General features: G+C 39.0%; 16 protein-coding genes across 24 annotated transcripts; 8 read left to right on the top strand and 8 right to left on the bottom strand.

Moving 5' to 3' along the window:
• Positions 1-330: 330 nt before the first annotated feature.
• Positions 331-30,365, top strand: LOC136784415 (uncharacterized). The gene is made up of 13 exons (XM_066745039.1): positions 331-1,014; positions 21,456-21,630; positions 21,747-21,770; positions 21,863-21,978; positions 22,086-22,329; positions 22,434-25,364; positions 25,481-25,675; positions 25,762-26,404; positions 26,500-26,700; positions 26,901-27,035; positions 27,180-27,457; positions 27,557-27,754; positions 27,886-30,365. The coding sequence occupies exons 1-13, from the start codon at positions 928-930 to the stop codon at positions 28,134-28,136; spliced, it is 5,478 nt and encodes a 1,825-aa protein (XP_066601136.1). The 5' UTR covers positions 331-927; the 3' UTR covers positions 28,137-30,365.
• Positions 29,714-46,082, bottom strand: LOC136784416 (microtubule-associated protein futsch-like). 2 transcript variants are annotated; one of them, XM_066745041.1, is made up of 9 exons: positions 42,031-46,082; positions 40,502-40,708; positions 37,451-37,805; positions 37,026-37,310; positions 36,681-36,928; positions 36,393-36,568; positions 36,095-36,301; positions 31,471-31,614; positions 29,714-31,386 (listed from the first exon to the last, which is right to left on the bottom strand). In XM_066745041.1, exons 1-9 carry the CDS (start codon positions 43,817-43,819, stop codon positions 31,294-31,296), a joined length of 3,504 nt encoding a protein of 1,167 aa, XP_066601138.1. In that variant the 5' UTR covers positions 43,820-46,082; the 3' UTR covers positions 29,714-31,293. The 2 variants fall into 2 exon arrangements, with proteins under 2 accessions (XP_066601138.1, XP_066601139.1); XM_066745042.1 differs by lacking the exon at positions 40,502-40,708 and having other exon boundaries at positions 42,031-46,079.
• Positions 31,645-35,956, top strand: LOC136784429 (uncharacterized). The gene is made up of 5 exons (XM_066745068.1): positions 31,645-31,848; positions 31,935-32,071; positions 32,147-32,433; positions 32,497-32,667; positions 32,763-35,956. The coding sequence occupies exons 1-5, from the start codon at positions 31,833-31,835 to the stop codon at positions 35,923-35,925; spliced, it is 3,774 nt and encodes a 1,257-aa protein (XP_066601165.1). The 5' UTR covers positions 31,645-31,832; the 3' UTR covers positions 35,926-35,956.
• A 1,691-nt stretch (positions 46,083-47,773) lies between the features above and the next one.
• Positions 47,774-50,796, top strand: Tango11 (transport and golgi organization 11). 2 transcript variants are annotated; one of them, XM_066745046.1, is made up of 5 exons: positions 47,774-47,930; positions 48,499-48,729; positions 48,824-48,918; positions 48,992-49,137; positions 49,216-50,796. In XM_066745046.1, exons 2-5 carry the CDS (start codon positions 48,504-48,506, stop codon positions 49,424-49,426), a joined length of 678 nt encoding a protein of 225 aa, XP_066601143.1. In that variant the 5' UTR covers positions 47,774-47,930; positions 48,499-48,503; the 3' UTR covers positions 49,427-50,796. The 2 variants fall into 2 exon arrangements, with proteins under 2 accessions (XP_066601143.1, XP_066601142.1); XM_066745045.1 differs by having other exon boundaries at positions 48,797-48,918.
• On the bottom strand, positions 49,771-54,813 carry LOC136784417 (PR domain zinc finger protein 15-like). Of its 2 annotated transcripts, none has more exons than XM_066745044.1 (13): positions 54,362-54,813; positions 54,233-54,297; positions 53,842-54,150; positions 53,565-53,772; positions 53,273-53,475; positions 53,115-53,204; positions 52,641-53,042; positions 52,444-52,579; positions 52,108-52,380; positions 51,835-52,031; positions 51,566-51,706; positions 51,187-51,475; positions 49,771-51,132 (listed from the first exon to the last, which is right to left on the bottom strand). In XM_066745044.1, exons 1-13 carry the CDS (start codon positions 54,366-54,368, stop codon positions 50,909-50,911), a joined length of 2,544 nt encoding a protein of 847 aa, XP_066601141.1. In that variant the 5' UTR covers positions 54,369-54,813; the 3' UTR covers positions 49,771-50,908. The 2 variants fall into 2 exon arrangements, with proteins under 2 accessions (XP_066601141.1, XP_066601140.1); XM_066745043.1 differs by having other exon boundaries at positions 51,566-51,748; positions 54,362-54,810.
• Positions 54,814-55,023: 210 nt separating this feature from the next.
• Ythdf (YTH domain-containing family protein) lies at positions 55,024-60,736 on the top strand. 3 transcript variants are annotated; one of them, XM_066745010.1, is made up of 5 exons: positions 55,024-55,410; positions 57,692-57,719; positions 58,046-58,286; positions 58,413-59,763; positions 59,850-60,736. In XM_066745010.1, the coding sequence occupies exons 1-5, from the start codon at positions 55,375-55,377 to the stop codon at positions 59,904-59,906; spliced, it is 1,713 nt and encodes a 570-aa protein (XP_066601107.1). In that variant the 5' UTR covers positions 55,024-55,374; the 3' UTR covers positions 59,907-60,736. The 3 variants fall into 3 exon arrangements, with proteins under 3 accessions (XP_066601107.1, XP_066601105.1, XP_066601106.1); XM_066745008.1 differs by having other exon boundaries at positions 58,046-59,763; XM_066745009.1 differs by lacking the exon at positions 55,024-55,410 and adding an exon at positions 56,861-56,878 and having other exon boundaries at positions 58,046-59,763.
• Positions 60,737-60,875: 139 nt separating this feature from the next.
• On the bottom strand, positions 60,876-64,367 carry LOC136784329 (EF-hand domain-containing protein 1-like). The gene is made up of 8 exons (XM_066744898.1): positions 64,323-64,367; positions 64,189-64,254; positions 63,981-64,117; positions 63,551-63,870; positions 63,023-63,471; positions 61,946-62,899; positions 61,626-61,748; positions 60,876-61,532 (listed from the first exon to the last, which is right to left on the bottom strand). The coding sequence occupies exons 1-8, from the start codon at positions 64,365-64,367 to the stop codon at positions 61,485-61,487; spliced, it is 2,142 nt and encodes a 713-aa protein (XP_066600995.1). The 3' UTR covers positions 60,876-61,484.
• Positions 64,289-68,396, bottom strand: NaPi-III (Na[+]-dependent inorganic phosphate cotransporter type III). 2 transcript variants are annotated; one of them, XM_066745012.1, is made up of 7 exons: positions 68,174-68,396; positions 67,492-67,717; positions 66,613-67,382; positions 66,327-66,533; positions 66,041-66,251; positions 65,342-65,964; positions 64,289-65,277 (listed from the first exon to the last, which is right to left on the bottom strand). In XM_066745012.1, exons 3-7 carry the CDS (start codon positions 66,814-66,816, stop codon positions 65,047-65,049), a joined length of 1,476 nt encoding a protein of 491 aa, XP_066601109.1. In that variant the 5' UTR covers positions 66,817-67,382; positions 67,492-67,717; positions 68,174-68,396; the 3' UTR covers positions 64,289-65,046. The 2 variants fall into 2 exon arrangements, with proteins under 2 accessions (XP_066601109.1, XP_066601108.1); XM_066745011.1 differs by lacking the exon at positions 67,492-67,717.
• A 511-nt stretch (positions 68,397-68,907) lies between these two features.
• LOC136784382 (cytochrome b-c1 complex subunit 7-like) lies at positions 68,908-69,833 on the bottom strand. Its single transcript, XM_066744995.1, has 4 exons — positions 69,656-69,833; positions 69,496-69,540; positions 69,219-69,391; positions 68,908-69,128 (listed from the first exon to the last, which is right to left on the bottom strand). The coding sequence occupies exons 1-4, from the start codon at positions 69,717-69,719 to the stop codon at positions 69,054-69,056; spliced, it is 357 nt and encodes a 118-aa protein (XP_066601092.1). The 5' UTR covers positions 69,720-69,833; the 3' UTR covers positions 68,908-69,053.
• On the bottom strand, positions 69,775-70,314 carry LOC136784383 (uncharacterized). Its single transcript, XM_066744996.1, has 2 exons — positions 70,135-70,314; positions 69,775-70,062 (listed from the first exon to the last, which is right to left on the bottom strand). The coding sequence occupies exons 1-2, from the start codon at positions 70,147-70,149 to the stop codon at positions 69,775-69,777; spliced, it is 303 nt and encodes a 100-aa protein (XP_066601093.1). The 5' UTR covers positions 70,150-70,314.
• A 237-nt stretch (positions 70,315-70,551) lies between these two features.
• pAbp (poly(A) binding protein) lies at positions 70,552-73,907 on the top strand. The gene is made up of 4 exons (XM_066745082.1): positions 70,552-71,079; positions 71,570-71,880; positions 72,043-72,991; positions 73,168-73,907. Exons 1-4 carry the CDS (start codon positions 70,887-70,889, stop codon positions 73,608-73,610), a joined length of 1,896 nt encoding a protein of 631 aa, XP_066601179.1. The 5' UTR covers positions 70,552-70,886; the 3' UTR covers positions 73,611-73,907.
• Positions 73,908-74,247: 340 nt separating this feature from the next.
• On the top strand, positions 74,248-75,666 carry Cox11 (Cytochrome c oxidase copper chaperone COX11). The gene is made up of 3 exons (XM_066745087.1): positions 74,248-74,914; positions 74,994-75,311; positions 75,432-75,666. Exons 1-3 carry the CDS (start codon positions 74,711-74,713, stop codon positions 75,591-75,593), a joined length of 684 nt encoding a protein of 227 aa, XP_066601184.1. The 5' UTR covers positions 74,248-74,710; the 3' UTR covers positions 75,594-75,666.
• Positions 75,580-79,039, bottom strand: LOC136784438 (tektin-3-like). The gene is made up of 9 exons (XM_066745083.1): positions 78,769-79,039; positions 77,869-77,999; positions 77,574-77,801; positions 76,893-77,125; positions 76,724-76,833; positions 76,492-76,640; positions 76,205-76,427; positions 75,997-76,151; positions 75,580-75,930 (listed from the first exon to the last, which is right to left on the bottom strand). Exons 1-9 carry the CDS (start codon positions 78,811-78,813, stop codon positions 75,720-75,722), a joined length of 1,485 nt encoding a protein of 494 aa, XP_066601180.1. The 5' UTR covers positions 78,814-79,039; the 3' UTR covers positions 75,580-75,719.
• Nubp1 (NUBP iron-sulfur cluster assembly factor 1) lies at positions 77,659-80,139 on the top strand. 2 transcript variants are annotated; one of them, XM_066745084.1, is made up of 8 exons: positions 77,659-77,804; positions 77,906-78,253; positions 78,486-78,727; positions 79,074-79,175; positions 79,250-79,340; positions 79,400-79,665; positions 79,739-79,925; positions 80,003-80,139. In XM_066745084.1, exons 2-8 carry the CDS (start codon positions 78,223-78,225, stop codon positions 80,065-80,067), a joined length of 984 nt encoding a protein of 327 aa, XP_066601181.1. In that variant the 5' UTR covers positions 77,659-77,804; positions 77,906-78,222; the 3' UTR covers positions 80,068-80,139. The 2 variants fall into 2 exon arrangements, with proteins under 2 accessions (XP_066601181.1, XP_066601182.1); XM_066745085.1 differs by having other exon boundaries at positions 77,687-77,800.
• Positions 80,140-81,540: 1,401 nt separating this feature from the next.
• Positions 81,541-89,211, top strand: mon2 (Mon2 homolog, regulator of endosome-to-Golgi trafficking). Of its 2 annotated transcripts, none has more exons than XM_066745081.1 (21): positions 81,541-81,674; positions 81,787-81,918; positions 81,985-82,167; positions 82,227-82,463; positions 82,766-83,089; positions 83,160-83,412; positions 83,512-83,662; positions 83,731-83,970; positions 84,032-84,692; positions 84,766-84,978; positions 85,046-85,221; positions 85,568-85,730; positions 85,792-85,939; positions 86,016-86,269; positions 86,330-86,878; positions 86,944-87,087; positions 87,152-87,465; positions 87,533-87,717; positions 87,790-88,027; positions 88,117-88,193; positions 88,264-89,211. In XM_066745081.1, exons 1-21 carry the CDS (start codon positions 81,555-81,557, stop codon positions 88,428-88,430), a joined length of 4,929 nt encoding a protein of 1,642 aa, XP_066601178.1. In that variant the 5' UTR covers positions 81,541-81,554; the 3' UTR covers positions 88,431-89,211. The 2 variants fall into 2 exon arrangements, with proteins under 2 accessions (XP_066601178.1, XP_066601177.1); XM_066745080.1 differs by having other exon boundaries at positions 88,111-88,193.
• A 1,481-nt stretch (positions 89,212-90,692) lies between these two features.
• Positions 90,693-110,943, bottom strand: LOC136784440 (uncharacterized). Its single transcript, XM_066745086.1, has 6 exons — positions 110,930-110,943; positions 96,318-96,411; positions 95,416-95,725; positions 94,989-95,278; positions 94,685-94,879; positions 90,693-93,978 (listed from the first exon to the last, which is right to left on the bottom strand). The coding sequence occupies exons 3-6, from the start codon at positions 95,720-95,722 to the stop codon at positions 93,940-93,942; spliced, it is 831 nt and encodes a 276-aa protein (XP_066601183.1). The 5' UTR covers positions 95,723-95,725; positions 96,318-96,411; positions 110,930-110,943; the 3' UTR covers positions 90,693-93,939.
• Between the last annotated feature and the right edge of the window lie 10,517 nt (positions 110,944-121,460).

Here is a 121,460-nt window from a genome sequence, read left to right as displayed (position 1 = left end):
TTTTGCGTTTCATACGCGTATATAATTAAATCGGGTTTAAAAAAAATATGATCCTACATATTTTATCCACCGTTTTTACACGGAAATAATACTTTTCCGGCAAGGATTTATAAGAAGCGGAGCATTTATAGCGATAATATAATCGTAATAATTGTATATGGTGGATGATAAAGGTTGAAAAGTAGCTAGAGTGGTGGGGGGGATGCGAGCGAGGATCCCGATTGCCGAGATGACGAGTGGGGGAATGGGAATGAGAAGATGAAGAACGGCGTTGCGCGAAGATCGTCTCGTCCGTCGGCTGTCAGTCGGTGGTCAACCGTCCCACGGGAAGGACCTCCTGCTGCGTGCTCCTGCATTACCAAAAGCGCTCTCGGTACATTCCAAAGGAACATCCCCGCTTCGCGTACACTCCGCTGAGAGAGTCTACGAGCACGCCCGCAGAATCAGTGATAAGAAAATTTCATTGGAGCGAGGAAGCTCGCTGGAAGATTTGCCGAAATTATCCGGACGAGCGCGAAGCAGAGAAAATTGTGCAAAAACGAGCCGTGGATCCTCCAAAGGTTTTGCCGATCCAACGGTATACGTGACCTTGAGCTCGTTTCGCCGGAAAATTCACGAAGCTTCTCCTCCGGTGGCGAAAGCTGAATGGAGAGAAGTTTGGCTCTCTGTGGGATCGTCGAATCCGAGTCATAGCGGTGGTCCGAGTGAAAAATAAATCGTAAATCGGGAAGAGTGTTTGCGAGTGGCCTGGCGGCTCTGACTCGTTCAGAATGCGAGGGAACCGTCGCGGAGGTAGCTGGCTGCAGTGGAGTTGCGACCAGGAAACGTCGGGACTCTGAAGAATCCGAATCGCTCGAGCGCGTGCGCGCTGCCTCTTTCGTGAAACACTGCAAATCGGCTGAGAGAGAGAGAGAGAGAGAGAGAGCTATGGCTTCCATGTGTGGCAGCAGCAAAAGCTATCCGGCGATAAATACGCCCGGCAGCTATTACAGGCCAGGTGTTTACCCTTATCAGGTGAGTCGGATAATTTAGGTTGAGCGCTACTCGCTTTTCGATCTTGTGCGCGGCACTTCAACCAAATTCCTACACTCTTGTAATATATATATATATCCTAAAAGCTATGCGCACAGACCGCGATAGAGAAGAATCGCAAAGAAACAAATGCCAAGCAGTTATTTTTCTCATTTCTTCGTGCATCGATCGCTTCGCCGTCATTGAAACTCTCCTCCTATCGAGCCTCGCAATTAGATCAGCCATAAACGAGAGTGACGGATATATAACGGTGGAAAAAAAATGTCCCCTGCGACCCTCTTTCCATCTCGATCCTCGAGTGCGCGCAGGAATTATCGTCTCGTTACAGTGCGCATATGCGTATGCTCATTTCCCGTATAAGAAACGCATGCACCTTGGTATATATATATATATATACTACCTTCGCTTCTCACGCCGCACTTATTTCCATAACGAAAATAAGCCGTACGTATATATATATATATATATATATATAGTCTGCTCGGAAAGGACGAGGCTCGGATTTTTCAAGCGAGTCTCTCGATATTTTTTAAGAGACAGAGTCTGCGATAAATTTAGTCGAGGGCAGCTGGAGGGATTTTTCGATAAGGCAGCTCTCTCGTAAAGGGGGGGGGGGGGGATTGTGTGCCATGCAGGGACCACACGTAAACCCATAGAGCGAGGATCGTGGAAACCTTGGCCTTGTCTTGCACGAAGAGTTACATAAGTTCTCCTGCTAGCTTTACTTGGCCATCGCGTGAAGATGATGGTGTCTGCCTCTCTTTCTTTCCCCGTTTTCCTTTTTCCTTCCTCCACGCACGAACACGCCTCTATGCACACACTCTCCTATTTCTCCCCGGGGAATTCAAACGTCCACCGACTAATCCCTTCTCGACACTGCGAATTCCCTCAACAAGATTGCCAACCGCACCGAGAGAGATCCTCTCTATCAATTTTTCTCCTGTAACCTCGTGCGCACCAATCTTCTTTATGACAACATTACAGTGGCAGGAAACAAGGTATCTTTCCTGTTCTATATCTCTACTTTTTTTTTTTTTTAATGACACTAAAAGATTATAAAAAAGGAATAAGTGTTTTAAATTAAAGAAGCATGAACTTTGTGTGATTCGTGCATGTCTAAAAGCAATTGAATGTTCTTTAAATGAACGATTAAGAAACTGTGTCGAATGGAGTCATTGGCGAAACACGTTGGAGTTTTGGGTGAGAAAAATTGTCTCGGGTTGCAGTAAGGAATATTTTATCTTCTGCATGCACTATAAGGGAGGAGGGGGCAAGGATTCTCCCAGTGGAGGTTAATTTCAATGGAGCGATTTGCGCTTATCAGGATTGCCGTCTATAATTCGTTATGAATAAATGCATCGTTGTATTAAGATTATCGTGGCAGTTGTGGTTTTATACAACATTAACGGTACCGCGTGAACGGAGGTAAAAGGAAAAAGCCATTGAACCGTCGAGGCACTAAACGAGTCGAGCCGAGCCGAGGCAGCAGAGTCGAGTGGAGAGCAGCCGCGCTCGGTCGAGCCGGCTCCCCAACTCTCCCCCCCACCCACTTTAATTGAAGCCGAGTCGTTAAAAGCGTCGTTTCAAAAAATATCACCTACCCTTTTGGTCGGTCGTCGGCAACCTTCCTTCTAATTCCTCCTCGACCTGGGCCCGAACGCTACCTTTTTATTCCCATTCTTCGACTCCCCCTCCAACATCCAGCAACGTTCCCAATGCGTCATCGCTGCACAGTGAACCACTTTTAACTTTTTTCAAATCCATCATCGATAAATTATTATAGCTAATTGGATGATATTTTCCATGTACGTACGTGTGTGGCTCTGCCAAAGCTTCTCTTATAATTCATTCAATTAAATTCAATCGGTTAATTAAACTTTGCCTCATCTCTGCTACATTAAATTCCAATTCCAAGGAGCTTCCTCGGTAAACGTTGATGACTATCGTTAAAATAATGTATCAATTAATCGTTAATTTGAGCAAATGCTAGTTTAGCTGCTGTAAAATTGTATTACATATCCGCAGCCAAGATTTTCCTTTACGACGTGCAATGCGTATATATATCTGGAAATGATATTTCCACGTGCGTGTGCAGTCTGCGTGTGTAAGAGATATTAGCCATGAAATTCTCTCCCTTTATCATTTATATCGTTTGCAATATCTCGATAAGCATGAGATCCCAAGCAATGGAGCACAAGACGCGATCGAACGAAGCTGTGTTATCCACCCTTTATAATCCAAATTAATCTCATTGGTGAATATCGCGACCATCGAGATTTCAGACGTTAATCCATTTGACGATTATTCACGGTAAAGTTATAAAGAAAGAAACGACGTGGATACCGATCGATTGGATTTTACTGCGGCTAACGAGTCGCGCGCGTTCGACTGCTAATTAATCCGGCCACACGGTCCATTCAGCTGGCACTCCGAACGGATACTCGACTCGACTCGATTCGCGTTTCAAGTTTTCCCTTCGATCGGTGCATGTATACCCGTAGCTCTATAGGATCTATTGCCAAGGTCACCGAAGGTCCACGCGATGTAATTTAAAAGCAACCTTGATCCGGAAGCAAATACAAGACTCCGCCAACCTGCAACCCGAACCTCGTTCGATCGATTAAATCTAATAAAGAGTCGTGTAGGAAGAACGTTTCAATTACGAGATTCGAATTTGTCCGAGGAATGTTCCAAGGGTAAAGAAAAGAAAGGAACAATAAGAGGAGGAGGAATAAGGTTATTTGTTGGACGCTTAATCCCTGATCGATACGAGGCAACCAAGTACGTCCTTCGCGATGATATGTTATCATCGATCGATTAGCTTCGATAAGAGGAGGAGGATAGAGAGAAAGAAAGGGTTTTTACGATGGAGAAAAGTTTGGAGAAAAGAGGCCGGGATAGTCCCGAAGGTCCGGTTGTATTTTTTGTCGAGCTGCCGGCTGGCCGCAGGAATTTCTCGTCTGCAGACAAATCGGTATCAGCTGCCCGATGCTGCAGCGCGGGATAATCACTGTAATCCTGCGGTCGTAGCTTCCTTTTCTTTTTCTCTTTTTCAGCCTACGTCCCCCCACCGCACCGAGCAAAACTCGCGCGCGCACGGCGCGCAACAGGGGCTTCGGATGGTGATTTTGTTGTTGCTGCGCGCATTATAAACGCCCAAAGCGGCGTACACGCCACGCCACGCCACGCCACGCCACGCGTCCATCTCACTCTCTGCTCCGCTGCGCGACTGCACGCACGCAAGGCGAGCTTGAATTCCAGTAACGCTCGAATTCCTCGTAATCCGTACGTCTCACGTCAGTCGTATTTCATGCCTTCGATCCTCTTATTAAACTCGCCACAAGCCTATACCATATATACATGCATATACCGACCGCGGCCCGCCAGTCCAATTAATTAATATCGAGATCGTGCGAAACTTTTTGGAAACCAAGCGAACTTCCCGTCCACTCACTAATTCTCATCCCGTATACAATACTAATAACTATTTTTGCATAATCTTTGCACTATTCTTTAATGATCCCTTAATTACGCTCCTCCTATATATAGTTAATTGCTATAAATTATATCGTAGTAAATTTTCAAGAATTTAACACCACCTTTCCTCATTCAGCTTATTAATCTTGATGAAATAAAATCGTTATGCTATATACGCATATATATATATATATATATATATATATAGATGCATTGCGACTGCGGTGGATTTTGTGGAATCCGATGCATCGTTTTGAAGCACGAATGAAAATATTATCCATGGCTAATTATCATACAATGGGGATGGAATAAAGATTTGGGAAAGAGTGCGCGGATCATCGAGATTTTCTCTCATGGCCCATGAAAGGAGTTACGCACGAACGCGCGTCCACGGCTCCTTGCTCTGCCCTTTCGACGTACCGCATAACTTTCCGCACTGCTTTTATTATTATAACCCTCGAGCTTGAACACCATCGCTCGCCAACGTCCTTCCAGTATTTTCACTGTAATTTTCAATTTTCCGAGAAGATCGTTTTCGTCGAGTCGGCTGATTTTTCCAAGGATCGATCGACCTTGAAAAATTCAGTAAAAAAGGGTGCATTGAACTCGAAAGGTCGAGCGAGAGCGGACGAGTGTATATTTAAACCACGGGAGTAACGAAATTGAACTCGGTATGGATCGCATTGTGGAATGTGAATTACAACATTACGCGCGTAATTATAATTCTTTCGAAAGATCAAAGTGGTCCTCGTGGACTCTACTTATTCTTCATTCGGAGGCTCCAAGAATTTTTCATTTATATATATATATATATATACGCAATGTGAAAGAAAGATGAATTAGTTTACATTAGGTTCGGAGCGTTGCAATGAATGTGATTAAAAGTTTAATTGCGATGATCAGTGAACGTTATACACCTGCACCAGCATCACAAAAGAATTATCAGATTGAGGAATTAATGGACCACCTATATCCATGCATGCTATTATACCGGTACGGTGTCCCTCGCGACCCTCCTATGTCCCGTTAATTCGGGGACAAGAGACACACACATACACACACACACACCCGATCGCATTTAGATTAGGGAGAACGAACGCTTAAAAAGAGGAAGGTGAATAATTCCAAGGTGACACACGCTGCTCTTACGTCACTTTCACAAAATTCCTTCGAGAGTTAGATAAGACGGCGAGAATGTTACGGGACTTTGAATTTTATAGCCGAAACTCCAGTTTCCTTTGACGAAAGCAGAGAGCCCGGGATACTCGAGCCATCATCGAAATTCTAAAACATCTGTTATTTCTTCCGGATATGCAAATTAAAACTATGTAAAGTTAATGAACAGCTGGACAAAAGCTGTTATTTTTCTCCAATTGAAGTCATTGTAAAGAAGAGATAGAAAAGAATGAAATAAAAAAATTGAAAAATTTACATGAGAAAAGTGCAATGGTTTAACGTGGTCCTAGTTTGGAAAATTTAAAGGGTGAATTTTGTTTGTTTATATATATATATATATATATATAAAAGAGTGTGTGTGTGTGTGTGTGCATGGTAGGATATAAAGAAATAAATATATCGAGATTAGATAGAATCGACTGTGGAACAGCTTTTATTCGAGGAAGTACTGACCTAGCTGGCTCAGTGTTGGACCGTTCCGTGGGATGGCCAAGACACGGTACTGTTATTTTGCTGGCATACTTTACCTGGCATACAAAATGAATCGACAAGACGAGGTAAAGGAAAAGGAGGAGGAGGAGGAGGATCGAAGAAGGACACCACTATATTGCATCTAGAATTTCAATTTGAACCATATATTTGTATATAGGAAGGCACAGTCTAGGTCAACCCCCACCCCCGACCTATACATTCCCTAATCTCATTTTTCTCCTCTTTCATTCTCCTTCTCTCTTCCACACTCGGAATCTTCAAATTTATGTAACTCTGCCTTGATAATCCAGTTGAAACTGGACCAGTCAGAAGTTCTCGTTTCGACCCTTAAAATTTTATACTGTTACCTCGTTGGCACACTTTACCCTGCATACCGAATGAATCGACTTGTGGATACATACCTTGGTACCTATATATATATATATATATATATATATATATATATACATATACATGTGGATGAAGCAAGACGCCATTAATTCTAGAATTCCAAGTTGAACCATATGAAACATGGTCAAGGTCAAAGAGCCTTCTGGTCTCGAACCTGCAACGACCCCTCCACTCCCCAACCTCAATCTTTTCAAATTCAACCTTGCAGCTGGTTAGATAATCCTCGTGTTCTCCGAAGCCAAGAATTTTCTTCGATTCTTGGCACGTTCGAGGCTCCGGCCAATATCGTTGATGATCCATGTGGAAAAGTCATTCGTCATTTAGGGACAAATGGATTTTCCTGTGGAAATAATAAATTAAATTAATATAAGTATAGGAAGGCGAATCGATTGAATTTTCTATCGTTGCTTCTGATGCAAGATAATTATTATATTATCTGAAATAGCTCCTCTGTCAGAATCTGGTCTTGCTGGAATCAAATCGGCATCATGTATATACGCATATTATATATTCTGTATAATGTAGTCGAATAGTTTTCCAAGTCGAAGAACTCGTTTGGATATAGCTTATATATATACTACACACAAGTAGCTACCAAGTGAATTTTTCAAAGGCACAATTTTCTCCATGCAAGTTTTTACGTTTTTAAAGGTTGTTTCTATACGTAGTGTGGAAAAATTTGGGGAAAATTGGTGGGAGCTAGCGGAAAATGCGAAGTAAGAGCTGCGTGTGGAGGAAAATCGCAGCGTGAATGGAGATGGCGTGCACTCGGGGCTCCCGATCGTGGCTCGCAGCATATCTGCGCGTAACGATCGATGCCTGGCAATTTCAGTACTCGAGGTCAGCCGTGCCATTATCAACTGCGCTCGGAAAATCGGCAAACGTCTCACGCACGATTGCGCAGCTCCTTGCAGCTATTCCAGCCGATGCCCTGGCTACCATTTCTTGCTTTTCTTCCAACACGCGCGCGCGCGCTCCTCAGCACATGACTCGCTGCTTCTCTTGCAAATCTCCTGAAAATTCCTGCAGATATTGCTTCTACGGCCCTTCGGTCGGACTCGATCCTCGACAACCTACGATATTCCGCACGTCGAGAAATTCTATACTTTCGAAACATATCGCACCCTCTTCCATCTATACATATAAATACAACTGCGACAAAAAGATTTGCAAATTGATATAATAAAAGAGGCAGGACGAATGTCAAAGTCTCGTGACTGGTTTGCTCGGAGACACAGCTAGCTATAGCACGTTGATCGATATATAATTACATCTCGCAAAGCAGAATTTCAATAAGCACGAAAGGATCACTCGTCGCGCTGGCTGGCTGGCACCAGCAATGAATATTTTGTAGGATTTTTCTCGCCAGTCCTTTCCTCGGGGATATTAAAGGATGATGATCGCAAGCAAGACTGGTTTCTTCGGGCATAAATTATTAAAGCGGAAGTGCGCGTGCAATGTGGTCGGACTGTTCCAGTCTCGCGGAGAATCGCCAAATGATTTAGGAATCGTTTGCCCGCTCATGAAACATGTCCAAGGGAATAATGAAAGTAACTTTTTTTCCAAAAGGGGCCCAACTAATATACGTATAGCGAAGAATCATCATTGGGGGGCACGATAATGCCAGTAATGGTTGGATCGCAGAGGGGCGAAGATGCGGAGGCAAAACATTATTTTGAAAAATGTACTGCGCGCTAAGAATGGTCGCAGCGGGTCGGAAGGACGAGTTTAGCACCTATGTGTTGAATCCGAGAATTGCGCCCGTCATGCTCTCGCGAGATAATTAGATTTGTCCGTTAATGAGGCACGAGGTGAACCGAGACGAAATAGAAATATTCCATGCCGGTCGATGCGACACGGCCTTCCTTTTTCTTTAACCTCGACCATATACATATATATATATATATATATATATATATACTACAATACACACAGCTCACAGTTAGGTTCAATGGACCCACTGTGTATACATGTGTGAAGACTCTTTCCGTGTCCTGCTCGCACTTCCCTCGACCGACCATGCTTCGCACACCGTCCCAAATCACTCTGCCAAGGATCGAAGCATAATTAAGCCTCGTAAAATGTTGCGCTCGTATAACGCGCCGCAATTTTCCGTGATAATGAACTTGCAGATTTTTCATTATGTATACTGCACATATATAGATTCTCTCTTTCCCGTATACACATGCACTTGGACACAAACATTGCACGCATGCACGCACGTATAGAAAAAACTAGTCCCTTTTTGCTATCGTTCGACTGGATTTTTTCTCAGTCATCATCCTATAACCTTCCGTCGATTTCTTCTGCTTCTTATATATGTATTCTTCAGCATCATCGGAGAGTATTACATGCACGGAATGATCCAATCGAGCCTCGACGATCTCTTATTGGATCGGCGTCCTCGCGTACCACGTACGACGTCCGTGCAGTACGATCATCCGCCACGGACCATGGGAAATTTCAAAGTGCTCCCCCCCTCCACCCCGAACAATGACGACCAAAAACGACGATTAATTAATTATGCTGGCGCGCGTTGCTCAATCTTCTCCGTGTATGTACACACACATTTTAGTGTGCGCTCGACAAAAAGAACCTTTTGAAAAGTCCACTCAAGGTCAACCGAAAGCATCTCTGTACCTGCCGCTCGATTTTTTCTAATGTCCTTTTTTTCTGCTATACAAAGTGTACAAGAAGATGGAAAGAAAATCCTGTAGCGACCAAGTTGCGTGTCGTTTGAGGTTTTTGCGGCACCTTGTATATATCGTATATATATATGAAAAAGGGGAGTAAATCGAGGGAAGCGCTGCAGCATTGTGCACGTCTATGTATATGTATATATATGCAGAGTATAGAACCTGTCCACGCGGTTACTCGTTAAAGTGAATTACGAAGGAATGAACAAGTGGGGAAATAAGAGCAGGGTTGCAGGCAAACATTGAAAAGATTAGCGTTGGATCGTGGGCACGGCAAGCAAGATAGAGATTTGCATAGAGCATTCAGCAACGGTAATGGGAAGCACAGCAAGTTGCAAACAAGCTTGCCTTAGTTACTCCCCCCCCCCCCCCCCCCCCGATTTGCATAGCGTACGTCCTGTGTATGTACAACGAGCGTACAAACGCAGCTATAGCCAGAAGAATTTCCAACCATTGGACGCGACCCCCTCCCCCCTATATACCAAGAAACTTTTGACATCCATGCATACGCGCGCAACAATGAGCAATATACTTGCAACGGTTCCACAATGTTAATTGCACAGGATATGCACGAAATTCTACTTAGAACTTGGTACATTGAAATTGAAGCCTTTGTGTGTGTGTGCGTGTGGCGATTTTTCTCTTTGAAGAAACTAGCCGAAGACGCTTTGTGTGGAAACGCGATAATTGGTAGGAAGCTCGCGAGGGTTAGAATTAGGGAGGAGAGGGAACGAAGGTGGGGTGGGAAAGACGAGAATAAATAATGAAAGGGAAGGAAGAGAGGACGTACACGCCGGTGGTGGGCGACGCGACGCGTGCACTTGGGAAAATTACATTTTCAATTTTTAAACTTTATATATAATGTAGAGTTATATATATATATATATACCAGAGGAATCGAATATCCATGTAAAAACTCTTAGAAATTCAGCAAAGACCAAATCGCGTATAAGGGAGAATCGCGCGAGCCGGAGGGGGAAAATTGTTGAGAAACGGGGTTGGGGAAAAATATAGTCGAAGAGAAAAAAATGTGCGCGATGATCGAAGGAGTTAATTGGGAACTTGGTGGTTTATCGTCTTAGGAAAAAGGAAGAAGCCGAGATGGTGCGCACGCCCAGAGCATGGGCATCCGTGGAGACCTTTAACTTTAAGTGGAACAGTTAGAGCCGCGGGACAACGGCAAAGCAACGATTGCCAATCGTAATTTCATTATCTTGCCAGGCTAACCGCGCAGGGACGTGCTGTGAGCCGCATATGGCACGCTAATGACGTTTTCCGTATAATTTATCTTATTACACGGATGATACATTTCCATAGCTGCGAGCTCTCCTCGGAATCCGATATGTATATATGATATATAATGGCAGAGCCAGAAGGCTCGCTCGCGCCACACTCGCAGCTCAGCCTAAAACACGTTTAGCCATAGCTGATGCTCATTCGCAAACCGATGAATCTTTTCTAACAGAATTAATGTCAAGCGCGACGCGATGACGAAAGCGCACGCGCCGCGTCGAACAATAGGAGATAGCATCCTCTATTCATCCCCGCGACGAGACTTTGATTCTTCGTCTCGACATTGGCCTATGAAAAATTGAACAAGCCTTAATTATCGAGAATGAAACGCGAAGCGCGTACCTCTCTCTCTCTCTCTCTCTCTCTCTGCGTGAGCCAGGCTGCCATTGTCGGATGTTCGAAAGGCGTCGACAAGAATCGGCTAATTGCGTCTGACGGAGATGCCCGATAGGCTTGATGCTGAATTAGAAACAAAGCAGCGGAAGAATTCTCGAGTGGGAAAAAGATGGGCTGAAAGCTATTACGCTACTTAGGAAAATCTCCGATGTAAACTAACGCGTAACGTGCGATTATCGCTTGTAAAAACAGCTGGCAATAAACACGCTACAATGTAAACAATGCGTCCTTTCTTAACAGCGACTTGTCACTTTTTTTCATCAACACTTACCGATAGCGCCGCACATTCCTCTTGTAGACTGGACGCGCGACCTTTATTCTCTTATTTTTTTAGACAGAGAGAGGGAGATTTTAAACTTTCGTCTCTCCTATCGCGAGTGGATGGATCTTTTCTTTTCTTCCTTAATGTTATTAATTTATTTGAGGAACGTTGCGGGGGATTTCCGTTGGTCTCGGATCCACAGACAGAATTCTAACGATATATACGTATATATGTGTAGCAGTATATATATAGGATATGGTACAGTTGACGCGCATTCGGTAGGAAACACGTAGATGCAAATATATATATATATATATATATATATATATATATGTATATGAGAGAGCGACGGGAAGCCTTCAAGAGCGCGCGTACAAGGACTTCCGGTCTCTCCGCGTTACCTTTTTTATCTGCCTGCAGTAACAGTGGCATAATCTCTGCTCGGCCAAAACTTATTGCGTCACCACGCGCTCATTCACGCTATAATAATTGTTAAGATACAGGCTATGTTTGTTTAAAAAATAGGCGAAGGTGCACCACTGCATATATATAGAGATGTTAAAAAGTGCAAGTTTATTATAGGTTTTGGAGGTTTGTATATATATATATATAGCTGTTAACTTGGATTATTGCGCGTATAATCGGATAAGCCTCGGTGTGGAGGACTGCAGGATATAGCACGAGATTGCTCGTCGAAATTCGTGCTTTTGCGGAATGCAAAAATTTGCTCGTCGCAGGTTCAACGGTTAATTGGATGCTAACGAGCAATAAGAAAAGTTTACTCGTCGTAGCTGATGCCAACGGATATATATCTACGTACGCGATCTCATCTGATTTGACTGATGGTCATCTCCACTCGGGGAGGCCCGACCCGACCCGAGACGCGAGATATACACTCTATATACGACTTTGTAATAAGACGGAGACAAGAGTGGATGAAGAAAAAAGATTAATTCGCATCTCGTCGTTTCTTATTCTTCTTGCATTTAACCTGGCAGCTCATCTTTCAATCGCCCTAAAAGGGTAATATCAATAAGCAGTTTCTCCATGCACGAAACCTACGAAATCTTTGAAAAAATCTCGCTTTTTTTACGTAACCGAGGCAAAAGGCTTGTGAATCACCTGATTATATTCCTCCTGCGAAGCGGTTCCTGGGGGTATCAGGTTTCATTTTTATTAACCGCGCGCGCGCGCTGATCTTTATTTTCCTTTTGATATTTCGGCCTTCCAACGACACGTCGCGTCGCCCTCTTCTTATGTATATATATAGGTATATATTATAACGAGTCGGACAAATTGAATGACATTAAGTACCGAGCGAGATTGCTTCATTTAGGGATTAAAGTCTGCTCGGAGGAGTCGTTAAGTACCGCTATAGTATCTCGTTAGTGACTCTCCTCGAAATAAAGCTAATTCCGAATAAGAGATACCGCACTCTCAAATTATTAACAATAATATTTATTAACGCTGGTAGCAGAGAGAGGAGAAGAAGAAGAAGACACTCTTTACCAAATCTCCCCTATACACAGTGTATGTAATAAAGATACGGTGGTAATTGTAATAACGACGAAATTAGGGGGGGGGGGGGGGGGAGGGGTGGTAGATATCGGAGAGGTTCGTCTTGCAAATGAAGTTGTAAAGGAATAAAGTGTTGGTAACGATAAGAGTGCAGGGAGCAGAGTCTCATTGGCTGCAGTAACGCCTGCTTTGAAATAGTCGATTAACCTGGAATATGTTGAAAGAACGGCAAACTCTTATCGAGCAAGAGGAATCGCTGTTGGTGCATTAGCTTCGAGTATAATCTCGCGTAGGTAGAAATTTTTTCCGCAGCCTCGATCAAGGACCTCTTGCGTAACGAGCGCCAGTTATACGGATATCTTTGAATAACGCGTGCACCGGAAGTATTATATATATATATATATATATTATAAGCGAGCTGGCTGGCCAAGAATCTTTATCCACGTTAACGAACGTCTCTGCTACAAAAAGAAAGCCTCGCTCGTTTCTGGATCGCAGTGTGGATTTCTTTGCTTCTCCAACGAACATCATAAAAGATGCAGAATTTACAGTCTATACGATGTTGACGTAAAGTGTATAATGTATATACAAGGCTCTAAATATACGAAGATAATTCTCTATGGACCTGCGTGCATAACGGAGAATCAACGGATAAGTATATCAATCGGAAATGGCTTAATTGCGGTGGTATGGATGGAGGGGCTGTGCTGGAAACCAGTCGAAAGAAAACCGTTAGCTGGCTCGAAATGGAAATTGGTCAACGTTTCGTGACAAAAGTTCCTTTCGGCGTTACTTGCGCGGCTTATGCGGCCAGCGTGCGGAAGAACAGGAGGAACGATGTAATCTGGATCGACCAGTTTTAATTCTCGAGAGTTGTAATAATATTCAAAGGCTTATCAGTGGGACAGATTTAAAATTAAGAGGTACAATTTATTCGTAGATATAATTTTCCGTGACACTCGAGAGAGAGAGAGAGAGTACCGTTTTATCGGGTGGGTCGATCCGCACTCAGTTGACGGATCCCAAACGAGTTTCTACCATGTAAATTTATTCTGCCCTGTAGAATTAGCCTAAACATAATTGGCCATTCGAATCCGGCAAGATACTCTCCAATTATAATCATTTCGAGGCTCATCGGTCCAGCTGAAAAGCAAACCTTTTTATTATCGCGCGGCTATACTTAATTCCCTGTACCGTTCTTCCTCGACAATGGCTTCGACTTATTGCGCGCGAGGGGGGTAAAAACAATCATTTTTCATTTTTCAACCCTGAGTATTGATTGGCGAAGAACGATAAATATAGAAACGATTGACTGCTGCACCAGTATAATGGACGTTTATCGTTTTCCCAGTAAGAATGTTAAAACTGTGCGCTGCAGCTATAGTAAATAAATAACAGTGCATTTTTCCCACGAATCTCGCAAGCTCCGACAAGCTTCTTTGGCTTCTCTACGCCTATATCCATTACGTAGAGTTGCTTTTGCGCATCGATGATTTTTCGCGTAAAATCTGCCTCTCCTATAAGCATTTCTTTCAGCTCCCTTACCTCTCGTCTTATTATTCCTCTCGCACCGCGCATGCAACCTTTTTTCATGCTTTATTCGCGATTCTTGGCAAATTTTCTCCACTATTTTTTTAAGGGCTCTGTAATAAGTTTACACTGAATTGGTATATAGAAAATAAATAAATACACGTATATATATACTTGCAGAGTCGACGAGACCTGTTAATATCGAATAAAGAAACTGTGTGCTCATTAAACATACTATATATAATCCTCGCAATGCAGTTGGTGCATGCGTTCGTTCCTCGTGTACACACTCCAAGTAACGATGGTTGGCTAGTCGTCGTGTATCCCGTAGTTGTTGGTGCACTGATATATACATGCACTCCTCCTCGTCTCTCTCTCTCTCTCATTAAGCGAGACAAGGACGATGCAGCGTCCTTGAGAGATCTTTGCACCCAGCAGAGCTCTCATCTCCTCCACTTTTTGCCATTTTTGTCCCCTCTCATCCCCTCTCGAAACAAAAATTCCTACTCTCTCTCTCTCTCTCTCTCTCTCACTCTCTCGCATTGATTCCCTACTGATAACACTCGTTCACACCCCCTCTATTCATACATCTACACACAATAAACCTCAAAGTTTTCTTTCAACGCGTCAGTTTTCCTCGCGAATAAAATAAAACTCTGAACACACTATTTTCGTTAAAAGAAAAATTCATACCGCACGATAGCATTTTATCATACTTAACGAGTAACTCGTTAAAATTCTTAATTACTTAGACGTTAATAATAATTAGGAATCGAAAAAATTCCAAGAAAAACAATTTTTTTCATCCAAGACCTATTGGAGCGTATAAAAATAGAAAAAGGTTTGAAAGGTCCTGTGGAAAATATTGACACTTACTTGTCTAGTTAGCAAAATAAACACCTTAAAGATATATACGTTCATGGTTCTGTGCTCTGGAGTGCTTCAAGTGCCTCACTCTCCACAGTACAATACACTATATATATATATATACTGTATAATAGCGGGCGAGATTGGGTCATCGCACTTGCAAACTAGTTCTGCAAGTACCACAAAGGAGTCTCCAAATAAGAGCAGAACGAGTTAAGCAGATCAATCACCGAACGCGATCGACAGGGTCAAGGAGAGCAGTTCAAGTACGTTTTGCTTTCTTCCAATGCCGTGCTCTGCTCTTCTCCAGAGGCTTATATATATATATATATACCTCTCGCTTTCTGCGATTGTGGATAAACTAGTTGGACGAGTAACGCGAGCAAAGGCTATAGCGAGCGAGATGGTATCTCGGTTACTCGCAACTGCTCCTATATATATTGAAATGCTCGATCGCGTTGGAGCGTCGCGAGAAAATGTTGAAAATTTCTTAGCATTGATTTTGTCGCACGTGCCGATATACCTATATATATATATATATATATATATATATATATATATATATATACATGCATGCATGATAATAATTTGTCAATGGTGTGTCGGCACAGGAGGAGATTACAGGCGTTTCCGGAGCTAGGGACTCGCTTATTATAAAGGCGAGTTTCGCGCCACGGAAGCTAATGGTCTCTCTCAGGAATCGCGTAGCTGTTACCACGCTTTGTGATCCACATAGTTGGATATGCTCGGCAACGTGGCTTAAATGCGCCGCAGGCGCGGGGCTGCAGTTGCTCGTAAAAAGTCTAGCTGAATCAAGGGCCGAATAAGAAACTCTACGCCACCTCGCCTTCTCCTCCTCTCTCGATGAAACAGCGAAAGGGAGAGGGACACACACACACACACACACACACATATATATATAGAATAAAAAGAAGCACTTTGAGAGCGCAGTCAACTGCATCGCGCGCATATGCGTGTATGCTTATAGTGATCCATCCAATTCTATACAATGTACAAGTTGTGCTCCACTCATCCCTCGGGAGATCCGATGCAAATTATTCCACTAATTACTCAATAAACTTTTTACCCACTTGAGACACTTTCTCCATTCTTTCTTTTTTCTTGTTTCTCTGCAAAGCTCTTTTCTCAATTGTTTTTTATTTGTCTATTTTATGAAATCACTTTACTATACGTTTATGAATGCATTTAATTATCCCTTGCAATATTATCGTGTATTATAGTATATAATTGTGTATTATTAGGTTTCTTCTGTGATAAGTAGATACCGACAGTGCATGGTCGGCCTCACCCCTCAAAGCTTTTCTTCCTCTGAAAAATGTATAGTTCTTCACAATCTCGGTGGGCCGCGAATGTTTTATCTCCATGTTTGATAAATATACGGGCGAGTTTTTATCCAGAGATTTACACGGGCTCCGAAGCATCGCGCGTCAAACGACTCCCATATGTGGGAAACTTTGAATGACGGTGCGCAAGCCTATTCCAAAGGCGATTCCATCGAGTCTATATATACGTGGAAAGCACGAATGATCTTGCATTTCCACCACTCGCGTCGCGTTCAACATTTTTTCCTTTTTCTTTTTCAATGAAAAAATTCATCTCGTTCATTCGGATGCACGGTTCATTTAACGAATGACGCGTTTTTCTCCCGTCTATATATATATAATGTACGCTAGAATTTTCTACGTGCCAGAGAGTCGGGAGAATCGTACGGGTAATTGAATTGGAAATAAGGGTAATACCGATCGTGACGACGAAAAGCAATATGTTATAAACACTTGCATAGGTGTGTAAGAGAGGCCTGCATGGTAATTCCTATTGGCGGAGGGCCTCGCGCGAGGGATACCTCAATCCCCTCTATTCCCTGCACTTGTTAGAAAAAACATTTTTCTTTGTTGAAATCAACACAATTTTTATATTTGGTATGATTAATTATAAATAACTTGGTATATACAGCGAATTATTCCTTATAACGTAAAGAATAATCTTTGCTATACATTACTGAATATATCTTTATACTTGGCGAGGTCCTATTAGTTATGTATAATGGAAAAAAAGAGTTTGCGAAAAATATGAACTCTCTCCCCCTCTATATATACTGTTTTTCTTTTCTATACATCGTGTTCTTTTATATTCCATCCGAGATATGGCAAAACAATTGGATTTACAAATTGCTGCAGCATCGTACGTTTCTTAGCGGGGTCCAGCTCTTCGGTAAAATCATCGACAGGTTTCTCTCGAACGATTTCCATGGAATCCTCGGGAAGAAGGCGCGATTCGTGGCATGATTCACCGTGAGCGCGCGGCATCGATCGCGTCACGAGTGCCGCTCGCCTCGATCTCCATCGACTTTGACTCCGTTTCAGCTAGTGAACCGGCGCAAGGATTCTCTCCACACGACGCTCCACTCTATATCTATTGAAAAAAGAACATCCTTCGACGCAAGTGTCGATCGAACGAGAGCCGATTTACGAGGCACCGCGGCTGTCGCAATGAAAAAAAAAAGCACCGTAAAATCCGTCGGTAAGGAAGAAAAAATAAAAGTGCAAATTTTATTGCAAAATAATTGCTTATTGTTACTTCAAGAAAAAGGGACGAGCTGTGCATTCCATCGAAGCGAGAGATGATCAGTATGCAATAGGAACATCGAGATAGCGATTACTCATTTTCATGCAACGACGCTATAAAATCGAGGGACGCGAGTGTCGTTCTCCTTTATTTATATTTATATTTACAATCAAACAATTTTCACGCTCCAAGAATCTATAGTTTCTCCACAGTATATAATAGTCGATATATTTTTATCGAAAGAAAAAATGAGACGAATGCAACGTTGTTCTTTCGCTTCATTTATATTAATATAATGAAAGAAACTTGTAGGAAAGATTTTCACGTACGCTCCAAGAGTCCAGTTTCGAGAGTGTATATAACACATGCTGTGTTATGATATATGTATACGGTATATGTTTATCGAAAAAAGAAAAAGAGAGAAGAGGCGAAGAGGAGTGGAGGATTGCGTGTTCCGGCCAGGGCGGAAATTGCACGCGGAAAAGCCCGGGCGTAATTGCAAACTGCGTAGGCGTACTGGCTTCTCCGGACTCTCCGCATGGGCCTCCTATATATATATATATATGCCTATAGGAATGGGCTTTTCCATTTGCGCGCGCCGCAAAATACAGCGATGGGCGCACGCTTTTGCGCGGCTTGCGTGAATAATGACCGTCCGTGCTGCAAATGGTCTGTGTACGCGTGGAAAATAAAAAAGGAAGACTGTGTGCGTAGGGGGGATGGGTAATCGTCGTTGCGCGCTCTAAATTATGTAGATGATAAAGCATATTCGTGCGTATCCCTCCCGCCGCGCGCCTACAATCCTCCTCGTGGCTTAATTCGAACCAACGAAAACATCCAGCTCCCAGCCCATGACCCCACTAATATTTATAATAAATTCAATCACCTATATAAGAAGAATAACGCGATGCAATAATCATCAGGCATTCTTCCATAATATATCGCCCTCCAGACCTTCCCATGTGATCCTGCAAAGAAATCATTCTATCGAAAATAAAGGATTAAATCTATCTTTATTCAAAGCTTCATTTGTATCTAACAAAATTTATATTTGCACTATTTTCTATACATTTGTCATTTTACTAGAGGAGAAGAAAAAATTTGTACGGTTTAAATGGTTAATGAGTTCCCGCAAGAATCATCGAAGACGTGACAGTTGTATCGAAATTATTTTAATATTTAAGAGAAGAACTATTTTTTTTTTTTTTTTTATCGCTTTGCGTGGCTCAATGATTTCTCGTGCTAACGATCGCGACGAAGGGCCTTTGCGAGGAGGCAGCTGAGAGTTAGGTTTATCGCGCCAGAGTTTGGAGCAAATGTTTCCTGTTGGCCGGTGCAACGGACCGTTGGAGATTTATCGCTCGTCGTGTCGTTCGATGAAAAGTGCCGCGCGCGCGCGCTCTCTCTGCCGACTGCGGCTAATTTTTTCTTTCGATTAGCGAAGAGTGGAAACGACGGCACAGAAGCACAGCAGAATCGGAAGCACGTGCTTTAGCCCGGCGCGCAGACGACCGCGCGCGGCTGCGACGTGCCCGGTGGCCCTGCGCGAGAGATGGTCACGGATAAAGGAAAGAACCGTTTTAACCGCAGCAGGATCCTCTCAGCTTGCCAGCAAAACCATATAAACCGCCTATTCGCACGTACTATCGCAAATCGACCCCCATTTCGATATAGCCAAACTCAGACCGAACCCGGAGGACTAACCCTCTATCGTCTCTTCATCATTCCATATATACATGTATATATAAGCGGATTTAAAAACTCGTTAAACCGACTTGACACGTTCTATTCCTCGGTCGACACACTTTTTCGGTCGCTCCATTATTCTGCAACTGTTTTTCTCTCTCAACTCGACTCTTTCTGCAAAAAAAACTTGTGTGTTAAATGAGACACACACTCACACAGGCGCTGATTTTCGAGAGACAGCTCTTTCGACAATTCCCTCTGTATATATATATATACTTTTCCAAAGACTCCTATAAAAGCCAAATAACTGTGCAATTCCAATCGAACGCGGCAGCATCTCGTGCATTTTTATTATATCCGCCAAGTTCAACGTTCCAAGGAGTTAACCGGCCCGCCTCGAGCCGGGGCACGTTCATTCAGCTATATGATACGATGAAAACCTGTGAAACTACATATATATGCTAACATTTATGCTCGCAATCTCTTTCCTCCGCATTGATTCCACGAAATTCGCACCATTTTCTTGCTCGTTCATAAAATATAAACCTTGCAATGTTCGTCGAACGTTGCGGTAAAATTGCACGTTGGACAGAAATCGCGGGGGTAACATAGAGTTTTGTCCGTATATTAATGAACGATGACCTTGAAAGGATCTTGTTGCATGCATCGACGATCATTGGACTCTGTTCGCGCTTCTGCGATCAATCGCATTTCCCTTTGGCTTATAAATCTTGGATAATTCTCTCCCCGCGTGCCTCTCGGCACTCATGAGGATCGCGCGCGCGCGATTATTCAGGAGGAGATGCACGTGGTCGAGGCTCGAAGAGTTCCGCAGGTGCCTCGCGCGCAATCGCGCTCTTATTTTATTTCTCTTATTTCGTGAGCTAAATAGAGACGCGTGCTTGCGTACTCGTTCCCTATAGCTGCTGTCTTTTATTTTCGGACGGACAATCCCGTACACGGCACGACTTGGCGAGCTACCAATCAGGACGATGAACCTCTGCTCGTTCGACCTTGACGATATCTCCTGGGATTTTTTTCATTCATCGATTAATCAATGCGGAGAATATCGATCGACGCGTGTGTCACACGTATGCGAGAAGCTAAAGAAAACTTTATCATATATATATATATATATATATAGACATTATATATATCATGCTGCAGTAATGGTTCTCGATTCGCGTCGTTCGGCAAGCCTTTCGTAAGGGTGGAAAAAATGTTAAAGATTTTCTTCAGGTACGTCATAATACGGGGGAATGTGTGAAACGATCCACGGAGGAGCAAGGATACCGTTACAGGAATTACCGTACGCTCGACCAAATTTATCGCGTCCGCGCGCGCGTGCATTCGTATTATTCCCCATTGAATCGCAGCTTCGATGCTCTCGGCAGGTACGGTATGCCCTATGAAATATCTTGGCCAGAACATTGAGATCGAGAAACGAATCTTCCCGCAACTACATATATCTCTTGCATCAGCTCGTCCATCTGTTCCATGTCCTATGGGTATATGCATGCATATATATATATATATATATATACATATGTACACGTGTATCCAAACTCTGCAGCAGACATTTTATCGTTTCGTTTTCTTCTCATCTACCTCACCATATAGATTATCGGGAAATTGTTCAGCCTCAATATCGTCTCGCGTTGTGATCGATTCGCAATATAATAATATTAATTCGGTAAGCTGGATATTATATATTCAATGAGATATTACTCCAAGCGGCAAAGCTGGGTGCAAGTTTATCGTGACAGTTGAGATATTGGTCTAATGCAGCGCGCATAAATTTGAAAAAGGTGCAAAAAGCAAGTTCCACGGTGCAGCAGAGGAATCCACGTTGGTTTATTTGTAAGCTCGGTGACCCCGGAAACTCTACAGCGAGGTCTGCGTGCCTATAGCCATAATTTTTGCAAAGTGATTACATTATCCCGCGGCTCGCACAGTCGATAAATTCTTTTCGTTAATTAGCCAATCGTTTCATCGGAGAAATATATTAAATCACTGCGATTGCGTAACATTTCGTGTCTTTGTTTGTCTCGCAGAGCGATTATTATTATCCGTCGAGGTCAACGACCTGGTCAAGGGTACCACCGCACCAATCGAAGAAGCAAAAAGCGAACGCAACCTGGAGAATCGGTAGCGCCATGCTAATCATTTCGGCGATGCTCGTTCTGCTGGCAGTCTTGGCGATAGCAGGCCTCGCCTTGTGGATGGGAGGTACTTATATTTTCATTCTTCTCATCCTCGTCGTAATACCTTAGCTCACGCAGGGTGTCGCAGCTTTCGGCGAATGCTCATTGCACACACTTATCTCATTTCTTTTATTTTTCCAGCTCTTCGATCCGACTCGAAAAATGGTAAGTTTTGTGTCAATGACTCGTTGCATCGGAGTTTCTTGCAGAAGAAATGAAAATATAAAATTTCATGCATCGTTTAACGCGTATTTCAGCTATCGTTGGATACAGCTGTAGCTTCAGAGTGGCGAGGGGAGAAAAGTACAATCCAATGTTGAAGCTGAACACAAGCATGGTATTTAGGGAGAAGGAGCGAAAGTACAAAAATATCGTGAGTGTCGTTTATTCTATTGATGCTCGAGTATGTGCGGAATGATATATATGGTAAAACTCATCTGTCCGCGTGTGTGAATTTCACTATATAATGTTTGTTTCCAGTTCGAGCTTCTGTTTAGAAGAAGCGTTTTGGGTGCAGCCTATAAGCAAGCTATCATAGATAGATTCGAGAATGGAACGTTGAAGGTCTTCTTCAGGTTGTATCTGGACAGAAGGAAGGTTCCACGCTCGATAACCAATATCGAGGACACGATCGAGGATATCATCGCGAAGGAGACTTACTCCCCGTCTTCTCTCTCCCTCTTCAAGGACTTGGAGTTGGACTTGACGAGCATTTTGGTGAAAAGTAAGACAAGTCTGAGAAGGAATAAGCGAGAGAAATGGCTGGACTTTTTTCAGGATATATCGTGGAAGCCGGGGTAAATTGAAAAGTACATGGTTTTTGCGCAGGAATGAACCAAGAGGCACCGACGAGTCAGAAGCAGGCCCAGCAAAGGAACGCGATGATAACGAAGAACGGCCTCCTGAGACCCAGCAGGAATAGCACACTGATCACTGGCTCGAAAAATAAGTCCAAACCGATAAAGACGGAATCGACCGAGGCGGAAATAGATTTTGCCAACATCCCGACCATTCAGGGTACCTATAAAGCGACCAAATTGAATAATTCCACTCCCAGCGCTAAAACGGAGGCTAAGAGCAAGCCGACGACCAGCGCCACAACGCCCCTGAACAATTTCAAGGACACGGGGATCGTGGAAAGAGCAACAACGGCGAGTACACTGGTTCCAGCAACGGTTGCCACGATCGGAACAAAAATTACCGAGCAGAGCAAGAAAACAGTGGCAACGCAATTCTCGACGGTAACCACAGGACCGACAATAGAGGAGCAACCGAGCGATCCTTTCGCGGGATTCCACAAGCCCGAACTGGAGACATCCCCCTGGAGACCGATAGTACCAGGATTCGTTAATGCGGAGCTCAAACTATTGCCGGAGAGGCAAAATAGCAGCAACCATAAGATCCTGCCGGCGAATAATCGACAGAACACGAAAGTGACCGAACAGCCAATCCGGAAGAGACCGAATCCTTTTGAATTAACCACAATATCGAGATTCACCCCTGCGGAATCCTTTCAGGAGCCGGAACCGACTAATCGTCCCAACGTCCCGGGAATGAACACGTTCGACAGCGAGGATACCGATTTTCCTCACGATCGAGTGATTCCCGAGGAACGGGACAAGGATCAGCTTCAATCGAACAAAGCCAAAATTCAGGACAGACCATCCCTCGAAATTTCCGGTCATCTTCCGTCGGAGACTTACGAGGTCAAAGTGGGGACTTCGTCGGAGTCCCTGGAGACCGATCGGGAGGACTGGAGAACCACGCCTAAAGCCCCCCCGTTCACCATCAACGGCCATGCGAGACCACCGATTTTCGACGAGAGGGATCATCAATCTCCGGTCGGGTCGAAGGAAGACGCCCCCGCGCTTCCGGATGGATCGTTCAGCACCGGAAACTGGCGCTTTCCCACCAACGAACCGATCCTCCACTTGGACGACGAGTCTCCGGTGAGAATCTCCGGTGTCGGCATAGCCGAGCCGGTTCTCGACGAATCGGAACTCGAACCGAGGAATCGCTACTCGGACACCGAAGGTTTGGCCAAGATGGACGACGACGACGACGACGACGACCACGAGGACTCCTCGAGGGACAGAAGGGTCGATCCGATCGTCAAGCAACCGATTTACACGAGCTACAGGACTCCCGACTTGAACGGGGACGCCGCCAGACCGAGCTTGGTCGACAATTCTGACAGTGTCAAGCCTCAAGGTCACACTATTCCGGTCGACAAGATCGCAGCAGCGGTCAGAAACTCCAGCGACGAATCGGTTTACCGGCCAGCGACTGGCAATGCCGCCACGACGACCGATGGATCCAACTCTCCCGCGGAGCTCCCGGCCGATCCTCAGGAATATTCCAGCCCGATCTCGAGCGATTCTTCGGAGAAATTGATCGAGGACAGCCCTGGTGCGGTGGAACGCGTCGTGGAGATAGAAACTTTCGTCAGGGATCACGATAATTCCTTCAGGGTGAATTTACCGTCGAAGATCGAGCTATCCGAGCGTAACGACACGGAGAAGCCCGAAGGAACGGAGAAGATCGACGGTGACGCAGTTCTGACGCTTTCGACGACCGACAGGAACTCCGTGTTGCTGCATCCGCTCGACAGCAATGCTGAAAAGTTGATCGAGAATGAGGAGGAGAATGTGGAGGGGGGAGGGATGTCAAAGCCAAACATCTCGAGGAATTCGACCTTCGTGGAGATCGATACTGTGAAGCACACGCCGATTCGCGAAGGGGTGCAGCAGGAGATGTTCGGGGACAACCACGAGAAGTTGGGAAACAGGGACGATCAGCTGGAGGATTGGTTCTCGGCGAACCGATCGGCCGCCCATTTGTCCACCGGCATCTCGGAGACTCGTAAGAAAATTTACAACGACACTCTCAAGGCCTACGTCGTTGAGAATTTCGTGACTCTGGCTCCGGCCAAGAGCAACACTGGCATCGGTAGACCGATCAGGCCAAGGCCAAAAGTGGACAAGGTGTCCACTAGACATTTGGAGAACTCCACCGAGGTCAAGGCCACCACGAACGGCACAGCTTTGCTGGAGGAATTGTTCGGCTTGCACGGGAGTGGTGCGAAATTGAACGATCGTCTCGAGGTCCCGGCCAGCCTCGACAAGAACGTGCAGTGGCACACGTTTGACAACGGGACGAGAATCGAGCAAATTGTCGAAGTGGTCACGTCGATCAGTACAAAAGTTTCCACGAACGTTAAAGGGGACCCAGTGATACTGAAACTGGTGCTGACCAATTCGAGCCCCGATTTGAGCTCCATGACGAAGAAGGAGGAGTCCGAGGATCGATCCTTGCAAGAGAGATCGGAGGATGACGTGACGGAGGAACTGATAGACCAGCTGAACCTGACAGCGTCGGATTTGAAGAGCATGCAGTCGTTCGACAGGAAGATATCGACCTTGGAAGCCAATAGAATTCTTCTGGAGAAGCTGAAGGAAATAGCTGCCGTGAGGACCAACGAGGATCCCGGGATGAAACGTCCATCCCCCCACACACACACAGCGCCGAATATCGACGAGTTGAAAAAATTCGCTGACGTCTTCACCGGAAACGAGAAAGTGAAGAACAGCCAGTCGATCGACGAGCAGAGCAAAGCCGAGGCTGCTGGGATCACTCTGCTCCAGGATGGCCTTGAAATATTTACGAAAGTCTATCACAAGGTGAAGGATCGCATCGACAAGATAACTACTACCACCACCACCACCACCACCACCACCACCGAGGCTAATCTTTCAGCTGGCAAGTTTTCTTTTTCTACACCATTCAACCTCTCTGAGAGAGAGAGAGAGAGAGAGAGAGAGATTCGCGCACAACCTACACCTATATATATTCATTGAAACACATTCCCATCACAGATTGTCTTGGTTTTCGTTGCAACGATGCCAAGTGTTTACCATCCAGTGCAAGATGCAACATGTTGGGCGAGTGCTCCAATTCCGAAGACGAGGCTAACTGTACCTGCGCCGATTTCCTCAAGACCCAGCAGCTTGGTCGAAAGATCTGCGACGGTATCGCCGACTGCTGGGATTATTCCGACGAGAAGGACTGCGGTAAGTAAGTTTTTTAACGGAGCACCTCTCGCTCTCGAAAAAGAGAATTACGCAGTTCTCCTCACGCGCGCAACCATTTCCTTCAGAATGGTGCAAAGATGGACAATTCGTGTGTGGCATCAGCAGGACCTGCATCGACCAGGAAAAGGTTTGCGACAACGTTCGCGATTGTCCCGGTGGCGAGGACGAGAAGAAATGCGCTGCTCTCATAGAGGACGACGAACTGGAGGACGAGACGAAGAACACTGCGGGACTCGTTCGCTCTGCTACGTTTCCTTCAGGGACTTCCGGTTTAGGCTTGAGCAAACCCGTGATTCACGATCAGGAAGCCATGGAGACCTCGGCCCTTGAAACCACGACTCTCCACGATGGGATCCTCGACGATCCTCCACCGGAGGAATTCAAGAGGACCAGCGAAACTTTCGCGAGTGACGAGCAAATAATCCGAACAGCTTCCGTTGCTGAGAGGCGGAGGGAAATATCGTCGAGCACGAAGAATCTACCTAACGGCGCTTTCACTCCGGAGAAACGTGGTACCCCTTTGTTTCCGCTTGATCTCAAAAGAGAGACTAACGATTATTACAAGGACAGGGGTTACCTGAGCGTGAGGAAAAATGGCAAATGGGGAAAATTATGTTTGGACGGAATGGGAAGCGATGTGCGAGAACGTCAAGCGATTTGGTCGATCGAGGATCTGGGCAGGGCTGTCTGCAAAGCTATCACGTATCAGTGAGTACATATATTCCATTAGAGTTAATAATGTATAGGGTATGAGAGAGACTCTTATATAGGAATTTCCGAATAATCAAATATTGTTCCTGCAGAGACTACGAGAGGGTCGAGAAGGTGATGGAGAAGAACACGGTAGGTCCTCGATCTTATTACAGTTTGACTCTGAACGAGAGACCGGTGGACCGAACGAGTTTGACCTTCGAGTCCTCGGAGTGTCCGAGCAGGAACGTTCTCAGGGTCAAGTGCAAGAGCCTCGAGTGCGGCATCAGGACTCAAAGCCTCTCGCAGCCCAGGTAAGCCTACTGAACCAGTTTCTTCAGCTGCAAACTTATACAGTGCATGTATGTATATATAAACACGTTGTTGTCGAGTGGCCGTAGATGTGTAGTATATATACCGGAGAAGAGCTTGGTGTGGTTATAAAGCGTCAGCGTACGCCATGTTATTATAGTAATACATTAAATAAATGGGATTTTTTTGAACGGCGTTGCAGGATCGTAGGTGGTGGTAGCTCTATGGCAGGCAGCTGGCCGTGGCAAGTAGCGCTATACAAGGAAGGCGAATATCAGTGCGGCGGTGCTCTTATCAGTGACAAATGGATCCTTTCGGCTGCACATTGTTTTTATCGGTATATATATATATATGTATATATATATATATTGTACACTCTCCCTTTCCATAAAAGATGCGCTTAAATTGCTGCGAGCGATAATAAGAAATAATATATACGAAGACGCAGCTTTATCTTATAACCGAGAGTTTTTCCGTGCAGCGCGGAGAACGAGTACTGGGTCGCCAGAATAGGATCAACGAGGAGGGGCAGTTTTCCCAGTCCGCACGAGCAACTTTTGCGCATAGACCACGTATCCCTTCATCCGAATTACATAGACAATGGCTTCATAAACGACATAGCCGTACTTCGCGTGGAGAGGCCAGTAACATTCAGCGATTACGTGAGGCCGGTGTGCATGCCGGAGAACGAGCCGAAAGACGGCATGACCTGCACCGTCACTGGTTGGGGCCAACTCTTCGAGATTGGCAGAATATTCCGTGAGTATCGATCGAGCGTAGATCGCCTCGCGCGTCAATTCTTCTTCTTACGTAGGGGCGAAAAAAATCATTGCGTACGATACGCGTGTTGCTCTACAGCGGACACCCTGCAAGAGGTTCAGCTTCCTCTCCTGTCCACTCAGGAATGTCGACGGAAAACTTTGTTCCTGCCGCTCTATCAAATTACGAGGGGAATGCTTTGTGCTGGCTGGAAAGACGGCGGCAAAGACGCTTGTTTAGGCGATAGCGGGGGCCCCCTGGTTTGTTTACACTCGGACAACAAATACACGCTTCACGGTAAGGCACGGAACGCGATAAGAATCGATCATCTTCTCTCTCTCTCTCTCTCTCGTCTTTCTCTTTGTCGTGGAAAACTCCGCGGAGATCATTACTCGTACGCTCATCTCTGTCTTTCTCCGCGCGCGCAGGTATCACTAGCAACGGCTACGGATGTGCCAGGCCAGGAAAGCCAGGAATTTACACCAAAGTGCATCATTATTTATCTTACATAGAGGAAGTCACTTCTCGCGCGGATATCGAGCCCTCGACGTCCTTCTGCAGAGGCCACAGGTGTCCTTTGGGCGAATGTTTACCCAAGTCGAGAATCTGTAATGGATTCCTCGAATGCTCCGATGGAAGCGATGAAAGAAACTGCAGCACTACTGTCAAGTCCATCTAACGCAAAGACTGATACAGAGAAGAGTCACGTTCTCCACAAAATATCTTATTTATATATAGATATATATAGTACGTATATACGAGCAGACACGGGTAATTTATTGTTAGGGGGAGGGCAAGATTCTTGGCCGTTAAACTCGTCGTCAAGTGCCTTATTGCTAAAATATATATAAAGAAACAAAAAAATCTGTAATAAAAAGCTTACTGGAAAATTTGCAAAAAGAACATTTTCATGATATTTTCAAGCTGCACTCACGCGTCTGTAATTCATTGTCTGTCTTCTTGTAGGAAATAGAAAATAGTTTTGTACAGAGTTATGATGCTCGCGATAACGGAGTATATATAGGAGCGTGCAATATGTATGTTAATTTCATGATGTGTGAACCAAGTGATTCTAATCTTACGACGAATGAGATTTATGGATATATCATATAATAATAGCATATAATTATAGCGAAGATATTAAATAATATTATACGCACTGTGGTAAAGAGCAAAAATCCTTTTTCCGAAGTATCGTCAATCGTGCATTCTATTTTGGGAAACTGACGACTCTTGTAGATTCTCATAGTTATGCAAACTCTTTAGCCAGACTTTTAGCAACAAAGTTTCGTGGCACGCGCCAATAGTGTCTGCCGTCTGATGCTTCTCAGTTTTCTCGAATCTACAACGAGTCGATCGATTTTTGCTTTTCGTCGTTGCTGTTTAACTCGAGCCCAAGTTATTTTATCGTAGATTCTAATGATTTTTCAAAGGACACAAAACTGATCGTGTTAATATGCATGATAGATCGCGTGTAATTTGCACAGAGTACCTGGTATTTTGATTCACATCGAGATGATTTAATCGAATCTTAAGGCCACGTCGTGCAAATTTGTCAGTCTTTAGAAACTCGTATAGTACCTACATTGTATAAGCTTATTTATATATAATTTTGTATATACTTTACTACACACTCGTGAATTGAATTTACCGTGATATGATATATGTAATGTCAATAAACAATTCTCTCTCTTCTTTTTCTATAGGATTACGTTTATTGTATTTGTTACATGGATAATCAAGTCTTGCTGTCTCTAATCAGTTTTAGGGTTTGGCATATTGAAAATATAAAAATGCATTGGACATATATAGTGTATCACTCTCTTTATTAAGAGCTTGAGTTAATTATAAAATCGCATTAAGAACCAAGCGATAGACTTTCGATACAATCTTCTATTCTCTATGAAAATCAAGTGAAACAAAGTGATTATAATTAGTCAGATTTTCGCAGCAGTAATTATCAATATTATAACTTTTTTTTTTTTCTTAGCTATTCATTTATTTATAACTTTTTTCTACATTTGTAACTCGCATATTCGATTTTTCATTCGATTTCTTCATTTTAAAAGACTTTTTATTAATATTCAAGAAATAGAGTGTTAAGTTTGCTGTAAGCCCTAAACTCTGGAAACGATCTTGTTCTAAAGCATGCATTTTCCTTAGATTAACTTTTAACGTTAGCTTAGAATTAGGATTAGCATATACCAAATAATAAAGATCACATTGTAATCCATACGATGTCATGGTCCTTTCGTCTTTTCTTTTTTTTTTTTTTTTCGTTTCTTTAGGAGACTTTCTAGACAACCGAATACTATGCAGACTATTACAATTTTCTTTTTCTCAGAAATCGAACGATTTCCAGAGGACAACCATATCTTTTTTTGGGATATCTTATAAAAGCACGCATTTTCAGAACTAATTGGAAGATTCTTTATGTGTGCACTCTCATTTTAAAAAATGTTTCTTTCAAAAATTTGTGTAACACTCGAACCATCCAGACTTTTGCACAAAATAGACTTTCCCGCGAATTTCTTCTTCTCTTGAAGAAGTCTCTGAAAACATCCTACAGGATTTTACACGTTTTAGTCTAGGAAACATTCTACTTTCGAGACGAGGAGGAAAAATATGTCTATACGCACATATATCACGAATGTTTCGTTATTCGGAAGACGCGTTGAGCCTGTGATCTAATTTACCTTCAACTTTTTATTAAATAAATCATTGTGCTGTTTCTTAAAAAAAAAAAAAAAACAGATGACGTTACATACCGTTTGATAATAACGAAATTGCTTAATCATCTTAATAAAACATTGAATATCTCAATAAAGGTGTTCAATATATATATAATAGGATACTTTCTTTGAGTTACTCGAGAGAGAGAGAGAGAGAGAGAGAGAGAGAGAGACTACCAATACAACGCTTGTGCCAACATTAAAAATCAAGCTACGCTCTCCAATTTACAAAGAAAAGGATTTAATAAAAAAGCAAAGCGTGTCAATATTGCGTACGTTGTAAATTCGCTGCAAAAGTCTAGAGGCTATTTATCGAACAGTGATATGACGCTTATACATCGTGACTGGCACATCCGCAATTTCGGGCTGCTACGAAATAATACCGGAGAGATGCCTTATTTCAAGGCAAGTTAATCTGAATATTCAGAAGAGAGTCAAACGGACAGAAATTCATTTGCGACTGATAATGCAAATGTATAAAAATTCCATCAAAAAATTTTCGAAATTCTCGTCCCGACTGCTCCTGTCTTTACTACTAAATAATTTCTATTCTTTTCGCCACCACGGTTCCCAATTCTCCGTGAAAAATATCACTTCCAAATATATCACCAATCACAAGATCAGCCCTCAGTATAGCGTTTGTATATTAATTCATTATTCTTTTTTTAGTACAGCGAGAACTTCGATTGATTTCATAAATAAGTAAATAAAATAAACTGATTATTAAAAGTATGTAAGTTTATTTTACGATTGAGTAATCACATTCACAATTATGTAATCAAAAAATGAGACGACTGATCAAACTAACGTGTTAATTTTAATCAGAGCGAAATAGGCGTTATCCAAAAGGCAGATTATTTCTAACTCGAATACGACGTATATTCTCTGCCTAAGATTTTTCATCATCACATTATTCTGCGAGTTCTACTCGAGTAGTGGTTACATCGTATCGTGAAAATCATTTTCCTTTAGCGCCAAGCATCATTCTCGCGATTCATAATTTAAAGAAATTTTATGATTTTTCTTGGCAATGATACTTCTGATGTGAATTATATTGTTAGAAATATATTAGGCTATGAGTAATACGGTTTTGTTCTCATGCTTTTAGCCCAAGGAGTCAACAGCAATTGTTCTCAGACGATTCGATGAATCCTTCGAGATCGTAGTCTTAAATTGTTCTGGCACTGGGCACTCCGTCTGAAAAATAGCCGATAAATCTTCAATTCGATATAAAACGATAGAAATGATTTGATATATCGGAATAAAGAGAGAGAAACCTACATAATCTCCATTTCCTTTTGGAACCATGATGTTCATCTCGCTGGACTTACTGGTGATAAGTTCAACATCAAGGGACTCGGGACTTAGGTAAACTTGACATCCATCAGTTTTGTCGATCGAGATAGTTGGAACCTTCCCAAGAACCTGTAATTTACAGCTTATTAGTGCTTTTTAATTAAGAAAAAAAAATTAAAAAAAAACAATTGCCAAATTCTACATAACTATGCATAGTGCCATCGCGTGAGGCAAACTTCATAATTTGAAATTTTTTTACAGGTCAGTTTGTTAATTTATCATTTTTTTATTTAGAAGCATTACATGGTACATGTATCTAAAAAAGAATTGCACTAAACATTAGGAACATGCCTTGGCAAATTGGTAAGCCAAGAGATTTAATTCGGTTTTACTTAGAAAAGTGACAATTTTTGGTTAGTTTGATTCATGTAACGAAATGAAAATTTAAGGGGGAAATTTTGAACCAGTGAAAGTTATCTGTCAAGTCGATTGGAAAGGATGTCCGAAAGCAATAGCAAATTATATCTGGAGCGAGATTGTAACAGACGTCGTTGATTTCATGTCGAATGACGGGACAGTCTGGCGGGTACATTAAAAATTATATACACAATGTGAATACGCGAAGAGAAGGATTTTAATTTTCCTTTTTATTTCCTACAAGGTAATAATGCCGCTCGTAATTTGCTTCTTACTTCTGTATATGTTTTATCGTAAAGCAAAGTGGGCATATCAGAATTTTGTGAATGAACGGGGATTGAACAAGATTGACAATCAAGTTCAGGATTTGGAGTTGAAAGTTAACGTGTTGACGTACAAAATTCGGTATGGAAAGTGGCCGGTCCCTCGTCCAATTCAATCATCTGCTCTTAAAAAAAGGTTACACAATGTCAGACTAACCGTATCGGAATCCGATGAAAGAAATAATTGGGTAAAACATGTACTTTTAAGGTAAACGAGAAAAAGAACTCGCTCTTTCGGTATAAAATAAACACTGAAATTTTATATGGCCAGTCCCACCGGGAAGCTTAGCTGTCAGAAACTTTCGGAACTGGACAGGCACTCGGTTGAAAAATTAACAAAGATATTCAGCATGGAGCCTACATGCTCAGAAACTGATTTTCAGGATAGCACATTGCCTGTGGCCTGCAGCTCGACAAGACTCTTACATGAAAACAATGAAAGGTACCATCAGAAGGTATCACCAATCTTAATAACGTTTATTACCGGGGTTTTTTTCCTCTCAATAAACCAGTTCTTTTTTACATGCAAATTGTCAGGATTTCAAAAAAAGGGAAAAAAGGAGAAGAAAAATTACACTTGGATCAACAATCGTCGGTACCGAAGAGATTCGTGAAACAAAAGGGTGAAATGGAATCGAACTATATTCCTTTGAAAGCAGAGAAGAAAATTATGCACAAGCCTCAAGAGATCATTTATGAGATTAAGCAAAAGTTGGAGAGTTTGCACGATGCACTGCAAATTTACGAGATGCAGGATTTACAGAAGAATATTTTCAACGACGATAAGAGATCGTCCATCTCTGAAAATATAATGGAGACATTGAGTGGTATAGTGGAAAATGTGGAGAAAATAAATAAGAATATAAATTCAGAATGTTCCGCCAGCAGAAAACTCACCAATGTTCAACAATTTATTCCGAAACAATCAGAAAAGTCGAATTCGCTGGAGAAATCTTTCAGTACTAATAATGACAATGATAAAGCAGCGGTAGATCTATCTTTAGACAAGAGAGAGAGAAATTCGGATCCGATGGAAACGGACGATGACATGATAATGACATCTGCTACAAGTCAATATGAAGCAACGACGGAAAGTGAGTCAGAAGATAAATCTACAAATAAATTATTGCGTCGAGCACTGGAGTATAAGAATACTATCCTTAGCGAAGTACAATCCCTATTCTCGAAGGAATATCGAGAAATCGTGAATAGTAAGAATTTTTCTAACGACGACCATCTGCGATCCGCTTTGTTGGACATCCCTGCCAAAGAGAAATCACTGGATTCGCTCAATAGAAAACCGAATAAGGCATTTTTGCAATTGCGTTCCAAGCCAAACTTTAATAAAGACAGATTGCTGAAAAGAAAACTTTCCAAGAAGAATAAGGAAAAAATATCAAAAAAGGCACGCAAAGCTGTTATCAACGGAAGAAACTCACAGAATTTACCAAAGGACGATTTCGATAATTATAAATGTAAAACTTTCGGAGAAAGTGGTAGCAATGTAAGCTTATGCGATTCAGGTACGAAAGAAGCACTGCTATATGAGCAAGCGGAAATAAGAAACATAAATGAGCTTGTGCAACAAGGTATAAAAGACTTTCGGGAGTACACCGAGCTCTTTTCTCACAATCAAAACGAAGCCTTTGTTGAGACGCGAAAAGCAATACAGCTTCAAAATCAAAACGAGGATCTTCAATTTTCCATGCTGGAAAACATTATGTTCGATAAAACTGCTGATTCGTCGAGCAGCGAAAGCTTTCTGCAAATGGCAAGTATAAATAATGGTATGAATCTGATAAAAGAGGAAAGTTTTTCAGACAACTCAAACTTGGACTATCAAAGTGATAACGATCCTTCGATTATGGCATTAAAAAGACGTCCAGGCATGTTTTCCCTAACGAACGCAGATTTCCCACAGACAAACTTGGAGTCACTTTCAAAGAGCCGACAAACGTTTAAAGGTAGCGAGATGAAACTATTGCACGATTCATGTGCAACCGATAAAGTTTCTTTCGAGCAACTTGTCAGATGCGAAACTCTAAATAGTGTGAATTTTATGGACGCGATACCCTCGACGTCTAAGAGTAGTGGCCCTTGTTTGGTCATGAGCAATAAAAACGGTGAAAGCGATGAAAATTTGCCTGAAAATGAAGACAAGATAGAACCGAATGAGGAAGAGATTTCCTGTAAAAACGATTCAAGAGAAAATAGGCATAACGATGATGCTTTGGGAAAAATTGCGAAAGACCCGAACGATAGTAAGGAGGCGTCGAAGGATACGGAAAATCAAAGAAAAATGGGCAAGGACTCGAAGGAACCGCTGAACAGTAATATGAATTCAAGCACTGACACTACTGTCTCTTACGTCGATGCGAGCAGCCATGGATTGATCAATCCCATTAGTAACGGTGACTTTCTTACGAATAACATAAGCCCGTCGTCGAGTGGACTGAATACTTACGCCGATTGTCAAAGCTCTGCTTCGATATTGTTGAAGGGGAAAGAAACTTACGTGCAAGGTACAAATAAAAATACTCAAGTGAACAAAAGCGCCATGAGGATTACGAATCCCGAGAAACTCCATTCAAAATCCGAGAAGTCGAAGAGCTTGCCAACTACGCAAGCGGAGCATAAAAATAATCGAAAGATTGACGCGAAGAGCAGAGAATTGTCATCGGAGTTGATCAATCGTTCCTCGGATAATAGTAATTGCGACGTAGCTCGAGGAAGATCAAAGTCAATAGTGGCGACGAGAAAATGCGAATCATCGCCACGAGATTTCCCAAAGACCTGCAGCAACGACAGTCGCTGCTCAACGCCAGAAACTCAAAGGAGAAATTCCATGAACGCAGCGTCGAAGGCAACTGGAAAGTCGTCTATTCCGGTATTGAAGACTAGATTCGATGTAACTCGTATAGACGCACGACCGAGAAGTCCTGCTAGAGGGCCCTTGACAATATCGACGCAAAATACAATCGATCCATCGAGCAAAAGCCCTACGACCATCGAAGCCGCCCTGACCCAAGCCGAGGGTGAAACAAGCAGGAATGTCGAGAGCAAGGAACGAGTGGGAGGTGCTGAAGAGTGCAGTGACGTCATCAATGCCGTCCTAGATACCCAAGACAAAGTGGTGGTTTACGTTAATATAATAACGAATGACAATGAGAGTGTCAGCAGGATCATCGACCCGAAAAGATTTTTGGAATACGTCAGTGGCAAACACTTGGATATTCGTAACGCGAGAGAAAATTCAATTCAATCGCAGTGCTATTCCAGAAAGTCTATCTTTGAAGAAGCTCAACAACATTGCGTGGATCTTACAGCAGATACATCGTCGGTAAATAATATCGCACCAGTGAAAAATGTCGAGGAATCGGTGGCTGGCACGGACAATGTTTTAACAGTTCAGAGTCTGCCGTGTGACTCGGTGAAAAACTTGTATTCCCTTGAATTTGGACAGAGAGAAGTGGATGTTACAGCAAAGCCATCCGTCAGGGAGACAAGTACGTCCATTTCGGATTTACGTGATATTTCTATACTGCTCAGAAACGTGCAGACCAGCCAGATTTGGGATGTGCCAAAAGAGTTGACCGAAAACGAATGTATCGCCTTACTCGAGACTCTCAATCACGAATCAAATCTCATGCATCTACAAAAGATACGCAATATTTGTGACAAGCTAAGGTTCGAGCTGTAACAATATCCAATCCTTCATCGATCACGTTTAAAGCTACTCAAAATTATGTGCCGTGACACGCGACGATGTTGATCCATTTTACTATCATAAAGTTTTATACCTGCGCAAATTTGATAAATAAAGATATAAGGATTAGTTGTACGTGTATATTTGCATTTAAACAATGTACCTGCATCTGCACACTTTGACAATTGACGAATTCGATACTGGCCACAACCGAGTCGAAGACAACGGATGATTTCCGACAAGAGTCCATCACAATTGAGTTTATTTTTCCTTTCACTATCAACGTACTCTCTTGACACCGGAACATGTAAACGACATTGTTCATCTCGACGTTATCGATGACTAGATCCTTGTTACCTTTGTGATATTCCTGATAAAGAAAGGTGAGAGAAAGTATTAAAAAGCTATATAGAAAGACGAGATATAAACGATTAATGTGAAATATAATGATAAAAATGTACCACAAGCCATTTCTTTCCGTCTCTGGTAAAGACTGGTGGCTTATCAATCGGAGCGTTTGCCGGAGATATAGATTTTCCTAAAGCGTTATTTACTACAGGCGCCTTGAACGGTGCTGGGCCAGTTCTCAATGATGGATTCTTATGCGTTTGCATCTCCGAAGTGACTCTCTTGAGATCTAAAGGAAAAAAACGAAACGTCTTAGTGTGCTCCATCGAAGATTATTCTGCACTAATTTTTCACTCGACTCTCTTACAGGGAAAATAATTGGATAAGAGAGAAACGCTTACTTTTCGTGATATTTTCTCCCTGATTAATTTGTGCAAAGAGAGCGCTTCTGTCATCGTTTGTACTACCGAGCGATGCCACATCACCGATAGGAGGCATCATTGCTGGCGGGGGAGGTGGAGGTATACCCACCGGTGCAGATCCGCTTTTCGCCCATACTAATCCTGTCGTATGATGCTGCCGTACGTATTGCTGTAGTTGTGTCAAGGTCTGCACCCAAGCCTTGCACCATTCCACGTGCGTTTTATCCCTTGAAACAGCAATAAAGCAGAAGCATGAAAAGGAAGGCGATCCATGAGGGATCTCTAGCAGCCGCAGGGATAAACGTTTTAGAAAAAGTCACTCACTTCTCTTTCCAGTCTTTGAGAATGCGGTTGGTATAGAACTGCCCAACGTCGTTCATCTCCTTGATGTAAGGAGCCGGGGTCGGAGATACCGCGACCCATCCTAATGCAGGTATGCTCTCGCTGATAGCTGATAAATGATTGATGAAAGTGGATCCTCGGTTTTTTTCACGAAATTCTTGAATTTGCTGAATTAGGGCAGAGGTCGGTGATAAGAGGGACATTTGATCGGTCTGGCTCGTTGGAGCTGGTCTGCTAGCAGCCCTTTGTATAAATTCAAATTGAATCCTGCAATTGGGACACGTATCGTTATATATTATAGATCTATTTACGGTAAATTACAGAGCGCGCATAAACGTCTCTCTCTTATATATATATATATACAGTTTAATGAAATTGCTCGAACAAAAGGTATATTTTATACTCACTGAAATGCTTTCTCCACGAGTTTACCGTGAGCAGCCACATCGCCACCGATCTTCTGGCTCAGCTGCAGATAATCCCTGACTGGTCCAGCGACGATATCCTCGTATCCAGCGACCGACATGGCGTCAATTGGATCCGCTAGAGCGAATTCGGGCGATGAAATGGGCGATGGCTCGATGTAAGGCGGCTCTTCCTTGTGATTGACCCTGAAGTGCGATCTTTTCGGAGATGGCGTGTTCGTCTGCACCGCGGTCTCTTGCGTCTGTGCAGGAGTTACTTTCTCCAATCGTCTAGTTATGTTCTCCAGCCGAGATACCAACTCGTCCAGATGCTCCTCCCGTTCACTGGCCTCGCAACCTTTTACCGCAATAATAGCAATTGTTATATATATATATATATATATAGGATATCTCCTGCACCACTTTCTTCACAGCCAACGATAAAAGGGGTCATAGAAAAAAGAGAAGCTTCAGGCTCGCGACGAATCTCAAATCCACACATCTCGCATTATATATATATATATATATATGTAGCAAATGTCACAGGACGCGACTGCATAGTTCGCGCGTAAACCATTCTTCCCCACCGGCACGGCGCGACGCCAGAAAAATTAAAAGAACAGAGCACAAAATAAACATGGCGAAAGGCGATCTTGCGATTCGTAAAGAGGAAAGACCTATATACAATCGTCCATACAGGAACTGATTAGGAAATTTTTATGATGCGCGTTGCCACGCTAATTAAACCGCGCATATAATTAAACAATTAAATTTTCGCCATAATTAAGCAGGCACCTCGCTATTTTTTATCTCGCCCGTTGGAATTATAATTTCTTGCGGAGATTTCTTTGGCGAATAGTGGAAAATAATTCAAGAGTATCCAGGTAAGTTTATTTTCGGAACGTATATGCAACGCGGTGCATTCTATTCTCGAGATTCAGAATTATGAGTGAAATGCACGCGATGTATATAGTAGCAAGGCTTTCACCGCGCGTGAACCGATTCTATCTCTCGCTCGAGAAATAAAAATACATTAGGCATTAGCTCCAATCGCGTATTATTCATTCCAATCCTATATACGAGCCAATTAAATGACGGAGCAAAGATATATAGTTGGGAAAAGAATGAAAATGCATGTAGAAGAGTTTGGATCCACCTCAAGCGCGTGCGCGCGCGTATCGAGAATATATAAAGAGAAAAGTTCTATAAATAAAAGATAGTTGTAGCAACATCGACAGCCCCAGCAGTTTGCGACGAGGACACAAATCTTAAACAGAGATCAATCGCAAGCACAGTGAAAAGTTGAAGCATTCGCGTATTGCAAAAGTACCGCGACTAAACTCTCAAAGTACCCACTTTTCCGCTCATTTCCGTTTCACTCGACGCTTATTTATATATACTCGTAAGATTTTTATCCATGGTTCTGCCTCGGTTGAAAACGTTACTTAAAATTGGATATATGTCAAGTTCGAACGTCTTATAAATAGTTTTTCATCCACATCCATACAGCCGTTAGGTCATCGCGTTGAGAGCGACGCGTAACAGGTCAAAGTTTTGTCGCGCAGGTGCGCAAAACCTTGAAATCGGACTTTGTTATGGTACCGGTACAATTAAGCGAACCTCGTAAAACTGCATCTATATATAGTAAGCTGCATAATTAGCATTGGGAGGGTTATCGCGCGAAAGAAAAGTCACGCGTTAAAAGATTCCCAAATGGCAATAAATATGTTTTTTGTCATAGATTAACGGGGATGCAAAATATTAGGAGAGACGCGTTCGTTCAACGACCATCAGTCGTCGACGACTCCATTGTGACAATCTCGTACCTTTGTCATACAGCTTTTTATATACGGATGATATATTTAATCGAGATTCCAAAGCGTGCGGAAGAGATATGGTCCAAGAAGGGCTGAGAACACGGAGGCTGGGGAAAATCGATGGACTCCTGTGTATATGTATACTTGTTTAGTAATTGGGTTACTCGCGCGGTGGCGGCGGCGGAGTAACTGGCGCACGTCGAAACTTTGCGATATCTCTCGAGGAACTAAAAGAAGAAGAGCCCTCGAGTCGTTTCCACGACGGCCTATTATTGGTAAAACCGCGAAAAACTTGTTACAACTGCGTCTGCGTGTCTCGTATTTACGTGGGTGGCTGGACAGGGATTCGCGTAACGTTCAAATTTCGACAGTCGACTGCGAGATATTTTTCGGGAAATTTATAGACGCCAAGTATCTCGCTTCTCTCTTAAATCATAAACACGCGAGAGGCACGCACGCACGCACGCGCGCGCGCGCGCGACCTCGTATAAACTTTATTATTATTTGCTAGGCAAATTATATATGATTTTTCACACGTTCCGTCACGAATGAACCAGAAGAATACAGTGTTTTTGTTTAAAAACATCGTGTCAAGTCCATCCAAGGTTTTCTCAGGAAACAATAATGTTTGGAGAAACTTGCGGAGAAATCCTCTCTCTCTCTCTCTCTCTCTCCCTCTCTGTGCATAAACTCGTTATTCTTTTCTATTGTGTGTGCAGAGTTTTTCAAGAGAAACAAGACCATGCAGAGAGGAAAAATATTTATGCGCGTGGATCACACTGTTGCACAATGAGTATTGGGTATATAGGAAAGTATAGAAACAAGTACAATTCTACTACAGTGTTCGTATATACATGTCGTTTCATGGAATTGTTTCGCCCTCGTGGTAATAAGGGGGTTTTGGGAGGGGGGACACTCTATAGGAAAATAAGAAACTCGTGTAAAATCGTTTTTACGTGTACATGTGTTGGAGTTGATTATGCGTCCAGTGCAACAAGTATTCATTGGCGCGAAGCTGAAGCTTATTTAAAGTTATTGTGCGTATACATATACATATATTATGGAAGAGAGTATACACAGATGAAATATACATATATATGTAGTAGGTGGATATGGAGGGATGGGAAAAGCATGATTCTCGACTAATATCTGTAGAGAGAGAGAGTAGCTGGAACTGTTGGAGGGAGTGTGTGAGAGTGGGGCGGGGTGAGAAATGGATGATAAGATGGGCCCTAACCGGCGTGAACCATCGGTCCCAGAGGGTCGAACCTCACTCTGTGCTCGGTGGAGGTTCTGGCTGCGTGGAGAAGGTCGGAGACGAATCTGTGTCGTCTCAGGGCCAGCTCGTCGCGAGCTACCGGTGTGGCCGGCGGCTCCTGCATTCCCCCAACACCGTTGGGACCCTCCTCATCTTCCTCGGAAAGCCAGCGCGGTATCGCGGGAACTGCGCAAAATTTATCAGCTGCACCTTTCGCTAATCCCAACGCTGACTCTTCTTCTTCTTCTTCTTCTTCTTCCTCCTCCATTTCTCCTCTATTCTTCCGTCGAGCGAGCCTCTCGCGCTTCCTTCGCCTTCCGGCCTCGGAAACCAACTATTCCTGTCCTGTTCCCAGCCAGAAGCCAATCTCCGATCATACCTCCGCCCCCTCCCCTCTCCACCTGCCAGTCACGCGAAAAATCTTTCTTTGCCGTTCTTGCAAGCGTGAAATCGACGACTTTCGCATCGAGGAGAAGCGAGAGAACAAAAAAACACGCTCCGCTTGCTTGATATTTACCTTTAACGCGCAATCGAGGCTTCCTTGTATCGCCGTCACACATAAGAATGATGCGCGATCGATCGCGTAGACATTTTTCTTCCAAATAATCCCTTTTAGCGCCCCTTCGATCAACGAACGAGCTAGCGTGCATGTGCTTCTCACTGCAGGCCGATGTACCGAGGAGCGTTGAAATGCACGGGCATTTTTTCCTGCTACGAATATGGAAATAGCGACCGACCCCTCATCGGCGATTCGCGGCTAGCGTTCAAAATGCTATAATCCGATCGCTCGCTAAAATCGCACATTGCGGAGACGAAAGGCAGTACGTGTGCATGGAGTTTTCTCATTTCTGGCTTTTAGTCTAGGAACGGAACAGTTGACAATTGGATCCGTACTCCCGCATACAGTATTTTTCAAGCATCCCTCGACGTCTCTCTACACTTTTATCATTTACCTAATTTTCGTATATGGACAGGAGATGATTGAAAAGACTGTGCTGGAGAGCCAACGCGCGAGCGACTTATACATCAGCATTATATAATTATCGAGCGAGAATGAGCTTGCGGAAGCAACGAATGTATATATACAATGAAAAATACTACGTTACTCTGCAAAATTGTCTATCGTCCGTTCGCAATCACTACTTCCCAACGACTCATGCAGGAGAGAACCGAAGCCGAATCCAGTGGCCGGGTTGCGGAAGAAGGTGTAAACCACTCGCGCGAGGGTCAGAAATATTAAAAGTATATATATATATATATATATATATACAAGTTTCAAAAGGGTTCTCCATGCAGGAATCCTCTTGAGACAGCCCCCGCTCTGGTTTTAGCTTCGGCCTTATAAAATCAGCCTGTTTTGGTAGAGTGTATAAAAGCTGCGAGAGTTTCTCCTGTTTCATCGAGTATATATATATACACTCTAATTTCGGCATCTATTATCGCGTTATGCGCATTAATATAGAAAGATAATGAAAAAGCTATAGGGAAATTGGAGGTATAAAAGGTACCTGGCGGCGGTGGTTTTTTAATAACTTGGATTATTTCAGGAAGACTATCAGCGATTTCGTGGGGTACCGACTCGAACACCGAGTCGTCACCCTCGTCCTCGGGTCCGTCCTCGACGGTCCTCACGATATAGGCCGACGCATCGTAAATGTTATTCTTGAGCGTTCCTGCGTGAACCAGGGTCTCCCCAATTCCATTGAGGAATCCGTTCACGTCCTTCTCGGAGGAGACCGAAGTCAACGACTCTTTGTATCCGATTCCACCGGCAGCTTCCTGTTTTCTAATTCCCACGCAAGGTTTTTGCGCGACGGTGCTGCTGCCGCAGGTCTCCTCTTTCCTCGCTTCGGGATCGGATGCGGCTCCTACGGATTCCTCGAGGCAGACCTCCTCCTCCTCCTCCTCCTCCTCCTCCTCCTCTATGGATCCGGAGGGAGAAGTTTTTCTCGACTCTACTTTCCCAACTTGCTGCTCGATCCTCGTGGATTCCGAGCTCGAGGACGACCGCTCGGTCTCGTAAGACTCCTCGTCCTTCGAGCTGATCACGGTGTCCTGCGTGGGCAGACCCCTGAAGGAGGCCTCCATCGCTATGCTGGGCGGCGGCGTTGGGAATCTGTCGTCCAGGTCGTCCGGACTGGTCGATTTTTCCGGCGATCTTTCAGCCTGAAGATCCGCGCAACGAGAGTCCTTCTCCGAGTCTCCTTCGGGAGAAATGGGCTTCGAGTCGAGCTTTCCGTCCCTCGTCATCTCGATGATGGACTTTTGCTCGGACTCGTCGCTGGTGTCCATGTCCTCCTTCTCCATCAGTTCTTGGATCAACTTTTGCTCGAGATCGTCCTCTTCGGGCTTGGACGGGGTCTCGTTCGTCGGCTCGTCGATCGCCTCGTCGCTCGGCGCTAAATCGATGCTTCGCTCCTCCCCCTCTCCTCGGGATAATTCCGCCGATGGCTCGTCGTCCATCTCCTCGCTCGACAACCGGCCTCTCTCGTCGATCGCTTCTTCTTCTCCAACCTCGTCATCGGCGTGCTCGACCATCTCCCAACCCGCAGCAGAGTCAGCCTCTAATCTTTTTGCAGACTCATCGGTGCACTCGACCACCTCCCACTCGGCGGACTCTTCCACGGTCTCTCCAACGGGGCTCGATGCTTCATCCTCCGCGAGGCCGGACAGTTTATCATCGACGGGACTATCACCGGCTGCTGCTGCTGCTGCTGCTGCTACCACCACCACCACCACCACCTCGCCGAACACTCCACTCGACGACTTCTTCTCGTCGCTGCAGCTACTTTCAGTTTTGTGCAAATCCGGATCGTCGGATTCGTTGGAAACGAGGAATTTGCTGGAATCTGCAGCGATCGGACTGGGTGATTTTTCAGTAACGGCCGGACTGCTTGCTTCTTCGCCAATGGGACCGTCAATTTTATCAATAACAGGACTGACCGTACCATTAACAGGCTTCTCTTCTACGACAGTCTTATCAGTCTGGAAAATTGCAATCTTATCGCTAATTTCTACAGTAGTCGTCGCAAGACTATCGTCCACGTGTTTCTCTAGAATAATCGAATCGTTCTTGAAAATCAATTGATTCGACACGACCATTTGTCCTCGCGCGTCTCTCCGTTGCTCGTTTTCCTGCTGCTGCTGCTCTCCCTTGGTCTCGTCCTGTTGAGATTCACTGGACGAGTCGCTGCTGCTGCTGCTGCTGCTGCTGCTGCTGGATTCACTCGGAGATTCATCACCCTCGCTGCTAGACCTGTCCTTCAAACTCCTCTTGCACGAGCAACACTTGAACATTGTGCTGCTGATCGATTTCAGATTTCCGTTATGCTACAAGCTGCGTTATCCAACGCTTAAACTTTTCTTTCAGAATCGAAAAGCAATTTACATACGTAAAACCTATTTCGATTTTAATGTCGTTTACCTCCTCTCTCTCTCTCTCTCTCTCTCTTTCTTCTCAACGCATATACAATTTAACAATATCAACAAATCACTGATCAGCAGCCTTTTTACTTATTCTCTCTTGTAACGTAATATCATATATAATATACTATTCCTCGTGTTTATCCACGCTATTTTTTTGATTCAATAAATGCATAACACTTAATCCATATAGATTTTAACGAATGCAACAAGATTAACATCGATAATAATGACTATATCGTTGACGCTTTGGTATATATAGTTGACGCCTCTGAGACATGGACCGTTGTACGCTTAAATGTTTGATTCCAATTTAATAGTAGCCGTCTCTAGTAATCAATACAATTAAATGATATTCTCTTTACAGGCCGTTTTATTACGCGTGTTTCTATAGGCCGGTATAGAATATTAAGCATTTAAACTATCGTTAAACTTTGTTAATCAAAATCTCAATCTTTCACGTACGCAGTCGTGCATGTGAATATGCAGTATTCACCGTTGAAGAGCTCCTTTTTCTTGATTATTCAACTCGCGAGATTTTGTTGAAATATTGATATAGAGAGAGAGAGAGAGAGAGAGAGAGAGAGAGAGAAGGGAGGGGGTCGCAGGTGCCTAAAGCTTGAGCAAATTTCCCTGGAGACTCTTGTGCAAAATTCGTGTCCTTTTCTCTTTTATTTGGAATGTTTCAATCCATGAATTCTATTAACCGCGATAAAACGCCAGTTTCTCAGTCTTTTCAATTACTCGTGAAAGTCTTCGTTGCGCAATTCCTCAATGTTTTCTTCTCATCGAACCCTCGCCCCAATTCAGATATATATATATATATATATATATATATATATATATTTTATTCTATAGAGAATTATCGTGATTCGATGCTCGTTACGCTTTCCGCGAGGAACGTAACGATATAATTGTTAATTGACTCTCTCTCTCTCTCTCTCTCTCTCTCTCTCTCTCTCTCTCTCTCTCTCTCTCTCTCTCTCTCTCTCTCTCTCTCTCTCTGTAGAAGTGCAGCTGTTCGACGAGATATTGGCGAATAAAAGAAGCACTTTTGCAGGAACAATAGCGGAAGAGGGTAGATAGAGGTTGACGGTGCTGATTGGTGGTCTCTTGTGGTGAATTTGACGTGCACTATAGGCGCGGGAAGTTGTGGTGTGCCGCTGTTGAGAAAGCCGAAAGGCGCTAGCTCTCGCGTCTGCGTCCGTATAGAGGCGCACAAGTTGAATCGACGGGCCGGAAAGCTCGGATATATCAGCTCTGATCCGAAGTAACGCCCTTTTCCCAGCTTGCTGCAGCCTCCGCGCGCGATTCGAGCGTCGAGAGATTTTCGTCTCGAAGATGTCGATGTCAGCCGCAGCGCGGCGCGAACCTCTCGACGCGACAAGAGCGAGAGTCTAGGGAGGTAAAGAAACGGCCACTCCAGGAATCCGTCGTTGAAAATAACTCGAGCCTCTTTGTCACCTCTGAAGCATCTGTCAAAATTCGCGGAACCCGCTAATCCCTCGAAAACATGGCGTCTGCCCGCTTCTCCAAATTCGTTCCGCGGCCCATATCTCTCCGCAGAGGGAGGAGGGAGATTTCAATGACGACGAGCGACAAAAGGGTGTCGTCGGTGGATCTCCTTCAGGGGCGAGCCGATTCGTTTCCTTATCGCGGGATCGCGTTGCGCCCCTTGGCACACAGGACCAATCGCAAAAATCGATCGAGAGGCAGTCTCACCGGATATATGCACCCTGCAGCTCCCGCGCGCGGACGGCCAGAAATTATTTATTCCTTATCCTATATATATATATATATATATGAATTCGCCCAAGCCGAAAATGTCATTCGGACAAAACTCTCCACGGGGTGAATTTCGCTGTTTGGGCAGAATTTTCAGCACCAACCAATAAAACACCCGCGTTAAATTTCAGCAGTCTCTGTGTGCACGGTCCGGAGAGATGCTGCTTGCGGCGGCGTATCAAGCTTCGAGCCTTATTCCGCTAAACTGTACAGATATGCTGACAAACGCGTGCTTCTCTCCGAGATTATCGAGCCGGCCAAGCTTCAGGCTTGGGTCGTGCTTCGTCCGACTCTTGGGCCCGAGGAACCCCGAAAAATGTCACACTCTCCTAACGGCAAGCAGCCGACGCAATACTGTCTCTCTCTCTCTCTCTCTCTCTCTCTCTCTCTCTCTCCCGACTGGCACCTCGGAAAGGTGCTGCCACGACTATGACGTGCGGTCGAGACCCGAATCGTTGCAAGTCTTCCTTTGCCCACTTTTACCCTCGCACACCACCCACGTGCAGTCGAACCCCCCCCCCCCCCCCCCCCCCACCCCCCGTTATTCAAAACAAAAGCACGAGCATGGCCGTGTTGTAACTCTATCAATGAAACTTTCGCTTTCCCTTGACTATAACAATCTCTCCCTATACCCGATATAACCAACGCTCTCCTCTCGATATCACGCCGATTCAATAACAATAGAGCTTTCCATTTCCTTTCCATTCAACTAATGGAAATACAGCAAAGAAATAACCTGCACTTTCCGACTTTTCAATCCACGCATATTTCCCTATCGACAAGCTTAGATTTATCCAACGGATACTCGCTAATTTTAAAGAGCCTTCTCGATATAATAATATATGCATCCTTATCCATATTTTTCATCATGCGTCACTGCGTTATCTGACTCACGTATCGATTTGGTAAATGTACTTTCACGTAGATATATATATCGTCGCGATATACTTCCCTTGTGAATTATTCTCTAATAATAATAATCAACTGATGTGTGTAATGTTAATATTTAACTGAAAATTGCACGTTAAATTCGAATTTATAAAAGACAAGAGGCTCGTAAGGAGGTGCTCGGAACAAATTTCAGCTTACGGAAAATCAGTGTACGGATGATAAGATTTTTGCAATTTAATCTGCTATTCGAGTTAATAAAGAAGCAATAATTTTACCAGGTGTCAATGACAGTATCAAATGGTGTGTATGAGTCAGAAGTGGCGCACAGTATGTGGTATGACGGCATGACGGTGAATAGCATGGCATGACACTATTTTGCTTAATTATCAAAGAAATTAACAAATTATAATCTCTACCAATTTCTCCATGAACAATTATCAATTATGTTCACTCCTGTAAAATTCGTTTTACCACATGTACGTTGTTTCTATATACACAGACAGGAGAATTGTGGAAACCTGTGACGTGTATTACGATGTTTTCAGGACGGTTTCTATGACCCCAGCGGCTGTACCGTATATCTACAAATATCTGAAAAAATACGCAATTCTACTCACCTTTAGGAATCGGGAAAAACTTAGACTAACACTAGTAAGCCTTGTGAAACCGAAAATTCTATACCAATAACACAAAGATTCCGAACACCAGGGAAACAACTGTAAAGTGACAACGCTTGACTCATACTAGCGTATATTAAGGGCGTCTGCCGGATACCGGAAGTAACTCGGTAATAACTACAACTAAAACTTCAGGCCTGACATCTATACGCATGCGCTCTCGACCTCACATTTTATTCCAACTTATACTCCATCTCTCTTTCTTAACCTATACATGCAAAATAATTTTTAACTTTTAAAATAACATTTTTACTATCGTTAACTTTTATCATGTTTCGGAAAGCATAATTGCAATGAAGCATATAGTCACCAAATATCAACTTTAGGGAAAGTAAAATTTAAGTTTGCCGCCAATCTTGTGGAAGATGCACTCGATGCGTATCGATCCATCGCTCGAACCGATCTTTCGATATAATGCTAACAAACTTCGTGTTTTAATTTTTTAAGTTGGTTATGAAAGATGATTGCATTGCAGTTGGTTGGTTGGTGTTGGTTGGTCACGTTGGCGTGGTTGGTTAGGAGAGAGACCTTCGGTCGGGTTTCGGTACAGTGCTCACTCACTGATCCTTACACCTATCCGAGTCAACCCAACAGTGTTCGTGTTCAGCGAATAAAGGAAAAAGGGGGATAAGGTAAGTAAATTAGACCATTCTTTGTTACAAACGAACACGCAATTAGCGTTAATTTTGCGTAATCACGCATTGATGGCTTTTAATTTCAGATAATTGTTTTATTACTGAATGTACTGTGTTTATCAAACGATTGTTATATTTCCAACTGTCATTTTGAACCTAGATTTGCATTGCTCCATTTGAAAATATTTCTTTGAAAATATGTATAAAATTGATAAGCTCTTAATATTTTTAACCACAATGAGTTAAGCATTAAATCAAAGATGATTCAACAGAAACACTGATTGTTATTATATAAAAATTTGCGTCTGTTTACGTTATTTTTACTTTTTGAAACACGACAGTAAACATGCTAAAAATAATTTGAATAATACAACCATTTCTTTTGTCCTCATTTGCCTATTACCATTAGATTGCCTTAATTATTCGTTTAAATATGTTAACTTTATAACCACTGCTCCAAATATACTTTATATATTAATTGTTTTCATAGAATCTTTTTAAATTAGGAAAAGATAATGTTACTATATATTGCTTTTATTCCATATAAAAAGATTGTACTTTTTAGCTAAGATGTCAAATGCTCATAGTCCAAGTCGGTTTAATGGAGAAGCTGACAATTTTTATGAAACAAATTTTACTTTTGACATAAACAAACGCATGAGAGTTCCTAAAACTATACGTGTAAATGGTGATTATGCTGACGATGATCTTCATAGTATAACTGGACCAAATTGGAGCCAAATGAATGGATCAGAAAAATTTGATATGCATGTACCAGATCGAATTTTGGTTGTAGGTAAGGATAAACTTTATATCCAAAGACATTATAGTTTATTCTTATATTTATTATTTTTATACCTAAGTTTTAATAAATGATAACACTTTGGAAGGGCAAGAGCAGCATTTGGGCACGAAAGCACCTCCTAGAGAAATTATCTTGGAAAATGCTGTAATGCCACCAGAACCAGGCATTGTTAGAGTGCAGGTAGAAATTTTTAATGAATGCATTACGAGAAAATAATCAGCTAAATGCTAATATGATTTAACAAATCTTGTAGACCCCTCCTAGAGTATTAACGTTAGACGACCACTATTTCCCAGCAGTCGATGAAGATCATCCTGCTCCTTTTGTGGAAGAGGTGAGAGGAACAGTTGCTCCTAATGTACCTAATCCTGCGGAAACACAGATAGTAAGACACACAAGGTAATATTTTCTAATAAAGATCTTTCTAGCAATGACTAAAATTGTTAATTAGTTATAAAATTCCATAAATTATTTCAGAGAACAAACACCTGCATACAATGCCTTAGATGTTTCTCTTGCCCCAAGCGAAGAAATTACACATTTGCGTCGCCAAGTTGGAAAGTTAAATAGACGCGTGATGGCTGTGGAACTGGAGATGATTCAGCATCAACAAAGAGAAAAGATTTTCTATGCCATAACTTTAGCATACTTCATTATAAAAGCTTTTTCCTGGATAGGTAGAAATTAATCTTAATATATTAAAGTAGAATTTACTTACATAATACTTGGTGTTATTTGACCAGTGTTATGCAAGAGTTATTTTTGTTTTATTATTATATGGCCAAAGAAAATGTGGATAATTCAAAAAAACCAATCAGTAAATATTATATTGAATAGCTTCATTGTGCATAAACCAAAACATTTGTATGAACCTTCAAATGCTAACTTTATCCACTGAATTGAAGAGAAATGAGTATTTTTACCATTTTATTTATTCTGTTTTTAATCAATCATCCAGCTGTATAGATTTAACGATTAGGCATATTCATTCTATTCATACTTCTATAACAATGCACAGAATAATTAATAGGATTGTATAGATAAAGGGTCGTGTTTTTTTTTTTTTACTTTTTTTTTTTTTTTGCTTTTTTATTATAAAATGATGAAAACTTAATGTCTATATTTTATATCATAAAATCATGGCATGGGCAAGACTCATTTTTCTTCTAAACCAGAATTTGTGAATAATAGTTGGCCTAACTATAAAATTCAAAAACAACAAGATATTGCTTAAGAGCAAACTTATTACAAGTTGTAAAAAAATGCAATGCAATCGGACAAAAACCATTTATAACAATGATTTGTAAATCATTCTATTTAGTATTTTATTATACTATATATGCGTATGCTATAAAAGTATTACATTTAATTGAAATGATACATTTCACAATTTCTTTTTTATATACAAATGTTTAATTGATTGCATGTAATTATAAAATGATTGCAGGTTATTTTTAAAAATAGTCTGCTAACACATTTGGCCGAAGTCTAATAATTAAAGAATTAATTTTAAATCATATTACTTGAAAGGAACTAAAAGATTTTTACAAATTTTCAAATTTACTCTATTCTGACGAATTTTGTTTGTTTGAAAAACTTAAATGTACATACTATTTTAATGTTATTCAAATTAAGCACTGTGTTTATTAGCGTTTCTATAAAATTCATCAATCTAATATCCTGAACTACTAAAAACTTAATTTCAGTTCATTAGTTTTATTTAAATGTAATAATAGACTTTACGTAGAAGGTAAAGAGAGAATCTACAATTATAAAAATGTAGGAGTGTACATTAAAAATAAAATCGTTTAACTATTTTCCATTAGATGAGTATATAGCTTCAACTTTTCTCTTTTATTGGAGGAGTAACGTGTAATTTTATTTATTATAGAGCAAATCTGGAATTTCATTGTAAAGATAATAAATGCAGGTTCATTAACATTAGTGATAATAATGTATATGTATGCTATGAAACTGTTTTTGGAGCTCTATAATTATGCTGAAAAAGTTTCATACATTCGTTTTGGTGGCCATAATAAAGTGTAATGTTAATAAATTTGTTTGGTCTACATCGCAATTCCCCTAACAATAGATAAAATGACAAGGAGAGGTTTGCATTTCTAAAGGTGACAATTTTACATTTGCTTTTATTAAAACTCGATATATATTTTTAAAGTATTTGATATGCGGTATTAACAGAAGTGTTATCTAATATATAAAACATTACATCACCATTACCTTCGTCAAACATGTATGCGCTTCTGAAAACGGATTCACTTAAATTTTCAACCGGTTCACTAATATTGAGCTGTGGCACTTCTGACAGTGACAAATTTACTGTTTCCATGTTCGTTGATTGTTCCATATCAGGCAATTGTAGTAATATTTCTTGCCCTGTAATATTCATGATTCAATGATTATATTAAAAACATTTTCTCGTTAAAATACCTTCTATAGAATTAAGATTGTCGCTATTCGTTTTCTGAGTGTCTACACTTGGTTCCTGTACAATGTTGCACTGTTGCCTCGAAGTAATTTTTTCTATCACTTGTACAGACGGTTTTTCTGCAAGCTGATTTGTGAAACCTGATTTATCCCATTGATCTCTAAGATTGCTATGTTGACGTTCAAAATGTCGCTTCATGCTGTGACGATGTCTCGCTGTCATTTGACAAAATGGACATCGGTACGTTACACCACTGTGACTCGCTTGCACATGGCGTTTTAATTGGTACTCCTTTAAAATATCATTTTCACTCAATTCTAAGATTCCTTTACATCACAGATTTAGAATTTTCTATAAAGCATATTTATTGAAAATGCCTACCTTGTGAAATGATTTTGGACATAAAGAACACGAATATTGTGCTGGTTTAACATGATAAGAAACGTGTTTGTCGAAGCTTGATTTGCTTGTAAATTGTATTGGGCAATGGGGGCAGCTATACGTAATTTTATCACCATGAATCTGTTTATAATGTTTAAGATAATTACATTTCTGAAAAAAGCTCTGCAAAACATTTAATTAGAAATAATTTTGGATGTTTCATGATAGATAATTATTTCCTTAACATTTTTGGCAATAGAAACATTTACTTTATCACACTTATCACATTGATATTTTTTATTTCCGTGGAGAAGCATATGAATATCCAAGGCTTTCTTGCTTTTTAACTTCTTTTCACAAATACTACAGGCAACTTGAACATTTCGATGGATAGCCTTATGTTCTTTCAATACTCCTATTCTGTGGAATCTGCTGTGGCATACATCACATTCGTAGAGTTTTTCACCTAGATTATAAAATTTTAAATGATGTAACATTTACCATGCACGCCTTTTTTTAAATAAATGTAGCAAACAAATTACCGTGCGAACGCAAATGTTGTTTAAGGCTATGCTGATTCTTAAATAAATCTCCACATTTTTCGCAAATAACAGATTTACACATCTGCTTCTTTTTAACTTTCTTCTGGACAACTTTTAATGCGGTATGTGATTTCATGTGCCTCGTTAGATGCATTTTATGTACAAACTTCTTTTTGCATTGAATGCATTCGTGATTCGGAGCTACACATTTATGTAATTTGCGATCAGTTTCCGACATAAAAACATGACTACACCATTTGCACTTGCCAGTTGCTAAAATATTATAATTTATATAAATAACTTGATGTGTTATACATATAATTAAAATATTCTTACCGATATGTTTAACCATATGTCGTTTTAAATACTTTTTTTGAATAAAAGTTTTTTGGCAATACGAACACTCGTATTCAGGATTCAAGCGGTGAGTAAAGCAAGAATGTGAAATTAGGTTCTCTTTTCTAGCAAAAACCTGAAATTTATACATCTTATTTACCTGTATAAAAACAATGAATTATGACTGAAACACTTACTACCAAACACGTTGTGCAAATAAATTCACCGGTATGCTTTCGTAAATGTCGATACAGATAATCCACTTTATCAAATTTTTTATTACAAATATCACAATCTAAATTATTAATATTATTGGACTGATCATGAACATCTGATACAATTTTCAACAATTCCGTAGCTAATTCGTCAACGTTAAACTTAACATTATCAACGCCATTTACTGTTAATATAGACTCTGATGAATTAATATTATAACACCCTGAGGTTTGTAACAAATCGTTAACGTTTATATCGCTTGCATTAAGAATAGATATCTCAGAACTGATATCTTTTACACTGGTGTTTTCTTCTGAAGACTTTTCAGAGTTTCTTTGATCTAAGCTATTTTTTATTTGATTAGTAGCATTTAATCCAATGCTCTGTAAAACAAATTCTATAATAACCATAATTTATCTCAATTGAGTATCATTATAAGAATAGAGTAAATGTACTTCAGAGCTTTGGGGTTGATTATCTGCCATCTGATTATTGCTACTGGGCCATAGGTATGAATGTTTTGCTTTTCTGTGTCTTTCTAACACCTGAAAATTGTATTTGCTTAAAATTTTCTTTGGGAAGACATTTCAAGCCAAGTGTATAAATCACTTACAGAGGAACTGTTAAATCTTTTGTTACATATATTGCAAATTGCTCCTAATAATGGTTTATAATGATCCATTAGATGTTTTGCATAAATTACAACGGATGCTAATTTTTCTGAACACATTTTACAGTTCCATACTTCTTTCTCATTAGCAGCTCCTAAATGTTGAGCCGACAGTCTTTGTACTATTTCTTGGGCAATGTTTTCCCCTGAGACAATAATAAAATTATAAAGGATATATAGGACCGATTTATGTGATTTTATGATTGGTACACTATCTGTCATCAAAAGTACTTACTGGAAACATTACATGGAGGTAAATTATGGGGGTCAGACTTATCTGCATTATTATCTAAAGAGTCAGTAAGCTCAATATCACTATTTGCAAAATATTTATTGTAGAGTGGAATCTTCATTTTAAATGCATAATACGGTGCATACCATACTTTTAATTCCTCTTTAGTAGGGATGGTACGTATCACAGAATAAAATATATTTCCATTCATCTAAAAGATTAATTTTAAAATAGTTATCTAATTATTTGTTGTGCGTTATTATTACTATATTATTTCTACCTGATAGCAAATTAGATTTTGTTCAACTGCATTTGTGGCTGGAGGAACAAAACACATCCAGTTACAAAATTCTTCATCTGTGAGATCTAAATGATATGTATTGGACGATTTATCATCAAATATCTTTAACTGAAAATTAGCTAAAGGATTCATTGTGCATAACTTTTTTGCATGTAAAGGTCCAAATGTAGTTCCTTTTATTATAAATTCTTTTGCTATTACTGTAGTAGTTCCATCAGCCATATTTTTAATTTGTAAATTATTAGGAATGGTCTGCCTGGCTCTTGATATGACTGGTGAATCCGAGACCTACAAAAATTAAACAAAAGATTCAAGGCAATAAACTCAGAAAAAAACATTAATAATCAAATTGATACCCCTGCCAACTTACATAATGAAGCCTGGATAGAAAGAAACAGTCATCCGTTTTGTGAGCTTGACCACAAATGCTACAAGCTGTTAGAGAAAGAATGAAATAATTTGCATTAATTTTTTTGTATTTACAAAAATTTGCTCTAACCTGACATCTGTTTGAAAGTATATTTATTTCCTTTCCTTTATTAAAAATTGCTGGATTATATATTATAAAACATATGTTGCAGGCCCTAATATCAAATTATTATATTAAATGCCTTATTTCAAAATTATGTACACATAATATGATATATATGTTGTTATAATATTATACAATAATAAATCATAATAGGGTTTATCACAGCCGTCGACGTCTCCCATTACTTTGAAATGTTTTTATTATAGAACTGTGATGAAACTTTTATTCCATCCCACCTTTTGCTGGTTGAATTTTCATGAATTAACAATAAGCATTTAACTTAACATGGCTTCGAACTCTTTAGACTATCAAAGGTTTTAAATCACGTCTCTAAATACTTTAAACTTTAAAGAGCCCAAACCTTTAAAGGGAATAACATACACATTATATATGTATATATGACATATACTCGTAATAACAACAGCATGCACAGTCGATCGTTAACTCGTAAGTCGGTAATATCGATATAATTCTCGCAAGAAGTTATATATATATGTATATATATATATATGTATAGGCAGAATAGGTTGAAAAATATCCCTAGTACAGATTATCTTTCTAGTTACTAACAATCTGTATGGTTAGTAACACTTTTTTAGTTAGACGTGCAGTCAGGTGCAGTGGGAGGTCAGTGCACGTCACGTAGTTATATTCACATTATTACAATCGGCTAAGGATATTGAGGAAAAACTATAAACTTTGGTGTGATAAAAGGGATTTAGCGGAGAATCTGTCGCGACAGAACATTGCTAAGCAGTGCGCGTAGGTCTCTAAATTAGCGTTGTGAGCCAACAGTAGCTCTTTTTACCGAAGATAAGTGGATAAGTGATTTGCATACACTAGTCGCCCAAGTAGTGGAACGCCATTTGTATGTACAATTCTCTGTATGTTATACTTGAAAACCTGAAAACTCTATCTTATACCTAAGCACTGGCATTTTTTTCACACACGTGAAAAGCAGATTGACTGTGCGACAGGTTATGTCAGCTGGATTGGCAGGTGCTGTATCAAATCAGGTCAGTGTGTTGACTTGCTACCAAGTGCTATTCTGCAGTCAGTGTTGCCAGGACTAGATTAGAATATCCCCCACAGATTTTGAAAAATTCTACGTGTCGCTATGGTTAATAAATTAACAAAAAATTGTTATAATAAGTATATATTTTCAAGTTTTATGAATTTTTAATTGGAAATATCTTTTAACGTAAAATATTCTCTAAAATGATAATCAGAAATTTACAAAAATGTTATATATATTTAGTACAAACAACATTTATTACGAACCATAAACTATCATAATAAAAAAAGATATATAGGGTGTTTCAGAGTTTAAAAACCAAGCCAAAACCGAGGGTCAGCTTAGACATTTTAAGACGAAACTTCCTATTACAATTTAAATAAGTCAGCAACGGTGTAGGAGTAAGAGTTATTAATGAAAACCCCCAAATGCCAGTGAGGCGTGATAATTAGTATCGCCTTGGTCGTACCTATAGATAGAAGAGGAGACAATTCTAACTCCAAGTCAGTCAAGACGTAGTACTAGCTCTTCCTACACGCCTGATTGGCGGGAACCGGAACCGGGAGGATTTCTAACTAACATTAATATACATTATACATCATCTCACGCGCCGTGTCATTGGCAATCAAAATATTAAATATCTCAAAAATGTGTTGATATGAGAAAGAATGTATTACACTTATTCACTTCAAACTTTTCAATCAATTAATAGTGTTAATATATTTCATATGTATCAAAAACTTAACCTTCTGTAACCAGAATTCACCTTAACAAGGCACAAAAAAAACTTCCATATCGTTATTAACATTTTAAAATTGGAAAGGCGTTTCGTCGTAAACATTTTCAAGCTATTCCTTGGTGACAACTTAGTCATGAATTCTGAAGCACCCTTATATATATGTTATGTTTGCAATTAAATTTCTATTTTAAATTGCGTTGCTTTTTAATGCTTAAATCTAATTTTATCATAAGTGATGAAGACAAAATTATAGACGACATTTTATTCCTCCTTAATTTTTTATAATTTTATTTATATGGTAAATCGTCTTTCGATATTTGCACCGTCATTGAGGCATGGTTGAAATTATAAGTGCTACTAGCATGGTATTTTGAAATAATACTATATTCGTAATTTATCATTTTTTATTAACTCTTTCGCGTTTAGTTTAAATTGTAAAAAGAATGCATTTTTGAAATAAAAAAAAACGTCTTTTGTGGTTTCCGGTTTTTCCACCTTTTTGTAAAAATTGCAAACTGTAGTAAATTCTCATTAATTTCAAGCTTTATCAAAGAGAGATAATTTTATAAAGGCGTTTACTAATAGATGATAAACCAGCCCGTAATCAAACTTAGTAGGTCTCACCTAACTCATAGCCATCCTCAAGTCTGAATTACGATAAGTACTAGTCAAAGCAGCTACAGGGCCTACAGCTCACGTTACAGGAACTATACTACGGTGGCTTCACCAGGTAATAGCAGCTTCCGTTACATGAACTATACTGATTTGACTGATTTACCATAGACTCGGGCTCGATTTTTCCACCTATTGGTAAAATTATATGTGTTTGGTAAAATTTACAAATTGTAGTGAACTCCATTCAATCTCAAGTTTTACCAAACAGATCAATTTGGCAAAACATTTACCAATAGATGAATAAACCGGCCTTTAGTGGTGCCAGTATTAACATCCAATGGTAGCCGGTGCCCGGTAGCATTGCCAACGTGTGGCGGAAGTGTCGGAACCTCAGTGCTACCACTAGTGGCTATTTTTTTATTATTATTTTTTGTTTAAACTGTGTCCCATGGTGTGACCGGTGTGTTCGTAAATTGAGCCACATATCGTCTCGCCAGCATTTCACAGGATGCATTTAAAAATGACTAGCTATGTGTTTTAGTCGATACAGTGCTAAGTTGCGCTAAGTAAAATACTCGATATGATTGGTCGATTAATCAGCGCTCCTCGAGATTGACCAATCATATCGAGTATATGACTTAGCGTAAGTTAGCACTGTATCGACTGAAACGCAGCCACTGTCAGTAGCCGTAAATCCTACAAAATACGTGTCATAATATGTGGATTTTCAGTGTTATAGATATTAATAAAAATAATTAGTAACTTCCGCTACTTTATGAAATTTTGTATTGCCACTACGCCGCTACACGCTTCAAAATCCGCTACAAATAGCGGAATTCCGCTATGTCTGGCAACACTGTCTGCAGTTTCCTTTCACTGAAGACAGCCATTCTAAATTTTGTATATTTTTCCATGCTACGGAATGCAGCGGATGAAAGGACAAGCCAGTAGCCAACGTGAGTAATTATATTCTGATCTTGCCCCCTGTGCCCCCCCACTATCCCTTTGAAAATCGTTCCTTTTAACAATCTCCCGATTATGCCGCTACCCGCTCGCCGAATCTCCCTTTTTTTCTACCATTTGTTGTCATTCTTTCTAAGCATTTATCACTCCATGGCTTAGCTTTGTTCCTTTCCTCATTCTAATATTTAAAAGACCCGTCTATTGGCAAGATATTTTTGTAGGAATTTCAATTTGTATATTGTAAGGTTTATCTCTTTTATTTCAGTATACCTTTTTGTATGGACAGTGTGTTGAATTAATAAAATTGTATATTCTGCAGTAAGCAATGGTCCCAAGGAACATCAACAGCAGCAACAACAATCTGAACATGCTGGAGGGGAAGATAACACGTTTGATTCATGGAGAGGAGGCAACAATACACAGCATCATTCAAACTATCCAATTGGTACAGGCGATCCTTATAGTACATATTATGCTGGAGCCTCTTTCCCCTATCAAACGTTTGGTGCCGGAGATGGCACTTGGTCCAATGGAACAGACACGGTGGCATATCTTTCTGGGTATGGAGGTCAAATAGGTCATGATGCTTATGGCATGGATGGAATGTTTTCTGCTAGTACAGGAGGTGGTTTTAGTACATTTGGTCAACCAGCCTTTAACTACTTCCATGGCAATGGTGATTTCAGTGCATGGGGTACACCGAGAAAAACCCGTTATGAGGACTATTATCAGCCTCCTCGTGGGAGTGAAAATTATCCGGCACAGAGCAGCGGAGAAATTAAGACGATCGAACAGAGTGTGCAAAATTTGTCCATCGGTAGCGGAGAGGTTCCTAGGCAGGATCAGCAGTCATCTAGCCAGCAAGTGAAGCCAGAAGTAAAAGAACCTAGGAAGATAACATGGGCCAGTGTTGCAAGCCAGCCAGCCAAGCCTGTACCACCTTTGTCATCGACCCAAGGAATGAAAAAGAAGGCAGGAATGCCACCACCACCTATCGTTCCAGGCAAGCATAATATGGACATTGGAACGTGGGGCGAGGGAAAATCTTCGGCTCCTCCACCTACGGCTCCACCACCACCCCAAATACAGCCCCCAGTGCCACCACCGGCTCCTCCACTTCAGAGACAGAGAGCTCCACCGCCTCCTTGTTGGAACAGGCAACAGCCTACGACGCCTCCCCCACCTCCGCAGAGTCAAATGCACATGCCCCCTCCGCAGCAACATCACCCTCACCAGCAACAGCAACCCATGCATCAGCACCAGCAGCAGCAGCACCAACAGCATCAACTTCAACATCAACATCCGCAGCATCAACATCAGCAGCAGCAACTGTCTGCTTTACCTCCACCAACGCAATCGCACCCTGTTTTAGATGAGCTCAAAGTAAAGAACAATTACAATCCCATAGAGTTTAATCATACCGCACCTGGGGCTAGGTTTTTTGTAATAAAGTCTTATTCCGAAGACGACATTCACAGATCAATCAAATACGAGATTTGGTGCAGTACCGAGCACGGTAACAAAAAGCTGGACCAAGCATATCGCGAGGCCAGTCGTGAGGGAGCACCCCTCTATCTTTTCTTCTCAGTTAATGGCTCGGGACACTTTTGCGGGATGGCCCAGATGGTCTCGCCCGTGGATTACGAAAGCAATAGCTCCGTGTGGTCGCAGGACAAGTGGAAGGGTCAATTTCGCGTGCGTTGGGTTTACGTTAAGGACGTACCGAACACCGAGTTGCGGCACATTAAGCTAGAGAATAATGAGAATAAGTCAGTGACACATTCACGGGATGCGCAAGAAGTTCCCCATGCCAAAGGGGTAATAGTGCTACGTATATTGCATACGTATCGTCATTCGACAAGTATTTTCGATGATTTTGGACATTATGAGCGTAGACAAGCGGAAGAAGACCAGCGTAAAGCACCGGTAAATCCTATACAGCATCATCACTCTTCTTCCAATCACAGAAATAGAGGACATCCTCCGGACATGTCTCGGGATTATCATCCGCCTTCGCACCATTCTCATCATCGCAAGGTAACCGAGAAACAAATATTCCCCGTCTTGCTCCCGCCCTTTTCCATACCGATCGTTCAATTGATCACTCTCGTTACCCTTTTCAGGATCGAGACCGAGATGGGAATCGCGGCGGACGAGGCAGAAACGTATCACGCCAGTAGCGTTGGATGCCGGAAGTAATATAATATCTATAACGACAGTAACAAAAAGAACGTTACGACTAATTATCGTCCTATCACTTATCCTTCGCTTTTCTGGATCTACAAATGGGCTTCTAATTACTGTGACGGAACTATTGTTATCGAGGCCACTCCTTCTGTTAAATAATTAATCCGTATGGTAATTAGCGTCGCGTCAATATTATAAATATTATCTATTCATATTTCCTATGAAGAAGAATATAATTCAATTTCAAGGGATTTGCATAAACTCGTTGACGGTATAAGCATATAGTGTGGTGTTGCGTGCTACTCGTCGGAAGGTGTTTCTTAAACGTACAAATTTGAAAAATGAAAAAATACGAATGGATTAATGAAATGAATGAATAAGAAGCAAAAAAAACTATATGTGGACTGATCCTTGTAAAATGCTTAAACTTTTGTTGAAAATGAAAAAAAAAAGAAAGAAAGAAAGAAAAGAAAATCTGTGCAAGAACGATATTGTTAGTGTCATTTGAATCAATTACCATTTGAAACTTTCATGGACGTGTAATCTAGTGCCTGCAGTAGAGAGGATCCTTGTACGAAAATTTTGATAAATTACTATTTGTTGCCGCTGCCATTTTAATAGTAGACTTCCAGGCGGACTTCCCGTGCTCGGTCTCTCTTGGCTCGTTTCGGCCTAACCCGGGCCCTGTCTCAGCTATCAATTTTCAATAAGACCGCTTCTTTGGCAATTGGCGCAGAATCGCAAATTGTAATGATCATGAAATTCAAGAAATATATCATAATTATTGCATAAGCATTAAAGATATGTCACTAAAGTATACCAAGAGGAATCGTTATTTTTTCGACGCATCCCAGTCGTTTCATCACACAATCGAGCTCTGTGCCGCATTAAGGACTTTTCACCGAAGAGATCAAGAGCACACTCACGTGTAAGTAAATTCCAGCATTTCGCAAACTTTAAAGTTTCTACAAGGCAATCATCGATGGTATCTCTTCTCGGCATTGATTGGCACTGCCACTCTGGAATACCTATATGTTTAATTACTCAGTTTTATGAGGGTAAGTTAGTTTAAGCAGTTGTCTGCTAATTTCTTATACATATGTTGTTGGGGGGAGAAACAGCATGAATTTCCAGTGTAACAGTGGCAAAACAAATAGCGACCAGTCTCGAAACAATCGCTTTCCACTGGTTCTTCAATGCACACTGATTTCATGCGTGCTCTAATCCATAGTATATAACAAAAATATTTATATAAATATACGTTCTTGTAACGTGTAAAGTGCTATTATATACATATATAACGAATAGAAACTATTGAATTACATATATGTGTGTTATTAATATAAAAAATTGAGAGTTATATAAAGTACATAGATGATTCGCATTTAAAAGCCAAAAGAATGTAAATTAAGTTATTAAAATAAATTGACATTTGTATATTTCTGTAAATAATGAAATGAGATTACGAGTTTTTTCTGCAGATGATTTTGAGATGAAGCATATGGTATTGCAAAAGTCTTTGGTAAAAAATGTCACTTAATGGATACATCGATGCGCTGATAGCGTTCCAACTATTGCTTTGGAGACTGGATGGCATTCTCGTACAAAAGTTGTTTCACCTTTAAATTAGAATAACGATTGACAATGGCTCTATTGGTGTTTTTCAAAAGCAAAAGTCTTTTTTTTTTTCTTCTTTTTTTTGGTTTACTTACTTCCGGTCTTTGATCTCGATACGAAAAGTAGTCGGGTACTTTGCAGTCGCGTTTAATATTCTGAAATTTAGAATGTGTGAGACTGGAGGAGACTGTTGGCTGGTCAGCCGAGCGCTGTTTCGTCTAGAACGTAATTGAAAAGATGATGTGACGAAAAGCCATCTATGTACGATATCGATCAAACTCATTATTGGACAGCTTTTTATGATTTGCAATAGATTGATTGTACCGAGGATGAAGGTAAGAGGTTCGATGAAAGGTGGTGTTCGTCGCAATAATGAAATTGATCGTGAAAACTTTTCGAATAAAAATGTAATTACTTGGTCAGCCCATTTAAGCTCTCTTCTAGGATATCTCTTGATAACTTGTTCGAATTTTTCTAGACTGTCGGACTTTTTCACGAGTTCTCCTGACGAGCATGGCTTTGTTGCATCGGCAGTTCTCTCCTTCATTGGGAGCTGCGGGGAGGTTTCTCGAGGAGATCCCGAGGACTTGGGGCGATCTTTAACATGTTTGCAAGCAGATCCCCGTCTTCCTTGACGTTCCCCGATACAAGGCTCGCCAATCGTTGGATCTAGATCGAGCTTGCTCTCTTCCTGTTCCTTCAACTTCTCCACTTCTGCATTCACGTCATCCTTCAACAAACCTTCCTTCAAGAAGTAATTGCGAATGTTCTGGTGTAACTCCTGTGGAAACTTGTCAGTATTCGCCTCTATGTAACGATAGACGAAAAGATCGGCTCCGGTTATCTTAAAATAATGATTGAACACGTTGATAGTGGCTCCTATAAAGAAATCCTGAGCAGTGTAGTAATTTGGGTCTTCCCGAACACTGCCAGGTTTGGGAACCAGCATGGAAGCTAAGAAGCAACCTTCCATTCGACCCGAGTTGCGTTTTGGAACTTCGATGATGGTTATCGTACCGTCGCTCAAATGATATTCCAATATGAAATCTCGGTCTTTGTCTTCAGGATGTACGGCATCCATTTGCATGGAATATCGCATCTTCTTTGAAGCGTTCACCAGTTGTCTTATCACGTTCTTCTTGGGCCTTTTAGGTTTGAATGACAAGCAACTGGCGTAGGAATCCTCCGGGGAGCCAAAGCCTGTGTGAGGTGGTGGGACGTATTTAGACCTCGGGAACTGCCTCTTTTCCGGCAGAGGTACTTTCTTGGATTGCTCAATGCCCAACATTTCCGAGTAATATTTTCGCGTGAAAGTATCGCAGTCGTGGAGAAGAAAGTTGCGACCAAACACCGAGATTGTCTCTCCTATCTGAAAAATATTTCGTAAGAATCGTGTGTGTGTGTGTGTGTGTGTGTGTGGGGGGGGGGGAGGGTTATACGAGAAGGGGTCTTAAGATTTGTTATATAGAAATCAATGGAACGAAGAAATTACCAAGAGATCCTTCGGTGCGTAATACTCTACTACCTCGGAATCTCCACGCTCCATGTAAATGGCTGGATAATTCGAAGGAAGGTTTTTCCAGTCTTTCGGCACTTTAGTCTTTTTCAGTAACATGGATACCGGGTCTTTTCCGTCGTTTGGTTTGCGGATTTCCCGAATGGCTATTGTATCGTCTGTCAGAAAATACCTAATTTGATAAAGATCCTCGCCGGAACTAGCGTCGAATGATAAAATCATCCTATCGAATTCCAGAAATCTTCGTCTGGAATCATCGATCACTGTTGTAGTCTTTGCGGGTACCTTATTTGCCATCTTCCGACTGACACTGTGAGGATCGAGCGGTTGCTCCTCCGCGTCGTTAACGTCTATCCCTTGGCTCGTTAAGTATTCCCTCGTAAACGAATCGCAATTAGTGATACGATAGACAATGCCATAGATACCTAAAATATTTCATCGATATGGAGTAAAAAAACGGGAGAGAATATGCATATGTAAATGAGATTAATAGGGAAAACGTACATACGTCTATTCCAATATTAAGATCTTTCCAACTATAGTGATCCCCGTTTTGATTCTTTTCAACTTTACCGCGAGTCACTAATTTCTTCTGCGGGAATCCGGGACAATCACCGGACGCTCTGACGCTAATTGTGTCGTCCTCCAGGAAGTAAGTTATTTTCACTTGGCGAATCGTAAAATTTGCATCCGGACTATTTGGAACTGCTTGACGGAAGAATCCTTGGAAGCTGAGGCACTTGTCAGCGTAAAGTACGTAATGCGGAACGAAGCTTTGATGCAAACTCGACTTTTTTGGGCCATAAGTTAGTGCAGGGTCGTATCTATAGATTTATTTAACGAGATGGCGAATGAGGTCTCTCAAAATTGTCAGACAATCATTTAAGTTGTATAATAAAAAATTAGTAATTTTCCTCTCTTTTAATTTTCTTACCTATCGTGATCGATATCTTTTATATATTTACCAGATGCTGCATCAATTGGTCTACCCCCGATGCCAATCTGAGAATCTCGCATCACCCGATAACCATTCGAGAAATCACACCTATGCCCAACTTTATACTCTTGTATCTTCCATGGGAAAATTACAACGAAATATCAATTATGTATACTATTTATCAAGACTGCTTAAAAAAACTCACTTGAGGATTTTGAAAAGTGTATCCAGGAATTAATGGCAAGCTTTCCATGTTACCCTTGATGTTTCCCTAATATTCAGTGAAATTAAAGTAGTAAAGATTAGAGGGTGAAACAGTCAAGTAAAGCAAAGCTTTACCAAACTGAATGCATTGAAACTATTGAAACTTGAAAGGCATGACATGCTATAATTATAAGTGTTTTGTTTGTCGTCGTCCCTATAACAACATGCTACTATTGATCCAATAGAAAATGAGCTTATGAGCACAATATTTTTATTTATTTCCAAATCCAGTAAAATTTTTAATTCACTTATAAAGTTTTAGGAGAGTCGCGTTTATATTTAAGATTTTATTTATTCTATAATTACAAAGGATATAAAGAATCAATAATGAAACGTTTGTTAGGTCTGTAAGTACGTGACCTTATGTAAATTTATTAAAAAAATAATTATAATATGAATAATTAACATACATATCGAGAGACAAATTTGAGTGTTTCACTGCTTTTCTTACATAAATAAATTAATTTCATTAATAAGATAATCGCAAGACAATTTACATTATTATATTACATGACAAATTATTAAATAGGAAAAAATTAATATAGTAATCGAGACCTATTATTTATTCGTTCACACGACGATATGTGAATTAAGATTATATCTTTTGGCATTAAAAATTGTCTTGATACAAATATGCTTAAGAGCATCGTCGGGTCACGCTGCTGAAGCCCTAGTACGTAAAAGGATGTATATAAGTAATATAAATTCTAATATTGATTAGTAATTTATTTCAGCATAATTTATTGACAACAGCAGTGCTGGATGGTATTTGCTAAATACGGACGTCTTTATCTTTTAATCATAATGCAATTAATTCTCTGAAGATAGCCATGAAACCTGCGGACAAGCAAGCTGCTACCGGTACGGTTATTAACCAGGCAAAAGCAATATTACGAAATAATTTCCATGATACTCCCTCGCCACCTCGCGAAGCCCATCCTACGCAAACTACTGATCCTACTTTGCAATGGGTTGTCGATACAGGTAATCCAGCCTTACTTGCTAATAGAACTGTAACCGCTGCTCCTACCTGTTACAAATAATTTTCCCCATTCACTCACATGAATTAATGAAAAGCATTAACACGAACGTACCTCTATTGTAAAGCCTGTGGTTGGAGTGATTCTTGCCAAGTCCTTACCCAGAGTTTGAATAACTCTTCTTCCCCATACCCAGAGGCCAGCAGATATACCAAGTCCCCCATATAATAATATTAATAAAGGTGTATCTGCCTCTTGTTTGGCAGAACCCTCAGCGTACACCGCCCACAATGCTATAAGTGGCCCTATAGCATTACTAACATCATTACCACCATGTGCAAAACTACCGAAGGTCGCGGTTAGCACTTGCAAAAAGGAAAAGAGCCTTGATATTTCTACTGGTTCGTCGTCCTTGTCATCACCCTCCATCTGGTCTGCTTCTGGACCAGCTGCCATCAACAATGGGCTTGCACTGGTGTTATTACGTAGCTTGGGAGTTTCTTCAGCCATAGTACCATTTCCACTTGCCTGTGCCTCAGAAATTACTGATAACACTGTTGTATCTTTTCTATTATTACTTGCATTATACTCTATCGCTGTCTCTTCATTAGAGCCTTCTAGGACCTTCATTCTTTGCCATGGTACAACAAATACGTACACTATGGTAGCTGTTGAAATGCCTACTGTTAATGAAATCAATAGGCTACCCCACCATGGTAATCTGTCCAGCATTAGAACTGCAGATATATGAAATTTTACTTAATAATGTTATTAACGTGTACTTCCGACACTAGTAAAAATTATTCTACTTACGCTTAGGTCCATCATGAGCAATAGACATGACATTAATAGCCACTGTCAGACCATATGCTATAGGGAGGCTGAACAGTCCTCTCTCTAAAGGTGCATTCGAATGAAGTATAAAAGTTTTTAAGCTCCAGAAAATAATACTCGATACCATGCCACTAAGAATTGGACTTGCAAACCAGGAAATTGCTATATTGAGAAGGGTAATCCATCTTACCTATTGAAAAATTTAGCAACATCAAGATTTTAGCTTTCCAAGTAAGCAAATTAAGGAAAAGAAAACTTTACATACCCCTGCAGTACCTCTGCAGACTAGTGAAAACCCAACAGTAGCACCAACAATGGAATGCGTACCAGATATAGGAAGTCGAAGTGCTGTCGCCAGTAACAACCAGATGCCAGACCCAGCTAAACTACATAGTGCACCCAACATTAACTCTTTCTCATGACCTTCATAAAGCGAGACATCTAGTATGCCTTTTCGCATTGTATCAGAAACCTAAGATAGTGAAAATAATTAAAACAATGTATACAGGATTTCATAGTTTTTCATATCTGACATCTGTTAAAATAATTACCTTATATCCAATGAGTACAGCACCAGCAATTTCAAAAATGGTTGCAAGTACACAGGCCTTAAAGATAGTGAGGACTCCAGCTCCGACACTTGTACCAAAACTATTGGCAACATCGTTAGCTCCAATTCCAAATGCAAGCACGAATGCTACAATAAATCCAACCACCACTATCCAGATTAGACTTTCATCGTATGGTATACTCATTTTTAAGTTTTTTCTTTTAAAAATATGTCTACTTCAAAGATTCATGCTTCTCTTCTCCGTACAATTGTGGCAAATTAAAAAAGTGGTATACTTTCTTTCATACTGTTTTCATGTATTACACAGTATGATAATAATTAAACATGTGACACTTCTTTGAAGAAAGATATTTCTATTATATTCTATAGTTTATAGTGAAATCTTCATAAATACGTGTTCATCAGAATATATTTATCTATATTTATATGGTAAAATAATAAATTTTAATATATATGTATATCTATATCATTTTTCTTCTTCCTTTCACCATCAATTTTATATTTATAGTTTTGTACACAAAGTAGAGGTAGTGTTTTGGTGCAGCACCTGATTTAACTAATGTCATGACTTTTGTTACTTATTAAAAAAAGCCACTTTCCCTATTCCAATCGCAAATAAGATTATTGAGTAACACTTCTTAAAACTGTGGTATTTTGACATGGATCATGATTGTGATGTTTAATTTCAGAATTATTTTTTATCAGCGTTTTCCTGGCATGGAAACACGCAAATTCCAGTGATCTCCACATCTGCAATGACAGAACAAATTGTAAACTTGCATTCTTTCGAGTTTAAAGTGAGATAGAAATTAAACATTTCAATGTAGTATATTTTTTTCATATCTCTTGTTGCAATTACCTCGATCAACGCGAGAGAGGCGTTACATAAACGCTCATAAGGGTAGTTTACTTCTCGGAATGAGTCACTTGCCACTAAATATCAAATCTTACATCATATATATATGTACAGTATACCAATACCAATACCACAACCTTCCGTACGGTTATCCTAATTTTTCTCTTTTTCTGCAAGCTCCTCTTTCCTCAAAAACTACAAAACGTTTCGACCGGTATTTCATTTATACCTTATCATCAAATAAAGGGAAAATTATGCCGGATTTGTAAAACCTCTTAATAAATTTTCTTCAAGTGATTCTAGCAAACGCAATCACCATACCCGCAAGATATGTTATATAAACCCGAAAGATTATTTCAACAGAATTTCGAAAATTTAACGGATCACATATATGTTTTCGTACAACAATGACATTATACACGTATATTTTATTACATGTATTGAATAAGAGGATGTAATGAAATAAATAATAGAACTCTTTACGGTTACTCTTAGAATTGGCGTAGCCGCATAGGACGACTTAAGAATGGATTTTAGCAGAATGTATAGATGACAGTTTTAAAAAATTTATATGCTTGTAAATGAGATAACATTGATAAAAACGCTAAATAAGTTTGATTTGCGAGGTACGATCAGGCATTTATAAGAATACTTGCGATGGAACAGTGAAAACGTTTCGACTTACCTTAGAACAAAACATTCTCTTTCAGATTTTTGTAATTGTTTAACTTTATTCCTTCCACACAACTATAGGCGTACAAATTCAAAGATAGAGACGACCTTTGGTGATAATTGAACTGTAAAAGTGTCGTTTACAAAAGGAAAGTTAACTGCACACTTGTACGAAGCTACTAAACTACACCTAAGTCCGTTTTTCGTGAATCTCCAGCTATCGGACATACCGCTTATGTCCTTCTATAGGGGTAAGATATTGATCCAAAACTTACGCGCGAAACGTACATATAGAAATGGGGTACAAATCTTATCTGTCTTCCTGCCAAACTAAATTTTTAACTGCTTTGGTTATTTGCCAAACCTTATTTTACGTTTTTATAATTTTGTACTTTTAATAAAAAATAATATAATTTTGCAGCAAAAATCGATAAACTACATTTTTAATCGAATGCCCATGAAGCCGGCTAAATTCACACGTGTATATACTGAGCTCCTTGTAAATTTAGTAAACAACATTGAAACAATTAAAAGATTTTAGCTAACAATAAATGCAGTCAATTATACAAAATACTCTAAACGATTGTCCTAACGCGATGTATCTAATTTTGTTATTGATTCGTCAGGAAGCATTGTATTTTCATAGTACTTTCACTTTAAATATAAAGTTTTTGTTAATTATATTTAAAAGTTAAATGTGAAGGGATTTGAGGATATATTTTGTTTTTAATGGCAAAATTTCTTAAATAATTCAGTAGCCTATTTATTGATTTTTATTTTACAATGTTTATTAAATAAACATATACATATATTTATATGTTTTTACAGATAACAGAGAAAAAATTAAAATACAATTTTTATACAAGTGACACTACTTTCCCTATGTTGCTCATTTATGGATCCCACGCTGCCTTTTCTGCCTCTTCTTTCTCAATCTCCTCGATTAAAGGTGTGAGATACAATACATCCTAAAGAAAATATGTTTTGTGTTATTATATTTATTAAAGTGGTGCACATCAAAAGGAATTAATCGTTCTTGAAGTTTCTAAATAGCATACATTTTCAAGCTTCGTCCACTGTTCTTCTGGTAAATATTTTTTCTGTGCATCTATTGTCATTGCTCGTACCAATCTAAAGTTACGCTCATCAATTGTATCTTGCGGTAAACGTCTTAGTGCTTCTTTTACATGAGGATGTCTATCTTCATGGAAAAAGTCATCCCTCCAAAGTCCTAGAAATATTCACATTGTATAAACAATTTATTGTATTATTATTAATAAGTATTAAATCTTGAAGTATAATTAAATCTTTGTAATACACAAAACTTTTACAAACCATATTTATGAAATCCTGATGCATAGTAGGCTTTCTCTAACCATACTAGAATAATAATAACAGAATATGAATAATTATGTAAGAATTTAAAAAACATTGTGACAAAACTTTTGAATGAAAATAATAGCTAGATTCAATGATGAAATAGAGCAAAAATTACCTTTTCTTGTATTTTTTCCAATCCAATCCATTACTTGGTAAACTATAGGATTTGAAAACGGCATTTTTTTAATTTTTAACTGTTTCTAGATGATTCTTTAATTACTTTTTGCTGTAACACTACATCGACGAGATCGACGTTCCCACGGTTCCTACTGTTCCAATATTCGTTCCAATTCTCAAAGGTTGTTCCAAGTGTTCCAATACGTTCTTTCTAGTGATGTAGTACATAGTGTGCAAAGTAAAGTGCACAGTAACAGTAACAAAAGAAACGTTCCAAAATGAAGCCAAAGGAAGTGTACATACATACATATTGTATTTTGTACTCGACATAGATCTATACTGATTGTAATTTGTAGATGACGAATCAATGACGATATCCTTATCTTTTTCAATGTTCGAAGCTTCCTGAAGTAGTGAAGCTTTTTAATTGTATACTAAAGAGAAAAAGAAAAAACAAACAAATTAAAACAACTATACCATTGTTAATTTCATAGTGCCATATTTATAAACCGAGTTTAAATAAGCTTAGCGCTATTTTCAGCTAAGGATCAACGTGTCTCAGTACTCTCAGTCCTAACATAACTTATTAATAATAGCAAAGCTGTTATGCTACATTCATGAATTTACTGCCAATACTTTGGGCATCTGTCTATCTCTGTTTACTACATACATGCTGTCCATTCTGATTGACAAAGGTAGAAGGAATGCTGCCATTATGGCGGTAAATTGACGAATGCAGCCAGTGGATAAACCGATTGGTCGAAATCTAGTGATAGAACTCTTTCGTTTTGGCAAGATTGCAGGAGACAGGAACGGACTACTTTTCGGACATTCTGCTTCGTTCTACGGTCAAGTAGTATAAAAGCATAAAAGGAACTACTTTATATCACTCATTCCTCAGTAAGAGTAGAGTTGTGTTCACGTGTGGTTGTGTCTCCTTTTCCACAAAATAGGTCACACAACCCACTTCCATTCGTGAAATAACTCTTTTACAAAAAAAAATCACAAAAAAAATATAAAACCTGTTAAAAAATCAAACAAAAAAATCGAAAAATCGTAGTTGAAAACCGCGCGAGACCTAAGTAAAGTGTGGAAAAAAATAGTAATCATTGTGTTGGAAAGAGCGACGTGGTCGAAGGGAGCCAAGCCATATTGAAGATAGGAAGAAATTCTAGTTGCCTGTGAAATCTGAATTTTTGGAAACTGCGACAAGTGGAAATATTGCAATCATGAATCCAGGAGCTCCGAATTATCCTATGGCCTCGCTCTACGTGGGTGATTTGCATGACGACATCACCGAAGCGTTGCTTTTCGAGAAGTTCTCATCGGCTGGTCCTGTTCTCTCGATACGCGTTTGCCGTGATGTCATTACCCGACGCTCCCTTGGTTACGCCTATGTTAATTTTCAGCAACCGGCTGATGGTCAGTATCATATTATCATGTGATTTATATAAATCCAAATTTGGCCATTTTTTACGCATTTCCATCTGCGCAACATGCGCCTTCACCATTTATTCTACCCGTCATGACACGTGCTCTTTATCGTTAAAACGTCCATATTGGATTTCGGCGAGGGGCGCCAAGCCAAATTATCGCCATGGCCACCGATGACCCTCGGCTCATTTTTCAACCTCTTTATCAAAAAATTTACCGAAATATCCTAAATTCTCCACTTTATTCTAGGATTATAGAAAATTTTCCTAACAAATACGTTATTTTTCTCCCACTTTACTGCCGTTTTAAATTTTCTATAACGGTCATTGAATAGTTACTGTACTTTCCCTTTTCCTCTCTAATTCCCCCCTCCCCCCCACCATTTGGAAAATGCACACTTGTGCACGTGATATTTTCTCATCTTTTTTTGTCAATTAATTTATTATCCATCATATTTGACTTATGTATTTTCTTGCAGCTGAACGTGCACTTGATACTATGAATTTCGATATGATGAAAGGGCGGCCTATTCGAATTATGTGGTCTCAACGAGATCCTTCTTTGAGAAAATCTGGCGTTGGTAATGTCTTCATAAAAAATTTGGATAAAAGCATAGACAATAAAGCAATGTATGACACATTTTCTGCTTTTGGTAACATATTGAGTTGTAAAGTCGCCCAAGATGAAACTGGTGAATCCAAAGGTTATGGGTTTGTTCACTTTGAAACTGAAGAAGCTGCAAATAAATCAATTGATAAAGTCAATGGCATGTTGTTGAATGGAAAGAAGGTAGGGTATAATTTTATCTCTGTACTATGGTTTGGTTCTTCATCACAGATCATACTGATTAATGTAACATAAGCTTGGTCAGAATTCAATAGCTCTCTACGCTTGCATTTATTTCCTCCAAAAAATATCAATATTTCTTGACAGTCTCAATTTGTTTCTTAGGTATATGTTGGTAAATTCATTCCACGCAAGGAGCGCGAAAAGGAACTGGGAGAGAAAGCCAAACTCTTTACTAATGTTTACGTGAAGAACTTTGGAGAAGATATGACGGATGAAAAATTGAAAGAAATGTTTGAAAAATATGGTGCCATCACTAGTCACAAAGTGATGAATAAGGATGATGGAAAATCTCGAGGATTTGGTTTTGTGGCATTTGAAGATCCGGATGCTGCAGAGCAAGCAGTAATGGAGTTAAATGGAAAAGAAGTTGCTGAGGGTAGATGCATGTATGTAGGCCGAGCCCAAAAGAAGGCTGAACGCCAACAAGAACTAAAGCGAAAATTCGAGCAAATGAAATTGGAGCGTTTGAATCGTTACCAAGGCGTTAATCTCTATGTGAAAAACTTAGACGATACAATTGATGATGAGCGTTTGCGCAAAGAATTCACGCCATTTGGTACAATTACTTCGGCAAAGGTAATGATGGAGGATGGTCGTAGCAAAGGATTTGGTTTCGTTTGCTTCACTGCCCCCGAAGAAGCTACGAAGGCCGTAACGGAGATGAACGGACGTATTATTGGATCAAAGCCACTGTACGTTGCCCTGGCTCAACGTAAAGAGGATCGTAAAGCACATCTTGCTTCCCAATACATGCAGCGTATGGCAAATATGCGTATGCAGCAAATGGGACATATCTTTCAACCAAGCAACACAGGAAACTTTTTCGTACCGTCTGTTCCACCTCCACAAAGATTCTATGGACCTGCTGCACAGCTCGCTCCGATGCGCTCCACACCTCGGTGGGCTGCACAATCCAACCAAGTGCGACCCAACGCTCAAGCTGGAAGCACCGGTTTTGCTACAATGCAAGGAGCTTTCAGAGCTACACCAAGGGCACCAACTGCTCAAGCAGGAGCCATGCGAAACACCATTTCTGCCAGACCAATTACCAGTAATAAAAATATTCTACTGACTAATTTTGAATCCCCTTTAATTTATTTTCCGCATAAATCTAGTTTAAAAAGTCTCAAATTTTCTTGTCAGAGTTTTATCAAGTCTAAGTTTCGTTCTGATAAAAGTGGATCGATTTTAATTAACATTACCTACTTAATGATAATAATTTTTCAGGCCAACAAGCTGTGGGAGGTGCAAATATGCAAGGTCGTTCCGTCGCAGGTGCCGCCGTGGGTGTCTCGCCACAAGCACGAGCATCGAACTACAAATACACATCAAATATGCGTAATCCTCCACAGCAGCTTGCAATTCCTACGCCAGCTGCTGTACAACAAGCTGTCCACATTCAAGGGCAAGAACCTTTGACAGCTACTATGCTAGCGGCTGCTCCACCACAGGAGCAAAAACAAATGCTAGGAGAACGGTTGTTCCCATTGATTCAATGCATGTATCCAAATCTTACTGGAAAAATTACTGGAATGTTACTCGAAATCGACAACTCCGAGTTATTGCATATGCTGGAGCACAGCGAGTCATTAAAAGCCAAGGTAGAGGAAGCAGTTGCTGTTCTCCAAGCTCATCAAGCCAAACAGGCAGTGGCTCCGAAAAAAGAGTAATTCTTTGAAGTCGATTCTCACGAATTTTCTTAAAATATTTTGTTTTTTTCCTTCATTCCCTGATTAATCGACGAATTTTCTTAAAAATTTCATTACACTAATTAATGGCTATATTTGATAATGGCAGGAGCAACTGTTAATTAATATGTTATTATCGATTGTGAGGCGACTTCCAAACTTTTATGAAAATAAATTTTCCTTTGAATGTACAAATTTTAATTAATCGACTCCTGTTCCAGTGTCTACTTAAGTTATTTGTCAAATGTGAAATAAACAAATAAAGTTTATGAATATTGATTTGTAATCTATAAATGGTGTGATTTTTTTAGACAAAATATTTTATCTTTTCTGCTCAATATTATTTACGTTGAATTAACTGGTTTAGAGAATTGTCATAAAATCGAATAGAAAACTTCATGATTTTTTAAAATAACAGAATAGTAAAATTTGATATTAAATATGAGAAAAAAATACAAATATGCAAAGTACGAATTATTATGATTATTGAACAATTTTTTCCTATTTTATATTGGGTTTGATCGAATTTGTGCTCATTCACCCATTGGTTAAATATATATCGATTTTGCGCTCCTAAGATTAGAAATGCGAAGACCCTATTGGCTAACATACCTCTATCGTCAATTTTTCAGGGTTAAAATGATTTCAGTCTCCCAGGAGGCAATCCGCAAATCCGCAATACCCATATTTTTGTGCTGCGCTTTTGTGCTTAAGAAGTCAAGACTCAAGAAGACTGCTCTTCATTCTTTAGTTAGTGAATGAAAATATCAAGGCGGCCATTATCAGATTCTATTCTCAAACATTATTAAAAAGCAAGGGACGTGTTATTTACTTTTAACTAAAGTATTTATTAAAAAAAAAATACAATACACTTTTAATAATCGAAGTACATTCTATCAAGAGTAATGTTCAATAAACGGTGCTTTCATTTTATGCTTGAAGTGAGTCAAAGCGATTTAATTGTGTATAGTGAAAGTTACATAAACTGTATTTAATTCAGTCGTTCAACTGAAATTTTCGGTAAAAGGAACAGGCCAGAATTATTTTACGTTAAGTTATTGATATATATAGACTCAAAAAAAATGTATTTTAAAAGTTGCTATAGATTAGCAAATAATTTCATACGAAATATAAGTACAAGTTCTTCTAGAATGATAATAAAAAAACAAATTTATGATTCTAATAGGAAGAAAATTCGTAGTACTACTTTATATATATCTGGACTTGGAATATTATTAGTTGGAGCTAGTTATGCCGCAGTGCCATTATACAGAATATTTTGCCAGGTGTTTTGAATTTCTTTGTGTTTTATAAAATTGGAAAATACATCTTTTTAATGTGTACAAATTATGAAACTGGTTTTAGGCTACTAGCTATGGTGGTACAGTAGGCCATGATACAAGTAATATTGAAACAATGAAACCTGTTAAGAAAAGGCCTGTTAAAGTTATATTTACTTCGGACACCTCAATATCCATGCAATGGAAATTTAAACCTCAGCAAACAGAAGTAATTGTTTATCCTGGCGAAACTGCTCTAGCTTTTTATACAGCGACGAATCCAACAGATCATCCTATAACAGGAATCTCTACATATAATGTATTACCATTTGAAGCTGGACAATATTTTAATAAGATTCAATGCTTCTGTTTTGAAGAACAGCAATTAAATCCAAAAGAAACGGTAAGAATGGTTGTTTTTTCAAGTGCAATGTTTTATTTATTACAAAGAAGAATTACATATATAATGTTGTCATGTAAAATTTTCAAAGGAATAAAATATTTATGTAATTTAATTTTTAAGGTTGACATGCCAGTCTTCTTTTACATTGATCCAGAATTCTTTGAAGATCCGAAGATGGAATTTGTAAATGAGATAATTTTAGCTTATACTTTCTTTGAATCTAAACCTGGATTGAAGATTCCTGTACCTAGTTATATAAGAAATTATGTTCAAAGTGCATGATACATTATTTAGACAATTTTTTAATGCATATTAGAAATCTGTAAATAAATATTTGTTGGTTTTAATTGATAAATATGTAACATCATTTGATCTAACTTTTTAAGAATATGTTATATTAATATATTTCTAAAATCTAAACATGACATTGACTGGATATGACCTACGTAAACCAGACACTTTTTCTTCATCTATGTAGAGAGCATCAATCTTTAATGCTAAATCTTGCTCCAAAGCATTTCTGGTTCTTAACAATCTCTGATGTTGATTTTCTACCTCCTTTAGAGCCTTATACATACGCTCAACTTGATAGTTGATATTCTCAATTTCCTTTTGTAAGCTAAAAATTGTTTTGTATAATTAGTGATAACATATTAATAATAAAGAGATAAAAAGCAAATAGAACCTTGATTGAACGTGGTCACGGCATAATTCGAAATCTGGACGATGCATTCGGGCTTCCAAACGGGTATGAGCCACTTTTAATGCATATCTTTTATCAGCAATAGCTTTTCGTGTTAGCTCCAAGTTTTTCTCAGTATCGAAAATCTCTTGTTGAACCTGTAAATTATAACTTTAATGTTTATAGTATTGTTAAATATAGAAATTTCTACCTTTTGCAAATTTTGCTGTAATTTGTTTTTAGCTTCCAAAAGTTCTGAGCTTCTTTGGTCCAAAGCATTATTTGTATTAGACCAAGTCTCCCATAATTCTTGGGCTACTTTAGTTACAAGTGCCTCTGCAGTTGTACGTAACTGGCGTGAATTATTTCTTTCAACTTGAGACCTTTGAATAATTTGATTTGTAGCTTCTGCCCAATTCTGCTGCTCCGAAACACTAGAACATAAAATATACTATAATATTTATCTAACAAGAATTTTTAACTGATCTAAAAGTTTACCAAGGATCATATTTTTCAATCCCTGCGTAGTATTGTAATCCTTGACTATGATTACTTAATTGATGGCATAACATATCAATTCCAAGTGCATTTTCTTTATTTTTTAAATCTAGTTCTAATTGATTTTGTGAGGCACGGCAGGTTCGTAACTGTAAAATAATAAAATTATATGTGGTTAAGATTTTATTTTTTACAAATAATTTAACATAGTTATAAATTGTTATTGATTTACTTGGTCTTTGCACTGGTCAAGACAGGATTCTAGCTTTTTCTTGTTTATCTGTAAAATTTCGACTTCACGTAGCAAACATTTTTCTGAATCATCGTGTACCAGTTCAGTACCTTAAAAGAAATGAGTGTATGTTATGAAACTGTTTGCAAATAGAGAATTTTAAAAACACCTTTTCTCGCTTCTCTTTGATAGAGACATTCTTCTGTTAAGTGAATAGGGCCTTCAAGATCCTGAACTGCTTTCTCTACAACACATTTTGAATTTTGTAATCTCTCTGTTTCTTGGTACAGTCTTTCTAACTCTGATGAAACTTCATTTCTCCAAAAGGTAACATCACTTATCCTTTCTCCAATTTTTCTACCAGTATCAAACTGCCATTGTTGTATTTTTTCATCTGCATCTCTAAAAATTAAGGAATAAATTACATTACTGTTAAATTATATCCATTAGAGAATACTATTAAATAACAGAAATAATTATAGGGGAAAGAGGCGCGAATAGTTACGGATGGTAAGTAACTTCGGACATTTATAAATTAGTAAAAAAGAAAGCATGTTCTGTAAATAAAAGGTTGTTTTAAGTGCTTGCTGAAATCGGGTGTTATTCAAACATATGTATAATTTAGATCTGTTATTTTTCGCTGCACTACTAAGCAGGTGCAATTAGTTAAAATAAGGCAAACATGTTTTAAATAAAAATATATTTCCTCTCATTCTAACTTATTGAATTGGTGTTCGCTTCTTATTATGTAGGAGAGAGATACGCGAAAAAAACAGACCCGGTCCCGAAATATCCGGGACTTCTTACCGCCCCTGTGGCCCCGGATACCCGTTTTTCCACTACTTCTTACCTAATTACTCTTACAGTATCATTTCTTAATCTTTCAGAGTAATGTCTGTTTGAATCTGCTTCGTTGTAATATTTAATTTGCTTTTGTATCCATTCACTGGGTGTATATCTTGTGTACAAAGCAGTTTGAAAAGCATGAGCAGGATTTTTGTGAAGTCCTGTTACAAGATTTGGGAATTTTAGTGGTTGATTACAAGAGTCTAGTCCATTGAAAGATTTTGTTATCCTGCAAGTAATATAATAAAATTCTTCTAAATAGAATCATTAAAGCTTTCAATTGAGCATAAGAAATATACAAAGGAGTTATCTGAATATTTTCATATCCTGTGTTAGGTCTCCAAGGTGTAATACATCTGTAATTGGCACGAATCGGCAATGATACAGAATGTGGTGTATATTTTCCTGAAACACTCCATGGTTGAAGCTGCTACGCAATTAAAAAATTAAAATATTTTAATTATTATAAAAAATATAACAATATAATTGCAATAGTATATATTTATTATATGACTTTTTGATTATAGTTGAGCTTAAGTTAAAGTAGTAAATGTTTCGACTCATAAAAAATTCCAAATTATGTGAAAAAATTAAAAAATAATAATTTTCTACAAAATTGATTTATCAAAACGAAGTGCTTATTCTGAATAAAAATGGCAGATGTGCCAAGTGAAGCTCCACAACGTAAGTCGATAAATATATCTGTTTTAATTTGATTTTTGTCAAAGTTAATACCTTTGTGTTTAATTAACACAGTACTATATACTACTATAATATTATACGTGACAAATTATTATTCCTCTCAATATTTTGTTATGTTAAAACTTTGAATAGAGGTTATGATTCTTTAAATTTTTCTTTGTATGACTATCTTACAATTTGTCCAATTTAAAAAAATAATTAAATATTATTTTAGACTGCCCTGGAACAGAAAGTGAAAGTGCAGGTAAAGCTTCAGCATGTGCAGGATGTCCAAATCAAAGTCTATGCGCATCTGGTGCAACAAAAGAGACAGATCCCGCAATAACATTGGTTCGAGAAAGGCTGTCTACAGTCAAACATAAAATCTTGGTTTTATCTGGCAAAGGTGGAGTTGGAAAAAGTACCATAACAACTATGGTATCAAGGTCCTTGGCAGCAAATAATCCTGATAAAAATGTAAATTTAATTAATTAATTCTAATAACTATTATTCCTTACTCTTCTTCCCATGCCAAGTATATCCAAATGATTTTCAATGTACATACTGGTATCTCTCTACTTCTGATATTTTGCAGTGTAGAAAATGATCTGGGAGAATGTTCTCCTTACATCTATAGTTATGTAGGTAATATCAGTCAGTATCAGTCTGTACCAGGTACCTATTGATTTTTAACTTGTGACAAGCAAAACCCCTGTTATATTTAATCTATGATTAAAATAATAAATAATATACATTATGTAGAAGTATGGAGCTTTTATCATGTATATGAAAATATTTAAGATATATATAATTTAATTTGTAGATTGCAATATTAGACATAGATATGTGTGGGCCATCTCAGCCAAGAGTCCTTGGAGTATTAGGAGAAAAAGTTCATGAAAGTGGTTCTGGCTGGTCTCCTGTTGTAAGTCTGCTAGTAAATCCTATTTTATTTTTACTAGTTTTGTTTAAGAAATAAAATAATTTTTAAATTTGTAGTATATCGAAGATAATTTATCTTTAATGTCAATTGGTTTTATGCTTGAGAGTTCAAGTGCTGCAGTAATTTGGAGAGGTCCTAAAAAAAATGGTAATGTTCCCTTTTTAAATAAAAATCATTTTTACATCTTAACTTTTGTCTTATTGCAGCAATGATAAGCAAGTTTTTATCAGAAGTTGATTGGGGTAATTTAGATTATTTGATATTGGATACACCTCCTGGTACATCCGATGAGCATTTATCAACAGTAAGATACATGAGACAAGCTGGTATAACAGGGGCTATTATCGTTACAACCCCTCAAGAAGTAGCACTTTTAGATGTTAGAAAAGAAATTGATTTTTGCAGACAAAGTAACATTCCCATCTTAGGTGTTGTGGAAAATATGAGCCTTTTTGTTTGTCCAAAGTGCAAAGTATGTTTTTTATGATAGACAAAAAAGTAATTGGTCGTTATATACATATTATTTATTATTCACTATTTAACAGAGCACTGCAGAAATTTTTCCTGCAACATCAGGTGGTGGTAGTAAATTGGCAGAGGAATTTAATTTAGAATTTTTGGGAACTGTTCCTTTAGATCCTCTTTTAGCCAGATATTGTGATGAAGGCAAAGATTTTATCTCAGAGATGCCAAACTCTGTTACAGTTAAGTCACTTCAAGATATTGTAAAAAGTAATTATTTGATTTATTTTTTATATTAATTAAAATATTTTTAATATTATGTCTTTTAATACTGATTCATTTTTCAGAGATAACAATAAAATGTGAGAGTGATGAAACAGTGAATTCTCTTAAGGAAGCAAAAAAAAAATAATATATTTTACACTTTACAATGAATACAATATATTCTTATAAAAAATAGATACAATGAAAAACAATTAAGTTATTTCTAATTACATTTACTAGACAATTCGGAAATTTTAAGTGAAGTCACCCGAGTACGTGTTTAGAGTGCTTTTTTTAAATTTGGATTTCTATAGGGTTGATGCGGGTATATAGTCATAACATATGATAGGTTTTAAAAGCGCCAATAGTAACGGCTTTTCTGATACTTATTATTGCACAATATCGATTTTTTAATTATTTATACCCTTCTTTGATCCCGTATTTTGTAACTCTTAATGACAATTGTATAAATATATTTATCATTGAATTTTTTAATATTCAACCAGTAAGATGAATATTGATCAGTATTTTGAAATTAACATCCATTTCAAATTACAATTACGTGGAATTGCCGTTCTACTAGTCCAAATTTAAAGCTGAATATTATTTTAAGGCAAGCAATTCTAGTCGTAAAAAAAACTAATATTCTCTTAACATAAATTTGATTAATATTTTTTACACAGTTGCTCCAAAATCTTATTAAATTAACTGAATATGTCCAGTCCTATAAGCGCTGTAAGAAAGATACACGATATGATTACTTTTAACTAAGTTGAAAAATCGCTGATTAAGTCAATTACATGGAGTAATTTTTGTTTACTTTACAGTAGTGTCTGCCATTAGATACTATTACTAATGTCAGAATTGAAGTTTTACAGTAAAAAGATGAGTGATATGGGCTGGAAGAGAAATATACACACATCACACTCCGCAAATGCAAATTTGCACGGGAGCTATTGAGAACGTGATTGTGTTTTTATTGCAAAAAAGTTCAATTCTGGCAATACTAATGAGGGTAGCTCACACGCATTTACACGGATGTGTCGTGTGGTAGAGTATAGTATCCTCACGCCTCACCCACGCTTGGCAGCAGCCACTGCTCACACGGATGGTTATGCTGTAGTGTGCATTGTGCTCACTGCAGCCACGGTGAATACGCGGCGATCCGGTATATGTATATATTCAATCAAACGTGTTGGAAATGTTGGAATATCTCGCTGCCAATACTATTTCCTATCTGTGGTGATGATAGATTGTGGGAATTCGAAACCCCTACCATGACTCTCATTCTCTGTGCTGGTATAAGGACAAGGGAGTTGAAGTGGGGGTCCTGATCTGCCACAAATCTACCAAACCAACACAAGTTGGAATATCTTCTATGGTATCACTCTACCGACTACCACACCTGTCCGTGTCTCCTGTATGTGCCCTGCTGTCATTTCTAATTGCTTCTTTTCTGATAATCGGTATGGGATATGCCAACTCACTGATTGTTGTTTTAATGAAATTTGTTGATTATCCTAGTAATATCATACATTTTTAAATAAAGTATTAATTATTTAACATGAGAAACGTAGTGATTGTTTATATGATAGTCTAAAGTATTTAAAAAGGAATACTTGCGTTACTTCTACGATGGCGAGTTCACCTCCAGGAAATAATCAGGAAAATGTCTTGAAGTTCTTAGAGTCTTTACAGAGCGACTTAAAAATTTTGTCATCAGAAACTAAGAAGAAATATCCACAGATTAAAGAGGTTAGTTTTTAATTTTTCAAGTACAACAGAAACAGATTTTAAATGATCAGTGAGGTTAGGTAATATTGTGGAACATAATAAAGATTAATATTTATCTTATATCTGTTTTAAGTCATGTGAAGAAGGGATAATAAAAATCAGGACTGTTGCTAGTAATCCTAGTACTCCTATTTATTATGTTGTTAATCAGATCCTCTATCCTTTGGTTCAAGGCTGTGAAAGCAAGGATATAAAGATTATTAGGGTTGGTATACAAAGGATTAATTATTCACTTAAATTGAATTTTATATGACAATTTTAATTGTTTCAGTTCTGTTTGGGTATGATGCAGAAATTAATAACTCAACAAGCAATAGACCAGAAGGGTGCTCGTTATATTACAGATACATTATGGTTATTAATGGAGTCAGGAATTGAAGAAGTTAAAATATTACAGACTGTAACTCTTCTACTTACTAGTAATACAGTTGTACATGGAGATACACTTGCAAGGGTAACAATTATTTATAAAAACTCTAAAGTTATCTTGAATTAAAACAAAATAATTTTCAGAATTTAGTTCTTTGCTTTCGATTACACTTCACTAAGGACAGTACAATAATTAATACAGCTGGAGCAACAGTAAGACAACTAGTTTCCTTAGTATTTGAACGTGTTATTGTAGAAAACGAGGAGAATCCAGAAAATCCTGGACAAGATGAAATTAATTTAGAAGAATTAAAAATTCCAACAAATCAACCTCCCAAAGGGCTTAGACCATGTGCAGCTGATGCCTATTTAATGTTTCAGGTATTTTAATAAATGTGACTATATATACAGGGTTTATCACTTAAAATAGTTCAGAGTATAAATGTCAGAAAATGTAGTTTCTTCATATAATTATGATAATACATTTATACTTAAGACTTTTTTGAAACCTTTTAGCAAGTATGTGCATTCAAAGATATTTAATGTAAAATTTTGATATTTTTAATAATTATGGAGATACACATGAGTGTTCTCCCATTTGCTTGCTTTAAGATATTTTAAATAGTAAACTCTACATAATAATATAATTAAATCATTATAATGTATGATATTTAATTTTATAGGATCTTGTACAATTAGTAAATGCAGATCAGCCATACTGGTTGATCAATATTACTGAAATGACTAGAACCTTTGGTTTGGAGCTATTGGAATCAGTATTAACTAATTTTTCATCAGTCTTTTTTAAACATCCTGAATTCAGCTTTTTACTAAAAGAGAGAGTGTGTGCATTGGTAATAAAATTATTCTCACCAAACATAAAATATCGAAATTCTGTACCAGCATCAATACAGCAAGCTACACCCCTTGACAAACCATATTTTCCTATTAGCATGAGATTGCTTAGGGTTGTCTCAATTTTAATACAAAAATATCACTTTCTTTTAGTGAGTATTTTAAAACTGCATTACAAAGACATAATTTAGACTATTATAATTAAACATACTTTTTGTATAGATAACTGAATGTGAGATATTCTTGTCATTGATTGTCAAGTTTCTGGATCCTGATAAACCAACATGGCAAAGAGCCTTGGCTTTAGAAGTTTTGCATAAAATGACAGTTCAATCGGATTTATTAACTAATTTTTGTGAATGCTATGACTTAAAGCCACATGCCACAAATATCTTTCAAGATATTGTCAATAGCCTAGGGGCATATGTCCAAAGTCTTTTTGTGAATGTTCAATTGATGAATCAAAGCAGCACAGGTAGAGAAATTTTGAAAATTGGCTGTATTTGTCAGATTTGAATTAGAAATTATAAAAGAAAATAGTAAAAATATTTAGTAACTTGGTCAATTTCTGCAGGATCAAATACAACAATTGCACAAGGTACAACACCATTATTCACAGGTGTGCCAATTGGTCCAGGGGTGTCTCCACAGCCAGGATTTTATTCCCGTGGTGTTTGGCTGCCGGTAGTCGCTACATTTGCCAGTGGTCAAGCAAAATCTACTTAGTAAGTTTGTCATATATTTATTTGGCATTAATAAATTACATGAAAAATACTGATGAACGGTTTTACAGTTTGGAAATGCTTGATAAGATAGAGCCACCGCAAATTCCAGTTGGATATGGAATTAGTATTGCTTATGCCTGTTTGCTGGATATAATTCGTTCCATATCATTAGCAATTAATGAAGAGAGGGAAGAAAGTGCTGAAAAAGATTACAAACCAACCGAAGAAGAGCGAAAGCTTCACGTGCAGTTAATAAATTCCAGTTGGTGCGGTTTACTGGCAGCCCTTAGTCCTCTCGTAGATGCAAGGTAAACATTTAAATAAACACTGCTCATTTATTCAATTAATTACTTTAATGAAAATTTTCAGTACCGACGAATCTGCAACTGAAAATGTTTTAAAGGCTATACAGACTTTTGCCGCTCTGTGCGGTCAATTGGATTTGCAAACTCCCCGTGATGCTTTTATTACTGCAATTTGTAAAGCATCGTTGCCACCGCATTATGCGTTAACAGTTTTATACACTGCTCCCCAAGGTATACCAACAGCTAGATCGCAAGAATCTAGTCAGTACAATTTAACGGCTTTGGGAGAGCCAGATTATAGGCAGCAAGTAGTTGCTGTTGGTACACCCTTGCCTACAGCATCCCTGCCTATTGGGGCTCACCAAGGACCTGTCATGTTAACTGCAAAAAATTTATTATGTATGCGAGCACTTTTATCATTGGCACATTGTCATGGCAGTATACTTGGCACTTCGTGGCATTTAGTTCTTACCACACTACAGCATTTAGTCTGGATACTTGGTTTAAAACCTTCTACTGGCGGCTCTTTAAAAGCCGGCAGAACGGCAACAGACCCAAACGCCGTTTTAACCAATGCTGTCATGGCAGATCTACCAGTTCTCAGTGCCATGCTCAGTAGATTATTTGAAAGTAGCCAGTATTTGGATGATGTTGCTTTACATCATTTAATAGATGCTTTGTGTAAATTAAGTCACGAAGCAATGGATTTGGCATATTCCAATCGAGTAAGAGACTGAAAATATTTCATTTAACTCATCCATTTAAATTTTGTTTGGAAGTAAGAAATGCCATTTTTAGGAACCGTCACTCTTTGCAGTTGCAAAATTATTAGAGACAGGGCTAGTAAATTTACCACGGGTAGAAGTCCTCTGGAGACCATTGACCAATCATTTGTTGGAAGTTTGTCAGCATCCTCATATTCGTATGAGAGAATGGGGTGTGGAAGCTATTACATATCTTGTAAAAATGGCATTACAGCATAAATATAACCAGCCTCTTCGAGATAATCAAGTAACTTATTTTCTTGTTAAAATTTTTTCTTACATTAGTCTAAACTAATATCTTAAATATTTCACAGAAACTGCAGGCCTTGTTATTAGGCCCTTTATCAGAATTATCTTCGGTAAGGCACGGGGATGTTAGGCAACGGCAGCTAGAATGTGTTCTTCAAGTTCTTCATGGTTCTGGTGAAACTTTGTTCCATGGTTGGCCCTTGGTACTAGGAATTATTGGTGCAGTGTCTGATCACCATGGGTATGTATAATGTATATTATTTATCTTTAACGGCGACAAATAGTAGATTTCGTATTATTTGAATATAGCACTCAGTGTTATCATGTCTGATTTATTGTAGTATTGAACATAATGAGCAAGATTAGTTAGAAATAAGTAATATTTGTAATAAACAGTGAAATCTATTAAACTAGAAAACGATTGAAAATTAGTACATAGAGATTTTATTTAATATGATAATGTATAGCAAATGCATATGTGCTATCGTCAAATAAATAATTCTATATACCTCTATTAGAGTTAAGTATTGTATTACAAAGGACAAATAACAATGATATTTCTTTTTTACGTAATTAATTTATTCCAGAGAGGCCTTAGTTCGCATAGCTTTCCAGTGTTTGCAATTAGTCGTAACTGATTTTTTACCCGTTATGCCTTGGAGATGCTTGCCATTATGCGTGGATACCGCAGCTAAATTCGGATCGCAGACGCAAGAGCTAAATATTTCCCTCACAGCCGTTGGGCTAATGGTACAAAATAATTTAAAGATGCCAAGATTCTATAGTTTTTAATCATTTCTTCTTTTTTTAGTGGAACATTAGTGACTATTTTTACCAAAATCAAGAAAAATTGTGCATTTCTTTGCGCGGAGATTCATCCGCAGTGTTTCCTGATTTTCCGGGTACTACAAATATGCCACCATTTGATAAACTTTGGATGTGCCTCTATGCAAGGCTGGGTAAATATGACTCGAATAATATTTTATACTTGAAACTTTAAAACAATTGCTTACAATTCAATATCTTTGCTTCTAGGTGATCTATGCGTTGATTCTCGACCTGCAGTTCGTAAATCGGCGAGTCAAACTTTATTCTCAACAATTTCTGCCCATGGTAGTCTTTTGCGTCAACCAACCTGGCAGGCAGTTCTTTGGCAAGTTCTGTTCCCATTATTAGACAAAGTTAGAAGTTTATCAAATTCTGCCAGTAGTGAAAAAGTCGATACGGGAGGCAATATTCTAATCCATCACAGTAGAAACACTGCCCAAAAACAATGGGCAGAGACTCAGGTACTTAAATGAAAAATAAAATATTAGATAAAATTATCAATATTATGATAAATATTGCAGGTTTTAACTTTAAGCGGTGTGGCAAGGGTTTTTAATACGAAGCGTCAACTGTTGCAAATGTTGGGAGATTTTCCTCGTGCGTGGTCGCTTCTTTTAGAATTTATAGAAAATTCTGCATTGAGTAAAAATAATGAGGTTTCTCTGGCAGCTTTGAAATCTTTCCAAGAAATTTTATATCTTCAAAAGGGTAGCGACAATGGCGAAACAGCCCAGTCCCACGATTCTGAAGCACTGTGGATGGTGGCGTGGCGAGTTTGGCTCAACATTGGAATGGAGAGTACAACACCACCGGAAGAGAATGACACCGAGCCTTATATACCATCTCAAGCTTTTCTAACAGCTCTTGTTCATATTTTTCCTGCAGTATTTCAGCATATACGAAATAAATTTACAGGAACTGATTTACAAAAGTTGTGCATCGTATTAAAAAATACAGTTGCAGTGCCGGTACATGGAGAATCCACCCCATACATCTTACCTACAATACCTGACGTCGTTCTCACCCATCTTCAAGACGGTGTTTTACATTCTATGGAGCTTCTACAAAAGGTATTCTTTAATTATATCATATAAAGTGAAAGTTTCTTAACATTATTTTGATTGTGAAATTATAGGAAGCTTTTAATGGTGCTGATAACTTAAGAACGATGATCGTTCTAATATTCCTGCAATTACTCAATTTTTCCAAACTGGCATGTCAGGCACCAACGTATGGTAAAATTCCGACGAAGCATATTTCTCAAGTCAAAGGCATATCGGTGAGTAATTAAGTATAAATTGAAATTATGAACTAAATTAATTCATATTTCGGATAATTTCTAGGCTGATTGGGTAACGATGAACTATGTTCCTTTCGGAGAAAAGGCATTGTCAATGGTGGTTAGCTTATATCAAAAAACTGCTCATGAAATGGCTGTGATTGATGGTCAAGTATTGAAGCATATCATTGAAGCCCTTCATGTGCCTTTATCTATAAAATATGCCTGCCCTTCTCCAACAACATGGAAATTAGCTGTGACTAGTCTACTTGCTGTTTTGCACACTGGATTACCATTAGCCAGAAAATATCCAGACCAGTTTGAGGGTATGTGGATGGAATTGGCAAATACATTAGACGATTTTCTATTTCCCAAAAGGTATGTATTTCATTCTTTTCATTTGTAATTTAATCAATATAATATTAACCAATTACTTTTATTCTAGCATGATACATGTAGAACGAGGAGTCGAAGAAGTCCAAGCTGACGAAGCTGTGGATTGTCAAGTTATGGAATTATTGAGAGACGAAGTATTGCCACACTCTACGCATATCCCGCATCAATTTATTTTAAGAGTAGTCATGTTGTTAAATAAAGGATCAATTCATTCTGCCACAACGACGAACAATGGTGGATATTCTTTATTTTATTATTAGAGTTACATTAATTAGAAAAGCAGTGAATTTGATTTTATGATTTCAGATAATAACGGGGATACAAAATTAAGGGAAGAATTCGCTAAAACCTGTTTCGAGACTCTTCTACAATTTTCTCTATTAGATGGCTTGAATAACGAGTCCGGCGATCCTACAAAAATAGAGCATGATGAAGGCGGTGTTGCTGGTCGATTAGCCGTGACTGCTTTACTTCATAGATTCCAAGACGTATTGCGACGATATATCGAGAGCGAAAGGAGATCTGGAAAATGTCCTTTGCCCAGGTAATCGTGTACAAACAATCTCTCTCATAACTAATATCGGATATAAAGCTGTTTGGGATATTTATTATAGAACCTTTTTCTAGGTACAGGCTTTCTGAAATATCATTTGTTCTCAAAGCTGTCGCTACGCTCGTCGTTTCGTTAAAAAAAGCACCGCCCAATAAAGGTAACTAAGACAATTGAATTACATTTATCAATGAATACTGAACAAAATATTAACTTTATTTGTACCCTAGTTGAGAGATCAGTATGGGAGCAATTAATAGGACTGTATCCCTGTTTAGTGGAATGTACAGTGACTACAGCTTCTGGCCAGGTTTCGAGATCTTTAAGAGAGGCTTTACTTCAATATCACGACTTGTTAAGACCACCAGCTTGCAATGCAACATCTAATGGCGTTTGACCGATAAAAATTTTCATCTAAAATGCCAATATGTAAAACCTTAGAGCATGAGGTAATATTCTTTACATTGTACGTTAATTTTCCTTTGCAACTAGACATCTTTTGACTTGCAGAATGCAAAATAACTAATCTAGATTGCGATTATTATGTAAATAATAAATATATAAAATCCAGTATGTAATTTTTCACAAGTACAAAACGGAATATCAAACACTGTTTAAATTAAAAACACTGATTATTTCCTTGCAAATGAAACAGTTACTAGGATTTATATGCATTAGAGGCTCGAGTTTTTAACGATTTTCATGCAATTTTTACGTGCATGTTGATTAACCAATGCGACAAGGAAATAATTACTTTGTTGCTTACCACTGTTTTCTACATGTATATTGTTTTTTAACAACGCAAGAGACTATGAAAATTAGCCACAGCTTTGCATCAAGAGGAATCTGATGATCTTTTGCGTGTTGTCACTCTAAACTTTGCTTAACGTCAAAGAGGTGATTGGTATTTATAAAAAATAACACTGTTATTCTGCAAGTATATGTACGAAAGAATGCTGTATATATTTCTGATTGATGTGTTGATTTTACTACTGTAAATATACAATGAAGTAGATACAATTTCTTTAAATTAAACCCCCCAATGAGTTTATAAATAATTTGCTTTATCATGATTACACTGCGTGAAACAGTAAGGCGAGTATTGTAATAACTGTAAATAAAATTGATAAATATAAATGTGCATATAATATAGAGTAATAGTTATACAATAAATTTATCCCTCGAATATTTTCACAAAAAAGTTCTTTTTCTCCCTACATCAAGAAAACAAAAATGTTTAATAATTGTATGATTAACATTCATAGGGAAAAATTAAAGTAGTGTACATACATGTATGATTTTACAGGGCTCACAAACATTACCGTAATATTGTTAGGTAGATTGTGTTCCTGAGATCGATCTCTCTATAAACCTTTAAAGAGTCCCATATAAATCATGGTACGATGTTAATTATAGGTGTTGCAGAAAAACTTTAAATCACGATATCGATTTTAATGGGATTTAAAGTGGTGTAATGAGAAAATTCTCAGCGAACATCTCCTTTGGAATGTTGCGGTAAACCATTAGTCATATCTAATATTTAAATGCAAATAGATGCATGCAATGCATCGCTATGTTTTTCTTAAAGCATCGAAAATAATGTGGCGAAATATTTAATCTGAATATTATTTTTTTTTACGTTATCATGATAGGGAATTTCAAAGATTGTCTGATATAGGTTTACGTATCTCTTAACAATATAATATTCATTATTTACAACTAAATAAGATGTCTTACATTTTTTAATTAGTTTGTTCGGACTATAATATTATACGATAAATGGGAAAATGATTTATTTATATTAGACACACTATTCGTTTCAACTATTTCAATTTCTTACTCGACACATGAAATATTCTCATTGAATGGAACCGCCTAAATAAGTTATTAAATAGAAATATAAATGTTTCATCTTGATGGATTAATATTTAATAATTTTTTAGACGGATTATTGGACTTTCCATTCGATTGATTATTTAATTTATCTGTCCATTTTTCGTACATACATACACAGAATGCTAAAGGGCATACATAAGAATTTCTTTGATCTAGCAGAAGATAATTATTGGGATGATGTAAAGATAAAAAAATTATTATGTTCGTACCATAAAATTTTGTAATTTTTAAAAATTAACTTTAAAAGTTTGTAATCACGATTTTTGCAAATAAAAAAATAGTTTGCCTGCATATTATTTATCAGTTAAATAGCTTCAACTCTGATTATTACAAAAACATGGTAAGAAATTGAATGAATCTATAAAATTTTATTTTTATTACTTTTGAGTAGAATTAATTGAATCGAGTTTCTTTTATAGAACTAAAGAAGAGGTGTCAATAATCACGAAAAATTACTGCTTGTTATCCTTAACAAAATAGACACGAGGTATTTTATAGTGCATGCAGCATTTCTTATATACATGACCTTATCAATACACAATTTTTATCCCTTCAATCGTCTCTTATAGTCGATACGATTTGAAATAATATGTAACTTTATTCGCTAAATTTTTCTTTTCTTGATAGCTATTTTTTTCTCATTTATACATATAGTATATACTATATTATGTATGTATTACGTTTCGTGAGATTAAGATATTTTTTATTGATTCATTTTACATTGATATGTACATTGTACGTACAATATATATTGATTTTATTTGTCAGCGTTTTCTTTTAGCTCAAACAAAAATAAAGTCATGAAAACAGCTAGAAAATTTATTCAATTTATTAAGCTCATTTGAAAATAAATTATTGAATAGATTTATATATTTTATTGCGAAAGAAATGCGGAATAAAAAAATTTATAATATACACTCCAAGTATTCCTTAAACACTAATATTGTCACTACGGTAAATTTATTGTAATTATTGTCAGAGTATTATCTAGTTTACAATGTTTTCTATACATAAAGTTCTTCAGCATAATCCTTTATAAATTGAGTTTTTTCACAGTTGGATTCTCAACAATTTATCATCGAACACGTTTACGCTGTTTTTTATATGTATACAATATATGTATATATATATATATATATATATATATATATATCATATCATATAACCTTACTAAATATAGTATGAGGGGGGTATGCGTCGAATTTCTGTCAAAGCCAAAAATCGTAGAGATAAGTAAGGAGATTCCAAGTCGAAAACTTTTATGAAACTTATATATGTAAGTATACATGAAGGTCAAACATCTTTTTAGAGCTGTTGTATATATGCAGATATATGATTTTTTAATATAACGATAAATAAATTTAATTCAATCAAATTTTTATTAAAATTTGAAAAAAAAAAGTAGACATTTTCTCTCATAGCTTATATCCGGACTACAGTAACCCTGTCTGTAGCACAGACACAAGTATATCTATATTAATTTGATCTTTCTCACAAATAATTTAGACCCTTCAGATATTACAGAGAGAAGTTTGTTCTGCCAGGATACTCCTTTACTATCGATAGTTTGGCAGGATTGAAAAACACGCATCCTGTATTAAACGTATGTATATATTATATGTATTAATATAGAAGAGGGAAACTTTACAAAAGTTATTAATTCTCTCTTATTTGCAAGTATAGCAAACTTATAGTTAAATGAAAGATAACAACGAGCGTTAAATATTATTGTCATAAAATATTGGTTAGAGATCTGGTAGAATAGCTGAAAAATATTTTAAATTTTATTCAAGGTATATGTATATAGTAAGTAAGTAGTATAGAGAGAGACGCGCGCGCGCGCGTGGCTACATGCGACGGGACAACAGATTTGAGTGATATTTTTTTGTATCTTTTTTCTTGTTCGAAATGCACAAGCCGTACGGAGCTTAGAAGAATATATCGCGGAACCATTGAAATTGGAATATAATCGATTAATCAAAGAGATAATGCTCTCATTGGTACACACACAGCTCAAATATACATATACAGTATATATTTCAGTATATTATAGTGCGCACCGTACATGATTAATTTGTCGAATGGCGTTTAGTCTGTGAGTTATAATATAGTATACAATTCAAAAATTTGCCTAAATGTAAATCTTATTAGTCGCAAGATTATTGTCGATAATATACAGGGTGTATTTTATTGAAAATTCACCGAATCCCTTATAAAATTATCTTTCGGGCTTGGTTCGATTATTCTCTCGTCCATTATTGCGTATCGATCTCTTGCAACTCGACCAGGGAAATGGGAATATTTATAGGACACCCTGTATGTGTAGTGTATATATATATATATATGTATGTATACTGCATTTTTTAATTAAACGATATGAAAGAAGGTGGAGCGAACGCTAAAGTTATTGTCGTTTATCCGCGCGGTTAAGCTTAGAATACAATTTATAATATTATTAAATATAAAATGCAATGCATATAGAATCAGTTGGGTTTCATTATACATAGCACCAGCGGATTTTTCACCGCGAGAGATTCGAGTCAATTTTACGAGAAAACTTTATTTGTAGCAGTCAGGTTTTTGTGAATAATTTATCGCGGAAATTTTGCTAAATAATTTTCTACTCGTGTGTGATCGAAAGACTTGCTTAACAGTTATCGATTGAACGAATATTGATGAGAAAACGACAGAGATAAGACGAACGAATGTTCCTTGGATATGTATAATATAAAGAATGAAGTAAGAATATATACCGGGTGTTTTGGATCGAATCGTGCCAGGTGAAAAATCAAGGATAAACAGAGGGTGGGGGAGGTTATTTAAATATATAGAAATTAAATTTTATATCAGAGAAATTTGGATGAAACTATTATAACGCGAATCATTTACGAAGGATCAATGATTCTATATATAAAGAAATATTTAATTACGTGCCAAGAGCGTTGCATTTAATAGGAGTTTTATCCACAAGACCCCCTTCCCTAACTACGTTTCTTGGATTGGCGCAAGGTAATCTCGCACTCGATACGTAAATATTGCAGAGAGTTTTGTTAAACTATATACGCTCGTAATTCATATACAAAGCCGTGAAAATTGGAGCAACAGGTGTGCTTTCGAAATAGAGCTCGATTGCACCTTTATACCTATATATATTTGTATATATCTATATACAGGGTGTTACAAAACTTGAATGTCTCGAGAAAGGATCGTACTAATGTGTGAGTACGATTTTCTATATACCACGTATGTCGTTCGAATTCTGAAACACCCTTTACATTGACTTATATACATACATGCTTTATATATATATATATATATATATTTATATTGTCCTCAAATACATTATTGTCTATTCTTTGAAGTCATAAATCTCATTTAGTTTAAATAACCAAGGAACAAGATTGATCAAAGAAGCGATTTTTGTGGCAGAATTTACCTGGATTAACAACAATACCAGGATAAATCAGTGGAATAAAACAAATGGGGGATATGATATCGATATAATTGAATTAACCAGGAATCAAAGAAATGGGTATATATGGATTTACCATTTGGAGAGAAAGGTAGGATAATAAGGATTGTAAGAATGATCTCTCTTGTTAAAGTCTTAAAAAGAGACGCGATTGTTTGTTTTCTTTTGTCCTTTCTTTTTTAAAAAATATACTTGCATTAGAGAAACACAAAGTGTCAACTGTACATAGCCATACAGTGGTTGAATTAATCAAAAGAGAGTCTGGATATTGTTGGACAATTGCTTCCTAGTATATATATACTTCTCTCTCCTCACCCACGCCTCTCTCTCTCTCTCTCTCTCGGTCCTTCTCTCTCTTGAGTAAAGATTTTATTGTTGCTGTTGTTCCTTAAGCAATGCCACCATTCGATGAAAATGGCTAAACACCCACTTTCGGCAGTACTGGAGTCTCTCGTGTTTCCACCGATCCTTTTCTCTCCCTCTCTCTCTCTCTCTCTCTCTCTCTCTCTCTCGCTCTCTCGCTCTCTCGCTCTCTCGTTTAGCGCAGCATATACTCACGAGAATACTGGTCTCCTCTCTGAAAAGTAACAAATTATATACCCTAACGCGCGTAAAACGATTCCCTCTTAGAAAGTTTTCAACTTGGATAAGGCACAAGTTACTTTAAAGTATCTCAATAAAATGGCGTTAACGCGTAGCACCCCTTGGCTCTTCCCCCTATTCCCCCGAGAACGTATATATAAACAAGCAGAATTTCCTAGTTGTTCCTTTACTGCTAATTCTATCCATAATTTTCAATTTCATTTCCGCGGCTGTAACGAATCCCATTATAGTTCCAAGAGTTTTCCATTATTGCGAAAATATCCTTAGCATTCAACAACGAAGCCTAACGACTCTATTGATTTTCTAGGAAAATACATATTTCGTGTGATTCCTATTATCGATTTCTGCTTTAGTAATTTCAAAAATAAAATGCAGAAAAGCGGTAGATTTATTCGCATATCTCGCCAAGGAAAAATGCCATTTTTCTATATATCTATATATAATAATTTTGTAGTATAAAAAGAATTGCTTGTGAAAAGTAGCGTACACGGAGTGACACAAGTTTTGTAGTTTAGTATAAAGGATATCCCGTTTTAAAAATTAATTTTCTTTGTCATTTTGCTTTGCGATTACTTAATTTAGCAGTAATGAAAGTTTTTTAAAAATGACCAATCGCGTTGGAGCGCGTGATTTTCCACCGTTAGCTGTCGGACGTTAAGATATTGTCGAACGAGACTCACCGACAGAAGTTGCTCGAGATCAGCGACGCTGGTCATGTAATTCGCCTGTGCAAAGTCGTAATTTATATTTCTCGGATCTTGATAGGCTAAATAATGTGACCGTGGTTCCAGAGACGATACCTGATTACGATCTCCATTGGTAATTTCTTTGAAACCAGCCGACCTCGCTGCGTTTTCTTCTGCCACGCGTTGCTCCTGTGGGAGAAGAAAGAAAAGAAAGTATTTTTTCACACGCACACAATGAGAGGTATAGTTAAGAGAGGTGTGCGGTGCTTGCGTGCAGTGCGTGGTGCGTGCATGGTACCTGCATCTCTCGAGCCCTTTCGGTACGTATAAGCTCCTTGAGCTGCTGGAAGCTTCCTGCCTGCGGTACTTGTGACGTCGATTGACCGTTTCTGTAATTACTGATTCGTCGTCTGGAAGAGGGCGGATGTTTGTTGATCGTCCCGTAAAGCCTTCTGACTTGATCGAACGGTTTCTCGCGGTCACCCACTCCGTTCCTCGATCTACTACCCAACGGTGCTTTGTGCACCATTCTACCATAGATTGGATAACCCTCGGAGCCCCTTATACGCGGTTGGCCCACGTAATTCTCTGTCGAATGGCAACGTTTATTTTTCTCTCTTACACCCATAGTTAAAGAAATGTGTATGTGTGTGTGTGTGTGTGCGTGCGTGCGTACGTGCGTGCGTGCGTGCGTGCGTGCGTGCGAGAGGGAAGAAAGTAATTACCCCTGTAATTCGTAGATGCCTGACGATCGGGGTAAACCTCCCAGACGTTATAGGTAAAAGGATCCCGATACATGGGTAGCTCATTAGTGGTTTCCGCTGCTCGACTCTGTCTCTTGCTGTATCTCCACATTGCTCGAAGCTCCTCGCAGGTTGGCTCCGCGATATTTGCCCGCTTCTCCACCTCAGCAGAGATCATCGTCGTTTGCGAGCTCATCGGATCGATGTACCAACCATCCACGCAGCTTACCAACAATTTGCTCGAGTGTACTAATATCAGAGTGGCCCATACTCCTGCGACGACCTGCATATTCTACAATCGCCAAATTCTCCTTACGTCATATATTTACACCTCTATTATTGTGTTGTAAATGTGAAGGAAATATCGAGAACGATGAGTATGAATGCGTTAACCAGTCGAATCTTTCGCTCGGGCCGCACGTGACAAGTTTTGCGGAATAAAGAATAAAGAGAAGACAATTTCACACCATTCTATAATTATATTGTATCTTCGTTAATTGATTATTTCCATGCGGAAGAATTTTGGAATTTTCACAGAAGGATTATGAAATCTGCTAGCTAAAGGATGCTTGGAGAAGAGATTACTCGCTTGAAATCCTAAGAGGATTAGCATTGCACCTATTGTACTTTGCTAGACTTTCGAATTGCTTCCTCGCCAACAAATACATTATTCCCCTTGAATCAGATCAGCTTTCTTATTTTATCTTCGTTCCTTTATCCGCCTCTCAGTGTCCATCAGTCTCTATTTACTTTTATTTCCCACCGATCCACCCTCCCCATACGCTCCACGCATAATAATAATAATAATAATCATCATCATCATCGTCGTCGTCGTCGTCGTCGTCGTCGTCGTCGTCGTGCCAATGAATAGGGAAGAAACTTACCACGACGCTATCAGTCTTCTTGGAATCCGAGGAATAGTGATTTGTCTTGCGTGTGGATATGTTGGCTAAGATATGTAACGTGTTTGAAAACCTCCTGTAAATCACACAAACCAAAGCGTCAGTATATATATATATATATCCTCCTTCAACTTCAACATTCGATCATTCAAAGTCTCATTAAAGAGAGTAAAATTCTAACAGGAATAACAATAAATTATTTCCCTCGAACAAATCTTCCTTTCAGTATTTCGCGCACGGTGAAATATTTCATTGCGAATATATTCAAAGCCAAATATAATAATATGTTTTAATAGAAATATGGAACATGGTAGGTAAGTGCTGTTTATCTTATAATTCATGCAGTTTAAAAGTTATTATAATAATATGTGTGTATTGGATAATGTATGTGTATAGTAACTCGATAAACGCTTGCATTCCCTGCAGTGATTACATTCTATATATATCAGCAGACGGGAAGGAGCTTGCATACGAAAGCTTCCCACATATGAGCTGTTATAATTAGAAAGTGTCTTATAGGTTAAGAGGACTAAATCCTGCGGCATAATCTTACGAGGAATTTTAACATGTAAAATTGACGAAATATCCTAAACTTCTATTCTAAACTCGCGTATATATATATATATACTTTAACATTTTGCGTTTCTATCTCTCTTCTTTGCCCTTCTCCACTCTTTGACCTTTTGCACTACGTGCAGTCTTTTAGCAGATTTAATGCGGGAATTTCATGAAAAGAAATCAAGAATTAATTTCAGGTGGTATGAGCTATCGGGGATGTTTACACAGTTGAGAAAATGGACGATTAAAGTCTTTGCGCTTCTTATCGATCCATCCATCCATCCATGAGATTTGCACAATGTTCAAGTAGATTACAAGTCCAATTGATAATGATGCGAGACTCTATTATTTGGGTGCATGATTGAAAGAGACGCGCGACCTACTAGTTTTCTCTCTCAATATTATTATTATAGACATTGCACATGCAGACGTAATATATAATAAGGATTGAAAGAAAATATCAATTAGAACCTGCAACAAATTCTCTGTTTCTCTCCGAAAGAAAATATATAAACTTTGATGTAAGTACAGGATATCCTTCAAGCACAGCCCTTGATAAGTTTCCCTCGGTTTCCGAGTGGTTTCCGTTAACCGCGTGTTCGGCACAATCCGTTTTGCTGGCTGAAAATGACGAATGACTTCCGGTTCGCTGTGTGCCGTAGTTTATCCGGTCTCTAAAGCGATCCAGTCCTAATTTCAGCGCAAAGATACGCGAAGAGAACGAGTGGCAGGAGACTCGAACTGCAATAATTTATTTCTTCTTTGCATATATCATAAATTTAATGAAGCAAACAAGTTAATTGGACTATCGTACATCGCTCCTTTTTCTATATACTATAACTTTTCAACGTAGACTTTCTTTTCTTATATTTGATACACGTGCACCATTTTCTAGCGTAACACACACACACACACACATATATATATATATATATGTGTGTATATACGAGACTCGTGTACCTGGCTGACCCACGTAACTTTTTAGCGATTCGAGAAAATAAATCGACTTTCAAAAGAAATGCTCGCTGCTTTCCTCCTTTTTCCTGAAAATACGAGAGAAGCGAAACTATTTTACTTTGCAATTGACAGATAGAAGGAATAACCCGGCTAAGCTATTTACACAGATATCGCTATTATCATATATACAGGGTGTATCAGCAATGATGTTTTTAACCTTAACCTGCACACACATTCTTGAGAATAAACTAATTGGAATAGCCCTATATACTATAACATCCGTATAAAAGCATGCATCATTGCTGAGATAAATTGATTTGAAAGCGATAAATCAAGGCTTTGATTAAATGGAAAAATTATACTTTATTGTCACTCTCGCTGACAGTTCCCTTTCGAAAAAGAAAACAAGTTCGTACTTTCCCAGCATTCCGTATATTGCCGTATACGCGCGAGTACGCACAGCGCAACTATACGCCTATTAATTCCTATAATGTCTTAAATTGTTGATCCTATACAGTGCTGTGTATGAAATTTATTTTCTGTATATTTTTAAGGGGGAATCCTCAAAAGCAGCTATCAAGTTGAAAATTCTGGGCAATGATACGGCGCCAATTGTAGATTCATCTTCAAGTCGTTTCATCTTTTCAGCCTATGAAGTGCTCTTCTATCTAAGAAGCAGTAAAAAAATTAATCAGCAATCGGCATTTTAGATTAAAAATGGCTCCAGTAAGTGTGCTTTACGCAGCTGCTCTCGCTCAGCAATCGCATCTGATTAGCGTAGTCCAAAGATCCGACCAATCAGATTCGATGACGTCACTTTTGGATGAGCACGTTGCTTGTCAAAATTGACAGTTCGGTTTTCGAATCTGCACGTGATGGTTGTCGGTGAATCACGCGCGCCGCTTTTTTTTTCCTCGTTATCGCCGACAACCCATTGATTAATCGCGATTAAGAGTAGTTAAAGACTTTATTTTAATCACGCACGTACAGCTTTATTATTGTGATTTTTTAATTTTACCCCAGAGAGAAAATACTGCAATAATCGAACAAGCTTTTGGAGGAACAATGAACAAGTAAGTTAATATAATAAATACATTGATTCGTTTAACGAATAGTTTAGTACGTAATGAACTATTCGTTATTATATCAATGAATTTATTTGTTATATTAACGAAACTTGACCATTGTTATAATGAAAAATGATTCATTAATTGAGGATATTTTTCTCAGTGCGGGTTTAATGAAATTGTTATGACATTGAAATGCAGCAAAGTGTGATTAGAATAAAAGTACGCGCGTAGAAATTCGTCTAAAAATCGAAAGAGAGAGAGAGAGAGAGAGAGAGAGAGAGAGGGAGAGAGTGCGCGGCGCGAGTGTTGTGACAGTGCATTGTTTTGGTGGTTGCAGCGGCCAAGGGCAACAGCCTCGAGGACTCTCATAGCCTGTAAGTAACATTATTTCTTTTTTTTTGTCAATACTATATAACAAACTCGAAAATTCGATCGAAAACTTAGAATTTAATAACATGAAATTCTTCTTTTCTTTTCTCTCTTACAGTGGGCGACCTCACGTTGGGGTATAAGTGCGCCTCGCGAAATAAAATTGATTTAAATATCCGAGTCGCGTATAATGTAGTTTCGTTTGAAAAAATCCGCGTCGCGTCGTAATAATTTCAAATTTAATTATCGCGAGTACCCATCGTCATCGTCATCATCATGATCATCTCCTGCAGGCTGCTCTCAGCAGATGAATCATCGTTGGATTTTCGCCGAATGAGTGAGTCCCATGGGTAAAACTGTGGATTTCATTTATTTAACCTGAGAATGACCGGGAGAAGCTATACCGGTAGCTTCCAATCGGTCCTTCTTCGGTTAAAAGCATTTCTTCATTTATTCAAGCTTGTGTTTTCAGGTTTAGATTTCCGACATAGGGTAGGCCCCTTAGCTTTGCGTTGTATATACATATAGGTAGGCATTATAGCTTTCGGTGTTAGGTAGGCTTTCTTTTCAGCTTCTTCGTTTCGTTATTATATTTTGCGTGCGTGTGTTTTTTTCTTTCAGATTTAGCTTTCCGATATAGGTAGGCGTTATAGCTTTCGGTGATAGGTAGGCAGCGTTCTTTTTCAGGTTCCATTTTTTCCAAATTTTCTTACCCTTCCCCTCCCTTCCCGGGGGTAAGAGCAAACATGCTCAGGAACGGAGTCACGCGCAACCATTTTTGTTCGTTTTTCATTTTTTCTTTTTAAAGTGCAAAAATTTTTTCTATATTTAACAAGAAAAAAGCAAAAAGGAACAAACTTAGCCTCTGCTCTGTTCAAGACCATTGCTATATCCTTCGCGAGGTGCCCCTGATTTCGCAAAAAGCAATGGATCTAGAGGAGAGAAGGTACCTCGAAAAATTTACCTTCCTAGAAAAATATTAGTATCTTTATGACTCTTTTATAGAAATTTTTACTTATAAAAAATCGTTTGATACTAAAGAACTTTATATGCTAATGATCGGTGTAGTTGCGTGCATGTGTGTGTGTGTGTGTGTGTAAGGCAATAGGGAACAGTGGAGAAGTAGGAGCTTTTTTTTGTTTTTCGAAAGGGAACTGTCAGCGAGAGTGACAGTAAAGTATAATTTTTCCATTTAATCAAAGCCTTGATTTATCGCTTTGAAATTAATTTATCTCAGCAATGATGCATGCTTTTACGGATATAATAATATATAGGGCTATTCCAATTAGTTTATTCTCAAAAATGTGTGTGCAGGTTAAAATTAAAAACACCCTGTATATACATATACTATTGTGTTAAATTTTTCGCGACACGCGCTGCTGTACGAGATAAGAATGATCGATAGTTTCGGGACGTAGGGGTTTACATTGTTTCGACGAGGATCAAAATAATGAGAGACTTTGAATTCTTGTAGGTGAGGATTATTTGTTGGTCGATGTAGTGTAAGCAAGATTGCCTCTCGAAGCTTTGCGCGAATAGCCGAGAATAGTTTGAGATGCTCGAAGAAAAGCAATAATATAATTATAATAGCACGTGTACTGTGCACGATTGATGATGCAGTAGAAGGACGAAAGTCAATTAAACGACCAAACGACACTCGATGCGCTCCATATATCGAGCGATTTAATTACAGCCGCCGTATTTAACATTAATTCGCTTTGCAAATAGCGCGTTTCAACTTTTATATCAATAATAATCATCGTGGCATAGAAATTAATGAATCGGCTAATTAATGGATTTCAATGAAGGCTGTGGCCGGGGCTCGAATCGAGCTAGGAATTTACCCATGCGCGAGCCTGAGGAGTTTGTGCGTGGGAAAGGGCTGATAGCGATGGACGGGGAACACACTTGGTGTGCAACAAGCTGCTCATCTCCGATGAGAATCAATTAAACGGCCAACGTGTATATTCGCGAAGGATCCTCCTCTCGCGCGTTAATGAGAAATTTTAGTGGTAATTAACGAGGGAGAGAAGCAAAGAATCAACCGCGGCTTAATTTACTGCACGAATCAGTTATATCGCGCGAGTTATACCTCGACGAGGAGGAGAGCCCTTGAATCAACAGCTTACCGAGCAACCTTTAATATTCCATTGCTTTTCCGCTACTCCAATTGATTTAATCTGCAATTATCCGTACATTCGCAAAGGACTGGTATATTTGCGCACGCGACGTGGCCTCAATGGCTGATTTTTCTGTTATCCAAGTCGAGCAAAAGATAATCGATTATGTTAATTTTATTATCATAGAACTTTCGATCAATGTTAATTTTATTAAACGAGAAATGCAGGACAAGTGCTCTGGGTATAATGCTAGTCGCTGCATATATATTATTATATGTATATTGACATAGTCAGTATACATATTGAGTTGCTCCTTTATCATGAGAATTAATTAAACGGCCATCCTATATTCGCGAAAGATCTTTTTACGAGGAAATTTTTACGTTCTTCAGGGACGAGTGTGGAATAGGCTATGTTAATTATACGTGCATTGTTAGACGAATCGATTGTCGAGAAATTTCGGAAGAAAGAATTTTAAATAAACTTTAATTTTTTATTCAACTAGATATGCAGGACAATAAGTATCTTTATTACAATGCTGTTATAATCATATTATTATGGAGCGACAGTGTAGTCAGTATATATATATATATATATATATTCTGCAGTTACTCCTTTATGATCAGAATTAATCAAACGTGCATCGTTTATTCATGGCAAGTATAAATGTACTTGTGCATGGTAACACGAAGGGAAAAACGAAGAATTATAAGATTCTTATATAGCTAAGGGAAAAATAGGAGAAGAGCTGGAGTGAGAGCAATGAGGAGATGGCGTGGAAGGGTTGAATGAAACAGTGAAAGGTAAGTATATATAAGATTTGCTCGACAGGACTCGACACGAACGTTCTATAGAATTAATACAATGCTATTTCACTCTCTCGACGTGTGACTTTCCCCTAGATTTCTCTCTCTCTCTCTCTCTCTCTCTCTCTCTCTCTCTCTCTCTCCAGTCGCCTTAGGATGTTGGCTACATCCTTTCATCCATTGATTTTAGAATCAAATTGAATTTTAATCGATCGAAGCTGTACTATACACGTAAAATGAAATAAAACGCGTTAGTTTCTGGCGGTGCAAAATTGGAGACTGCAGTATATAGGTATACTGGGAGCACAAATTGCTTTAAACGAACGAATTAGGAGATACGAAGGATATGTAAAGCTATGGTAACCTATATAGTGAAATGTGAAAGCACGCTATTGAGCAATTTTGGGTTTGGTCGTTGATCGAAGTTGTCCATATAACTAGCGTCAAGTGCCGAATAAAAGTGGAGGAGAAAAGAAAGTAGTTTAGGCTGAGAATTTCTCAGACGCGAAATTCGCGTTGCTTGAAAGCAACGTATCTTTACGATACGGTCGTTATTATGTTCATAGCGAAAAATATATACCTCGATAAAATTTTATAGTGTATATCGTACGCTACTGTAGCCAGCTAGACTTTTGACATATATAATATATAATATATATACGAATACATTCTGCTAAATCGAAAGTTTTCATATCCATGTCGAGTCTATAAGGTAAAACCAGGTAAGAATGCGAGTTTCGAAAAATTAAATGGCAAGCGTGAAATATTTCCAATGTTATTTCCTATATACGCATATCTTATATAGTATATTTTAAATTGGAAATAAAATCAGTAATGTGCGGGGAGTGAGCACGTACGACAGTGGTCGATATATGTAGCTGCATATTTTTCTTAAACATTCGTTTAGTGCAGGAATTTGGTAAATTCGTGGATTCAAGTGGAAACTTAATTTTGTTTAAGGTTATACTTGGGCGGGTGGAGAGGATCTAATTATTGTGGCGCTAGTTCCTTCTCTCTCTCTCTCTCTCTCTCTCTCTCTTTTTTGCTATATACCGGTAAGTAAAGGTCAAATTTCGACTCAATGCGAAGCTTTCGTATACGCGTCAGCAAACCACATATAGGAGGAGAAAATTTCAGGGACCTTTTGGGTCTCTGATGTGACGTCCCTTTGAAGAGCCATAATTTAATTAGCAGCTGGACCATTTGCTTAATTTATGGGGCTTCTGATTATAAATGAATGGTTTTAGCTGCCGATGCACGCGTATAGACAAATCGAATGAACAAAGCCACTACGTATAAATGTTGAAATTTTAAAGCGCGCGATTTCTGCTAATACTATATAATTACAGGGAGCAGGTGAATCGTTAAGCTTTCGCGCAGACTTTGTTAAATTGCCTGATTATCCATTTACTCTGCTTAAACGATTGAGCAGGTTTTATTTATTCCTGCGCATTTTTATCACTTTGCGCGTTTTAAAATCCATGCTTCGTTTGTTCTTTTATTAAGGAAACCAAATTTAACTATTCTCCCCTTCTTGTTGACAATTTAATTTCCATCCAATTACTCTGGTAGATATTCAATTTTTATTACAAGTTCAGAGCGAGATAAAGTGGAATTGTTTATTTGTTTGATTCAATTTGTTTTTAACAAATGCAATTATTTCGCAATGAATATAACGATACAGGATGTCGCCGCGTCGCAGCGCAATGAGTGTGTTGGCATGAAAAACTTTTTAATGGATATTGAACTAACGAGGATAATGTAAAATGGACGATAAGCCACAGATACTATACAGTACATTCTGCTGTTACCCATTTCCTTTCTCCTCCAATTTACCAAAGTTTTCACTTTTATTCCATCGAGTATTGTAGCTTTAACAAAAGTTTAATAAAATAATCTCTCGTGGGAGATTTCGATGAAAAATTAAAAGTAACAAGGGTAAAAAGGGAAAACAATAAAGATGATTAATAACTTTCGATTGTATATAATAGTTATATGCTTTCCTTATAATCCGTACATTAGGCTATTTACAAGAGTTTACGTATATGTCTTTAAAACTCTTGATTGATTAATTTGGCTCAATAAAATGTCGAAAATGAAAAAAATCGAATCGAATGAAACAGTGCAAAAGTGTTAGTGTTTGCTATTAAAGAATATATCTCCGCGACTTGCTACAAGATCAATATGGAGCAAAAGTTATTATATCTGACCAAATATTACAATTTCCTAATATATGCATCACATAAAAGTTACCTCCATAATCATTTCAACGTTAATATATATATATATATATATATACATATATATTAACTTAGAATTTGTATAGATATTCTAGCAAAATGATAAATCAAGAAAATGGGGCATGAAATATACAATATACACGAAGCAAAAAAGCATCCTGCAGAATAGAGAAAATTACAGAAATCGAATTAAAGCCGAACAGTATAAAAGTCGTAGATAAGTATATTATTGAGAAAGACTGGCCGGATAGCTTTCAAGATGGATATTACAGGTTGAGTTTCCTGCCGGGATATTAAAAAATTCTACCGACTAAAAAAAAAAAAAAAAAAACACACGAGAAAAGAATTATACTGTTTTTTCATGCAGGATGCCCCTTGCGTTGAAATATGTGCAGTATACGGAAACTCGAAACGCGTGTGAAGGTAGAATCACTGCGTTTGAAGTATTGCTACGACATTAATCGTTTAATTTGTAGGATTTGATACTGACGAACATTATTCGTCATGGAGGCTCGTCGGGCTCGTCACACGTTTTTCTCGAACCGACGTAGAGCGACAGAAGTATATAGGATTTGGAAGAAGGAGGGAAAGAAAGAAGGGGGAAATATAATTGCCGTAGCACGCATTTTGCAAAGTAATTGTGCACGCCTTCTGTCGGCCGCTCGGTCTCAAGCGGGGGAGATAAAAGAGGAAAAAAGAAAAGAAGAAAACGAACAAGAGAAAGAGAAAGAAATCCCTGCTCATGCTGAGTTTCCGTAATATCCCACAGGACTTCCTCCATATTTCCCGCGAATATAAACCTCTCGGTGTCCTGGGAAAATGGAGGGATAAAGCCTAGGTCGGTCAAGGAATTACAAGAATATCTTATATATATTCCGCACGTTCGAACGCTTTGTACTCTCCACGTCGCGTCGCGTCGCGTCGCGCCGTTCCAAATCGCTCGATCCAAATCACTCTCCGAACAACTGTGTGTGTGTGTGTGTGTGTATATATATATATATATATATATATATATATGGCAAAAATCACACTTTTCCCCCAGTATTCATCTGGCGCAAATCACCCGACACTCCCCCTCTTCTATACACTCCTTTCATCACGAATTTTGATAAATCAAATCCATTTGGCTCGTTTAATAATAATCCCGTATATAGGATTTCTTTTGGCCCTCGTACGACGTCATTTCACACGATTTTGGCTATAAAAAATGTAGCGTGATCGAGATATTAAACTTGATCGATAAATCGGTTGGTTAATGCAGCTGATTGGTCAATCCCACGAGTGGTTGGAGATTGACCTCAATGTTGGAAAGTGGAGATTATTGATCGAGTAATTCACTGTATAGCAAAAATCACACTTTTTCCGTACACCATTCATTTTGCGCAATCCAATCATCCCCTCAGTATACTGCTTCGTTTCTTTCATCTCGTATTTTGTCAAAAAACTGTTCCATTTCCTTTATACACCTACGATCTACTTTTAACACCAACAATTTTGCGTATTTTGACTATAGTAAAAATGTCTAATCGAGATATATCGATGAGAGAAAATGTTGCACATTATTACAATAAATCATCTTTATTGGAATAATGATAATTAAATAATGTACTGGATGTCAATTAATTTAATTGGCCACTATATATTATACAAAATTTGTTACTTTGTTCAAATGATATTCTTTTTCTCGGTGCAGACATGATCGATAAATCTTTTCGCCAACGCAGCTGATTGGCCAGCAATCCCACGAGTAGTTAGACAATAAAAACAGGCGAGAAGAGATTATCGATTGATGGAGAGAGAAGGAAAAGAAAAAGAAGAGGAAGAAGAAGAAGAAAAGGAGGAGACAGGTATAGAGAGAAATGCGGTTGGTTAATTTTTGCAACATTTCCGGTAACAGCTGTGTTACTGTCAGTAATTGAGAAAATGGCAGTGAACCGTTAAGAGAGTTATTTCCCTTATTAATATAATAAGGCTGAGAAGAAGGAAAAAGTCATTTATCATCTTTACTATTCCCACAAAAGATAAATTACACCGTTGGAGAGACTTTGCAGAGAGGATTCGATCCTTCCATTGATCCATCTTGCTCGAGTTGAACTATATGTATATAAAGGTCACCATGCAGACTCCTTTTAATTTTTCTTCATGAAATCATGTTTTATTGGATGGGGCGGGTTAAAAACTTCTTTTCTCCAATGCACCTCCCCACGCTCAGACTGAGCGTCAAGACTCGATGTATTTCTTCGTTGAGATTTCAAACAACGAATAAATCTGCTGCAGAATTTCTGTATATTGAATTTGAGAGAGAGAGAGAGAGAGAGAGAGAGAGAGAGAGAGAGAGAGAGAAAGGTCTGACGATACATCAAATTCCATTTTCGAATATGCCTTTTCCCAATATCCGATTGAACCTGGAATTATAAGCTGCATTTTTCAAAATGTACGTCTCTTGGAAAATAATCGTTCAATTGCATACTCAAAAAATGCAGACGCGATAATAATCCAGCGGCCATCATTGTATATATTTTTGCTATTCTAATCAGCGAATTAATTCGTATACAATGGAGAAATAATTGTACGCTTGCACACTCGAAGAGTTCAGTCCATAAAACGCACCATCATATATATATATATATATATATAAAATGTTGCTATTACAACGATAAAATTAATAGTCGCGTACAATATAAAACTAGTTGTTCACAGAGATTATACAGAGTGAAAGTCTGGAACAAATTAGAACCTATATATTACAAATTTGTCTCGAATGTGATTACCCCAACGCGAATGTGCAACGCTCGGGGCACTAATTGGTCGTAGGAATGGTTGAAGAAAGATGAAAAAGAAGCGCGCGCATAGCCAGAAAACTAGGGGGAAGAGGGTGGGGGTGGGGTAGAAATGGATTAAAATCGGTAGATTTGAGGAAAAGTGGACGGGGGGAGCTAGTGCGCGCGTCAAACATAATAATAGTGCGAGACTGGAATGACGTAGGTAAAAGGAGAAATGACGTAACGACGTAACGACGTTGCAAGAACATTTTGGAAATTGCAATAGAGAGTTTTGAGAATGGTCGATCTATATAGAGACGAATTCGATGTGTTGTTGTCAGTCGTGTACGTGGAAGACTTCAAAATAGCACACGATCGAGACTATATATAGATATATATGCATGTGGATATGGCCGAAGGCGATATATATAGCTTTGCTGCGCTCTTTGACGACAGAAACGGATCGGATCCTTGACGAGGCACGCATCGGCACACCAACACTGACAAACAGAGCTCCCTATCAAATTTCGATCCATCTTCAATCTTTGCACTACGCGCAAACTGCGCTGCGCGTTCTCCCTATTGCATCCTGCAGTCGCAGTCGTCTTTATACTCCGATCGTCCAAACGTAATCGAGAACGTGTACCGTCTGGCGCGTAAGTGCGTTAATTATTCCTTTTAATGGAAAAGGGGGACGCGCCTAGGTATTGGCAGTCGCGTACGTGAGACTTTCCGTAAACGATAACGATGAAAAAAGCTAAACTTTTATGGCAAGGGAAATGACGAACGAAGGGAATTATTATTGCACTGGAACTTGTACACGCGCGCGTTTATATATAGGCATAGACTTTTGAACGGATTACTCAATTTTTAGGCAAAATACTAGCTCTCTTTATTATTCTTTACAGCAATAACGTAAAGTGCTGTGAGAGTGTATTTGAGGGAGAAGAAGGGATTACAGAGGAGAGGAACCGAAAGATAAAACTGACGTTATTTTCGCCATAACGACAAGAATCTCTTCAAGGGAAAAGGAATTATGGATTAATTGTTGTATTATTGCACTGGGATATTATATATATATATATATATATATACACACATAAGGGTAGAGCTTAGGAGGGAGATTACCCGAAACTTAAGCGTAAGCGATGCTCTTTATTCTCCGTAATAACGTGTATGCTTGGCGAGGGTGTGTATTTGTGTGTGTGTGTGTGTATATATATTCGAGAGGGAAGGAGCTAGGATTACGATAAAAGAGAAGGTATTTTCGCAAATGATAGGAATTTCTCGATGTTGTAGCCCACTCGTTCTTTTGGTGATGTTGATGGAGGGAGAGGAAGTGGGGGTTGATAAATCATTCCCGACAAGTGGGAACGAGGTGGGGAAAAAGCTCCCTAATCGTCTCATCGGCCAAATCACTTTGGTAGCTGAGAGTCTCTCGCGAGAGGCTCGCGAAGGAACTATCTCACTCTCTCTCTCTCTCTCTCGTATCTGGCAACTCCTGTCAACGTCCATTCGCAACAAGTGAAGGGAATTCAACAGTTTACCTTGTAATCAGCTCGGCTCCCTTATCGCACCTTTTATACTCTCTCTCTCTCTCTCTCTTGGCCCTTTCAGCCCTATACCGGCGAGCCTCGGCTGAGAAAGCTTGGTTCGATTATCCGAGCAATTCCCCCCTGTCCCCGTGTGCCTCTTATATATATATATATATATATATAGGCAAGCAGAGTAGAGCGATTTTCCTTGGTTTATTCGTCTACGCTCATCGATCGATCGTTTGGCGCGTCTGCTTTAATTAACTCCCAACGCACAGGCATTGTACATACGTATATACATGCACGGTGCACCATCGGGACACCGATGGCAGAATAACGCAGAGATTTTGCCGCAACAAGTGACGCGAATTCAACAGTTTAGCATTTGCTAAGCGTAACCGATCTCTCGCAGTGCACTCTGCACCACAATGGATTTCCGATACTTTTCTTCCTCTCTATTTTTTCACTGCGATCATCAATTCTAACAAAATTCGCCATTCTTCCTATATACGTCACATTTCCCTTTCCACACAGGAACCTTCCGTTATTTCTCTCTCTCTCTCTCTCTCTCTGTGGATTTTTTATCAGTCCATTGTTCGCGTCTCTTTTGTCTCATCACTATCGCACTTGTATATTTTTTTGCCGAGCTTTTCGCAAGAATTGCGCGAGATTCGTCGGAGCAGTGACTCGCTCGTTTATGTATTACGTATATCTCTCCTTCACTCGAGTTGTCCGTATATATTTTCGAATAGTATATATATAATAAATTTGTGAGATGATTCTTTTGTTTGCAAATTATTAGGCTCGATTGGTTAACCCTTTTTATCCCCACGGCTCAACGGCTGTATTTTCTTGCCTATTTTTTCGCACAGCCCCCTCATCCTACGATCGATCTCGTATTTATCTCTCCATTTCACCTTATCCGCTATTCGACTGGTATCCTCCCACCCCCTATTTTCCGATACGTTTCTTGCAGCTCGCCCAGCAAGAATAATAATATTGAAAATTGTGGGAGGAAAGAGAGTTTTTCCTCCGTAATTCGTGTCGGCTCTTCCCCTGCGTCGGAGTGCGAGGCGGCGGGTTGGGAAAGTGTCGTTTGGACGATTGAACCGATGAAGATGATTGGCTCGAGTCTCGCGAAGCAAGCGCAGCGCGTTAGACCGACTCTCTCTCTCTCTCTCTCTCTCTCTCTCTCTCTCTCTCTTGATCCGTCGAAAAAGGTTTAATTTCTTCAAATAGTTTCCCGTACGCTGCGATAATGAAAATTAGCGAAGATCGATCTCGCGCGATTATTCGGTGAATTCTCTCATATGGAAGAATTGGCTTTGGAAAAAGAAAGAAACGCCCTCTGCTCTCCCATCTATCACTTTATATCCATACGCAAATTTGCAACGAATTATTTCCATGCGTTTAATCGTCATGCATTATTCCCCTTGATAATCTCCGACCCTCTCTCGACACCGTTAATTCTCAATCTCCCGACCATCGTCACGTCGCAGGTTCCTCTTCCAACTTTTCGCTAAACCACCAATAACACACAAACTCACGCACAGAAAATAATGCACACTGCCACAAAACCTTGTCCCATCGAATTGTCAATTTTTATATTCTTGCAAGCTTCGTCTTTGAAATATTTTCTGCATATATACAGAATAGGTTCGGGGTGGAGAAAGGAAGCAGCGAGAGAGAGAGAGAGAGAGAGAGAGAGAGTACGAATTAAAAGAGTTAAGAGCGCGTATATATATAAGATTCGGTGCACGAGAATCTCCTGTGTACAATGTGTCGAGCCGTTGAAAGCAGTGACCCTTCAGCGCAGGATTTGCACAATCCTGATTTCGTTACAGCGACCTAAATTTATTTCGAGCGAAAAGCAGTATAGACGAGCGAAAGCTGTGATAATTCTATAGGGGATCATTTATAGGATATGTATATATAAAAAATGGTGATTTTTCAGAGTGTGTAAAATTTTGGAATAATTGTGTTTGTTCTCTGTACTAATAATTAAGAGCGAGAGGGAGAGAGGGGGATTTGCAAAAAATTAAGTAGGAAAAGGAGAAGAGGAATTATAAGGAAGTGGAGTAAAAGAGCATAGAAGGAGTAGCAGAGGAGAGAGGGTGGGTGTGAGCGAGGGGAGGGGGGATGAAAGTGGTGAATGAACGGGGGTTGGATTCACTAACCTGTCGTCCGCAGAGTCCGGAAACCAAGAAGCAACTGAGAGAGGTGGCAGCGACGAGCCACCCTCGCTTTTGCCTCAACCACCACCACCGCTACGAGTACCACCACCAACGCTACCAACAGCCCCTCCTTTTCACAAACACTCTACCACCATGCTCCACAAGGAAATTCTCTTGAAATTTCGTCGTCGTCGTCCTCCTCCTCCTCCTCCTCCTTCTCTCCTTTCTCCTCTTTCTCTTTCATCTCGACATCATTCTCTTTCCCCTGTCTCTTGGAGTAGTAAAAGCTGGGGTGCAGCCTTCCATCATCTTTTCCCTGTTTATATTTTTTACCTCTACCCCCTCCCCCTCCTTTCCTTTCTATTCTACTCACAACTTTTACAAAGCTACTCCCCCACGTGTTTACAGAATTACCTCTTTTCTTCTACTTTCTTTTTTTGTTTCTTTTCGTTAAACGGAATTTGCTTGAAACAACGAAATTAGGGGTTCGAATGTGACAAAGGAAATTCTCTCGAAATTTCTTGGTCCTTCGATCGTCATTCCTTCGCGTTTTTCTCCCCGGTTTAAACTTTGCTTGCATGGTTTTCTTTGCGTCTTTTCGTATCTCCGAGTTATGGTAAAAAAAAAAAAAAAAAAGGGAGGTATGCTTGTTTAATCTTGCGCGTTTATCTCTCTCATTAAATTCATGTATCTTTCAACGTCCTGCACCATTTAAAGCTACCGAACCTTTGTAAAACTGCTCCACCGAGCATTTAACAGGATTACTTAATTCTTTTGATTATTTTTCTTTGCTTGAATGTGGAATTTATTGCTATGAAAGGGCAAAACGAAGGGTTGAGCAATGACAAAGTAAGGGAGGAAAGGCTGGAGGTTCAAGGGGTTAGTGAAGTAATTAATTTTATTACCGAGCAGAGGTAAGTTTCTGGCTAATGCGAAACTCGGTGAATTTATTAACGAAACCAAACGAAACGGGGAACATTATAATATAATAGAAATGAGAAATGGTGGATTTATATAACTTTTGAATTGGCTTTGACGCAAAATGCGATTCCACTTTGGTCAACGAGCTGCGGAATTAGAACGGAATGAGTTTCAGCCCGGCAGGGAGGTAAAATGTCGAATCTATCGCTGTTTGGATCGAACGGTGGCGTTCTCGTTTCGCGAAACTCGTCGGGCCAAATGGAGGAAAGTAGGTGAATTCACGAGGATTTTGCCGCGCGGTAGAAAAAAAGAGGGAAAAGATAAGCGTATACATATATATAGATCAAGCTACATATATCCCGATCGAAACTGTCGTCAGTCGAAAAATGATGGTTCCATATGGTGCACGAGGTTTCACGGTGTGATTGACTGGATAGCGGCAAATTTCTGCATGGCGGATCATCAGTTATCGCGCGCGATATAGCCTATATATATGTATATATATATATATATATATATATACGATACGTCATAAGCGCGAGCGAGCGCCTTTGTGTGGACGCACGCGGCACGAGGCAACCTAAATCGCCGCAGCCGCAGCCGCAGGACAAAACTCTGCAACGATCGACGCGCGCTTTGCAATATTCCGATGCCCCTGCAGATTCGCCTCAATTTCAATCGCACCGATACCTTTCACTTGGCGCACGCGACGATCACCGGAATTCGCCAAACTTCACTTTCAACCACACCCTAAGAATTTTCGCTAAAAAAAACAGCAATTTTCGCAATGGTTATTGAAAAATTTCATTCTCTCTCGGAAACGCGATAAACATGCAAGAATACGAGTTGCGGTTACCAATCGAGATTCCCGGGAGAGTTAATTAACGCAAAAGTTTTAGCTCGAGTGGGATATGCGCGAAAACAATCTTCTCCACGACCCACTTTCTGACGTTTAAAATTTCGGAAATTAGACTCGAAAGAGTTGGTGAATATGGAGCGAAATTAATTACGGAGAGTTGCTTCAAAGTTTGCAACTTTTTTCACATTATATTTTGAAGAATTAGAGTTGATAATATATATATATATATATATATATCGGTATGTCTTTCTGAATGTTTCGTGGGAAGAAAAGTCAAGTGTGTGCGTGCGTGCGTGCGTGTGTACACGAGGATACAATTTTTCTGTCTGACAAAGCGCGACAGCAACAAGTATTCCAGGAGGGGAATCTTCACCATTCAAGCTTTCGAGTTTCACCGGGCGTTTAGAAAATTCCAGGATATTAAGCAAAAATCTCGAGGCTTCCAACAGTTTAACCTCTTCCACCCTATAATTTATTTTAACCTCTTAAACCCTCCCAGAGTATATATATATATATATATATATATATATATATACGTATACAATATGCACGTGTTTGCAAATTTTTGCAAAATTTGATAAAATTGCAGAGAGCAAGACAAACTTGCCAAACTATTTTATTATTAATAGTAAAAAGGAAAAAACTACAGTCTCCGGTAGATTTGATATGAATTGTATTTGCGATTCTTCTCGACTGATCAAAAGGTTTGGTATTGAGAAAGTTTGAGAGTGTTTTGAAAAAAGAATCGAGGGAGAAGGCAGACCCTAGGGGTTGAAACGGTTTAAATTGACGTAAAAGTGGGTAGTTTTTTTTAATTAATTCCAGCCACGTCGATAATTTCTTTTTAGCTCTGGCGAGAAAAGTGTTGCGTTTCGTCGGAATAGGTCGGGCAGTGTCTTTGGTCTTCGTCAGAGGCGTGAGAATCGCGTGGGAGTGGAAGACGTTGACGAACGATCGACAAACTCGCGCCATAACTTTTTCCAACGCTCGGTGCAGCCATAGAGCTTACGACTTACGAGCTCCCAGACTTTTACGCGAGGTTACTATTCTCCTCGTCGCATAATTGACTCTCGGTGAAAAGGAAAAAAAAGGAAATTAGCGTAACGCGCGAGAAACACACACGTACGTTGCATGGCGATCCGTTTATACATCTTCGGCATGCGCTTAATTACGTCTTGGAAATTTGGAGAATTTCATCGACGAGTGCATATGGGGTAAAGGAGGAGTGCGGGGGTAAATAGAGAAGACGATAAGACGGTACGTATAGTACGTTTCATTGAGAAGAGGAACGAAAATAGACGTAGCAGAGAGAGAGAGAGAGAGAGAGAGAGAGAGAGAGAGAGAGAGAGCGTCTGGCTGGCAGTGACGCTATATGAACGGTGAAACTCTCTCGGTCGAAAATAATTTCTCGCGTGGTTTGTCAAAAGGTCCAACGAGACGCACGACTTGGCGTTATTAATATTCGCCGTTCGCGCGCGGTTTCGCGGAGGGGAGACGTACGACTCGCGAGAAAAGCGAAGAAATCGAGAAACGCGTGTCTGCAATGAGATCGAAAATATAAGGGAGGACGAGTAAAAAGTGTCGAAAGAGACTGAAAGTTTCTCCATGTAGGAGAGGGTATTGAGAAATGAGAGTACTGCACAGTGACTAAAGAAAAAAAGAAAGGAAGAGAGAGAGAAAGAAGAAGAATGGTTGGGGAAATTGCTTGCGTGTGTGCTTCCTTTAAAGAACATTTATTATTTCTAAGGCGGCCCACGACTGGATTATAATGCTGATTAAATTAACTTTCAATATGCCTGCGTAGCTTGTCAGCTAATTAATAATTTTGCATGCAATTCCAGCAGCGAATAGTCGAGTCGATCATCGGCCAGAAGTTAGGTGTGGTACGCACTGCGAATAAATTGCGTGCGAAAGGAAAATGCAATTTATCCACCCCTCCTGTTTTCCCGATAATCGAATTAATCCGCCAGTGGCCAAATCGGTGATAAAAAATTCACTTTGACGTGTCCCTCTGAAACATATTTGGAAATGCTCTGTACAGAGGTTTCGTGAGAAATCAGTTGGGTTGGAGGCGTTAATAATAAATCATTCGAGTCGAGCTTTTAACATGGAGATTTTTCATATTCAATTAAACAACGCATATGCGGGCTAATTTGGATAATAATTGGATTTAATGGTATATCAGCCTATATATGTATATAGCCGTGCGATGCCGCGACATTCCACTGGACGAGAGATAAAATAAGGACCATTTACATGTGAAATTTTATATGCTGTAAAATTATAATAATAACTACATTTAGCTTTTATCTTTACACACGTCTAACCGTGCTATAATCGCGACACTCTTAAATGTTTCTTCCAGGCTAAAATGTTATTATGTAAAAAGATATTGAAAAACTTTAATTGATCCCTCTTATATACCAACGATGCATTATTCACGAGACAAAATTTCCTACTTCAAGACCGATATAAATCTGGCTTCTCTCGTCTCAATTAAATAAATTTAATTCTATGTAATTATATCAATATAATAATAACAGATTGCGTGTACCCCTTTCGTTTATACAATATTTGCTTTAGTCCCAAAAACGATCGATATATGCGTATATGCACAACGAACGATGAGAAATCTTAAATTGATTGATAGATTTTATTCTCGTTGAATATTCGCATGATATTTTTGCTTTCGCGCGCGAGTGAGAGAAGTTGTCAGTTTGAAAATCGCCCCAGGATGAGATCCAGCGTGATCTTTGTGTAGCTCTCGACTCTCGCTTACTTGGCTAACGCGCTATGAATCAAGTTTATCCGAGGCAGCTGCATGGTATTTACAGGAACAGATGCAGATGCTTTGATGAGAAAAGTTTGGCGGTTGAGCCCGCTCTCCCGCAAAATTGATAGCTTTGGTATAAGAAAATCGCGAAAGGGAAAAGCTAGGCCAAACAGAGTGGATCGAGGAGAGCTTCGATGCCCCGGAAGAGAATATTATATATACGCTTTTAATTAAATCACCGAACGCGGAGACCTAGCCTGCATGGTCGAGAGAGAAAGGTCGATGCTGCTCGTCTTGCTAATCAAATGAAGAGTGCTCGAAAGCAGCTAATAAAATCATTATACGAACGACTCCATTTTTTGTCCCCAACACGACGATTGAGGGAAAAAGTGTGCCATTTTTCTCGTGGAAATATTAGCTGCAGTGCGATCCTCCCCTGGAAGCTCGAATAACCCGAAGACATTCCTGCTGCTCGAATCGATCGTTAAGTATACCCCCTCCCCCATTTCATTTGTCGAGAAGAATGACCGGAAGAGCATCCTGAGGATCGAAGCACTCGAATTTGAATGAAACAGGACGATAGGAGGAAATTACTCGAGTATTCGGTTGACCCAATCCAAATGTTAATTGCCATTGGTTCAAGAGGGTCACGGTATAAATATATACGCATTGATGTTTCTCTCTAGAACGTTTCTAATTTTAGGACTCGTTGAGACTGCAGGTATAATTAGTACACGCTCTGTAATAATTGGTCGAGAGAGAGAGAGAGAGAGAGAGAGAGAGAGAGATACTGTATACTATAGGTGCGACGATTGAACGTAATTAAATGTGGGGATAATGCATAGCTATATAGAGGAATATTGTGCAATCGCCCTGTTGAACGTGGATGTTAGAGGGAAGCTTGAATGGACCGTTCCTACCCCTTCTTTTCGGGGTTGGCTCGCTTACACCCACGTTCACCCCGTCCATTTTACGTGTATGCTAGCTTACACCCTCTCTCTCTCTCTCTCTCTCTCTCTCTCTCTCTCTCTCTCCAAAGTATGCCCCTCCCACTCCAAACCACACTACGACCACCTATATAGCATCCATTCTCCTCCTTTCTATTCCCCTGCAACATCCTCTTAACGTCCCTAAAACCTCCTGACACACCCACTTGAACCCCACCGAGACGCCTGCATCTCTTCCCTTTCCATCAATTGTCATTTTCAATTATCCAACCAAACAACCCTAACACTCGACTTCTATTCTCTCTGCGAGATCCAATAATTACACACGGACCACCCACGACTTGGAGGCGTCTGACCTATCAATGATCGATAATTCATTCGCTTGGAAAAACACTTTCCACGTACCAAACCAGAACTCTGCATGTCGTATAAATAAAGCAGCATAAGTTTCTTGCGAAAGAAAATATACCTATGCCGATTAAACCGGAAGTGGAGGAACTGGAAGCTTGGCAAAGGTTCTCCAGCACCTGTGTTGTGGAAATGCACACAAATTGATTATCGATTAAATGACAATAACTGATTGAGCCATTATAGTTTAGGTAAATATCATAAAGCTTGTTTATATAATTATATATGTATAAGCACAATGTGCTCTATAATTGGGAGGCCCATGCATAATATCGTGAAAATTTGATGGAGCTTTGTGGTTTTTCTGTTTGTTTCTTTTTTTATACAGGGAAAATGATGAAGAGAGTGCGCAGACGGTGGTTAAAAGTTTGGTCGATTTTCAGTACGATCCGTCGAATATGCAGGCAAACTCGAAGTGTGCAGTCTGAAAACTTGGGGAAACATTGGAGGCACTTAGGGTTCTTGAAAGCCTTGCTTCATGAACTTTCGGTATGAAAAGTTTGCAAGTGGTAGCGTGCCTCCGGCCAAGTGAGCTATGTTGCACGAGAATGCAATTGAAATTTCGTCAAGCGAGGAATTATAATATGCCGATGCGAGGTGTGCCAGCCAGGGAGAGGGATGGAGATAGAGGAGAGGTTGAAAGATAAAGATGCCGAGTAGGCTGCAGGAAACATTAACAAGAGTTTTCTCGACTCGCGCTGAGGAAATTCCTTATGATCGCTGCTCGCGTCCCTTATTTTTCTTGTCTTTTTCTAGACAAGACATTTGGATGAGTCCTGATGGAAAAGCTCCGGGATATTGGAGGAGCCGGCGGGGTAGGGGAGCCGGGAAGGCCACGAGGGTCACGTTTCGCAAGGTGAACAAGTTTCTCTCTTGACGATTTCACGAAACATTTAGTATATATGTTCCGCAAGAGCAAAAGAAGAATGGGATATTATATGTAAGAGGTGGATGGGGGGCGTTGAATCTCTTTCTTCCAAATGGCCAGAGGAGAGAATCCATGCAATTGGGGGCTAGAAATTTCCCACCATGTTTTGCACGGTGATCCCTGTGCACGAATGGATTCCTCGTGGCCATTGCAATTATATGCGCAGGGGCCGAATTAAAATCGACACACTTATTTAAACATATTCTACGGAGCGTAGACGCACAAGCTAGGACCTAGTGCGTATTATTCCAATTATAAAACATTTAACATGCACTTTTCAATTGGACCTTCTTTGCAGCGCGAACATCTTAGAATTTGCATTCGAAGGAGTCTTATGCAAAATTCTCACATCTTTCATTGCATTACGATAATTATTCGGAGAGAAATAAACAAAATTCAAATTTTTCACGTGCATAATTTTCAACCTTCCACCATGCCGACCCTGTGTATAATTGCATGTTACTAAAAAAAACCTGCCCCCGTCCTATATATACGGACCATTTTTCGCCCGTCCAAGTGATATTTCAACAGATCTATATGCAAAAAACGACAAAGTTACCACAAAATTTCTTTCTTCGGCATATCGCATTATTGAATTTCCAATCGGAGGAGTTCTCTGGTTTTTCATTAGACGCACCAGCCGAATGTAACAGAATGATGATCGTTAATGACGTAAATTAATTTGCGAAATAGAGAGAATTTATGCAATGTTTAGCGATCGATCATTCCGCACACGCCAGGGTAGAAACAGCCATAGATCCAATTGGGTTTTTCGCTCTGTTAACCCTTTTGCAACTGCAGCGTTAAATTCGATGAGCAAATAACAGGAATACGTGCACCTAAAATCGTATAATCGTTGTAATTTCGAATTAATTTACAGTTTGTGTACCATATGCAGCTAGGCGAAAAATGAGCAAGAGGGTCGAGGGCTTTGTAGAGACATTAAGGGGGAGGAAAAGTATGGGAGACTGAGAGGAAGAGAACACCATAGAGTTATTATTTAGTAATTGGGGAGAAGAGAGAGAGAGAGAGAAATTGTGTGTTTGTTGTATATATACGTATACGTAAAACCGCGGCGAGGGAAAAGTTTCCGAGTGTTGGGGTGGTCTCAGCTGTTGTGCTAACAGCACCAGCCTTATAGCTATATGTATAGGGAGCCAGTGGACATTTTCGTACATTTGAATTCGCTTTGCGTTCTCCGTTCTGTCGCCGGAGAAAACGTACGTACGTGTCCGAGCCTAACCGAGATGAGCGACGTTCTCGACATTCTCGATGTTGGTATATGTACCAAAGAAAATCAATCTCAAGGTGTGACGCGCGCAATAAAAATTCGCCCATTTCTCTAACGCACGACTGCATGCTAAATGTCATTGGCGTTGCTGTAACATCTTATTTATAATTACGTCATAACTATATAGTATATATATATACTGCATATTTTTCTTTGTAAGAAATACAAAATATTATTTGAAATAATTTAATTGCTATATATCATCCATATATATATATATGCATAGATCGTATAGAGTACATGGAATTTTCTTGGACCAATTCTACCCCATCGGCGAATCTTTGGTCTTTCCACCCGCAAAAGCACCACCAGCACGGATTTATTTATCGAATTTACATTGGAACATGCGTTCCCTCTTGCTTTCGCTAATTTTCTGAAGCATTAGCCCGGATCCCTAAGTCATGCATTATTGATACCATTTTGGGTAACTTGGGTTTTTCGCTGGTCGATTAAGGAATAGTATATACTTGCTTGTCGTAAAATGCGGTGGCTTTGTGTGTGTGTGTGTGTGCACAAGTTGGAGAGAGAGAGAGAGAGAGAGGGAGAGAAAAGGTGTACGTGTCTCAATACCCATGCGTCGTTCGAAATCTCCCAACTACTTGGAAAAAGGTTTTCGTTGCGAGGCAAAATTAGATTCCGTTTTCACGAAGGGCAGTTTGATATATACGCGTATAGAAAAAGCCCGCACTATATCCCTGCTGCCTTCTTTTATTTTCGACCAGCTCCTTATTGATATTCTCCATATCGACATTCTTCGATCTCTCAGAAAATTAACGTTATACGGAGACATAAATTTCTTTTCCCCAGCCCTAGCTCCTTACATATTTTTTATACATTTTCAACGCCCACTCGATAGCGGACCCCTTTCCCCCCAGTTCTGCTCTCCGCGTCTCGTAATCCCAATTATTTTTCTAGCACATTCCTTTACTCCCATCAGGCCTGCACAAAAAGCTTCTAGTACCAGTGATTAATCGGGCTAATAATTGAAATTGCGAGCATTCATTCTGTATCGCTTAGGATTCCTTTTACCATTTTCAGCTTTCAACCCTGCTTTCGAGATCGAGCAATAAACCGCTTCGAACAAATTTCAATTTTTAAGATAAAATGCCGTCTCTCCTCCTCTCTTTTACCAAAGGTTTTTACAATTTCACTCTTTGCTCGCAGCTTAATTTAATTTCACTGCAGCTTTTTGCGAGCACCTATTCTATGTCAAAGGATCCTGTAAACACAGTTACACGTTAAATTCTCGGCTCCCAATAGTGTATAAAAATCATGAATATTTTTTCTAAAGAAAAAAAAAGCAGAAAATATCCGAGTAATTTGAAGCAGAAGCAACGAACAGACCCAGTGTGTAAAATGGTCAGATAAATCGTTTTTCCATATGAAATCGCTTAGCTCGATGGCACGGGACGATAAGAGCCATTTCCGCACAGACGAGAGATTAATGGCAGAAACGCAGATGGAGGGCCCTCGCCTCGAAAAAAAAAAAAAAAAAAAAACACGTACACAACCAGTTTCCACCTTCGCTAAATCATCGTTATACTCCCACGCGAAACGTATTCGAGCCGTTGCCCGATAACTCGCGCAATTATCCAAATTTCATTTCCTTACGGCGAAAACGTGACTCGTTTCTTCACTTATCAAACATTGAATTTCTCTTCGAGGAGCTTTACTTTGCACAACGTCTATAGGAAAATTATTTCTTTCTTTCTTTTTCTTTTTCTTTTTTTTACCGGGGCACCTGCCCGTGTACGCCCCTGGTCGGGTTATTGGACCGGGAGATTAGCTATAGAGACCGTGCACACTAGCACAATGACAGTGAGATAAGAATGTATATTGGTGTATATGCATACTATCAGCGCAAACTATCGGTCAATTTTCGCAGTTTTTCAGTGTAATTTATTTATACGTACACAGTTATACATTGACACTTTGATGTCATTGTGTTGGTGTGCACGGTCTCTATAAGAAAACGCATGACGTTACGGAAAATCTTTTAAAGCTCGAGCAGCAGCTGTTCTCCAGAGGGAAATCTTTGCCTGGACTTCCTCGAATCCCCCAATGCCCTACATCCCCTTGGCAAAAAAAAAATTCATGGAATTGCATCCATCCTATATAATAGTAATGCGCTTGCAACACGTTTATGAATTACGTTTGATGATGATAGAAAACGGGGAAGGGAGAAGTGAGGTGGGGCGGAGGGGATGGGGGATGGGGGGGGGGGATAGAACTCTGGTCCGACGTTGGAAAAGAACGATCGTCATCGTGAAGGATCGGTAGTGAAATAGGAAGATTTATGAATGAACGGTAATACAGCTGGGGTGGATCGATAAAGCAGCCCCCACTAGCCTTACGTCCCCCAGGAGCGTAGTAATCAATACAGGGGGTTGGGTGGTGGCGATGGAGG

The sequence above is a fragment of the Prorops nasuta genome, unplaced genomic scaffold, assembly GCF_024137725.1.
Source record: "Prorops nasuta isolate Cenicafe-Biocafe unplaced genomic scaffold, Cenicafe_Pnas_1.2 PNAS00053, whole genome shotgun sequence".
NCBI classification, from domain to species: Eukaryota; Metazoa; Arthropoda; class Insecta; order Hymenoptera; family Bethylidae; genus Prorops; species Prorops nasuta.
The sequence above is the reverse complement of the archived record's forward strand: the minus strand, read 5'-3'. Positions and strand labels throughout refer to the sequence as shown.

Coding starts and splice junctions, on each gene's coding strand:
- LOC136784429 (XM_066745068.1), top strand. Junction 32,072..32,146: donor ATGACGGGACAGTCTGGCGG/GTACATTAAAAA, acceptor ATTTCCTACAAG/GTAATAATGCCGCTCGTAAT. Junction 32,668..32,762: donor TTACATGAAAACAATGAAAG/GTACCATCAGAA, acceptor GCAAATTGTCAG/GATTTCAAAAAAAGGGAAAA.
- Nubp1 (XM_066745084.1), top strand. CDS start 78,223: ATGGCAGATGTGCCAAGTGAAGCTCCACAAC. Junction 78,728..79,073: donor CAAATAATCCTGATAAAAAT/GTAAATTTAATT, acceptor TTTAATTTGTAG/ATTGCAATATTAGACATAGA. Junction 79,176..79,249: donor GTTCTGGCTGGTCTCCTGTT/GTAAGTCTGCTA, acceptor TTAAATTTGTAG/TATATCGAAGATAATTTATC.
- pAbp (XM_066745082.1), top strand. CDS start 70,887: ATGAATCCAGGAGCTCCGAATTATCCTATGGCCTCGCTCTACGTGGGT. Junction 71,080..71,569: donor TTTTCAGCAACCGGCTGATG/GTCAGTATCATA, acceptor ATTTTCTTGCAG/CTGAACGTGCACTTGATACT. Junction 71,881..72,042: donor TGTTGTTGAATGGAAAGAAG/GTAGGGTATAAT, acceptor TTTGTTTCTTAG/GTATATGTTGGTAAATTCAT.
- LOC136784415 (XM_066745039.1), top strand. CDS start 928: ATGGCTTCCATGTGTGGCAGCAGCAAAAGCTATCCGGCGATAAATACG. Junction 26,701..26,900: donor CAAAGCCTCTCGCAGCCCAG/GTAAGCCTACTG, acceptor ACGGCGTTGCAG/GATCGTAGGTGGTGGTAGCT. Junction 27,036..27,179: donor GCTGCACATTGTTTTTATCG/GTATATATATAT, acceptor TTTTCCGTGCAG/CGCGGAGAACGAGTACTGGG.
- LOC136784438 (XM_066745083.1), bottom strand. CDS start 78,813: ATGTACATTGAAAATCATTTGGATATACTTGGCATGGGAAGAAGA. Junction 76,641..76,723: donor TTGACCAGTGCAAAGACCAA/GTAAATCAATAA, acceptor ATTATTTTACAG/TTACGAACCTGCCGTGCCTC. Junction 76,428..76,491: donor ATTGAAAAATATGATCCTTG/GTAAACTTTTAG, acceptor TTTATGTTCTAG/TGTTTCGGAGCAGCAGAATT.
- LOC136784416 (XM_066745041.1), bottom strand. CDS start 43,819: ATGTTCAAGTGTTGCTCGTGCAAGAGGAGTTTGAAGGACAGGTCTAGC. Junction 40,709..42,030: donor TAAAAAACCACCGCCGCCAG/GTACCTTTTATA, acceptor AATTTTGCGCAG/TTCCCGCGATACCGCGCTGG. Junction 31,615..36,094: donor GTCAAAGTGTGCAGATGCAG/GTACATTGTTTA, acceptor TGTAAATTACAG/GTTCTTGGGAAGGTTCCAAC.
- LOC136784417 (XM_066745043.1), bottom strand. Junction 52,580..52,640: donor TTTGCACAACGTGTTTGGTA/GTAAGTGTTTCA, acceptor TATAAATTTCAG/GTTTTTGCTAGAAAAGAGAA. Junction 51,749..51,834: donor AATGTGATAAGTGTGATAAA/GTAAATGTTTCT, acceptor AATGTTTTGCAG/AGCTTTTTTCAGAAATGTAA.
- LOC136784440 (XM_066745086.1), bottom strand. CDS start 95,722: ATGCAGGTCGTCGCAGGAGTATGGGCCACTCTGATATTAGTACACTCG. Junction 95,279..95,415: donor GGCATCTACGAATTACAGGG/GTAATTACTTTC, acceptor GCCATTCGACAG/AGAATTACGTGGGCCAACCG. Junction 94,880..94,988: donor AAAGGGCTCGAGAGATGCAG/GTACCATGCACG, acceptor CTTCTCCCACAG/GAGCAACGCGTGGCAGAAGA.
- LOC136784329 (XM_066744898.1), bottom strand. CDS start 64,367: ATGTCATGCCTTTCAAGTTTCAATAGTTTCAATGCATTCAGTTTG. Junction 62,900..63,022: donor ACGCACCGAAGGATCTCTTG/GTAATTTCTTCG, acceptor AATATTTTTCAG/ATAGGAGAGACAATCTCGGT. Junction 61,749..61,945: donor AGCTTAAATGGGCTGACCAA/GTAATTACATTT, acceptor ATTACGTTCTAG/ACGAAACAGCGCTCGGCTGA.
- LOC136784382 (XM_066744995.1), bottom strand. CDS start 69,719: ATGCCGTTTTCAAATCCTATAGTTTACCAAGTAATGGATTGGATTGGA. Junction 69,392..69,495: donor ATCAGGATTTCATAAATATG/GTTTGTAAAAGT, acceptor GAATATTTCTAG/GACTTTGGAGGGATGACTTT. Junction 69,129..69,218: donor AGTGGACGAAGCTTGAAAAT/GTATGCTATTTA, acceptor TATTTTCTTTAG/GATGTATTGTATCTCACACC.
- Cox11 (XM_066745087.1), top strand. CDS start 74,711: ATGTATTTTAAAAGTTGCTATAGATTAGCAAATAATTTCATACGAAAT. Junction 74,915..74,993: donor TATACAGAATATTTTGCCAG/GTGTTTTGAATT, acceptor AACTGGTTTTAG/GCTACTAGCTATGGTGGTAC. Junction 75,312..75,431: donor AATTAAATCCAAAAGAAACG/GTAAGAATGGTT, acceptor TTAATTTTTAAG/GTTGACATGCCAGTCTTCTT.
- NaPi-III (XM_066745012.1), bottom strand. CDS start 66,816: ATGAGTATACCATACGATGAAAGTCTAATCTGGATAGTGGTGGTTGGA. Junction 66,534..66,612: donor CTGTACTCATTGGATATAAG/GTAATTATTTTA, acceptor TCACTATCTTAG/GTTTCTGATACAATGCGAAA. Junction 65,965..66,040: donor TGCTCATGATGGACCTAAGC/GTAAGTAGAATA, acceptor ATATATCTGCAG/TTCTAATGCTGGACAGATTA.
- Tango11 (XM_066745045.1), top strand. CDS start 48,504: ATGTCAAATGCTCATAGTCCAAGTCGGTTTAATGGAGAAGCTGACAAT. Junction 48,730..48,796: donor AGATCGAATTTTGGTTGTAG/GTAAGGATAAAC, acceptor TTTATACCTAAG/TTTTAATAAATGATAACACT. Junction 49,138..49,215: donor CAGATAGTAAGACACACAAG/GTAATATTTTCT, acceptor AAATTATTTCAG/AGAACAAACACCTGCATACA.
- Ythdf (XM_066745008.1), top strand. CDS start 55,375: ATGTCAGCTGGATTGGCAGGTGCTGTATCAAATCAG. Junction 57,720..58,045: donor AGGACAAGCCAGTAGCCAAC/GTGAGTAATTAT, acceptor TATATTCTGCAG/TAAGCAATGGTCCCAAGGAA. Junction 59,764..59,849: donor ACCATTCTCATCATCGCAAG/GTAACCGAGAAA, acceptor TACCCTTTTCAG/GATCGAGACCGAGATGGGAA.
- mon2 (XM_066745080.1), top strand. CDS start 81,555: ATGGCGAGTTCACCTCCAGGAAATAATCAGGAAAATGTCTTGAAGTTC. Junction 83,090..83,159: donor AAAAATATCACTTTCTTTTA/GTGAGTATTTTA, acceptor CTTTTTGTATAG/ATAACTGAATGTGAGATATT. Junction 88,028..88,110: donor GGAAAATGTCCTTTGCCCAG/GTAATCGTGTAC, acceptor ACCTTTTTCTAG/GTACAGGCTTTCTGAAATAT.